Source organism: Vulpes vulpes, chromosome 15 (genome assembly GCF_048418805.1).
Source record: "Vulpes vulpes isolate BD-2025 chromosome 15, VulVul3, whole genome shotgun sequence".
Classification (NCBI taxonomy): domain Eukaryota; kingdom Metazoa; phylum Chordata; class Mammalia; order Carnivora; family Canidae; genus Vulpes; species Vulpes vulpes.
Window position 1 is genome coordinate 118482236 of NC_132794.1, and position 135732 is coordinate 118617967.

A 135732-nucleotide genomic window follows, 5' to 3' on the forward strand; every position below is an offset into this window, starting at 1 on the left:
TAGAGCATCACACCTGGCGCCCCCCCAGGGCCCGTCACCGGTTACCGCATCCCCCCAACCCCGACCTCGGCGACCTTCCGTTTGTTTCCCAGGGTCAAGAGTTGCTCATGGTTTGTCTTCCTCTCTGACTTTTCCCCACTCGCTTTCCTTCCCCCCCTTTTTTTTGTTTTTTGTTTTTTGTTTCCCTCCTTCCCTTGTGGTCACTTTCACTATTTCTTTTTTTTTTTAATTTTTAATTTTTATTTATTTATTTATTTATTTATTTATTTATTTATTTATTTATTTATTTTATTCAGAGGCGGAGAGAGCGGCAGAGACCCAGGCAGAGGGAGAAGTAGGCTCCATGCAGGGAGCCCAACGTGGGACTCGATCCCGGGTCTCCAGGATCACACCCTGGGCTGAAGGCGGCGCTAAACCGCTGGGCCACCTGGGCTGCCCACTTTCACTATTTCTTTATTCCGCGTGTGACTGGGAGCATATGGCGCTCACCCTCCTCTGAGCATCACTCCCTCCGGTTCCATCCACGACGATGCAGGTGGCGAGCCGTCCTCCCTTCTGATGGAATAGTCCGCTGCGTACACATGTGCGTGTACCACAGTCCTTGCTGTTTTACATTTTTTCCCCAGCTTTATTGAGATATAATCGACATACAGCATTTGTACGTTGAGCCGTACAACATGGATCTGACACATCTGCACGTTGAAAAATTTGTATTTTGTGAAAATACAGCATCAGAGCGTTAGCCGGCACCTCCCCGTGACACACGTACCACTTCTTTGTGGTCAGAACTTAGGATCCGCTCTTAGCAGCATTCACGTGCGTGATGCAGGATCATTAGCTGTAACTGATGATCCCATTAGCTGTTAGGTCCCCCAACTCGTTAATCTTATCACGGGAAGCTGCTCCCCTTTGACCAGTATCTCCCCATTTCCCACCCACCTGCCCAGGGTCTGTTCATCATCACCTTGCTGTTTCTCCTAGTTTTCGGTCTTGTTGGTTTGGATCCCGCGTGTAAGAGCCTCACACGGCGTGTATCTTGCTCCGTCTAAGGGGGTCAGTCAGCACCACGGTCTCAAGCTGCATCCCAGTTCCATAAAGGTCAGGCCTCCTGCCTTAGGCTGAACGGTGTCCTGCCGCGTGTGAGAGCCATGCTGCGGTGGACGTGGGGGTGCAGAGACCCTTACGCGCTTCTGATTCAACCCCTTTGCATACGTGCAGAAGTGCAATGCTTGCGGTATAAGGAAATTCTCTTGTAATTTTGGTTTCAATAGGAGCCTCCACGCTTTCCACAGGGGCTGCCTCCGTCCGCATTTCCACCCGCAGGGCTGAGGCTTCCTCTCCCCACGTCCTCACCAACGCATATGATCACTTCGTGTCAGCTATTCTGACGGGAGTGAGGTGACGCCTCATCGCGGCTTTGATCGGTAGTTGAGCCATCTTAGTCTTTCTAAAATTTAAATTGCATTAGCTCACGGATAGTACGTAGTTTCAGACGTAGTGTTCAGCGATTCCTCAGGTGCCCATCGCACCACGTGCCCTCCTCCATGCCCGTCACCCAGTCGCCCCATCTTAGTCTTAAGGGGACTCTTTGGTCCAGTGACACAGTCCTTATCCCGTAGGTATGACCTTTCTTGGGTTTTAATGGAAAACCAAGTCTCTCTAATGTGGTGGACTCGAATTTCAAAGTCCATCTGTGCCCCCCATGATGAGAGCAGCTCACATGCAGCCCCCTGAGCCTTCCAGACACTGACAGTCTGTTGTCTCCGTCCAGGGCCCCGTCCAGGCACAATTCAGGTCGGCCCGTGGCTGGAAGGCCCTTGTGTCCTCTGCCTCTATTTTTTCCCAAGACATTTACCGTCCATTCCCATCTGCCCGGCAGCCGCAATCTCTGTCCTCTGACCCCTCAGGCCAGCTGGCCTGTGGCCCCGTGATGCGTCGTAAGTGCCCCGAGGTCACCTCGCACTCGAGCTTAGACACAGATCCTTACACTGACTCCATCCTTTCCAGGTCTATTCCTACCCAGTTTTGCCTGATTTAGGCCAGTCTCAGGTTCTAGAAAGAGCTGTGACACGCAAAGAATTTTGCTCTGAAGATTACGATTGTTCTTGTGTGAGGGCTATTGAGAAAACCTACTTAAGACTATAGAAGTGTCCTTAAAAAAAAAAAAAAAAAGACTACAGAAGTGGAAAGAGCCCATCGTGTGCTTTTTAATTCAAAGTTTTCTAAAAATCCTTAAGTTTGCACATGTTTTATTCTGAAGCAGGGAAAGAACAAGAGACTTGCTGAGAATTTGCGCCTAGGGCTTGGGAGGAAGGCCACCACTCCTGGGACAGGACGCCACCCACCTGAGGCGGTGGGCTCCCGACACCTGCGCACAGGAGCCGGGAAAGAAACTGAGCCCTTGGAACATCGACTGATTTGGAAGAATCCGGAATGACATGGAAAGGCTTGCACGAGAGGCGGCTTATTACGTGACGCGTGCACAGTCATTCTGCATTCCCCGCAGCCTGCGTGCTCACGGACGGGCTTCCTCGGATGGAATCACAAGAGTCTGCTTTTCAATTTTCTCCTTTTAAGTGTCCTCCCTTTTCCAATGTTATTAGCACAAAATACACTTTTATAATGAAAAGAAACCCCGTGGATGTTTCCCAGGGAATCCCCGAGGCATGGAGCCCAGAAACCCGGGAGGGGACGCGGGCCGGGGGTGCGAGGTGCTCGGGGCCCCCTGGGCTCCTGCGCGCGGCTCTGGACCCTCACCTGCTTGGGGAGCCTCCCCCGGCTGGCGGAGCGGAGGGCACTTCGTGTGTGGAATCTGGCTCCAGAGCTCAGCCCTGGAAGCGCGGCCTGCAAGCCCCTCGCAGGTCGGAGAGGCACGTGCTCCACAGCTGACCAGCCTCCCGCTGTGATGTCCCGTGGGGAGCTCAGGGCTCCAGCAGCACTGTCCTCGCTGCCCCTGGCCACCACCCTGGTCCCCGGCCGACTTTCCGCAGGTTTTACCAACCTCACGAATGTGATCAGGGAGAGAAGAGGAATGGTCCTGTCCCCGGACTAACCATGTCACCAGAATGCCTGTGTGCGGCCTTTCCGACGTGAGCTCTAGTTGGTAGAGACCCTCTGCTTGTTCCCCCAGAGCTTCGACTCGGGCGGAGGGAGCAGGGGCATGTGGGAGAGAAGCGCGCCGGCCAGGGCTGGGGCAGGGCTTTGCCCACACGGGCCCGCTGTCCTCCCCGCCGACCCTCAGGCGCGGGCTCCTGCGCTGGGCCAGGCCCGTGTGTCGGGGGCAGGACGGCCCACTACAGGCCCCAAATCAGAGCCAGCGCCCGAGCGCTTTGACCCACCTGCCTGCAGGAGCAGGGCTCGGGCTTTCCAGCAGCCCTTGGTGGCCAGGCGGGTGTTGGTGGCCAGGTGGGCGCGGGCAGGTGCTCCGACACGGCGGCCTGAAGATGTGTCACTGCTTAGACCCCAGCCCTTCAGTTAAAGACATTCACACGTCTGCCTGGACGGGGCTCGGCCTCCATCGGGATCGGTCTCCCCACCCACCCGGCAGTCAGGGGCGGTGCGACTGTCACTGACGTTCGGGGACATGTCCGGCGAGGTGGCTCTGGGATGACCCACCGGATCGCCCGCTGGGAAATGCTGAGATGTTTCAGCCAAACATTGTGATTCTTTAAATAAGAGAGAGAGAGAGAGGTGGATTTTACATATTATCCTTGTTGCCGAGCCCTGCTCCTGCAGGCAGATGGGCCAAAGCACTCGGGCGCTGGCTCTGATTTGGGGCCTGTGGTGGGCCGTCCTGCCCCCGACACACGGGCCTGGCCCAGCGCCGGAGCCAGCGCCTGAGGGTCAGCGGGGAGGACAGTGGGCCCGTGTGGGCAAAGCCCTGCCCCAGCCCTGGCCGGCGCGCTTCTCTCCCACATGCCCCTGCTCCCTCCGCCCGAGGCGAAGCTCTGGGGGAGCTATCCTTGTTACATTTTCCTTTAAAAAATATAATCAGAGAGTTTTCATCCTAAAACATAATGGGCAATGGGATCTCAGACCCTCAGCTGCAGAGTGAAGCGGATCATCCGGCGTCACCCGGCAGCGCTGCTCATCTTCACCTTTGCGCAACGTGGGTCCCACATTCAATTGCAGAAACTGCTCACACGCGTGAGAAGGTCTGGAATCCCGTGTCCTCTGGAGAAGGTTCCTGCTCGGTCCCAAGGAAAAAGCTCTAGGGAGTCATCAGCAACGATTAGGAAACACACTTTGTTTTAAACAGGACAAGCTCAGGGAGAGAGCGCACCAACTCTGCGTCTCCACCACGGGACACGCTGTCCTCCTTCCCCATCCACGTGTGCAGAAGATCAAGGCCACCGCCTGCCAGCGGGTCGTTGCCCCGGGCCGTTGCTGGACATCCCCAAGTGCCAGCAGCTTGGAGGAGCTAACAACCGCCTGCCAGTGGCCACTGGGATTGCCCTCCGCATCCCGCGCTCCAGTGCCACTGCCTCACACAGGGAGCGAGTGTAGACTTTGTGCCGCCGGGCAGCCCAGCACACCTGAGGGCATGCAGCCTCCCCCCCGCCCCCAACCTGGGGCCAGCTGCCCTCTGCAACCTGGTGCCTGCAGGAGCCTCTGCTCCTGGACGGGGAGGGGGGCGCTTCCAGCCGGTGGCTTTTCAGGCCTCGGGGACCTTCGCAGAGGGAGCAGCGGCTGGCTGGCCACCAGGTCTTGTCAGGCCCGTCCACACTGCCCATCTGGGCTGGGCGTCTTCAGTTCCTGGCCGGACACTTGCCAGTTTGGGCCTAATCTGGGCTTCACTCACCCAAACCCTCCACTGCCCGGTTTCAGAGAAGGGGTCAGCACCCCCCTCAGTGCTCGTAAGGGCTGTGGGATGGGCCCGGCTTCCTCCTGGTTTTATGTAGGTAAGAATGACAAAGAAAAGGCGTCTGTACCGGGTCTTATCAACCCGAGTCCTTGACAAGACGCGACGTGACGGTCGGTGCCCGAGGACCCTGTGCAGTGACCGCCACAGTCAAGTCAGAGGACACAGCCATCATCTCGCAGCTGCTGTAAAGCTTCATATTTACTGTCTTGGCAAATGTCAAGTACGGAGGACAGCGCATCGTCAGCGCCCAGTGTGGCCTCTGCCGGGCTCCCGCCGTGCCCCACACCCTGAGCTCCAGGCAGGCTCCTTTCTACCCCGTGTCCACGTGTTCAACTCTTTTTCAGATTCCACATGTTTTCCATTTTTCTGTGGTGGATTTCACTGATCAGAATGTGCTCCAGGCTCATCCACGTTGTTGCAAAAGTGAGGATGCACCTTGTGGGGTTGTTTCAGGTCACCCATATGGTCATTCTCTTCCTATAAGATCCCGCCGTCTGCAAACAGGCACAACTTCCCTCCTCCTTTCCCAAGGGGTGACTTTTACTTGTCTTAGTGGCCTGAGAGCTCCGGCCGGGCCTTCTGTGCGCTCGGGGCCGCAGTGCTGGGCGTGGAGTCCTTGCCTCGTTCCCGGCCCCAGGAAGGCTGGTGGCTTCCAGCATGAGCGTGACGTCAGTGGCAGTGGGGGTGGCCCTGGCTCCTGTGCTGAACCCCCTCCTTCTGTGGCTCATGGTGGACGGACTGTCGTGGTGGAAGGACACTGAATTCTGCTTCTCCCAGATGGTCGTATGGTTTCACCCCCGTCCTGCTCCCGTGGGCTCGCGTAGATCGAGTCGAACCCGCGTGGGCATCCCCGTGCCAGGCGTCGTCCCGCCTCGCCTCGGCCTGTGCTCCTTTCCCAAACGTTCTCAACGGTGCTCGTCGGGGCCACTTGCCTGCAGTGTCCGTGTCCGGCTTTGGGGACTGAGCTGTGCCGGCCAGGCCAGCGACCTCCTCTGCGGCTCTTGGGGAGGGCCTGAGAGGAGGGCGTCCATCTCCGTGTTCGGTAGGAGCCGCGCGCCCCGGGCTTGTCTTTGTCGCCAGGTTTCTGATGTGTCCTTCCTCCCTACTTTTCTGTTCAGATTTTCTGTTTCTGGGTTATTCAGCCTTGGTCACTTGTGTGTCTCTGGGAACCTGCTCATTTCTTCCAGTTGTCCACTAGCTGGGTGGAATTGTTCGTCGTAGCCTCTTGGGGCCGTCGCTGTGTCTGTGGTGTCACCTGTAACGTCTCCTTCGTTGACTTGAGTCTTCTCTTCATTCTTTGTGAGTCTAGCTCGGGCTTTGTCCCGTTTCTTTATCATTTCAAAAAACCAGCTCTTAGGGATCTCTGGGTGGCGCAGCGGTTTGGCGCCTGCCTTTGGCCCAGGGCGCGATCCTGGAGACCCGGGATCGAATCCCACGTCGGGTTCCCGGTGCATGGAGCCTGCTTCTCCCTCTGCCTGTGTCTCTGCCTCTCTCTCTCTCTCTCTGTGTGACTATCATAAATAAATAAAAAAATAAAAAAAAAAAAAACAGCTCTTATTTGCGTTGATCTTTTCTATCGTGTTTCTAGCCCGTATTTCATTTTCTTCGGCTCAAAGGACTTCCTTCCTTCTGTAACTTAGGGCTTAGTTTGTTCTTTTCCTATTTCCCGAGATGCGCATTTTTCACGTAGGCCTTTATTGCTATAAAGGACTCTCTTGTTATTCTATATGTTGGCAAATTGAACACCAATACAAAATAAATTTATAAAAAAAATAAAAGGAGTCTCTTAGAATTGCTTCTGCTGCAAACCATGACTCTGGATGTTGTGTTTCCGCTTCATCTTGTCTCAGTGTAGTTCTCTATTAGTGTTTCAGAGGTAGAGTTTGGTGATTCATCGGTTGCATTTGGCACCCAGTGCTCATCCCACCCCGGCCCCAGGTGCCCTCTCGCCCGTACCTCCCCTCCAGCGACCCTCGGCTTGAGTCCTGTGACTCAGCCTCCTATGGTTTGTCTCCCTGTCTGATTCCGTCTTGTGTTATGTTTCCTTCCCTGCTGCTCAACGTAGGTTGATTTCCCCTCTGACCTGTGGGCTCTTCAGAAGCGTGCTAGTTAACCTCCGCACAGCTTCAGATTTTCCAACTTTCCTCCTGCTGCTGACTTCTAATTTCATGTATTTATGCTCAGAAAACATATTTGGTATGATCTAAACCTTCTTAAATCTGCGAAAGCCCGTGTTGTGGCCCAATATAGGACACTATACGATCCCTCCTGGAGACGCCCGCATGTACCGGAGAAGAACGTGCATCCTGCCGCCGGTGGATGGAACACACTGAGCATTTCAGGCCGTTATTTGCTGTGGTTTCCTAATCTGTGTGGATGGTCTCCCCACTTATGAAAGTGCGGGTTGGAAGTCCTTGAGTGTCCTTCCGTGACGTTCCGTTTCCCCTTTCACTTCTGTGAACGTTCACTTCCTGTACTTAGATGCTCCAGCCTTGGGCGCATATACTTTAAATTGTTGTATTGTGTTACGAACCGACCCCTTTATCAGGACATACTGATGTCTTTGTCTCTTATGACTGATTTTGACCGGAAGACTATTTGGAATTTTGTCTAATCTACCTATAGCCAGTTCAGCTCTTTTGGTTACCACTTGCATAAAATATCTTTTCCCACGACTTTGCTTCTCAGCAGATGACTACCTTAAGTCAAAATGAGTCTCTTCTAGGCAGCATATTGTTGGATCCTGTTTTTTACCCACTCAACCCAGAGAATTTTTTTTAAGATTTTATTTATTTATTCATGAGAGACACAGAGAGAGAGAGATGCAGAGACACAGGCAGGGGGAGAAGCAGGCTCCATGCAGGGAGCCCGATGTGGGACTCAATCCCAGGTCTCCAGGATCACGCCCTGGGCTGAAGTTGGTGCCAAAACATTGAGCCACCCTGGCTGCCCGAGAATTTAATCCATGTATGTTTTTTTAATTTTTAAAAATTTAAAAAGATTTTATTTATTTATTCATGACAGACACAGAGAGAGGCAAAGACCCAGGCAGAGAGAGAAGCAGGCTCCCTGCGGGGAGCCCGATGTGGGACTCGATCCCAGGACCCCAGGGTCACACCCTGAGAGGAAGGCAGACGCTGAACCACTGGGTCACCCAGGCATCCCTAATCCATGTATATTTAAAGTAATTCTTGAAAGGTAGGGAATTACTACCGCCATTCTGTTGTTTTCACAACAGAAGTTCTCTGTTATAATGTTCAAAGAAACCCTTAGCCATCCCCTCTCTCTACTATTCTTCTTGGACCCCAATTATTCTAATATTATTTCACTTTTGGCAGTTCCCGAGGCCCATTCTGCTCTCTTGCTGTCTTCTTTCGTGATGTGTTGAGTTTTTTGGTCATAGTTTGCCTCGATTCCTTTCTCTTTGTCTTTTGTGTACCTACTAGCAGTTCCTGCTTTTTGTTTACCAAGAGGTTGCCATAAAACATCCTATAGTTATAAAAATCTCCTTCGAGCTGATGGCACCTTAGTTTAAGAGCCTAAAAAACTCCCCCTTTCCTCATCTCCCTCCACATTTGTGCTTTGATGTCACACTTTACATCTTTTTATGTTGTGTGTCCATTAGAAATGACCATAGCTATAGTTGTGTGTAATATTTTTGCCTTTTAACATTTACGCTACAGCTAAAAGTACTACGTGCACCACCGTTACGGCACGCGTATTTTGAATTTGACTATGCATTTACCTTTAACAGTTTCATACTTTCATAAGATATCACAACTTTAATAAGTTCCTTTCATCCAAATTTGTTGAAGTCCAGGTAGCATTTCTTGTAAGGGAGATGCAGTGGTGATGAACCCCCTCAGCTGTTATTTGTCTGGGAATGTCTTATCTCTCTTTTGCTTCTGAAGGACAGCGTTGGTGTTTGGTTGCAGGTTTTTCTTGAGCACTTTGTATCTGTCATCCTACTTCCTTCTAAGCCTGCAAGGTTTTTTCTGAAAAATCCAGTGATGGCCTCAGAGGAGGGCCGGGGAAGCCCTTGTATATGATGAGGCATTTTTCTCTCGCTGCTCTCAAAACTCTCTGTCTTTGGCTTTTGATGATTGTTGATGATGTACATGTCTGAGGGTAATCTTCAGGTTGACCTTGTTTGGGATCTTTTGAGTTTCGTGTCTCTGCATGTTCATACCCCTCCAAGATTTGGGATGGTTTCAGCCATTATTTCTCCAAGTAGCTTTCTGCCCTTTTCTCTCTTCTCCAGTGATGGGACTCTGCCTTGATGATCACAGCTTTGTAATACAACCTGTAGTCTGGAGTTGTGATGCCTCCAGCTTTGGTTTTCTTTTTCAACATCCCTTTGGCTATCTGGTTCCATACAAACTTTAGGATTATTTGTTTCAACTCTGTGAAAAATGTGGATGTTATTTTGATAGGGACGGTATTGAATGTATAGGTTGTTCTCGGTGGTATAGACATCTTCACAATATTTGTTCTTCAGTTACGAGCAGGGAACATTTTTTTTTTCATTTCTTTGTGTCTTCCTCAGTTTCTTTCATGAGGGTTCTATGGTTTTCAGAGTACAGATCCTTTACCTCTTTAGTTAGGTTTATTCCTAGGTATCTTATGATTTTTGGTGCAATTGTAGATGGGATCAATTCCTTGATTTCTCTTTCTTTGGCCTCATTGTTAATGTGTAGATATGCCACTGATTTCTGTGCATTGATTTTATATCCTGTGACTTTGCTGAATTCCTGTATCAGCTCTAGTAATTTTTGTGTGGAGTCTTTTGGGGTTCCAACATAAAGTATCATGTCATCTGTGAAGAGTGAAAGTTTGACTTTTTTTTTTTTGCTAATCTGGATGCTTTTTATTTCCTTTTGTTGTCTGATTGCTGATGGTAGGACTTCCACTACCATAGTGAACAACAGTCGTGAGAGTGGACATCCTTGTCGTGTTCCTGACCTTAAGGGAGAAGCTGTCAGTATTACTCCATTGAGGATGATATTTATTGTGGGCTTTTTATAGATGGCTTTCATGATATTGAGGTATGTTCCCTCTATCTCTACACTGCAGGGAGTTTTTTTTTTTTTTTAATCAAGAAAAGATGCTGTATTTTGTCAAATACTTTTTCTGCAACTACTGAGAGGATCATCTCATTCTCATCTTTTATAAATGTGCTGTATCTCGTTGATGGATTTGCAGATGTTGAACCTCCCTTGCAGCCCAGGAATAAATCCCACTTGTTTGTGGGGAATAATCCTTTTAATGTACTGTTGGATCCTATCGGCTAGTATCTTGCTGAGAATTTTTGCATCCGTGTTCATCAGGGATATTGGTCTGTAATTCTCCTTTTTGGTGGGGTCTTTGTCTGGTTTTGGGATCAAGGCAATGCTGACCTCATAGGAAAGTTTGGAAGTTTTCAGTCCATTTCTGTTGTTTGACACAGTTTCAGAAGAATAGGTATTAATTCTTTCTATGTTTGGTAGAATTCTGCTGGGAGGTCATCCGGTCCTGGATTCTTGTTTGTGGGGAGATTTTTGATTAGTGCTTCAATTTCTTTGCTGGTCATGGGTCTGTTCAGGTTTTTCTATTTCTTCCTCTTGAAGTTTTGGTGGTTTATATGTTTCTGGGAATGTATTCATTTCTTCTGAATTACCTAATTTGTTGGCATATAATTGCTCATATTAGGCTCTTATAGTTGCTTGTATATCTTTGTTGTTGATTTTGATCTCTCCTCTTTCATTTATGATCTTATTAATTTGCGTCCTTTCTCTTTTCTTTTACATAAGTCTGTCTAGGGGTTTATCGATCTTTTTAATTCTTTCAAAGAACCATTTCTAGTTTTGTTCACCCATTCTCTGTTCTTTTGATTTCTATTTCATTGATTTCTGTTCTAATCGTTATTATTTCTCATCTCCTGCTTAATTTATTCATTTGCTTGTTTGTTTTTGCTGTTCTTTCTCCAGCTCCTTTAGGAATAAGGTTAGGTTGTATATTTGAGACTTTTATTGTTTCTTGAGAAAGGCCTGTATTGGTCTACACTTCCCTCTTAGGACTGCCTTTGCTGCATCCCAAAGGTTCTGGGCTGTCATGTTTTCATTTTCATTTGTTTCCATGACTTTTTAAAATTCTTCTTTTATTTCCTGGTTGACCCATTCATTCTTTAGTAGGATGCTCTTCAACCTGAACATATTTGAGTTCCTTCCACATTTTCTCTTGTGATTTGGTTTCAGAGCATTGTGGTCTGAGAATATGTTGGGAATAACCCCAGTCTTTTGGTACCAGTTGTGACCTGATTTGTGACCTATGCTGGAGAACATTCCATGTGCACTCGAGGTGAATGTGTCTTCTGTTGCTCTAGGGCGGAATGTCCGAATATGTCTGTGATGTCCATCTGGTCCAGTGTGTAATTCAAAACCCTTGTTTCTCTGTTGTTCTTCTGCTTAGATGATCTGTCCATTGCTGTGAGCGGGGTGTTAAAGTCCCCTACTATTAATGTATTATTATCAATGTGTTTCTTAATTTTGTTATCGATTGGTTTACATAATTGCCTTCTCCCATGTTAGGTGCGTAAATATTTACAATGGTTAGATCTTCTTGTTGGAAGGACCCTTTTATTATGAAATAGTGCCCTTCTTCATCTCTTTGGTTTAAAATCTAATTTGTCTGATATAGAGATTCCTACCCCACCTTATTTTTGCTGTCCATTAGCATGATACATGGTCCCCCCCAACCCGCTCACTTTCAATCTGTAGGTGTCTTTGGGTAAACAATGAGCTTCTTGGAGACAGCATGTCAATGGGTCTTGTTTTTTTAATCCAATCCGATACCTTGTGTTTTTTGATTGGAGCATTTATCCCACAAACATTCAGAGTAATTATTGAAAGATATGAATTTCGTGCCATTATATTACCTATAAAGTCACTGTTTCTGTAGATAGTCTCTTTCTCTCTGGCCTTTGTTACTTTTGGGATCTCTCTCTGCTCACAGGATTCCCTTTAATATTGCTTGCAGAGCTGTGTTGGTGGTCACATATTCTTTCAGTTTCTGTCTGTCCTGGAAGCTCTTTATCTCTCCTTCTATTCTGAACAACAGCCTTGCTGGATAAAGTATTCTTGGCTGCATGTTTTTCTCATTTGGTGCCCTGACTGTATCATACCAGCCCTTTCTGGCCTGCCAGGTCTGTGGATAGGTCTGTTGCCAGCCTTATGTTTCTACCTCTGCAGGTTTAGGATCTCTTTTCTTGATCTACTTTCAGGATTTTCTCTTTATTTCTGAAAGTTACCAGCTTCACTAGTATACTGTGGTGATGACCTATTTTTTTTATTGGTTTTGAGGGGAGGTTCTCTGTGCCTCCTGGACTTGGATGCCTGTTTCCTTCCCCAGATTAGGGAAGTTCTCTGTTATAATATCCAAAGAAACCCTTAGTCATCCCCTCTCTCTACTATTCTTCTTGTACTCCAATTATTCTAATATTATTTCACTTTATAGTATTGTTGATTTCTCGAATCCTCCCCTGGTGATCCAGTAGCTGTTTATCTCTCCTTATGTCAGCTCCCTTATTCTCCATCTTTTTGTCCTCTGTATCACTACCTCTCTTCTGCTTCTTTTATCCTAGCAGTTACAGCCTTCATTTTTGCCTGCATCTCAGTAATAGGGGTTTTGCTTTTGGCCTGATTAGATTTTAATTATTTTATGTCTTCAGTAAGGGATTCCCTAGTGTCTTCTATGCTTTTTTTTCAAGCCCAGCTAGTATCTTTATAATCATTATTTTGAATTCTAGTTCTGACATCTTACTTATATCCATATGGATTAAATCCCTGGCAGTGGGTACTGCCTCCTGTTCTTTCTTTTGAGGCGAGTGTCTCCATCTCATCATTCAGTACAGAAAAGAATAGATGAAAGAGAGAAAATTCAAAAACAGCAACACCAGAAAAATACAAACAAAAAAAAATGAGAAGAAAAACATACCAGAGAGAGAGAGAGAGAAATCAAACAAGAAGTAAAATATATCAAAACAATAAAATAGAGGTCTGTTTGAAGAAACTAGATCCCATAATAGGAAAGAAAGAAAAATTTATTTACATCTGAAAATAGAATTGAACGCAATGAAAGGAAACCAAGTGAAAAATAATATAGCTTAAATATAAAAATTAAAACATTTTTACAATATTAATTCTGCCAATCCATGAGCATGGAATATTTTTCCATCTCTCTGTGTCTTCCTCAATTTCTTTCAGAAGTGTTCTATAGTTTTTAGGGTATAGATCCTTTACCTCTTTGGTTAGGTTTATTCCTAGGTATCTTATGATTTTGGGTGCAATTATAAATGGGATTGACTCCTTAATTTCTCTTTCTTCAGTCTCATTGTTAGTGTATAGAAATGCCACTGATTTCTGGGCATTGATTTTGTATCCTGCCATGCTACCAAATTGCTGTATGAGTTCTAGCAATCTTGGGGTGGAGGCTTTTGGGTTTTCTATGTAGAGTATCATGTCATCGGCGAAGAGGGAGAGTTTGACTTCTTCTTTGCCAATTTGAATGCCTTTAATGTCTTTTTGTTGTCTGATTGCTGAGGCGAGGACTTCCAGTACTATGTTGAATAGCAGTGGTGAGAATGGATAAAGAAGATGTGGTCTATGTATACAATGGAATATTACTCAGCCATTAGAAATGACAAATACCCACCATTTGCTTCAACGTGGATGGAACTGGAGGGTATTATGCTGAGTGAAATAAGTCAATCGGAGAAGGACAAACAGTGTATGTTCTCATTCATTTGGGGAATATAAATAATAGTGAAAGGGAATATAAAGGAAGGGAAAAGTAATGTGTGGGAAGGGAAAGTAATGTGTATCAGAAAGGGAGACAGAATATGAAGACTCCTAACTCTGGGAAATGAACTAGGAGTGGTGGGAGGGGAGGAGGGCGGGGGGTGGGGGGGAATGGGTGACGGGCACTGAGGGGGACACTTGACGGGATGAGCACTGGGTGTTTTTCTGTATGTTGGTAAATTGAACACCAATAAAAATTAATTTATAATAAAAAAATTAAAACAAAAAATACTTAAAAACTGAATTGATCAAATGAGAAAATAGCTAAAAAGAAAAAAAAATCCTGGAAGACTAAAAAATAATAAAAACAGCCAGGAATGCCATATACTATTTCCCCCAGAGCTGGAGTTTTGCAGTTCTCTCGGATGGGTTCCTGTGCTATTGGCTGGGTGTTCCTGTGGGCTTTCTGGGGGACGGGCCTATTGGGCTGGTTCGCAGGTGTCCTTGCCCAGGAGTAATTGCACCGCCCTTGCCAGGGGGCCGGGCTCAGTCTAAGCAGCTCCTGAGCTGGGAGGGGGTGAAAATAGCAGCACCCCATCTGCAGCCCTGGAGCTGGAAGTTAACACCACCCACTCCTCATGCGCCCTCACAGAAAAGCCGTCTGTCATTCTGTCTCCCTGGTGTCCGTCCACACTCTGTGTTCACCCAGCCTGTGACTCAGCGTTTTTAACTCAGACAAGTGACCCCAATTCAAGTCTTCAGACTTCACAGATTACTGTGGGGGACCCGTGTCACCCCTTCCAGGGGAGGGTGAGGGGTCCTGCCGGTGCTTCTGCCTCTTGCTGGACCCCTGCTCCGGGACCAGTTGCCCAACCGTGCAGACTTCCCAGGTTATGGCAGTGGGCAGCAGAAGGCTGGCCCCTGGGCTCACCCTGATGCTTGGGACCCCTGCCGCGCTCAGGTGCCCCCATCCTTTTTGTGACCCCCGGGATCCTGAGACCGCGCTTCCCACTTGAGATCCCCCGCTCTGCTTCGTTACCTGAAGCCCTTTCAGAGAGACTTCCAAACGTTCCGATTTGGTACTCTGCCGCTTCTAACACTTTGCAGGAGCAGGGTTAAGGAAGTTCCCTCTGCTCATGGTTGATCTTACACATATCGCCCCAGATTCACTTCTTGCACCTCCTGTCACAGCTGTTCTAGTTGTAGAATTGCAACCGTTCTCAGATCTTCAGCTGATTTCACAGGTGTTCAGAATGATTTGATAAATATCTAGCTGAATTCCGGGGACCAGACAAATGCCGGGTCCTCCTTTCCTCCACATTCCTAACTCCCCCCCTCCATCCACACATTCATTAGGAATTCGTAGCTCACGGCCCAATGCCAGGCTCTGGTTTCACCTCTGGGCTGGATGGTGGACTGACCACGCTGTGCCTTTCCTAAAGTATGGATATAGCACACGGATGGCGCCTGCAGTCGACTGGCCCTGACTAGACACCGCAGCAGCTGTGCTCCTTCCCTCCGAGCACCCCCTCCTGAGTACTTCCCTCCATCCACCGTCTCCCTGCATGCAAGGCCTATGCTGCAGCTTCAGTGCCACCTCCCGGGACATGAGGACCGGGCTGCCTTGCACAGGTACATCCTTGCCTGGGGCCCATGACAGGGAGCAGCCGTGTGGGAGGATGAAAGTCCACCCCTCTACCCATCGCCAATCTCCTGTTCCAGCGCTGCCCCCAGGGTCAGACCAATGTTGAGGACTCAGCTAGAGTCAATCACACTCGTGTTTGGTCCCTGTCCTTCCCTAGCCTGGCTTCTCTGGAGTGCGACTTTAATAAATCAGTTCTGGAGAGTGTCGTCCCAGGACCTACTCCTAGGAAGCCCGAGGCCTGTGATTTGGAGAGGCGGTGGGGAGCGGGGGTACCGAGAAAGCCCTGGCGCTGCCGCTGCAGAGGGATGAGCACCAGCTCCCGAGGACTGAGACAGGCTCACCACGTCCAAGGACTTCCTCACAACTCCACCCTCCTGGCAGTTCCCCTTAAAGGGGTGCATGGGGCTTTTAAGTCCCCTCACAACCTCCACCCTCCCTGTCCACTGGAGCCTCCTGGGGACAGGTGTCCCTTTAGGGGACGGTGTGCAGACATGCTTGGACATGTAGCTCAGGCTTTGGAAACTGTACTTTGCTTCTTGGTTGGCAGCCCTGGACACCAAACTACTGTGCGACCCGATTCTAAGCTCGTCACAACACGTAGGGTGTAACGTGCAGCCCTGCAGCTCCCAGGAGCACCCGGGTGCACCCTCTACTCAGGGAGGGATGGCTCGGCTGTGCTCAGCTTGAACAAAGCCGACGGACACCTTGTGCACACGAGTCTGCGTTCTCGAGCGTGAGACACTGGAGCGCTGACTGCCCTCGGGTGCCTCCGTGCGAGTTTGTCCTGGATGCGGCGTGTGCAGCGCTGAATGGCATGGGCGACGTCCAGGCTCGCTGAGCTCGTGTTTAGTACAATATTCACGGGCGAGTCACAGAGGAGTATGTGTGAGTAGCTAGGAGGGAACTTTCGGGAAGGCGGCAGACACAGACCGTGTGGCATTTCCTCTGAGGCCTGGATGAGACCAGGTGCCAGCCAGGTGAGGGCGGGGCCCTGGGCAGGCTGGCCGGTGGCTCTTCTGCCCCTGGAGGTGAGAGGCCGCCCTCGGACCCTGGCCAGCGCGGCTGCAGTGGCAGGCGGGACCCTGCTCCTCCCGCGGGGAACAGACCTCACGCCTTCTGCCGTCGGCCGCTCTCAGCAGAGTCTCCAGGTCCCCTTGAGGTTCTGCTCAACCCCCGAACATTCCACACGGCGATTTCCCTTTGTTTATCAGACGTAGGAACACGCTTTCTTGAGCCACTGTGATGCGCTTGTTCCCTGGAGAGCAGGTGAGGGGGTTCAAGGTGGGCTCTGCTTGTGCGGCACAGAGCACGCCGCCGTCTCCGTGCAGGAGCGGAAGCCCGGGCGGATGGGGGCCTCCAGGACTCAGGGGAGCCTGTGGGACTGTCACCTGTGTGCGCTGTGAGCGGGGCACTGGGCAGAGCAGCATCTTGGAGGGACATGAGTGGCTCGAGGCCCAGCCTGTCATGCCCGGGGCATCAGAGGGCTCAGGCACTTGGGGATGGTCGTTCTCAGCTGTCAGAGTCAGTGTGGACTCCCCTGGCCACCGCCCTGCCATTGAAGCCTCAGCTGCCCAGCCCTGACTGGTTCGGTCCAGACCATTCCCCTGGGATAAGGTAGAAGAGGGAGTGGGGCCACCCAGGCTCCAGGTTCTAACCCCGTCTCCTGCTCCTGGGCTGGACAAGAAGCCTGTCCCTTCTTTGGCCCAGGGGCTGGGATACAGGTAAGAGGGGCACAGACCCAGCTCAGGCAAGCCCCACGACCTGGGCCAATGCATCCCCTCAGCTCCAGGCCTGCACACCCACAGCCCTCAACCCTTCTGGGGCCACCTGGTCTCCCTGGGCAGGACAGGGCCCAGCTCAGTTGAGGGGAGCATCTCCTCATGCCCACAGTGCAGTTAGATGGTGCATGAGGAAAACGAGGCCAGCCCGATCTCCCTCCCTGGGCCAACCCCATGCAGCCCCCGGGGCATCAGGTAGGAGCACCCATGACCTGCTTTGGGGGCTTGCGTGGGCTGTGGGCTACCAGGCACAGGTGCTAACAACACGGCAGAGCTGCTTTATCTCAAGCAGAGAAAGTTTGTCGTTCCCAGTGGACCCTGAACAAAGACACGCCAACTTACAGAAACACGTCATCAGCTACAATCAGCTACGGTAGAGCTCCCAGGCGGAGAGCTCTGGGCATCCTGACAGCCCGCCGGCTGCATGTCTAACCCTCTCCCCTCCTTGCTCCCACCTGTGCAGAGCCGAGGTGCCACTGAGTCAGCCAACTGGGAGTCCCCACCTGCTGGTCACTGCTGGCCCCGTCCCACGCCCGATGCCACACACAATCCTTCTGAGGAGTCGCTGGGGACCTGCTGTGTGCAAGTGGGAATTCCTATGTCCTCTTCTGGTTGCAGTATCTGAGCCACATGAGATCCCCTCTGGCACCCAGGTACCTGTCAGCAGGTGTGGCTGACCACCCACCCAGATTCACAAAACCCCAGCTGCAGGCTCACTAGGTCTTTCTCTTAAAGATCCTGACCTACTTAGGCTCCAAACCACACTTCTGGCTTTCTCCTTCCTGATGTGGTGCAGAGATAGGTCACAGATGAGCAGATGTGCCGGAGGTCTCTGAGGACTTTGCAACTTCAAACTGGAGCAGTGAAAACCACGAGCAAAGCAATTTTCTATAATTTTTTTCCACAATTAAAATAGGTCAGGGCAAAAACAAATCTCCGTTTTGGAAACATCAAAAGGAAAATTAGGGAAGATGGTCCACAAAGCAAGATACTGGATGTAAGGGGCGCACCCCAGACCATCTCCTGTCTAAATGTAAGACATCCATGTTTTCATGAAAAGACACAGGAAACTCTTCCTCTGGTGGAAAGAGGATGGGGCGTGAGGCTGACACCGTCCCTTCCTGTTCTGTGACTCCCTTGCTTGCTGTCAGCCTGTAAGTGACGTCCATCCCGCCAAGTGGATATTGGGGGTGCTGACGAGCTCAGAGTGCAGAGAGCACTTATCCTCCTGGCGGTAACCAGGGCCCCCTGTGGGCACTGAAAAGGGCCGGGGTGCCTGGGGCCCCAGGAACAGGGCTCCCGCGGACATGGGTGCAAAGGCGGCGTGAAGCCTCTTTCTCGTGGGCAGCCTCGGATGAGAGCCGCGTAAGACCAATCCCTGCAGCAATAAATCCCATAAATAGATGAGATTTATTTCAAATAGACTTTATTTCTCAGAACAGCCTTTGGACTTGTATGAAAATTGAGAAGACGACTCAGGGAATTCCCAGAACCCAGACCCAGTTTCCCTTTTTGGTAACAACTTCCATTACTGTGGGATATTTGTTATTAGTAGTGAATCAGTCGACATGTCGTTATTAACTAAAGTCCATAGTTGATTTGGATTGCCTTAGTTTCTGTCCTGAGTTTGTCCTTTCCCTGCCCCAGGATCCCACCCAGGATATCATGTGACGTGTAGGGTCCTCTTGGCTGACGTTTACTCAGACTTTCCTTGGTTTTGATGACAGCTTTGAGGAGTGCTGATCAGGCATCTTGTGGAGTCTTCCTCTATCGGGATTTCTCTGCTGTTTTTCTCGGGATCAGACTAGGGCGCTGTTTCAGGAGGAAGATCACAGGGTGAGGAGTCACCCTCACCTCATCACATCAGGAGACATCTGTCACTGACTTTCAGTGTTGATGTTGGTCTGGAGAAGATGGTTTTTTTCATAACCATTTTTAAGTGGCCAGCCCAATGCTGGGCGTCCCAGCGTCAGGGGAGGAGAGTCGTGCTGGCAGGCTCGACCCCAGCCCGCACACCCCTTGGGGACCTGGCAGTGGGTGATGAGGCACAGTGAGGGTATTGCAGTGGCTCCTTCACCTGAATGGTCAAGAGGCTCACAACTGATTAGCAGAGTTTCTGGTCTGTAGGTGGTCTGTCTTCAACATGCCCAACATATAAAAAATAGTCCGTAGAGAAAAAAATCTACTAATTTATCTTAGTGACCAAGTTCAAAATAAGACAGAGATATTAGTCATTGCAGAAGGGCCATTGTTAATTTACAGTCGTTCTTAACTTCACAAAAGGAACAATTACTGGTCCCACGCCTCCGAATTCCTTCACCTCAGTCATCAGCACGTAGTTCTAGTCTCTGACCAATAATTATTTGTTTCATGTGACCATAAACACAACAGAGTTTCAGCAACTCAAGATCTGAACAATTCCTCTACTTTATTTATATGTGGGATAACTTTTGGCTATGTCTGATTTTCCTAATTGACATATTCCTTTAAAGGGATAATGTCAATTCATAAAAATAATCAGTGAGCTTTAACTTTTTCTCATAGCTCACAGCATGTACCGTCATTTGTAGCATATAAACCTCAATGTCTGTGCTAATTTAGTTAAACAATCTGGTCGGCACCTGCCAGATGGGTGGCACTGTCCCAGTGCTGTGAGGATTCTCAGAATAGTGCAAGAGTCTCTCTTCTCCAGAGGTTCCCAGGTCGACAGGGCAGCAAGCCTCAGCGGGATGCTGATGGACCCAACAATACTCTTCCTGACTTCAGTTTTTCTAAGAAGCTACAGTAATCAAGGCAGTGTGGCATTGGCATAAGGATCAACATGTGGATCAATGGACTATAACTCAACAGAAACAAGCCCATGTAACTATGGCCAATTGCTATTTGACAAACCTAGCAAGACTATTCAGTGGGGAAGGAACAGTCCTTTCAACAAGTGGTGTTGCGACAACTGGACATCCACCTGCAAAGGAATGCAGCTGGTTCCCTGCCTCACACCATATTTAAGAATTACCCATAAAGGGTCAAAAGCCCAAGAACAAAAACTAACAACATGAAGAAGAAAATGTAGAGGCATCTATATCGTCATGACCTTGAATTTGGCAATGTCTTCTTAGATATGACACCAAAAGGACTAGCAACCCAAGAAAATTAGATTAATTAGCCTTCAAATTTTAAAAGTTTATGTGTCAAAAGATACGATCAAGAAATTGAAAATGCCACCTAGCAAATGGGAGGAAATATTTGCAAATTGTACATCTCATAAGGAATTTGTATCTAGAATTCTAAAAAAACTCTTTTGATTCAATAATATAAAGACCAATGACCTGATTAAAAAATGGGCAAAGGATCTGAATAGGACCTTCTCAAAAGAAGATACGTGAATGGCCAACAGGTACGTGAAAAGATGCTCAACATCATAAGTCATGAAGGAGATGCAAATCAAAACCACATGGAGCGCTACTTCTCACCCACTGGAACAGCTACAAACAAAAAGGCAGACAATAACTGGCGTGGCCGAGGATGTGCAGAAATCGGACCGCTCACGCCCTGCTCTTGGAAACATAAATTGGTGCGGCCACTTTAGAAAACAGTTCTGTGGCTTTCCATCTGTTGAACGTGGAGTCACTGTCTGTCCCAGCAGTCCCACCTCCCAGGTGTATATGCACCCAAGAGAAACGAAAGCATATGTACACGAAAATATCATATACAAATGTCTGTAGGGGCAAAGCTCAGAAGCCAAAGGTGGAAACACAAATGCCCATCAACTAAATGAGTCGACAAATGAAATGTGGGGTCTTAAAATCGCAAGTCTTAAAAGCTCTCCTCCCAAGAAAACAACTTTGTACTCTGTGTGGTGCTAGGTGTTAACTAGACTTGCTGTGGTCATTTCTCGATAGATGCAAATATCAAATCATGATTCACATCTGGAACTAATATAATGTTATATGTCGGTTTTGTTTCAATAAAAATTGATGTCGTACAGTACTCACACATGAAAATGAAAGACTGTACATACTCACATAAGCCATGGATTTGGGTGATATGCTGCGTCAGTGTGAGTTCATCAGCAGCAGCCTGCAGCCGACGAACCTTTGTGGAGGGCTGTTGGAATGGGGAGAGGCAGGGGTGATATGGGAAATTTCTGTATTTCCTGATCAATTTTGTTGTAAACCTAAAGGTGCTTTAAACAAGAAAGCTGATTTTTAAAGTAACAGGTCAGTATGTAAATTCAATAAACACTTAACTCAAGAAACAAGAAAATCTCAACAAAGGAAATCAGAAGGAAACAGGAAAGGGTAAAAAGCAAAGTAGCCACAGCGATCACCCGGAGGCCTGCCCCCCTGAGGAGCTATCCTACTGCTCACTTCACCCTGAGACACAAATTAAACCCAGTGGGATACCAGTGCACATCCATTAGGACACTAGCATGGAAGAGACCGGCACACCGAGTGTCGGTAAGGGTACGGGACAACTGGGTCTCCCATTCATTCTTGGTGGGGATGAACATGGGTGCAGCTACTCTGGAACAAAGTTTAGCAGTTTCATACAAAACTAAATATACACCTGCCCTATGACCCAGCATCCTAAGATAAATTAAGGTCCGCACCCAAGATTAATTAAGATACATTTCCACAAAGACTCATACCAGAATGTTTGGAGCAGCTTTATCCACAACACCCAAAAAGCCAAAATAACTCACGCGTCCATAAGTAAGAAAATGGAAGAATAAACATGGCGTCGACCCGTAATAGGATCCTTCCTGCAACGTAAATAGACTGTGGATTCACAGAGCTGCATGGGCAGGTCTCAAGGACACTGTGTTAAATGAAAGAAGCCTCGTATGAAAGAGTACGTACCGTATGATTCTGTTTTATGTGGAATTATAGACCGTGCAAAACTATCTTCTGGTAGAAAAAATGAAAACTGGTTGCATCAGGGGAAGGAGTGGGTACTGGCAAGGAAGGAACAGGAAGGAGCCTTCTGGGTGGGATGGAAACATTCTATAACTCGATAGACGTTTGGGTCACACAGCTTCATGCATTTGTCAAAACTCAGTGAATGTATGTTTAAGTTTGTGCATTTTGGGGACACCTGGGTGGCTCAGTGGTTGAGCGTCTGCCTTTGGCTCAGGGTGTGATCCCAGGATCCAGGATCGAGTCCTACATCTGGCTCCCCAGGGGGAGCCTACTTCTCCCTCTGCCTGTGTCTCTGCCTCTCTCTCTGTGTCTCTCATTAATAAATAAATAAATCTTTTAAAAAAAAAGATTGTGCAAAAAAAAAAAAAGATTGTGCATTTTGTTATATATAAATCATATATCAAAAGAAAAACCTAAAAAAAGAAAAACCTATACACAAATACTGAATTCTAGTTATTGCATGCTGGAGGATTTAGGAGAGATTGCACTGATATCTGTGTTGCATTTGCTTCCCATCACATGCAGTGATATTAGCAGATACAATGCACAAACAGGCAATATTATGCAAGATCTAAGAACACAAAATGAGGAATATCTAATTAATCATGCAAAGGATGAAAGTGAAATGACATTATTAGATATTTATTGAAATGTTAAAAGACCAACACACACAATTTCATATTTTAAGATACTAAGTTGTGGATTTATTTTATTTTATTTCATTGACTGAAGAAAGCATCTTTGGGCCTCCTTCAGTCAGGTGGACGGTGCAAGCAGATGGGTAAGACAACGTTCCCAAACGTTGACCTCTGACTCATCCATCCTCAAATTATATACCTTATCTTTTATTTGGTAACTTTGAACCAAAATTCCTTATTATTTTTAACTTAAATTTTGTTAGTTAACATTCAGTGCACTATTGGTTTCTGGAATAGAATTCAGTGGCTCCTCATTCACGTACAACACGCAGTGCTCATCACAACACACGTCCTCCTAATACCCCTCACCCATCTAGCCCATCCCCCCACCTCCTTCTAGCAACCCTCAGTTTGTCTCTATTGTTAAAAGTCACTTAAGGCTAGCTCCCTTCTCTCTCTTTTTTTTCTTTTCTCCCTTCCTTTTTGTTCATCTGTTTTGTTTCTTAATTACACACATGACTGACATCATATAGTATTTGTCTTTCTCTGACTGACTTAGCTCACTCAGCATCGTCCCCTGTAGCCGCATCCACGTTGTTCCAAATGATCGCATCCTTTCTGATGGCTCAGTGATAGCCCACTGTGTCCATAGACCACGGCTTCTCTATCCATCATCTGTCCCAGGACACTGAGGCTCCTTCCACAGTTTGGCTATTGTGGACATGGCTGCTGTGAACATTGGGATGCAGGTGTCCCACTGTTTCACTGCATCTGTATCTTTGGGGTAAATCCCCAGTAGTGCAATTGCTGGGTCACAGGGTAGCCCTATTTCTGACTCTTTGAGGAACCTCCACGGTGTTGTCCAGAGAGGCTGCACCAGTTCACATTCCCACCAACAGAGCAAGGGGGTCCCCTTTCTCCACATCCTCTCCAACACCTGTTGTTTCTTGTCTTATTAATTTTCCCCATTCTCACTGGTGTGAGGTGGGATCTCATCGTGGTTTTGATTTGGATTTCCCTGAGGACACGTGATGCAGAGCATGTTCTCATGTGCTTGTTGGCCATGTGTAGGTCTTCTCTGGAGAAATGTCTGTTCATGTCTTCTGCCCATTTCATGATTGGATTGTTTGTGTCTTGGACGTTGAGTTTGATAAGTTGTTTATAGATCTTAGATACCAGACCTTTATCTGATAGGTCATTTGCAAATATCTTCTCCCATATATAGGTTGCCTTTTAGTTTTGTCAACTCTTTGCTGTGCAGAAGTTTTTTATCTTGATGAAGTTGCAATAGTTCATTTTTGCCTTTGTTTTCCTTGCCTTTAGAGACGTGTCTTGCAAGAAGTTGCTGCATCTGAGGTCAAAAAGGTTGCTGCCTATGTTCTTTAAGATTTTGATGAATTCTTGTCTCACATTTAGATATTTCAACCATTTTGAGTTTATCTTTGTGTCTGGTATAAGAGAGTGGTCCAGTTTCATTCTGCACATAGCTGTCCAATTTTCCCAACACCATTTATTGAAGAGACTGTCTTTTTTTCCCATTGGATATGCTTTCCCGCTTTGCTGAAGATGAGTTGACCATAGAGTTGAGGGCCGATTTTTGGGTTCTCTAATCTGTTCCATTGATCTATGTGTCTGTTTTTGTGCCAGGAACACACTGTCTTGATGACCACAGCTTTATAGTATAGCTTGAAATCCGGCATTGGTTTTCTTTTTCAATATTCCCCTGGCTATTTGGGGTCTTTTCTGGTTCCATGCAAATCTTAGGATTATTTGTTCCAACTCTGTGAAGAAAGTCCATGGTATTTTGATAGGGGTTGCATTGACTGTGTAGATTGCTCTGGGTAACATAGACACTTTCACAATATTTATTCTTCCAATCCATGAGCATGGAATATTTTTCCATCTCTTTATGTTTTCTTCAATTTTTTTTCAGAAGTGTTCTGTAGTTTTTAGGGTATAGATCCTTTACCTCTTTGGTTAGGTTTATTCCTAGGTATTTTATGGTTTGGGGGGCAATTGTAAATAGGATTGAGTCCTTAATTTCTCTTTCTTCAGTCTCATTGTCAGGGTAGAGAAATGCCACTGATTTCTGTGCATTGATTTTGTATCCTGTGACACTGCCGAATTGCTGTATGAGTTCTAGCAATCTTGGGGTGGAATCTTTTGGGTTTTCTGTGTACAGTATCATGTCATCTTTGAGGAGGAAGGGTTTGACTGATTCTTTGACAGTTTGAATGCCTTTTATTTCTTTTTGTTGCCTGATTGCTAAGGCTAGGACTTCTAGAACTATGTTGAATAGAAGTGGTGAGAGTGGACATCCCTGTCATGTTCCTGATCTTAGGGAAAAATCTGTTTTCCCCATTGAGCATGATATTCCCTGTGGGGTTTTTGTAGATGGTTTTTATGATACTGAGGAGTGTTCCCTCTATCCCGACACTCTGAAGAGTTTTAACTAGGAATGGATGCTGTATTTTGTCAAATGCTTTCTCTGTATCTATTGAGAGGATCATATGGTTCTTGTTTTTTTCTCTGATTGATATGACCTGTCACATTGATTGTTTTACGAGTGTTGAACCAGCCTTGCTTCCCAGGGATAAATCCCATTTGGTCGTGGTGAATAATCCTCTTAATGTACTGTTGGATCCTAGTGGCTAGTATCTTATTAAGAATTTTTCCATCCGTGTTCATCTGGGATATTGGTCTGTAATTCTCCTTGTCTTTGTCTGGTTTCGGAATTAAGGTGATGCTGGTCACAAAAATGAGTTTGGAAGTATTCCGTCCATTTTTATCCTTCGGAACAGCTTTAGTAGAATAGGTATTGTTTCTTCTTTAAACGTTTGATAGAATTCCCCTGGGAAGCCATCTGGCCCTAGACTTTTGTGTCTTGGGAGGTTTTTGATGACTGCATCAATTTCCTCACTGGTTATTAGCCTGTTCAGGTTTTCTATTTCTTCCTGTTCCAGTTTTGGTAATTTGTGGTTTTCCAGAAATGTGTCCATTTCTTCTAGATTGCCTAATTTATTGGCGTATAGCTGCTCATAATATGTTTTTATTTTTATTTTTTATTTTTTTTATTTTTTTAAATTTTTATTTATTTATGATAGTCACAGAGAGAGAGAGAGGCAGAGACACAGGCGGAGGGAGAAGCAGGCTCCATGCACCGGGAGCCCGACGTGGGATTCGATCCCGGGTCTCCAGGATCGCGCCCTGGGCCAAAGGCAGGCGCCAAACCGCTGCGCCACCCAGGGATCCCTATAATATGTTTTAAAATTGCTTGTATTTCCTTGGTATTGGCTGTGATCTATACTCTTTCATTCATGATTTTATCAATTTGAGTCTTTTCTCTTTTCTTTTCAATAAGGCTGGCTAGTGGTTTATCTATCTTATTAATTCTGTCAAAGAACCGGCTCTTGGTTTTGTTGATCTGTTCCACAGTTCTTCTGGTCTCTATTTCATTGAGTTCTGCTCAAATATTTCTTATCTTTCTCCTTCTGCTTGGTGTAGGTTTTATTTGCTGTTCTTTCTCCAATTCCTTTAGGTACAAGGTTAGCTTGTGTATTTGAGTTTTTCCAATTTCTTGAGGGAGGCTTGTATTGTGATGTATTTCCCTCTTAGACTGCTTTTGCTGTATCCAAAAGATTATGAATGGTTGAATTTTCATGTTCATTAGTTTCCATGAATCTTTTAAATTCTTCTCTAATTTCCTGGTTGACCCTTTCATCTTTTAGCAGGATGCTCTTTAACCTTCATGTGTTTGACTTTCTTCCAAATTTCTTCTTGTGATTGAGTCCTAGTTTCAAAGCATTGTGGTCTGAAAATATGCAGGGGACAATCCCAATCTTTTGGTGTCAGTTGATGCCTGATTTGCGATCCAGTATGTGGTCTATTCTGGAGAAAGTTCCAAGTGCACTTGAGAAGAATGTGTATTTAGTTGGGCTCGGATGGAATGTTCTCTATATATCTGTGAAATCTATTTGGTCCAGTGTATCATTTAAAGTCCTGTTTCTTTGGTGATGTTGTGCTTAGAAAATCTGTCATTGGTTGAGAGTGCTGTGTTGAAGTCTCCTACTATTAGTATATTATTATCTACGTGTCTCTTTACTTTGGTTATTAATTGATTTATATACTTGGCAGCTCCCACATTAGGGGCATAAACAGTTATTATTGTTAGGTCCTCTCGTTGGATAGACCCTTTAAGTATGATATAGTGTCCCTCTTCATCTCTTACTACAGTCTTTGGGATAAACTTTAATTTATCTGACATGAAGATTGCTACTGCAGCTTTCTTTTGAGGACTATTTGAAGGGTAAATGGTTCTGCACCCCTCCATTTTCAGGCTGGAGGTGTCTTTAGGTCTAAAACAAGTCTCTTGGGTCTTGTTTTTTTATCCAGTCTGATACCTTGTGTCTTTTGATGGGATAATTTAGCCCATTCCTGTTCAGAGTAACTACTGAAAGATAGGAATTTAGTGTCATTGTATTAGCTATTCAGTCCCCATTTTAAAGGATTGTTTCTTTGGGCTCCCTCTTTCTTTTACAGGGTCCCATTTAATATTTCTTTTAAAAAATATTTTATTTATTTGAGAGACAGAGAGAGAGAGAGAGAGAGAGAGAGAGAGAGAGAGAAAGGCAGAGACACAGGCAGAGGGAGAAGCAGGCTCCATGCAGGGAACCTGATGTGGGACTTGATCCTGGGTCTCCAGGATCACGCCTTGGGCTGAAGGCAGGCACTAAACCACTGAGCCACCGAGGGATCCCCCCTTTAATATTTCTTGCAGAGCGGTGGTCACATATTCTTTCAGTTTCTGTCTGTCCTGGAAGCTGTTTATCTCTCCTTCTATTCTGAATGACAGCCTTGCTGGATAACATATTCTTGGCTGCATGTGCTTCTCATTTAGTGCCCTGACTATATCATGCCAGCCCTTTCTGCCTGCCTGGTCTCTGTGGAGAGGTCTGCTGTTAATCTGATATTTCTGCCCATATAAGTTAAAAGTCTCTTGTCTCGGGCTGCTTTAAGAATTTTCTCTTTGGGCAGCCTGGGTATCTCAGCAGTTTAGCGCTGCCTTCAGCCTGGGGCCTGATCCTAGAGTCCCGGTATTGAGTCCCACATTGGGCTCCCTGCATGGAGCCTGCTTCTCCCTCTGTGTCTCTGCCTCTCTCTCTCTCTGTCATGAATAAATAAATAAAATCTTAAAAAAGAATTTTCTATCTTTGAAATTTGCAAGTTTCACTATTAAATGTCGAGGTGTTGAATGGCTTTTATTGATTTGGGGGGGTTATCTCTATCTCTTGTCTCTGAATGCCTGTTTCCTTCCCTAGATTTGGGAAGTTCTCAGCTATGATTTGTTAAAATATACTTTGTGGTCCTCTCTCTCTCTCAGCCTCTTCTGGAATCCCAATTAGATGCATATTCTTCCTTCTCAAGCTATCATTTCCCTTAGCCTCTCCTCATGGGTTCTTAATTGTTTTTCTCTTTTTTCCTCAGATTCCTTCCTTACCATCACCTTGTCTTCTATGTTGCTCACTCTCTCTTCCACCTTGTTAACCCTAGCAGTTACAGCATCCAGTTTGGATTGAATCTCAGTTAATCTCTTTAATTTCAGCCTGATTAGATCTCAATTCTGCAGTAACAGTCTCTAGAGTTCTTTATGCTTTTTTCCAGAGCCACTAGTAGATTTATAATTGTGCTTCTGAATTAAATTTCTGACATTGTATCGAAATCCAAATCCTGTAACTCTGTGGCAGAGTATTGCTTCTGATTCTTTTTGTTTGTTTGTTTTTGTGGTGAATTCTTCCTTCTAGTCATTTTGTCCAATGCAGAGTGGCTATATGAATGGGCTGAGTCAAAACTATCAGCCACAACCTAAGCAAATTTCACACTAGATGATTGTGATGAGGTCAGAGACCAGAAAATAAAAGAGAAAGAACAGAGCAACATAAATCAAAAGGACCACTAGACTGATAAACAAATTTTAAAACAAATAGTAAAAATAAAAAACCAAAAACCAAAAACAAAGAAGAAGGAAAAAAAAGAGAGGGGAAAAAGGGCAGGGATGGGATGGTGAGGAAGTGGTAGTGGAGAGAGAATGTAGTCTCCCTGAGTGTCCTAGAGGGTGACCTTCTTGGTTCTGAGTGTATTTTTTTCTGTATGTTAGAAGATGCTCAATCCCAAATTTCTATAAACCAGCAATACTGGGCAGCTCGGGTGGCTCAGCAGTTTGGTGCCACCTTCAGCCCAGGGTGTGATCCTGGAGACCTGGGATTGAGTCCCATGATTGGGCTCCCTGCATGGACCCTGATTCTCCCTCTGCCTGTGTCTCTGCCTCTCTCTCTCTCTGTGTGTCTCTCATGAATAAATAAATAAAATCTTTAAAAAACCCCAGCAATACTTATATAAAGCCCCAACATTGACCACAGAAACATAAACAAGATAAAAGAGGGGCTCAGAATGGGAAGGAAGAGAGAATATAATCTCACATAATGAACCAACACTGTGTTCCACTTGGTTCTGGGTATATGTAGGTAATGCATTAGAAGGTACTAACTTCCACCATTGTAAAACAAAACAGGGGAGGAAAAAAAAAAAACAAATACCCATATCTCGTATATCTACCAAAATTAAATTGAGTATGTTGAAGGGAATCCAGAATTGAAAAATATGTCTAAGACATGTAATTGTAGAAATATGAAAGTCAAAAAGGAAAAAAACTTAAACATGAAGAGTTGGTAAATATTGTAGAGAAGGTGGGAAAAGAGAAAAAATAGTGGAAATTTTTACCCTGATATAAAAACGAGTCATAATGAAAAAAAATAAAGGACCTTCTAGTCCTATATTCTATTTTTCCTCAGTCCTGGAGGTTTAAAGCACTGCTTATTCAGTAAACTTGCTTTTCCCCTATTCTTCCAGCTGGTCTTCGGGGGAAGGGGCCTGCTGTGCTGGTTCTCAGGTGTGTGCGCCTGGGTGGAGATGCCGGCTGCTCACCAGGTGCTGGGCTCAGTATGAGCTGTTTATCCTGGGAAGTCTTTGTTCCCTGGTGGCCTCGCCCCTCCCAGGCAGAGGTGAAAGAAGGAGGAAAACCAACAATGGTGGCGGCCAGATTCGCAGCTCTGGAGTCAGCTCCCCATGAGTAACTAACCGCAGCTCCCAGTCCGCACTGGCCTGGATGCTCCTGGGTCGGGCTTGGGTGCACTGATCTGTGCAGCTGCGTGGTTCCCAGCGCAGGAGAGTTCTCTCTGTCGCGCGACCTCCCTGCTTCCGCCTGTCCCAGGGGGAGCGCAGGATCCCAGGCTTTCTCCACTTGGGTGCCCTGGGATCCTGTGCCCTGTGCCGCTGGACCCGTGCCCCTGGGGACTGCCCCTCCTGAAGGGAACCGGGTACAGTCACTCCTTCTGTTGCCAGCCTCTAGGGTTAAGGACCTCTGGAGCCGCCCGCCTAACCACCTGGCTTCTCCCAAATGCCCCGGAGGGCTGCGGTGCTCCAGCCCTTTACCATATCAGACTGCGCCTTGCAGTGAGCTTTCCCCCAGGCGTCCCTCCTCTTATAGTGACTCTGGGAATCTGGAGGTTTCATTGCCCCTCCTGCTATTCTGCCTCATTTCCCAACTAAGCCCTTTTCCATCAGGGCAAACTCTGGCATGGATTTAAAAAAAAAAAACTTTATTCATTTATTAATGAGAAACACATACACAGAGAGAGGCAGAGACACAGGCAAAGGAGAAGCAGGCTCCATGCAGGGAGCCCAACGTGGGACTCGATCCCAGGTCTCCAGGATCAGGCCCTGGGCTGAAGGCGGTGCCAAACTGCCGAGCCCCCCGGGCCACCCACTGGCACGGACTTTTAAAGTTCCCGCTTCCCCAGGGCTGGGCTTTCCTGCCCCGAGGCTCTCCTGCTCTGCTTTAGCCCTGCTAGTTGTGGTTCCCCTCCCCCACTTTAGTTATTTTTTATTTTTTTCACCTTCCTACCTTGTTATAAGTGAAACGTTTCTCTCTGGAGCATCCCAGCTGTTCTCTCTTTAAATCTTAGGTCGAATTCATAGGTGTTCAGGAGGTTTTGAAAGTTATCTAGGAAAGTTTGTGGGGCCAGGTGAGTTGAGGACACCTACTCTTCTGCCATCTTGCCCCAGTCTCTGCCTCACACTTTCTTTTCAATGTGTCAACTACATTATTGAAGATAATGAAGGACCCAGTTGCTTCAGAGTCTTTGTTCTTCCTCTTCTCCTCTGCCACTCCCCCCACCCCCACCAGTAGCTACCACAGCTACTGGTCCTCCACAGACATCAGGCCTTTTTGGGGACCCTTCTGTAGCCAAGCTCCCCAACCACTGGTGTGCTGGCATCTCCATTGGGGTTTTGGTGAGTTGAAGCTACACAAAAGGGCTGCTTCTTCCACCCAGAGGGGCTAATGTTTTTGCATGTCAGAAAACAGTGTTCCTTGCTCCCAGAATCTTAAACAGCAGCTCCCAGATAGAGTCAGAGCCAACTGACAGATAAGAGAACACACACATATAGTCCCCAGTCCCCTTGATGTGGAAAGCAATCTTGGACCACGCTGGCTTGCTCTTTGGACATTGTGATGTTGTATGTTCTCTGCTTTTATTTAACTTGGAAAAGATTATTGGCTTTTGTCAAGGTCATTATTTTTAATCAAGAGTTCAAAGAGGGAGACAAACCATGAAAGATGCTTAACCATAGGAAACAAACAGGATTTCTGTAGGGGAAGGGGGTGGAGGGATAGGGTTATTGCATGATTGGCATGAAGGAGGATCGTGATGTGATGAGCACTGGGTGTTGTATGCAACTGATGAATTGTTGAAAACTACATTTGAAACTAATGATGTACTATATGTTGGCAAGTTGAATTTAAATAAAAAAGGAATTCATTAAACATTAACTACTTATCTGCCCAAATTTCCATTTTGGTGTTCTCAATACTTTCACCATACAAAATAAGAGGAAATTTCCAGGAGAGATTTCTCTCTGTCTCTCTCTCCCTCCCTCTCTCTTCTTAAAAGATTTTTAATTTTTATTTTTAAGTAATCTATCCACTCTGTGTAGGGCTTGAACTCATGACCCTGAGATCAAGAGTCGCATGCTCCACCAACTGAACCAGGTAGGCGCCCCTCCAGGAGACATTTCTGAAATTAACTGTCAAGCACATTTTCAACTCCATTCCTACTGCATTCCCTTCTTGCCTATCCAGAGCCTTCTGGGTGCCCTTTCTCCTCTATGGTCTAAGGATTTATGGCTACTGAGTTGCCTCTTAAAGAACTTCTGAGAGGGTGGGATCTGGGTGGCTCAGTCGGTTAAGTGATCAACTCTTGATTTTGGCTCAGGTCATAATCTCAAGGTCCTGAGATCAAGCCCTGCATTGGGCCCCATATTGAGCTCCATGTTCAGCGGGGAGTATGCTTGAAATTCTCCCTCTCTTCTCCCTCTGCCCCTCCCCTCTTGACACTGAGGCAGCTTCATAGAAGCTACTTTCCCCACAGAAATTGCCACTAAAGCAACTGGTTTAACAGAAGGCAGTCAAGGAGCAGTACGACCTGACAACCTTCCTGAGAGGAGAGGCTCAGTGGGTAGTCAAACATACCTCCTCATGGAGCCCACCCTCTCCCCACAATGCCTGGCTGAGCATAGGAGATTTTACATCGCATGAACTAAAGTGGGGGTGAAGAACTGAGAGGCCTCAGGGGTACCCCGTGCAGAGGAAAGGCCATGTGAAGGGCAGCAAGAGGGCAGCAGTCTGCAAGCCAAGGAGAAACACCTCAAAAGGTGCCAGCCCGCAGGCATCATGGTCTCGGACTAGTAGCCTCTAGAACTGTGAGAAATAAATGTCTATTGTTACATCACTCAGTCTATTGTGCTTTGTTCCAGTGGCAAACTGGAAACTAATACAGATGGCATTCCTCCCCAAATCGATGTATGGATTTATTTTAAGTTCTACCAAAATATCAGTAACTGACAAAGTGAAAATTCATATGGAAACCAAGGGACTCAGAATATCTAAAAAATATCTGCAAAAAGAACTATTTTGGGGAACTCATTTCTTGACCCAAAAACTTACTGCAAAGCTACAGTAATCCAGGAAGTGTGGCACTGGCCTAAGGACAGACGTAGATTAATGGAATAGAATTTAAAGTTCAGAATAAATCCATACATCTATGGCCAATTGATTTTTGACAAGACAGTTGTCACTCTGGGCTTTCTCCACTGCTGAATAGTCTTTTCAACAAGTGATGCTGGGGCAAGAGAATGAAATTGGAGACATATCTCATACCATGAGAACCTTACCTCAAAGTGGCTCAGAGACTTCAAAGAAAACCTGACAGTAAGTCTGTGTGGCCTTAGATTGGGAGTTGTTACTTGGATACAAACCAAAAGCACAAATGACGAAGGGAAATTAGATTAATCAGGCTTTATCAAAAGTTATACCTTCTGTGCTCAGAGAACATCACCAAGGAAGTAAAAAGCTCACAGAATGGGAAAGAATATTTGCAAATTGCATATCTGATGAGAGATTTGTATCCAGGATAAGTTACCAGGTACAACTCTTCCGAAGCACATCTTCCATCTGAGCTGTCAATGTTTGTGCTGGTTTTCCTGCATAGTATTTTCCTCTATGCCATTGGGAACATGGCAGGCAGCATTTATTTATTTATTTATTATTTATATTTGTATTTTATTTCAACTCCAGTATTGTTGACATAGAGTGTAATATCAGTTTGAGGTGTACAGTGTCGTGATTCGATACATGCACGCGTCACCCCAGCTCAAGCGCACACCTTCACCCCCGCCCCCGCCTCCCCTCTGCTGACCGTCAGCGGCTTCTCTAGGGCTCACAGTCTATTTCTCGGTTTCTCTCTCTTTTTCCCTTTGCTCATTTTGCTTCTTAAATTCCACATATGAGTGAAACCGTATGGTGTTTGCCCTTCTCTGACTGACTTCACTTAGCATAATAGTCTCTGGCTGTATCCACATCATCGCAAATGGCAAGATCTCATTCTTCTTGATGAGTAATATCCCATTGTGTACACGGACCACATCTTCTTTGTCCATTCTTCACTTGATGGACACTCGGGCAGCTTCCAGACCTTGGCTATTGTGTAATATCCACATCCTCGCCAACACTTGTTGTTTCCTGAGTTGTTGATTTTAGGCAGGCAGCCTCTTTAAAAAGAAGGCTCTGTTATTCTCCTATGACTTTATTTCAATTCCCTACAGCTAATTCTGCAAGTGTTGAAGATGTGGCTCCCACCTGGAGTGAGAGGCCAGGCCAGCTTATAGGAAGTTGTTTTCAGTTAACTATAACCAAGGCACTTGTTTAATTTCCCTTTTAAGTATATTTATGAGGTTGATACACAGAATTAAGTAAGTAAAAAATAAACCTTTTTAAAAAAAGATTTTATTAATTTATTTGAAAGAGAAAGGACATGAGCAAGGGGGGCAGAAGCAGGGGGAGAAGCAGACTCCCCGCTGAGCAGAGATCCTGAGGTGGGGCTCCATCTCAGCACCCTGAGATCATGACCTGAGCCAAAGGGAGACACTCAACCACTGAGGCACCCAGTTGCCTTCAAAAGAAACATTTCAGTAAATAAAGCAAAAATAAGAAATAAATAAAAGAATTGGCAACAGTTTTTCTTTCTTAATGGGGCTTAAAATAGGGAATCTACTTCTGTGGGGAGAGCCTGAGACTCTCACTTTTTGCTTTATCCAGTTATGTATTGTTTGAATTTGTTACACAGAACATGTTTTACTTTCCTAATTAATCTTTATAAACAATTGTTTAATAAAGCCTCTCCATATCATTTTACTAATGAGTTCTAACAACATTTCAAAGTCCAGATAATTTTATGACAGTTTAAAATATCTCAGACATGAAAAAAAGATGGAGAGCATTTCAATTGTTTCTTGAGTTAGCACAATTCTTTTTTTTTCTTTAGTTAGCACAATTCTTATTCAAGAACTTTTTTTTTTTCTTATACAAGAACTTAATAAAACATAAGGATCTGCAGCCCAATTTTATGTATGGATATAGATGCAAAACTATTAAAAATACTATTAATAGTTGAATCCATCAGCATGTGAAAAGGGAGTCAATCCATGAAAACACTGGCTGTGACGTAGGAATACGAGTGCTTTCACACGAGACCATGTCTTCATCCAGCACAATCCAACAGACCCAAGGAGAAAAATCGTAGGATCCTCTCAGTTAAAAACCTCTTTTATCATCTCAACACTCATTCTAGGTCCTCTTAGTTAACTAGAGAAACAGGAGAGCGGTTCTGGTGTGATGGAGTCTTGGCCACAAACAACCAACAATAGATGTGATGGAAAACCTGCAGAAGGACCTCACTGCTGCCAGACCAGCTCTGTCATCTCCATTCGTTAGCATTATCTTAGAAGGTCCAGACAATTGAATAAGATGTAAGAGAAATAAGAAGGCTTTGCTTTGAAAAGGAAGTACTCAAAAATGTCATGATATATCTATACAGGCATATATATTATGCACATATACAGAGATGTATTCCTGTATTTAGAATCTGATGTTATTTGGGTGCTCACCAGCATTATGGGCGGAGGACCTAGAACGGTAGGGCCTGGCCCAGACCATAGTGGCACTCCTGTGAGCTCCAGGCTCACCTGCGCCTGCCCTCAGGCTCCCTCCTCAGCATGCACACCCTTGGGAAAGATGCACAGACACAGCCGTTCTCAGCCAATGGGAGCCATCAGGCCTGCTCTACCTCACACACATCCTGTCCTCAACCTGACTTGAATGAGAGCCCCTTCCCCCGGCAGCAGCAACTGGGACAAGCAAAGAGGAGAAATGGTGCATAGACCCAATGTTGTCTCACCCCGGTGCGCCTGGAAGGGCTGATTAAGAGGGTAGAGGATGCAGGGCAGCCCGGGGGGCTCAGTGGTTTAGCGCCGCCTTCAGCCCAGGGCCTGATCCTGGAGACCTGGGATCGAGTCTCACGTCGGGCTCCCTGCGTGGAGCCTGCTTCTCCCTCTGCCTGGGTCTCTGCCTCTCTCTCTCTGTGTCTCTATGAATAAATAAATAAAAAATCTTAAAAAGAAAGAAGGTAGAGGATCCAGACAGCTCAGTTTCCATCCTGAGGAATGGACCCTTTCACCCCATACTAGCTCCTGGAAGGGAAGACAAGGTCAAGTGCAACTCATACATGGTCTATAACCCAACCAGCCTTGTGAGTTCCAGCTCAAGGGGTTCAGCACCAGATAGGAGCCAGGGCCTCCAAAACTTGTGCCAGAGACCCACATCCCTTCACAACACAGGACAGTTAACAAGTAAAACACAAGTAACATGGCGGCATTTCTAAATGTAGAACAATCAATAGATTGCCCATGTTGCTAATAATTTGAGAGAAAAAAAATGGGTACAAATGGTATATGGGGTACAGCCTCATTTTCCTATAAATAAAAGTATAGAAGGTGGTTTCAACTTTTTCATCTTTCATTCTATTTTCCATGATACACAAAAATGTATTACTTACACGAAGGTACAAAATTACAACCTGAAATTAAGATCTTCCCTAATATCGGGCACCTGGGTGGCTCAGCGGTTTAGCGCTGCCTTCAGCCCAGGGCCTGATCCTGGAGACCTGGGATCGAGTCCCATGTCGCGCTCCCTGCACGGAGGCTGCTTCTCCCTCTGCCTTTGCCTGTGTCTGTTGTCTGTCTCTGTCTCTGTCTCTCTCTGTCTTTCATGAATAAATAAATAAAATCTTAAAAAAAAAGATCTTCCCTAATATCACCAATTAGAAGACAGGATGAAAAACATTCTCTTCATTGGAAGCACACAGACAAAAACTCTGTGAAATACCTAGAAACAACCCTAGCAGGTAGGTGGACGTTCCTGTGTGAAGGACTAACGTGAGGAGCCTGCGGAGCCTGCGGCATTTGTGGATAAATGAAGACAGGACATCACGAGAGGATAAGTCTGCTCAATTTAACTCATTGACTTAAAACAAATCCAGTAAAAATCCTAATGTAATTTTTAAAGAATTTGACAAAAATGATTCTAAAGAATAAGGATCCCCCTAATTTTCTCCAACAAAATGTAACTCTTTGTCATAGTAGCATTTTCAGGGTTGGTTAACTTTTTTCTTTCTTTTCTTTCTTGCTCTGAATTTGCCAGTTGCTTTGACAAAGTGAGGTAGACTTCAGATGCCAGATCACCCTGTTCTGGCCCTATGGGTTTGGCTGCTGGTGATCGAGGCATCACCTGATCAGATGTCAAGAGACTTGCGCCACAAGATCCAGCACTGTGCCACGGAGATACTCATCAGCGCGTAATCGATGCTGCCGTATATAGATCCTGCCCCCAAACCACACCTGTAAACATAGCCTGAATCCTCCTGCCCAACCAATGTCTGTGTTCTGTGTTCTGACCTGTTGGTGATAGTCCCCTAGATGCTGTGTTTGCTGACTGGCATAGGTGCCAGCATCCAGTGTTGACAGACCAGGGCATCATAAAGTGTGTGATGGGATGGGGCTTCTCAGATGCAACCACTATAGGAACCAGCCTTTGAAATTAATGCCAACAGTGGCTAATAATAAACCAGTGTCTTGGGCCAGAGGAAAAGGAAGACGGCATTGGTTGACTGGTCACCCTCCTTCCTGGAGGTGCATTATAAAAAGCTTTGCCTTTCTTTGGAGCATCCTCACAAGTCAGCAGTGACTCCAAAGGCACCATGGCCGCCTTGGGCATCACAGTGGCCCTGCTGGTGTGGATGGCCACCTTAATGTTTATCTCTATCTGGAAGCAGATCTACAGCCGCTGGAAACTGCCCCCTGGCCCTTTTCCACTGCCCATTATTGGGAATATTCTGCAGGTGGATATCAAGAATGTTCCCAAATCTCTCGCCAAGGTAGGAGACATACTGTTGATTAGGGGAGGAGAATTCAGGGACTCGACATGGTTTGGGTGCATTTAATTCATTGTCAGACAAGTTGTTATTCAATATCGGCCTGTTATGAATGAACTGACTTAACAGTAGCATCCAAGAGTGATCTTAATGATATTTAGTAGTTGATACAGCGTGGGCATGGAGCCCCTGGCGGGGGGGTGGGCATTGGCCATGGCTGACCCAGAAGCCTCTGCTTGAGCCACAGGTTAACTGCTCTGTCACTGGATGGCTTGGCGAGGCCACTGCAATGCAAGGAAGGCCATGCGTGCACAGCAGGCGCACACTGTAGATGCCAAAGGGCGGGGTGAAAAGTGGTGTCAACCGATCTGTGTAGTCCCTCTGTCTACAGTTGTTGTGAATAGCGAATGAACTACCAAATCTAAAAACTGAATGAATCACTAAATCTGTTACACGAGCAAAGAATGCCATAGGGCGCCTAGCAGGCATGGGAAGTGTTTGAGGTACGGGAGGTGCTGACAGTGCTTCATGCACCCTGGAGGATGGGCTCGTGGAGGTCAGGACGGTGCTGGCTCAGTGTCCTCCTATAGCACCCTGGGGTCTGGGACTTTGGCTGCGGACGGCAGCAGGTGGGAGTGATGGGGCGGATATGGGCAGAGGGTTCTCAAGGGAGGGACAGGAGTCAGCCCACCAAGCTGTGTCCAGGAGCCCAGGTATGCTGGAGCCTCACTCCCTGCAGAAGGAAGTCTCTAAGGGAAGGGTCTTCCCAAGTCGAGCTGGACAAAGATTATCTCTCCCCAGTTGCTTCTGTGTTCTCTCGGCCAACAACCACTTTGGGGATCAGTGTAAAGCCTGGCCCACATCCTCCCTAAGTTCCCAGTGGTCTCACTTGTCTGCTTGCTGGTCTCTGCAGCTGGCAGAGCAGTACGGGCCAGTGTTCACCTTGTACCTGGGCTCCCAGCGCACGGTGGTCCTGCATGGCTACAAGGCGGTGAAGGAAGTTCTGCTTGACCACAAGAATGAGCTTTCTGGCAGAGGAGAAGTCTTCGCCTTCCAGTCGCACAAGGACAGAGGTGAGCCAGCTTTTCAGAGGACTCCTAGGATGGGGTCGGAGCCCAGGCCTGAAACACCAGGGGGTGGTAACCACTTAGTGCAACAAGACAGAAGGGTAGAGACACCCTCAACAATCCAGGTGCTCAGTACCCACTTTCCTGAAAGTTGCTATGACAGACGTGTACCTGCACCCCCACTCTGAGCAGCAGCACAGATGTGCGTGTAGAGAAATGCCACAGGGGCAGGTGAGCTGTGCTTTCTCCTGAAGACCTTCCAGCTTCCTGGGGCCTCCGTCTGGGGAGCTCTCCCCACCCCCAACCTCTCCTGCTCCTGGGTGTGGGTGCTCTGTGCTCTGAGGCCCCTCACCTAACATGCTGGGCCATCTGCTTGTCTGTGGGGCTTAGGTCAGCTGCACTTCTCATTCTACAACCAGGAGAACTCTATACTGGGGTGGGTGGGGTGTTCAGACCAGGAAGGGGTGCCGGGCACAGCAGCCCTGCTCACAAGGGACTTCTACATGCTCCCGTCTGGCCAGTCTCGTCTCTCTCCTGCAGCCCATGCCTCCAGAGCCCTGGGTTCCCATATGGAGAGTATGCACTGTTACCTTATATTAGTGTTCACGTGGGTCTCTGAGCGTCGCCCAGACTCCCGACTCCAGCACCCACCTCCTGCATCTCCTGGGACATCCTGGAGCCCGTGGGGCACCTGCTCATAGCTTCTCCGGCTCAAAGCCCTGGGAGCTCACTGCTCACACTGCCTGCCCTCCGCCCTCGTGGGCCTATTCTCCTCTACTGACTTACTATTGTTTTAGTGAGATTCTATCACGTTAGAAATAAAGCAGGGTCCCCCCCTGCTCTAAAAAAACCAGAAGCCTCTATTTTTTTCTGAATTAACTTGGGTAAAAAAAATCTCTGGAAAATCTGTATCCAATTATGCAGAATTTTCAAATTGATGGGCTTACAGCTGGGTCCACTGTTCTTACGGTGCTGTCCCCGTATTCCCGTCTACAGTCACAAGGTCATACCCCGTCATTATCAATGACATTGGATTTTCTTTCTTGGGCATCGTAAATTTTTTTTTTACTTGTTTGGGGTTGCCAAGAGCAAAGTTAACTACCTTAGTCTTTGTCATTAACACAAGAACAGGGGTTATGGGGTCAAGGAGCTCCAGCTGCTTCTAGGGAGCCCTTAACTGCCACATCTGGTCCAAGTCACAGGCCCCTGAGGGCAGCTGGGCAGGGCCCACATTCACATTACATGCGTTGGACTCAAGGGGGCTTTGTCCCCTCCTGCCTCTGGCTCCCAACTCCTATTTTCACATGTCCCACGTGGTCCAGATCCTGCCCATGGGACACCTCCGGTTCCCCAGGCATAATGATGCCAGTGGCAATTAGCACAACATCAAGCACAAGGGACTCGTGGGTGGATGGGGCGGATGGGGCGGATGGGGCACGGGTGCATGGTAAGTTCAATAAATTTCATTTCAGTGAATGTTTGTGAGGCTCTCACCCAGAAGCGTTACTATCTCCATTTCAGCCTATTCTGGGTCCCAAAGTCTTGGCCCCTCTGGGATCGCCCTCTCTGAATCTCATTGTCTGCCTCTCTGTCTCCCTGTCTCTGTGTCTGTCTTTGTCTCCCTGTCTCTGTCTTTGTCTCTCAGTCTCTGTCTCCCCGTCTCAGTCTCTCTGTCTCTCTGTTTTCTCACATTCTGTGGCATCTGCCACCTTCCCCTTGCTACACAACTCGTCCCTTTACCAAGTTAAAGTTGTCGGCCTCCCTGTCGGCCCCGCAGTGGCCATGCCACAGCCATGCCAAGAGGTCCGCTGGGCACTCCCTCCTCCCGCGTCCTTGCCAGCCTCTCGGGTCCTCCAGCTGCGGCTCCCAGCCCACAGCTCCGGCCTCTGGCCTCTCGGGGGTCCGCACTCTGGTCCCCCTGCTTGTCTGGATCTGCGAGTCTGCGCAGCCCTGGGAGGTGGGATGTCAGTGGCCCCCACGGACACAAGGGGGTACGGTCACATGTGCCCTGGGTTCCCCCTTCGACGGCCGGGCCGTGACCTGGCGTCCACCCAGCAGGCTCCGCGGGGCCCGTAGGAACCGGGGCTCGGCCTGCACAGCCCTGCTCCCGGGCCCCCGAGGCGACTCCGTGGTGCAGCCTGGCCGTGGCCCGTCTGAGCAGGCCCGGGGCCGCGGTGCGCTCCCGCCCCATCAGGGCCGGGCTCCATCCACTCTCAGTCTCCTCGGCCTGCTCGGCTCCAGGGTGGGACCGACACCGAGTGTGTCCCGGCGGCCACCCCGGGTCCCTGCCGCCCGCGGTAAGCCAGTCCCGCTGTCCCGTCCCCCAGGGATCACGTTCAACAACGGGCCCGGCTGGAAGGACACTCGGCGACTCTCCCTGAGCACCCTCCGGGACTACGGCATGGGGAAGCGCGGCAACGAGGAGCGGATCCAGAGGGAGATCCCTTTCCTGCTGGAGGCGCTCAGGGGCACCCGGGGTGCGTGTGGCCCAGGTTCCAGCTCGGCCAGGGGCAGCCCTGGGGTGCAAGGCCCCAGAGCCGTCGGAGGTGGTGGCTCCCCGAGGGTGGCTCGACTCCACAGAGCCCGTCTGCAGCTCGGGGTCCTCTCCATGGCCCGCGTGTTCGCCCGGAGGAGCCGGGGAGTCGGGCGCCCCCCAGGAGGCCCCACAAGCCTTTTAGGGTTGCAGCCACGGGGAGGGCCCCAGGTGCGGGGCGGCCGGGCGGTGCGGGCCGCCCTGACCGCCCCATCTTCCAGGCCAGCCCTTCGACCCCACCTTTCTCCTGGGCTTCGCCCCCTTCAACGTCATCGCCGACATCCTCTTCCACAAGCACTTTGACTACACGGATCAGACGGGGCTGCGGATACAGAAGATGTTCAACGAGAACTTCCACCTGCTCAGCACCGGCTGGCTCCAGGTGAGGCCCGAGGGCAGCAGGCCCGGCGGAGCCCGAGGTCGGCCAGGGCTGGCGCAAGGCCCGAGCCGGCTGCTGCTCCCGCAGACACCGGGGCCGCGGTGCCCCCTCGCCGGCCCCAGGAGGCCGCTTTGCCCTCTAAGCGGGGCCCTGCCAACGCGCGACCCCACACACGCGACCGCTGGCGCCCGAAAGATACCGTGAGCCAAAATGTTCCTTCGTGAACCTTATACGACGCCGTCAGTTCACGCGGAGAAACAGTGGGCCCAGGACACCAACCCTGTTGCATCTGGAAACAAGTAGGGAAATTCCCCGTCTCTCTCTTTCTAGCTTTATAACATTTTCCCGAGCTATCTGCACTACCTGCCCGGAAGCCATAGAAAAGTCTTAAGGAATGTGGCTGAACTAAAGGATTACAGCTTAGAAAGGGTGAAGGAGCACCAGGAGTCACTGGACCCCACCTGCTCCCGGGACTTCACCGACTGCTTGCTCCAGGAGCTGCAGAAGGTACGTGCGTGCACTGCTCCCCGCAGCCCGGGAAACGGGGTGCCCTGCTGGCAGGGCGCAGGGTGCTTGTGCGCTCCGGGTCCCGCGGCGGCCCTGCTAACGCCCAGACGGTCCACATGGCCCGTGCCCACGCCCGGGACCTGCTCCACGCCGGCCTCACAGGTCCACGGCTGCTCCCAGAAGTGGGGATACACGGCCGGTCTCATTTGGGGAGAAGCCCAGCACACTCCTTGCCAGCATGTAGACCCCAAATTGTATGGGACTTAAGGGGTTTCCAGGCCTGTCCAGCATCATCTGCCTGACAGCCCCCAGACCCCCACCCAGATGGTGAGGCTTCTCCTCTCTCTTTTGACATCTCTCGTGCCTCTAGAACAGGATGTGAATTCTCCACCTGGTTTCCCTGGATAACTCTGGGGGCTGAGAAGCTCCTCCGTCAGTGGGACTCCTCACTGCCCCTCCCGGGTATCTGGCTTCCTGGTGACTCCCTGCCTGCTGGGACCCAGTGGTGCTGACTGGGGCATGGAGCTCACCTTGGGCTGCTGGAGGTCACGGTTCAGGGCCTTAATCCTACAACTACCCCTAGCACTATGCCGACCCTTCCCCTACAATTAGTGCTACCCCTACCCCTACCCTTAACTCTACTCCTACACCTACCTCTACCCATAACCATAACCTAACCCCGCCCTAACCCTACCCCAAACCCTGTCACTAACACTAACCCTGACCATACCCATAACCCTAGCCCTACCCCAACACCTACCCCACCCCTAAATATACCCCTACCCCTATCCTGCCCCTACCCCTAATCCTAGCCATATCCCTAACCCCACACATACCCTATGCCTACACCTACCTATACCCTAACCCTAAGCCTACAATACCTACACCCCTACCCCTGAGGCTACCCCTACCCCTACACCTACTTCTTTTAAAAAAAAAAAAGATTTTATTTATTCATGAGAGACACACAGAGAGAGACAGAGACAGAGACCCAGGCAGAGGGAGAAGCAGGCTCCATGCAGGGAGCCCGATGTGGGACTTGATCCCGGGTCTCCAGGATCACACCTGGGCTGAAGGCGGCGCTACACCGCTGAGCCACCCGGGCTGCCCCTACACCTACTTCTGTAGAAGGAGCACAGGTTGCACAGCCTGGGGCAGCGCACAGTCCTGCCCGTGGCCAGCTCTCTGGGAGCCTTGCTTCCCCTAACCGTACCGCAGACATGGTCATGTCCCATGGGGTAGCCTCATGCACACCTGCCCCCTCCTCCCTGTGGAGCTGGCAGGGCTTCCGGTTCCTTTCTGCTGAGGGAGACGGTTCCCTCTCATACACCTGAAGTCTCCTCTTACGGAGTCCCTGTCTGACTCTACTGCCTGCAGGAGAGATACGGTACGGAGCCTTGGTATACCTTGGACAACATTGCCGTGACCGTGACTGACCTGTTCTTTGCGGGCACGGAGACCACCAGCACCACCCTGAGATACGGGCTCCTGATTCTCATGAAATACCCAGAGGTCGAAGGTAGGCCAGCTAACAAACAAGGGTCCTGGGGCCATGGCTGTCACACCCGGGCTGCTAGGCTGGAGCATCTGGGCTTTAGCTTTCTGTCTGCAAAGTGGAAGGTGGCACGGGGACCACCGCATGGATTCAGCGGACATGTTCCTGTGTAGGACGGGCACCGGCACTCTGGGACACCAGCCCCCCCACGCCCCACTGACACACCTGATTGCAGAAAAGAAGAGCGAACAGCAGCGTGGAGACACGCAAGGCGTCTGTGTTCTGCTCCATAATATAACCTATTTATGACAGTGACAGTAAGGTCTATCTCTTTTTAAAAAAGATTTTATTTATTTATTCCTGAGAGACACAAAAAGAGAGGCAGAGACACAGGCGGGGGAGAAGCAGGCTTCATGCAGGGACCCTGGGGTCACGCCCTGGGCCACAGGCAGATGCTCAACCTTTGAGCCACCCAGGCGTCCCAATAATGTCTATCTCATCCCCAAACAAGACCTGGCCTCCGAGGCAGAACAGAGAGATGGGGCAGCATGGGGCCGAGGCCCCCGTGGCATAGCTTACCCTACTGGAAGAATAGGAACCAAGAGGGAACCCCGGGGACGAGTGCTCCAGGACTGCCCGCCAGCCTGGACGCCCTTCGTTCTTCCCCCGGGGCTCCTTCTCCCAGTGCCCTGGAGGAGGAGAAGGCCCTGGTGCCGCACGTGCAGGGGGTCACGGCCCAGGAGCACCTCCCGTTGGCATGGGCCAAGGACAGGCAGTGTGAGGGCGTCGCTACTCGCAGGGGAATGAGCACCAACCTCCCAGGAAGGAGGAAAGAAAGGGAGCTGCTCCCGGGAGTGAAGGCGCCTCCCGGCTGGTGTCCAGGCCCAGCATCCCCGCTCCCCTGGGCTTGGCTCTGGGGGGCCCCATCACCCTGAGGCTCGCTTCCTGCCGCTGCTGCTGCTAATCTGGCTTCTGCTCTGTGCCAGGCTGGGGCTAAACCCTTGAATATCCCGTGATCTTAAGGGCAGGTGTTCTAGGGCAGGAGGTAATTTCCCTGAGGGATGTGGAGTGTGACCTGCTCAGGAACAGGATCTGCTGCTTCTGACCCCAAAGACACTGCTTTGTCTGTCTCACAGAATTGGGGGGAAGGAGCCAGAAGTCCCTGGAGCGAAGCCTCTCACAGATCTGAGAGAACTTCTGACCAGTCTGTCAGGGGAACTATATGCTGGAGAAGTGTCTTACGTGATTAATTAGGAGTGATTTCCAAAATAGAGAAAAAGGTAGAAGATACATATGACTGACGACTGACAGCCACACCACCGCCAAACTTAGCAAGCGTGAACGTGCCTGCTCGGAGCTCAGGGCAGCAGGTTGCAGAGCCCGCCGACGCCCCCGTCGGGCCCCTGCCACCCGCCCCCAGACTTCTGCTGAGTGTCGTCTCGGTGCTCAACGTCACACATTTCACGTTTATTAAGTATCAGCACACCATGCACACGGGATGTGCTTGCAGTTGTACCTGGGAACCATGTGGCACATCATTTGCACGTCCCTCAACCTGCTATGAAGGCCCAGTGACTTGTCAAAGGCTGCTGGTGACCCCGCCCAAAGAGAGGGATGTCCAGACCCCGCTCCCTCGTTCCTCACACAGAAGGCCACGTGCATCTGTTTCCGTCCTGCCGTCACCTCCACCTTCCCGGGCCTGCAGTGAAGCAGCCTGGGTATAACTCATACAGAGATTTCCCTCCAACTGAAATTCCTAAGACCCTTTCGTTCTTTACTCCTGGCGTAACGACGAGAGTTGGATCAGCTAGAGGCTAACACGTGCTAAAGACCTGAGGCGTCTCGCAGCGACTGGCTCTCACTGGCATTTGTGGAGCAATGACCCCAGAATCCAACGTATCCAGGACCCCCTGCAGCACCGCTGGGAATGCTCTATAAGCTTGTGCTGGGTGGATGGGCGGGGGTGCTGAGCCAGCCTGGAGTCCGTCCTCTGCATCTATTCTATTCATGTCTTGACAGAGAAACTTCATGAAGAAATCGACAGGGTGATTGGCCCAAGCCGAGTCCCCGCCATCAAGGACAGGCTGGAGATGCCCTACATGGATGCCGTGGTGCACGAGATTCAGCGATTCATCGACCTGCTGCCCTCCAACCTGCCCCATGTAGCAAACCAGGACACGATGTTCAGAGGATATGTCATCCCCAAGGTCAGCTGTGAGCTGGCGTGGACGCCCCACCAGCCCACCCGCTAGCCCACCAAAGGGCAGGATCCTTTGGCAGATGTGGCTGACTAGTGGGTCTAGTGGGTGCCAGGCCAGTGCTCCTGGCCCACAGAGCGGTACCTCCCCGGCACCTGGTGACCAAGATATGGGAAAAATCTGGAAGGGGGCCCCCGGGACAGCGCCTGGGGTCATCATACTTCCCAACCCCAGAAACCAACAACAGTACCATCTAGCCTGTGAGCTCCTCTGATGAGATGAGAGCTCTCGTCACCGTTTTGACCTGACCCCTGACTGCCTTTCATGTAGCCCGTCAGCTAACAACTTCCACCACCGGGTCCCAGGGGGAAGCCCGTGTTCTGTTACCTTGACTGGCTGACACTGGCCTCTGCTCCTCCTAGGGCACAGTGGTAATTCCCACACTGGACTCCGTCTTGTTTGACAAACAAGAATTCCCTGATCCAGAGAAGTTCAAGCCAGAGCACTTTCTGAATGAAAACGGAAAGTTCAAATATAGTGACTACTTCAAGGCATTCTCTGCAGGTAAGAGGAGAGCAGGTGTAGGGAGCCGTCCCCAGGTCCTGCTCTCTGCCACGGTCAAGCACCTGCCCTGGGGACCCAAATTCGTCCCTGTTCACAGAGGTTAAATGACACCTCCCCACCAGCAGTCCTGGGGATGAGATGAATTATTCTTTCTGTGCAGCAGATACTTCTCCTCGTTCTAGTGCTAAAATGATCTAATAGGGCTTAGTGAAAATCTCTCAAAACCGTATTACCTGCTGGTCCTGGTGATGGAAGCCGTGGGCAGGCTCACGGGCCTTCTTATACTGAAGTGTGTTATGTGCTTCCCTTCAAGGGGCAGAGAAGGGTCAGTTCTGCTGTGGTTGGGCCCCTCTGCTGCCCCCCCTCCCGTGACAGGGCTGCTGTGTCTTGACCGCCTCAGAGCCTCAGCAGCACTGTTGTCACTTCCAGGAAAGCGGGTGTGTGTTGGAGAAGGCCTGGCTCGCATGGAGCTCTTCCTGTTCTTGTCCGCCATTTTGCAGCACTTTAACCTGAAGTCTCTCGTCGACCCCAAGGATATTGACCTCAGTCCCTGCACAATTGGGTTTGCCAAGATCCCCCCCCATTACAAACTCTGTGTCGTTCCCCGCTCGGGCTGAAGACCCCCCGGCCCCAGGCTCTTTGATGCAAACCTGTAGTCTTCCTGCTTCCGCATATCCCTTCAATGCCTCCAGGAAGACCCTCCCTGCACAGTCTTGGTGGAGGCACTCAGGGTTTCACAGGGAATAAATTGATCCTGAGATGCTGCTTTTCAGAGTCACACTCATCAGATGAAATTTGACAGCAATGTCCAAAAAAGACTGTGCAAAACTAATTAAACAAATTGAAACAAACTATGACCTAGTTGAGTCTGTGTTGGAGTCCCCGGAAACAAGGGCGACCACAGTAATGGAAGCACGTCTCTTCCAGGAAAGTAGAACTACCTGGTGACTAGGGTTCACAAAAACGAATACAGATGCTATTTCGTTGGATCAGTTTGGAAAAGAGGAAAATAATATACCTTGAAGGCTTGTTAGCCACATTGAAAACACATCCAGTGCCATCTGTGCCTCGGAAATGAGGTTGTTCTTTTGGGCTCACTTCTTGGTATCATTATGTGCTATATTTTAAGATTAAAATAGGTCTGAAAAGTCCACGTAGACATCCATTATTATCTCTTAACAATAAGATGCGACTTTTTACCTGGAACAAAAACTCTAGGCACATGGGGACCCCGTGTGGGGTTATGAGGAAATGATTGGTCACCTCCGGGAACTACACAAAGTTGTGGAACAGAAGAGGCATTTGGAACAAGAACTCGGTCCCCACCCCGCTGGCTCCCACCAAGGCCGCCTGTGTGCTCAGCCTGCGTGCTTGGACTGCCCATCGGTGAGATGGGCCTGATGGAGGCCCCGCTGCTGAAAAGAGTGTGAGGGCTGCACAGGTTAGGTATGCAGGGCCTCCCGAACACATGTGGCACGCTCAGAGTCCTGCCTAAGTGTTCCTTAGTGAAGGGAGTAACATTTCAAGGCCAGTCATGTAGCATCTTCCCATCTCTCTCTCTTACACACGTCCGGTGACAATGGGCCCACCCAGATAGCACCAGATAATCTCCCGCTCTTAGGGTTCCTAACCAGTCACACATTCAAAGTCCCTTCCCCATGTAAGGTAGAGTCATCACGGGCTCCAGGGTGAGGATGTGCGTGCCGTCATACCCGCAAGGCGGCACTAGCAAGAATCGACACTGACACCCCAGCTGCCGCATTCTGAAAGCTGCCTGTCCTGCTCGTGCCCATGCCTACCCAGTGGTAATCCTGCTTCCAGCAGAAGAGTGTGAGAAAACGCCTTCTCATTTGCTTTGGGGATTTAAATTTGAGAGAATGTCCTAGGAAAATTCCAAAGTACTCAAATGTAATGAAGAACAGTTGGGAGGGATGCCTGGGTGGCTCCGTGGTTGAGGGTCTGCCTTTGGCTCAGAGCATGACCCCGGGGTCCTGGGATCGAGTCTCACATCAGGCTCCCTGCGTGGAGCCTGCTTCTCCCTCTGCCTGTGTCTCTGCCTCTCTCTGTGTCTCTCGTGAATAAATGAAGTCTTAAAAAAAAAAAAAAAGGAACAGTTGGGAGGGAGGGTAGGGGCCACTTGAGTGTAAATGTTTAACTGATCCCAGGCAGCAGCCTTTGGTTATCAACAGGCTTGAGTTGGCTTCTTGGTCAGCACATTCCAAAACTGCGTCCACGGGGTGGCTTCCTGGCCCAGCTCTTTTTTTTTTTTTTTTAATAATCTTTTTTTTTAAACTTTTTTTATTATTTATTTATGATAGTCATACAGAGAGAGAGAGAGAGAGGCAGAGACACAGGCAGAGGGAGAAGCAGGCTCCATACACCGGGAGCCCGACGTGGGATTCGATCCCGGGTCTCCAGGATCGCGCCCTGGGCCAAAGGCAGGCACCAAACCGCTGCGCCACCCAGGGATCCCCCCCTGGCCCAGCTCTTAAAGTCCTGCCGTGTCATCACAGGCAAGCATGGACCACGAGGTAACACCACCTCAAGAGGTAGCCTGAGCTTAGAAGATCTTTGATCAATCTGAACCCCCTTTGGCAAAACAGGAAGAGAAAGGGCAGTGTGGACAGGCTTGGGAGGTGTCTCGGTCTCTTCTGTTGCTATAGCGAAGTATTGACTGGGAGTAACTGGCCACTGAAGGTGCCGGGGCTGGAAACCAGGATGCCAGTAGCATGGGGTTCTGGTGAGGGCAGAGGGCTGCCGGGTTGCAGGTGGCTGACTTCTTACTGTGTCCTCACGTGGTAGAAAGAGAACTAGCTGGTCTCTGGCCTCTTCTCCTAAGGACACTGGTCCCATTCGTGGCCTGATCACCTCCCAAAAGCCCCACCTCCTGGAATTAGGGCTTCAACATAGGAATCCTGAGGACACAGACATTCAGTCTAGAGCATTCCATTTCTTGCTTCCCAAGATTCGTGTCCTACCACCTGCAGGATACACTTAATCCATCCCAATAGCCTCAAAGTCCTACTGCTTGCAGTTAGCATTTAAGTCCACAATCCCGTCTGGATTTGATTTGCTAATATTTTGTTGAGAATTTTTGCATCTATGTTAACAAGAGTAATTGGTCTGTAGTTTTCTCATAATGTATTTGTCTGATTTGGGTATTTGAGTAATGAATATAATGTGTGAGGAAGCATTCCCTCTGCTTCTTCCTCTGAAAGAGATTATAGATAATCCATTCCTTAGAAGTTTGGTAGATTTCACCAGGGAGCCCATCTGGGCCTGGTGCTTTTGGATTTAGAACGTTATTAATTATTGATTTAATTTCTTTAATAGCGATAAGTCTATTCTTATCATTTATTTCCTCTTGTTTTAATTGGGCAGGTAGGGATTTCAAGGAATTTGTCCATGATTATGGTCATCTAGGTTACCATGTTTGTAACATAGAGTTGTTCAGTATTCCTTGATTAACCTTTTAACTTCTATGGCATCTGTAGTGATCACCCCTCTTTCATTTTTGATATTATTTTCATCCTCTTACTTCTTTTCTTAGTTAGCCTGGCTGAAGGCTTATTGATTTTATTGGTCTTTTCAAGGAACTGATTTTGGTTTTGTTGATTTTCTCTGTTAATTTCCTCTTTTGAATTTTATTGCTTTCTGCTCTGATTCATATTATTTCTTTTCTTGGCTTACTTTGGATATAATAATTTTGTTTAAGATTATTTATTTATTTATTCACGAGAGACACACACAGAGAGAGGCAGAGACACAGGCAGAGGGAGAAGCAGGCTCCATGCAGGGAGCCTGATGAGGGACCCGATCACACCCAGGGCTGAAGGTGACGCTAAACTGCTGAGTCACCCAGGCTGCCCTAGATATAATTTGGTCTTAGTTTTCTACTTTCTTAAGGTGGGAACTTAGATCACTCATTGTAGGTCTTCCTTGTTTTCTAATAGGTGCACTCAGTGCTGTCAATCACCCTCTATGTGGAGCTTTCACTACCTTTTGCAGATTTTGATGAATTGTGTCTTCAGTTTCATTTAGATTAAGATATTTCTAAATTTCTTTTGACTTCCTCTCAGACACATGTATTATTTAAAAGTGTATTGTGTAATCTTCACATATTTTGGGATTTTTCAGTTACTTTTCTGTTATTTATTTCTGCCTTAATTCTATTGTGATCTGAGAGCAGACATTGTATGAATTCTGTTCTTTGAAATATGTTAAGGTGTGGGGTGCTTGGGTGGGCTCAGTCAGTTGAGTGTCAGACTCTTGGTTTTGGCTCGGGTCATGGTCCTATGGGTTGTGAGATCCAGCTCACATCGGGCTCTGTACTCAGCAGTAGTCTGCTTGAGATTCTCTCTCTCCTTCTCCCTCTGCCCCTCCCTCTGCTATCTCTCTCTCTCTCATAAATAAATAAATAAATAAATAAATAAATAAATAAATAAATAAATAAAATTTAAAAAATTAGAGTGGATTTCTTGTAGACAACATATAGTTGGGTCCTATTTTTTGATCATTGTGACAATCTGTCTTATTTGGTGTATTTTTACCACTGACATTCCAAGTGATACTTGATATACTTGGGTTAATATCTACCATATTTATTATGGTTTTCTATTCATTGCCCTTGTTCTTTGTTCCTATTTTTATATTCCACTCTTTTACTACCTTCTTTTTGTTTTAATTGAGTATTTTTAAAAGACTTTATTTATTAATTTAACAGAGAGAGAGTGAGAGAGAGAGGGTGAGAGAGAGAGAGAGAGCACACACACAAGCAGTGGGGAGTACAGAGGAAAAGGGAGAAGCAGACTCCCCACTGAGCAAGGAGCTCGATGTGGAACTTAATCCCAGGACCCTGAGATAGTGACCTGAGCTGAAGGCAGATGCTTAACTGATTGAGCCATCCAGGCACACTGTTAATTGAGTGTTTTATATGATTTCATTCTCTCTCCTTTCTTAGCTTATTACTTATATTTCTTTTTTCCAAGTTTTAAATTCCAGCTAGTTAACATACAGTGCAATGTTAATTTCAGGTATAGAATTTAGTGATTTATCACTCACATACAACACATACAACACCTGGTACTCATCATAATAGCACCCTTTTTGATGCCTATCACCTGTTTAACCCATTCCTCCCCACCTCATCTCTAGTAACCATCAGTTTGTTCTTTATAGTAAAGAATCTGTTTCTTGTATTGCCTCTCTTTTCTCCTCCTATTTTCATTTGTTTTTTTTTTTCTGAAATCCCACATATGAATGAAATCATATGATATTTGTTTTTCTCTGACTGACTTATTTTGCTTAGCTCCATCCATGGTGTTGCAAATGGCAAGATTTCATTCTTTTTTATGGCTGAGTAATATTCCATTGTATGTATATACCATATTCTCTTTTTCCATTCATCATTTGATGGATATTTGGGCTCCTTCCATAATTTGAATATTGCTGATTGTGCTGCTATAAAAAAGTATATCCATTCATGATAAACCTTCAACAAAGTAGAGTTAATGGGGACATATATCAACATAATAAAGTCCATATATGAAAAACCAATAGCTAATAACCTCAGTGGGGGAAAAGTGACAGCCAGGAACAAGATAGGAATGTCCACTTTTATTATTACTATGTAACATAGTACTGAAAGTTCCAGCCTCAGCAGTCAGACAGCAAAAAGAAAAGGCAAAGAAGTTAAATCTAAACTGGCCAAGAAGTTAAACTTTCACTATTAGAGATCACATGAAAATGTGATATATAAAAAACCCAAAAGATTTCACCAAAAATTTGCTAGAACTGACACAGGAATTCAGTAAAGTCACTGGATACAAAATTAATGTACAGAAATCTGTCACATTTCTCTATACCAGTAATGAAGAAAGAGGAAGAGAAATCAAGGAATCCCATTTGCAATTGCACCAAGTTATAAAATACCTAGGAATGAACCTAATCAAAGAGATAAAAGATCTGTACTATGAAAATTAAGATATAATTTACAATGGTTGTCCAGGATTTTGCATCTACAACTAATCCAAATCCTCTTTAAAGTAGTAGTATAGCACTTCACAGATAGCGTAAGTATAATATAAGAAAGTCCTAATTCCTTGTATTATCATTGTTCATTTCATTTACATGTAAGCATATATATGTAATATATATACATATATATTCTTCCTTACATTATATATAATTATATAGAGCCAAGTTTCTGATCTGTATTATTTTCATTTTAACATTTTCAGCAAGGTAGGTCTACTGGAAACAAATTCCCTCAATTTTTGTTTATATGAGAAAGTCTTTATTTCTCCTTCACTTTTGGAGGTTGATTTTGCAGGATACAGTATTCTAGGTTGGTGGGTTTTTCTCTCAAGTTAAGTATTTCATTCCACTCTCTTGTTCCTCTCATAGTTTCTGGGGAGAAAGTGGCTGTGATTCTTATCTCTGTTATGCTATAGAGAATAGTTTTTTTCCTCTGACTTTCTTGCAGGATTTTTTTTCTTTATTTTTGATTTACTGCAGTTTGAATATGATGTTCCTAGGTGTGCTGTTTTTGGCACTTATCCTGGTTGGTGTTTTCATATTTCTTATTGGTGTCTAACATTAGTTTGGGGAAATTCTCAGTTATTATTGTTTCAATGTTTCTTGTGGTCCTTTATCTCTTTTCTCTCCTTCTGGTCTTCCTGTTACATATATGTTACATTTTCTGTAGTTGTCCTACATCCTTGGATATTCTGATACTTTTTTTTCATTCTTCATTCTCTTTGCTTTTTGATGATTCTATTGATATATTTTCTAGCTCATAGATTCTTTCTGCATCTGTGTCCAGTCACTCATGAGTGCATCAAAGGCATTCTTCATTTCTGTTACAGTGATAAATATATGTAGCATTTCTCTTTTGGTTCTTAGGATTTCCACCTCCCTGCTTACATCGTTCATGCATTCTTGTATACTGTCTACCCTATCCCTTAAGACCCTTAGCATATTAATTATAGTTGTTTTAAATTCCTGGATTGACAATTCCAATATCTCTCCCTGTCTGGTTCTGATGCTATTTTGCATCCTCAAATTATGATCTTGGTCTTTTGGTATGCCTTGTAATTTTTCTTGATTGCTGAATATGACACTTGGGTAAAGGGAACTGCAGTAAATAGGCCATTGTGTGGCAGTGAGGTATGGGGCAGGGGACATGTCCTACAGCCTATGATCAGGTCTCAGTCATTAGTAGGCCTATGCCTCAGGACTGTGACCCTAACAAGGGGTTCTAAGCTTCCCCAGGTGGGACAGGGTGGCTAGATGCGGTTGGAGGTGGGCTGTTTCCCTTCCCAGGTCAATTGACTCTAGTTAAGTAAGTGCCCCTGAGGGCAGGCCCTGTTAAGAAAAGGAGTGCTCTGATGTGTTTCAAATGGTTCATTTCCCCTCCACCTTCCCCCCCTCCCTTACTCTGATATTTACTGTGGGAATCTGGTCAAGGTCCTGGAGACAAATCTCACAATATTGTAGGGACCCCTGTGAGTGGGTCCTTCTGGAGTTCACTCTGTGTTCTCTGCACAGTTCAAGTTTCCTGCCCCACATGGTCCCATGGCAGCTTCAGCTCGTGGGTCCTCCTCCTGCAAGTTGTGGCTCTGTGTTAACCCATCTGTCTCTTGGTGTTGGGGGCAGCAGCTTTCCCCGTGCCTACCCTCTCTCAGGAATGCAAGAAGAATGGTGCAGAAGACTTCTGATTTGAGTTCCACATATAAGGAACTAAGAGGCCCCCACTCCATCCCAACAGCAAAAGAAAGCTGAGCAGAGTGAAAAAGCAACCTTACGGGACCCCTGGGTGACTCAGTGGTTGAGCATCAGCTTTCAGCTCAGGGCATGATCCCAGAGTCTGGAGATCAAGTTCCACATCACGCTCTTTGTGTGGAGCCTGCTTCTCCCTCTGCCTGTCTGTTTGTCTGTCATGAATAAATAAATAAAATCTTAAAAAAAAAGAAAAAGCAACCTTAAAGATTTGTCAGTTGTTGGTCTTTCAAAGAAGCAACCCTTGGTTTTAAAGATCTTTCATATCGTTTTTCTATTCTCTCTGTAATTTATCTCTAATCCTTATTATTCCCTTCCTCTGTTAGTATTGAATCTAGTGTGTTCTTATTTTTCTAGTTTCTTACGGTATAAATATAGGTTGTTGATTTGAAATCCTTTTTTTATTGGAAGTATTTACAGCTATATATTTCCTGGCAGCAGGGCTGCTAGGCTTTCTGGCGAGCTCAGGCACCTAGGATCACACAGGCCTGCATGAGGCAGGGCATCAACGTGGCTTGGAAGCTGCTGTCAATCAGCAAAGATACATATTTAATAACTAGAGAGTTCCATTATAAGAAGAATACAACTTGATCTTAGGACAGATTTAATTAAAACCAAATATATTGTTAAGTTGGAGAGGAGTTTTTTGAGGTTCTGTAGGGGTGAAATAAAAGGAGGCAGATGGCCTGTGTCCCCACTGGCCCAGAGCAAAGCTAACCCATTCAAGGTACAGCAACTCCACTAGGAAAGGAGTCCAATTGTCTCAAAGAAACTAGGGGAATGTGACTGGATAGGCCCAATTCAGAATCACAAATGTTCCCACAGGGAGTGAGGCCATCGACCAGGGGTATTTCCTGCCTCACAGATGACCATAGCATGCTCCATCAGAGGAGCGGGGAGGAATCAGAGTGAGAAAGATCCTGTGTTCATGTTATATGGACACACACATGTGCATGTGTGTTTGTGTGTGTATAATGAATCAAGTACGTACATGTGTGGGACATGAAAGTTGTATGTGTGTATATGATGAATGAAGTATGTGTTTGTGTATAAGCATGTGTGTGAGACATGAAACAGGCTCATGTACAGGTCATGATGAGAAGCAGGAGTGTGTGCAAGTGTGAGCGTGGGGTGAGAGTGATGGGCCAGATGGTGCATAAAGTTCCTGACAAGAACCCAGGGGACTTGTGAGCCTTCAGCCCTTGCCTTCACGGCCTTGGAGACCTGAGCTGGGATATGGTGGAAGTTGACTGGTGAGCCCGGAGGGCGCGGATGGTAATTGGTCACAGGAGACCCAACCCCTATGTCAGGCCATTGTGGCCCAAGGACACATGGGCTCACCTGCCCCTGAGCCCTGATGCAATCCCCAGCTTACCTGCAAACCTACTGAATGTGAATTTTCTGCCAAGACTTTCCCAAAGGAAGGACCGAGTGGACTGTCATACCTAGTAGTGATTTCTCTTGGCGAGGGTGGTCCAAAGTGAGAGCTGCTGTCCACACTGTTCTCTTGTAGGTGGGAACACCAGGCATTCTCAGGGACTGCTCACACTCTTCCCTGATTGGGGTCAGTTACAGCCCCGGTGTGAGTTCTCAGGAGTTGAGACATCCCAGTTCAGGACTCCCACATGATGAAGTTCTCACCCTTGAAGCAAAACTGCCCAGTGCTCAAGCCCCTGTGGGAGCCAACACAAAGGTCTTGCTAGTTTGGCAACGGGGCCTTCAGTGTTTGGGCAGCAGCGGTGGGAGCGCCTGGCTCAGGAGGAAGCCCCTCGGGATCTTTGGGGTAGAGAACCCCGTACCTCCACAGTGCTGTGTGGTGCTGGAAGACAAGAAGGCCAGGAGCGGGCTGGGCGAGCACCTGTTCCCGTGGCCGAGGCTGAGGGTGGCTGAGTGCCTGTGGCTCAGCTCTGGCTGCACCAGAAGGCCGCAGGTGGGGCGCTTCCCTGCCAGGGAAGTTGGGGCCTGATCTTGGACCAGCTCCCCGGCACAGAGCAGAGGCAGGTGCACGAAGGCGCTCTCCGCCTCTCCCGGGGGTGTGTCAGGGTCCCGCGGCCCAGGGAAAGCTGACAGAGGTCACCTGCCGGCCTGGGAGCAGGTGCTCTGCCAGCAGCGCACCTGCGTCCCAGGAGGGCTCGGACCACGGCGGTGCAGGAAGAAGAGGGGCATTGGGGGAGGAGGGGTGCTAGGGGGGCTAGAGGGGCTGGGGGGCGGGGCCTGGGAGCCTCTTGCTCACACTTGCTGGAGTTGCCTCACCTGTTTCCCACACACAAGACGAGTTCACCCCCCAATTTCACAACCCCTCTCAAAGTCCATAACTGTTGTTTCTGCCAAACACAAATATTTGTTATAAAGTCCACTTTTATTTACAGAGAGCGCATTGGTCAGGGTAGAGGAAACCACCGCCGCTGCCCCTGCGAGGGCTGCTGGGACCAAGTGCCCTGGTTCCAGACCCAGAAACACAGAACTCTCTTTAAGTTTCCTTGTGGTGTCCCTAAATCATGCCAATCATTCTTTTCTTAAGTGGGAGAAAGACTAAAAGCAGTGATTTTGTGTTGTGGGATGAAGAATAAACTTATTCCGGGGCACCTGGGGGGCCAGTTGCTGAGCATCCACTCTTGGTTTTGGCTCAGGTCCTGATCGCAGGATCTTCAGGTCCAGGCACATGAGGCCCCCCACCAGGGCTGAGTCTGCTGGAGACTCTCTCTCCCTTTCCCTCTGCCCTCCCCAAATAAATAAATCTTTTAAAAAAGCTTGTTCCAAAAAAGATGTATTTGAGTTATTCTACAGAGCAAGGAATGTGATGACATCACATGAATGAACGTGGGGTAAAGAACTGAGGGCCAGAAGCCCCGTGACCTCCACCTACTGGGCTGGATGCTTGGCCTGTGGCCAGAGTCCCCAAGGAGTCCCACCAGAGGTCAGCGACGCCAGGTTGGGAGTGTGTCCTGTGGAAATAATCCTCCTCCAAGGAACATGATACACACCCTTCGACCCCACTGCTCCTGTTTTGGGAACCACAGAAACAACAGAATATTAAAATTACATGAAAGAACCCTCAAGACAGCCTCCTTAATTGTGGGCAAAAAGCAAACAGGAAAACTGGAAAGGACGCAAATATACCTTCTCAGGGGAATGGTTTATTGCGTGTAGTGTATGTTGATGCAAAAATGAAGAAACCTAAAAAGAGGAGGAGTTTTACGGGAGCCCGAGTGAGGCCAGCTGCCTGGAGCACAGGATCTCCACGAGAAGAGGGTCTCAGGGAGGACATTGGTGCAGGGTTGTGCGTGTCGTTCCCGTACAACAGTTAGAAGTCATCAGACCAAGGATGCTTTAGAGAGTCGCAGACCTCACCTTGGGCTTCAGGTGTGAGCCGAACCACACAAGACGCAGGGCGTGTGGCTTTAATTTTATGGGAACAAAGAGAGTTTTCTCCCTTTGGTTTATCTTTGTGTTTGGAATGCCCCCTTTCAGTTATACTTTGAACAACACAGATGTACACAGTGTGCCGGCCAGAAATAGAGCCATGGTTTGAGACATTGCTGAGTCGCTTTGACATTGGTTAATGTTCAAGTATAATTTCCTGAGGCCCAGAAACATTAGAAGTTGAAAATTTCCTTTATCTTATCATGTATCCCACCACGGAATATTGTGCAGCATTAAAAGGAATGATCAGGAGCCACATCTATTATCTCAAAGAGGATGCCCAAGGAATAGCTGCTGAGAGAATAAAAACCAAGTAGGCCAGGGGCACCTGGGTGACGCAGTTAGTTAAGTGTCTGCTTTTGGCTCGGGTCATGATCTCAGGGTCCTGGGACTGAGCCCCAAGTCGGGCTCCTTGCTCAGTGGGAGCCTTCTTCTCCCTCTCCCTCAAGTGAGCTCGTGCTTTCTCTGAAATAAATAAATAAATAAATAAATAAATAAATAAATAAATAATTTTTTTAGACTTTTATTTTAAAAGATTGTATTTATTTATTCATGAGACACACACACACACACACACACACACACACACACACACAGAGAGAGAGAAGCACAGACACAGGCAGCGGGAGAAGCAGGCTCCATGCAGGGAGCCCGATGTGGGACTCGATCCTGGGTCTCCAGGATCACACCCTGGGCCAAAGACAGGTACTAAACCACTGAGCCACCCAGGGATCCCCCCCAAAAATCTTTAAAACAAAAAACAAGTAGAAGAGCAGATGGCAAGACTCTTTTTTGTTCTGACAGAGAGAGAGAGAGAGAACAAATGGGGGGAGCAGCGGGCAGAGGGAGAAGCAGACTCCCCGCTGAGCAGGGAACCCCATGCAGGTCTCTATGAGGGACTCGATCTCAGGACCCTGAGATCATGACCTGAGCCGAAGGCAGATACTTAACCAAGTGAGCCCCCAGGATCCTGGCAAGGCCAGCAGCACTGGCTCCCCCACCCCACGTGCAGGCACCCAAACGTGCAGGCAAAAGGAGCAATGCGTGGCTGGCTGCCGACCCAGGGACTTGGCGGGAGTGAGTCTGGAGGAGAGGTGGGGGGGGGGGTAGTGACTTTCTTCACATACCTGTGTATTGTTTCCCCAGTGAAAATGAGGATTTACTTAAAAAATGAACTTTAATTTGTAATGCCAGAAAAGGAATAGCTCATCATTACTTCTCATGTAAGACATTGTCTTGAATATCCTGACATGAAATTTGACAAACTGACACCTAATTTGGGGAACACGTTCACTAAGTTAATGTGCATATTATTTGGGCAGATGAAGATGCTACTGCCTTTTTGGAAAATTGACTATATCATAGAGATCTTGAAAAAGCAATAAGGCAAACATCTTGTTAGAAAAATGGGCAAATAACAGTTCAAATATTACAAATAGCCTGTAAACCTAAAGAATACTAATTGTTTAATCTTGTGGATAACTAAGTAAGTGCCAGTGGAAATGAGGAGGCAGCCCACCGTGGGATGGAGAGAAGGAATAGTTAGGCAAGTGTGGAAGGTGCCTGAGATGGAGGACGCCGGGACGGTTATGAAACGCACCTGCCTAGTGGAGGTGTGGGCAGCTGGACCCCATCCCAGGGGCCAAGGGTAAGTGGACAGTTCGCTCACTGTCCTCAATTCCATGGTTTCTGTCCAAATACAGCAAGTCATCGAAGTTAATGTACAATCACCACCTAAGACATGAGAGGAGGTCTGCGTGGGGAGCGTGAGGAGAGCCTGGGGCTGAAGGTGCAGGTGAGTCCCCAGAAGAGGCAGGAGGGGCATCATCGCAGGCCGAGGGAAGGGCAGGGGAGATGCCCGGAGGCCACACTGTGGGCTGTTCCTGGAGCTGGGCGCTCGGAGTCCCCACAGGGCAGGAAGGCAAGGCCGCAAGCTAGGGGGTCTCGGAGGTCTTTCTAAGGCTTTTAGGCTTTACCCTTAGGTAAATCCCGGGGACCCACTGAGGGTTTCTCAGCGGGTGAATGACCTGCCTGATCTATGCCTTTCAGGGAGATTCTGACAACTTTGTCCTAAATGGACTGAACAGGGAAGGGGTGATGCAGGGGCTCAGTGGGAAGGGAGGAGGTGCCACATGTGGGGACACCACCAATGCCCAGGAGGGAGAAGATGGGATGAGAGGTGGTTGGGAAGAGGAGGGGGCGAGGGGATCCAGTTAAAGACCCTCTTCCACCGCCAGCTCTGTATATGCTGGAGCAAGAGACGCCCAAATTCTCCCTTCCTATCCTGGGAGAAGAGCCAAACTGACGACTAGGTTGGTGGTGGGGGCGGGAAACAAAGGGACAAGGGGAACCCTGCTGGCGACAGTATATAGACTCTGAACTAAGTGACTTCAAAGATGCCAAACCCGTCACATTTCTAAACAGGCTCAAGGGAGTGTGTGGGGCTCCTGTACACTTGGTTTGCAATCACAACACACTGTCTTCAACAGCTGACACCACGAGTGGCTGACAGTCCGAGTGCCAGCCCCACGGCCCACACGGGGCGGTGACATGGCTCTGCTCGGTCTGCCCACCCTCCTGGTGGGTTGTGTGGCTTTCCTGCTGTTCATCTTTGTGTGGAGAAGAGGAGGCACTCGCGGGCGTTTGCTCCCACCAGGCCCGCCTCCTCTTCCCATCATTGGGAACATCCTGCAGGTGAACCTCTGGGACCTGCCCACCTCTCTCTCCAGGGTAAGGCCTCTCAGGTATGGCCAGCTAACACCGGGGCGGGTGTTGATTCCTTCCTACTTCCTGTTCGTTCCATCCTTTTGAGGAGAGCAGGAATGGTGACCCCTCAAGAATGGCTCCATTTTAACTAACGGCCTCTGAGGCCCCCCGACAGGTCTCTCCCTAGAGAAGGCCCTTCCAGCTGGACTCTGACATGTGACCATAACATACGGAGCACCTGTTGAGTGAGGAGCGTGTCCGCGGCACAGCGCGGTCATTGCCCAATCTGTACCCCATCGTTGTGACTCAATGTGCCCCCATCCATCTGGCTTTCCAGCTGTACCTTGGGATCGCACCATCGTGACCTGCCAGCACGTTGGTCCCACTGCCCTGTCCTGTGTCAGCCCAATGCCGTGTAGTCTCAGATGCCAGGATCACGGGCATCCACTCAGGAAAGGCTAGGAGGGCTGTTGGGGAATCAGGATCCTCAGACAGCAGTGGATTCTGACTTGAGTGAGGGACGCAGAGGTGGGTGGGTGTGTCCTAGACTGCCTCTAGAAGCTTCTGCAGGGCCCTCATGGAGTCCTTCGTCTCCACTTTCCCCAATGCCCACGTGGGCACCTTCCTGTCCTAGCCCGGCTGGCATTCCATGCCTAGTCATGTGCTTCTCTCCCTGGCAATCAGCTGTGGTCCCCTCTCCCTGCCCAGAGTCTGCACCTCTGCAGGGCCAGGCTCGGGAGGACTCAGGTGGCCCTACACATGGGTCCCTAAGCTCTCGGAGCCCCTTCATGCTGCCCACAGCCCCCGGATGTCCGCTCCTCCCCTCCACCCACTCTCCTAAGCGACTCTTTCCTGCCTGCTCCTATTTCTTCAACCCTCCAGCAGCGTCCCCTCCCACCGCCATGTCATTGTCATGCCCATCTCTCTGAGAAAACCCAGCTCTCGGACAGACTGTCCTGCAGCCCAGAGCTCTCAGCCCTCGCACCACGGAACTCACGGGCACTGCCCTGACCGGCACGAAGCTGCACCTCTGCCCCTGCCGCCTCTCCTGCCTTCTGTGTCTGGAAGGGGTGCTTGTATTCTCAGTCACCCCGACTCCCCCCTCCCACCACATCCCAGCCACCAGCAAACCCCTCTCTCTACCTTGGGAAGATACGGGGAACCCAGCGTTCTCTTTCTACCTGGATCAATTCAACAGCGTCCTGCCCACAGATGGCCTCCTTCCATTCCGTTCCCACTCCAGGCAGGGAGGCCCTGGAGGAGGTGGCCCACCCCCCTCAGCAGCTTGTGCCCCTCATAGGACCTGGCCCTTCCACTCCCCCCACCCTCTAACCCCCACCCCACCTTGCACACCCTCCTGCCCTCCGCCGCCCTCTGTGGCCACTGGCCTCCTCAATCCTTCCCACCCCAGGCACCCGCGATCCTCAGGGCTTCGCGGATCCCTCTGCAGGACATACTGTTCTTGCAGATCCCCACCTGGCTGCCATTCCCTTCCTTCTTGGTGGTGACAGTGCTGCCTTCCAAGGAGACGTTCCCCAGTGTCCTCTCAAGGATGAGACCACGCCCCGGCCTTCCACCCCATCCTCACTGGTGTCTCCCTCTGCGTGTCTGCACGCTAGCAGAGTCCAGACTTGACCATCACGTCTCACCCACTAGAAAGCGTATCAAAGACAGTAATTCTCCTGCCAGGCCCTGTCTTTTCCCAGTCGAGACACCGTGTAGTACCTAGGATTTGTCCAACACTTAGTAAGTGGTTTGTTCCCTCCAGTAAAGGAAGGGATTAGGGCAAAGGCACAAGAGCTCAAGAGGCCGGAGTATGACTCACCCCACCGCCAGGCCTGCAGCCCCGAGTCTTGGCCGGGGTTCACTAGGGGAGGGTGCTGGCCATGCATCGGGGCTGCTTCTCTTCTACCTGGGCCTGCGCAGCTAGGAGCCGGGCCAGTTGCTCAGGTGTGCCTTGCCACTCTCCCCAGCTGGCTGAGCAGTACGGCCCTGTGTACTCACTGCGCCTGGGCCCCCATCCGGTCGTCGTGCTGCATGGATACCAGGCTCTGAAGGAAGCCCTGTGCGGCCAGGCGGTCAACTTTGGAGGCAGAGGGAAGTTCCCCATCATGGATAATGCCCTCAGAGGATATGGTATGTCTCCAACCAGAGGCGGGCCAGCCCCCTTCCCTCTGGGCCTCAGATCTGCCTGATGCTGTGGTTCACAGCCCTTCCCGGGGCTGGGGTGCTGGGGGGGTGGCAGGTACCCCAGTTACTCCATCACAGCTCTGCCCAGCCCATGCCACCCACGTACCCTTCCCCCCTTTCCATTCCCCTCCATCTCCTATTCCAGAATATGTGGCTTTTTGAAGGGGTGGGGGCCCTAGGATGGTACAGCATCACACAGTGATTTGTGCCAGTTACTGCAAGTGTGAGCGACAGGTCTTCATCTTCACAAGGACTGAAATGTCTAATTGCTTGCAGAGTTGCTGCGCCAGGGGATGGCAGGCACCGTGCTAGATTTTCTGTGGACGGGAGGGTTGGCCAGGAAAGGCTCTGCAGTGAGCAAGAGCACAGGGAGCAGAGGCCCATCTCGGTTCTCCCTTTGTGCTTCGTGAGGCACCGCCCTAGAGTGAGCGAGGAGGCGTGGGGGTGTTTTCTGAGTCCTCATACCCAGGGGTGTCCTCCTGCCTTCGTGGCTGACTGGTGGCTGGTGAGCAGAAGATCTGGAATGGATACCGTCTTTTGCGTCCAAGGCTGGGGGTGCCAGTGACCCTCCCGCCCCCCTGCTGTCCCTATTTCTGTAGTAGGAAAGATTTCCTTGCCCTCCCTTGGGTCACCAGCTTAGTCTTAAGCCTTGTGTCTGTTACTTGGAGAGTGCTTGAACCATTTAATATAACAGTTGTTACCACCTTTCCTGGGGTTAGTACAAAGTCGCAATCGTATAGTTCAGTGGGCACCTGTGCTGCCCACCTGTGGGGCCACCACTCAGATGAAGGAGCAAACACCCCAGACCATGGAGTCCCCGCTTGCCTTCCCCCCAAACACATTACTCCGCCTTTCCCCAGTTAACACATACCCTGACACTGAACACCATAGTTCAATTTTCCTACTTTAGAGCTGTATAGACATGGCATATACAGTAGTTACTCTGTAGGATCCGGGCTCTTCCCTTCGGAAGTGTGCTTCTGCGCTGCCTGCATGTGGGGGTTGCCGTGCTCAGGCCAGCTCTGTCGCTGTGCGGCGCTCCACCGTTTGGACATCATTTATCTTTTCCACTGTTAGTGGACATTGGGTTGGGGGTCATGGCCCATGCTGCTGCTGGGAACACACCTGAACACGTCTCCTGCTGTCGTGGGTCTGTATCTACTTAGGCAGAAACTACACCAGCTACGGCGAGTCATTTTATTCCTGGATCTGTTTCCAAAAAACGAACAACAAGGGTCCTGTGAACTATTGGAATCAAGTTACTTCTGCCTAAAATACATCCTTTAATATTTATTTACTGCAGTCTTCCATGACAAATTCTTTCTGATTACATTTGCCTCAACCTGCCTTAATTTTATCTTCATTTTTGAAAGAGGTTTCAACTGAATCAGCATTTTGGTTAGTGGCGATTTCTTCTCATTCTTTTAAAGATGCCATTCCTTGTATCTGGTGTCTATTATTTTTGTGCAAAATTACGGTTCATAGTGTCATCCTTTAGAGCATGGTGTGTATTTATCCCCCTTCGATGGTTTTGTTTGTATGTATCCTGTTTCTGCATTTTTACAATTTAAATACAATTTCCTGACGTATAGTACATCATTATTTTCATATGTAGTGTTCAGTAATTCATCACTTGTTATCTAACATCATGTGCCCTCCTTGATGCCGGTCACCCAGGTACCCCATCCCCCCACCCCAGCCCTTCCAGCGAAACCTCAGTTTTTTCCCAAAGTCAAGAGTCTCTCATGGTTTGCCTTCCTCTCTGATTTCCCCATTCAGTTTTCCCTCCTTTCCCCTATGATCCTCTGTTTTCTTTCTTAAATCCCACATATGAGTGAAACCATATAATTGTCCTTCTCCGATTGACTTATTTCACTCAGCATAATACCCTCCAGTTCCATCCACGATGATGTAAATGGTTAGATTTCATCCTTCCTGATGGTTGAATAATATTCTATTGTGTATATAGACCGCATCATCTCTATCCATCGCCTTTGAAGGACACCGAGGCTCCTCCCGCAGTGTGGCTACTGTGGACACTGCTGCTGTGAACTCTGGGGTGCAGGTGTCCCAGCATTTCATTACATCAGTATCTTTGGGGTAAATCCCAAGCAGTGCAATTGCCGGGTCGTAGGGCAGGTCTATTTTTACCTCTTTGAGGAACCTCCACACAGTTTTCCAGAGGGGCTGCACCAGGTCACGTTCCCACCAACAGTGCAGGAGGGTCCCCTTCCTCCACATCCTCTCCAACATGTGTGGTTTCCTGTCTTGTTAATCTTCCCCATTCTCACTGGGGTGAGGTGGGATCTCAGTGTGGGTTTGATCTGTATTTCCCTGATGGCCAGGGATGTGGAGCATGTTCTCATGTGCTTGGGGGCCATGTGAGGGTCTTCTCTGGAGAAATGTCTGTTCACGTCTTCTGCCCATTACTGACTGGATTGTTTGTGTCTTGGATGTTGAGTTTAAGAAGTTCTTTTATAGATCTTGGATACCAGCCCTTTATCTGATGTGTCATTTCCAAATATCTTCTTCCATTCTGTAGGTTGCCTTTTAGTTTTGTCAACCCTTTGCTGTGCAGAAGTTTTTTTTTATCTTGATGAAGTTGCAATAGTTCATTTTTGCCTTTGTTTCCCTTGCCTTTAGAGATGTGTCTTGTAGAAGTTGCTGCAGCCGAGGTCAAAAAGGTTGCTGCCTATGCTATCCCCTAAGATTTTGATGGATTACTGTCTCACATTTAGATATTTCAACCATTTTGAATTTATCTTTGTGTCTGGTGTAAGAGAATGGTCCAGTTTCGTTCTTCTGCATGTGACTCTCCAATTTTCCCAGCACCATTTCTTGAAGAGACTGTCTTTTTTACAGTGGATGGTCTTTCCTGCTTTGTGGAATATTAGTTGACCATAGACGTGAAGGTCTATGTCTGGGTTCTCTATTCTGTTCCATTGATCCATGTGTCTGTTTTGTACCAGTGCCACGCTGTTTTGATGATCACAGCTTTGTAATATAGCTTGAAGTCAGGCATTGTGATGACCCCAGCTTTGGCTGTTCCTCCCCCCAACATTCCCCTGGCTATTTGGGGTCTTTTCTGGTTCCATGCAAATCTTAGGATTATTTGTTCCAACTCTGTGAAGAAAGTCCATGGTATTTTGATAGGGGTTGCATTGATTGTGTAGACTGCTCTGGGTAGCATGACATTTTCACAATATTTGTTCTTCCAACCCATAAGCATGGAATGTTTTCCCATCTCTTTATGTCTTCCTCAATTTCTTTCAGTGTTCTGTAATTTTTAGAGTACAGATCCTTTACCTCTTTGGTTAGGTTTATTGCTAGGTATCTTATGCTTTTGGGTGCAATTGTAAATGGGATCAGTTCCTTAATTTCTCTTTCTTCAGTCTCATTGCTAGTGTGTAGATATGCCACTGATTTCCGTGCATTGACTTTGTATCCTGCCACATTGCTGAATTCCTATATGAGTTCTAGAAATTTTAGGGTGGAATATTTTGGATTTTCTATATACAATAACCTGTCATCCGCAAAGAGTGAGAGTTTGACTTCTTCTTCACCAATTTGAATGCCTTTTTTTTCCTTTTTGCTGTCTGATTGCTGAGGCTAGGACTTCTAGTACTATGTTGAATAGCAGTGGTGAGAGTGGACATCCCTGTTGTGTTCCTGACCTTAGAGGAAAAGCTCTGTTTTTCCCTCATTGAGCATGATATTCCCTGTGGGGTTTTTGTAGATGGCTTTTATGATATTAAGGTATGTTCCATCTATCCCTACTCTTTGAAGAGTTTTAATCAAGAAAGGATGGTGTCTATTGCTAAATGATTTTTCTGCATCAATCAAGAGGATCATATGGTACTTGGCTTTTCTCTTATTAATGTTCTATCATGTTATTGATTTGTGAATGTTGAACCAGCCTTGCATCCCAGGGATAAATCCCATTTGGTCGTGGTGAATAATCTTCTTAGTGTACTGTTGGAAACTATTAATGGTATTTTGGTTAGTATTTTGACATTTATGTTCATCAGGGATATTGGTCTGTAATTCTTCTTTTTGATAGGGTCTTCATCTGTTTTGGGGATCAAGGTATTGCTGGCCTCATAGAACAAGTTTGGAAGTTTTCCTTCCATTTGTATTTTTTGAAACAGATTCAATAGAATAAGTACTATTAATTCTTTTTTTTTTTTAGTACTGTTAATTCTCGAAAGGTTTGGTAGAGTTCCTCTGGGAAGCCAACTAGCCCTGGACTCTTGTTTTTTGGGAGTTTTTTTTTGGGGGGGGGAGGTTTTTGATGACTGCTTCAATTTCCTTGCTGGTTATTGGTCTGTTAAGGTTTTATATTATTTCCTGTTTCAGTTTTGATAATTTATAGGTTTCCAGGAATGTATCTATTTTTCCCATTTGCTTAATTTGTTGGCATGTAGTTGCTCATAATATGTTCTTTTTTCATAATATGTTCTTAAAATTGTTTGTATTTCCTTGGTGTTGATCATGAGCTCTCCTATTTCATTCAAGATTTTATTAATTTAAGTCCTTTCTCTTTTATTTTTGATAAGTCTGGGCAGGGGTTTATTTATCTTATTAATTATTTTAAAGAACCAGCTCCTAATTTCTGATCTGTTTTACTGTTCTTCTGGTTGACCCATTCATTCACTAGGATGCTCTTTAACGCCCAAGTGTTTGAGTTTCTTCCAAATTTCTTATGATTGGTTTCAAGTTTCAAAGCGTTGTGGCCTGAAAATATGCAAGGAATAATCCCAATCTTTTGGTACCAGTTGAGACCTAATCTGTAACCCGGTAAATCTATTCTGGAGAAAGTTATATGTTCTGTTGAGAAAATTATGTATTCTGTTGCTTTAGGGTAGAATGTTCTGTATATATCTGTGAAGTCCATCTGGCCCAGTGTGTCATTCAAAGCCCCTGTTTCTTCTTGCTCTTCTGCTGATGATCTGTCCATTGCTGTGAGTGGGGTGCTGAAGTCCCCTACTGTCAATGTATTATTATCTATATGTTTCTTTACTTTGGTTATTAATTGGTTGATATAATTGGCTGCTCCTATATTTATAATTGTTAGATATTATATTTTTATTGGATAGACCCTTTAAAATGATATAGCATTCTTCTTCATCTCTTACTATAGTCTTTGGTTTGAAATACAATTTATCTGAAGTGAGGATTGCTACCCTAGCTTTCTTTTGAGGTCCACTTGCATGGCAAATGGTTCTCCACCCCCTTATTTTCAGTCTGAAGGTCTCATTAGGTCTAAAATGAGTCTCTAGGGGATCCCTGGGTGGCGCAGCGGTTTGGCGCCTGCCTTTGGCCCAGGGCGCGATCCTGGAGACCCGGGATCGAATCCCACATCAGGCTCCCGGTGCAAGGAGCCTGCTTCTCCCTCCGCCTGTGTCTCTGCCTCTCTCTCTCTCTCTGTGACTATCATAAATAAATAAAAAATTTAAAAAAAATAAAAAATAAATAAAATGAGTCTCTAGTATACAGCATATGGATGGATCTTGCTTTTAAAATCCAATCTGATACCCTGTGTCTTTTAACTGGAGAATTAGCCATTTACATTCAGAGTAACTATTGAAAGATATGAATTTAGAGCCATTGTATTACTTGTAATGTCCCTATTTATGCAGATTGTCTGTTTCTTTCTGGTCCATGTCACTCTTAGGCTTTCGCTTCCCTTACAGGGTCCCCCTTAATATTTCTTGCAGAGTGGATTTGGTGGTCACATATTCTTTCGGTTTCTGTCTATCCTGGAAGCTCTTTATCTCTCCTTCTATTCTGAATGATAGCCTTGCTGGATGAAGTATTCTTGGCTGCATGTTTTTCTCATTTAGGACCCTGAATATATCATGCCAGCCCTTTCTGGCCTGCCTGGTCTCTGTGGAGACATCTCTGCCAATCTAATATTTCTCCCTCTGTATGTTAGGAATCTCTCATCTTGAGCTGCTTTCAGGATTTTCTCTTTACCTCTGAAGTTTTCATTATTATATCCCAGGGTGTTGATCTATTTTTGTTGATTTTGGGAGGGGTCCTCTCTATGTCTTGGATATGAATGCCTGTTTCCTTCCCCAGATTAGAGAAGTTCTCAGCTATGATTTGCTCAAATATACCTTCTGGTTCTCTCTCTCTCTCTCTCTCTCTCTCTCTCTCTCTCTCTCTGCATTCCAATAATTCTGACGTTCTTTTTCTTTGGCACCACTTATCTCTCAGAGGCTCTCCTCATGAGCTATTTGGTTGTTTTTCTCTCTTACCCTTGGTTTCTTTCTTAGAAAAGAAAGTAGGCTTGTCTTCTATGTTACTTTCTCTTCTTCCTCACTCTCCCTAATTGTTAGAGCATTCAGTTTAGATTGCATTACAGTTAGAGTATTTATAATTTTGGCTTGATTAGATCTCATTTCTGCACTAGTATATTCTCTAGAGTCTCTATGCATTTTTCAAACCCAACTAGTAACTTTCTAATTGTTATCCTGAATTCCATCTCTGACATTTTACTGAAATCCATATCCTTTAGATCTGTGACAGAGAGTATTACCTCTGGTTCTTTCTTTTGTGGCCCGGGCAGGGAAAGCTTTCAGCAGCTTTGTGCACACAACTCAGCCTCTCCCTGAGGAAGCAGAGGGTTGCCCCATTTCTGTCCGTCACCGGGCCCTGGCACAGATGGCGTTTGCCTGGTAGAGTGCATAGTTGTCTCTCCCAGAAGAAGGCCAAGGTTCGCTTCATTCCGGGCCTTTGCAGGGACCCAGCATGAACAGTGGTCATCCAATCTGGCCTTAGTTCTTAGTTTATGGCAAACTGAGTTGACCTCAACCCACTTCCTGCTCCAATGCTGGGGAACTCTGCTGACTCATGAACCTCTGTCCTTTCTGGGGTTCCCTCTTGAGACCCTACCATCTCTGCTGTGATTCTGCCCCACTTCACCACTGAGCACCTTTCAGGCAAGGAATTGTCTCACAGGAGCAGATGTCTAAAGGTCCTGATTTTGAGCTCCAGGTCTCTATCAGCTGCTCTATCCTGTAGCCAGCTTATACAGACTCCCTCCCCCATCATTTATCTTCCCATATGTCCCCTCCGTCTCTCTTCTCCGTGCTCTACTTTGCAAAAAGTGATCACTTTTCCATTTGTAGAGTTCCAGCCATTCTTCCTTTACATCTCAGGTTGAATCCATAGGTGTTCAGGATGGTTTGATAGTTATCTAGCTAAACAGACCAGATGAAACAAGGACCCCTACTCTCTGCCATCTTGCCTCCTCCTGGTTTCTGCATTTTTAAAGTACGTGTGTTAGTTTGAGAAAGTTCTGTCATCATACAGACAAGCATTTCTTCCATAATATTCTTTCCCTGCTACTCACCAATCATACATGTTATCTGAAAACTTTCTTAAATTCTTTCAGGATTTTCAGTATCTTTACCTTCTGTTGTTTGACCTGTTTTCTTCTAAGTTTCCAGCTCACAATTTCTCTCTTCAGTTGTGTGTAAATGTGAGTATTAACTTTAGTTATTCTATTTTTCAGTTTGAAAACTTGATGTTCTATGATTTGTTTTCAATCTCTAACAAATTCTTGATCATGTTTTTAACACTGACCTACTCAGAGTTAATAACGTCTCTGATTTTGCCACCAGATGGAGCTCCAGCCGGTCTCTATGACCTGCACTTTGGTGGCTGTGCTCATCTATTGGGATGCCTACTAATTTTGTATTAGGTTCCAGACAACTTATCTTAAAAATTGCACGGATAATTTCAGGCTTGAGTAATGGCATCTTCGAACAGAGAAGATTTACTGCTTCCTTGAAGCAGGTAGGGCAGCAGCACCAGGGGCACCCTAGCCCTGCACCAGCAGGTGGCTTCAAGCTGGGCTGTGGACCTGTTGGGTTGATCTATCTCCAGGTCACCCTCACTCCTGGGTGCAGCCCCAGATGTTTACCGAAGATGCTCTCCTTGGCAGGCTTGACTCTTGCTTCTAGGACCTTCCCAGTGTTCAACAGCTCTGCTTGGTTTTTGTCTCTCACTTGTGCTTCTATTGGAAAGCAACCCCCACAATTCCTCATTCCCTTGTTGGCTCCGCACTGTTTTCCTACTGGTCCTTATGAACCATACATATGTTTATGTAGCACCTCTATCTTATATCAGCAGGAGGGATTGATTAGAATCACCTAGCCCACTGAATCATTGTCAGAAGAAGAAAAGATGCTGTAAGTTTTTAATTCTTACAAACTCTCTTCTGTCCTGGCTGCCTCTTTTTACTACTTTGTTTTGGTCATAGTGCCAAGATCCTATTGAATTGGTCTAAGACATTAATTAGAATTCCTGGAATTATCAGAAATATCTTTGTTGCCCCCATTGATGGATATGGGTAACTAGTGTGAGCTCATGTCCTCTCATGCTGGTATTTCCTGACAATCCTGTGGCAGAACTGACTTCAGATTTGTACAGCTGGATGTGGCACTTTCCTATAGGACAAAGGGAGAGAAGCAGACAACTGGGTTTTTGACAAGAGCCAAACTGGGATGAGTCTGAGAGTAAAGCCCTTCAGATGAGCTGCCTCCAGGAAGAACTGACATTCTGTGGACTCTAAAAAATCTACTTTCTAGCATCAGCCTGGGGTAGAAAAGGAAAAGTTGATGATGCTCTGGTCCTCTGAAAGTTCTCAAGGAAGCCCCATAGTATCAAGTGTCCATCATGTTCCAGGGCCCCTCTGCCTGCCCTCTGGTGACCAGACTCCTGTCCTTGGTTCTCCCCTCAGGAGTTGTGTTCAGCCATGGTGAGCGGTGGAAGCAAATGCGTCGGTTTACCCTCATGACCCTGCGGAACTTTGGGATGGGGAAGAGGAGCATTGAGGACCGCATCCAGGAGGAAGCCCAGCACCTGATGCAGGCCCTCTCTCACACACAGGGTTGGTCGGCATGCACTGCCAGCCAGATATTTGGGGGAAGTTAGGGCCACCTCCCCTTGCTTCCCTGAGCCCAGCACTACACCGCTGGGACCACCTTCCCTGTTTTCTATTTGGAAAGTGTAGACCATTCATGAAAGTTTTCCTTGATATTTGTAATCTTCCCTCTTATCAGCTCAGCCCGTAGACCCTACCTTCATCTTTGCTTGTGCTCCTTGCAACATGATCTTCTCCATCCTCTTTAATGAGCACTTTGACTACCAAGACAAGGAATTGCAGCAGTTGATTATGTTGCTGAATGAAAACATTTCCATAGCAAGCTCTTTCTGGACACAGGTGAAGTCAATGGTCCCTGGTTGTGGGATTGCCTGCCGTTGGTCCCAGGGGTGAGCAGAGTGCAGAGTCCCAGCCTGGGCAGCAGGGAGGCAGCAGTGCGGGGTGTAGATGGGGAGACAGAACACAGCTGAGGGCCCATAAGGGGCAGTCAGGCTTTCCTGTGCCAGTATGTCTCTTCTGAGATGCCCTCAAGCTTCCCAGGCTCTTGCTAATGCAGGCAGGAGCCCACCCTGAGATCCTTCATCCAGAAACGAGAAGGGGCTGCAGAGGGTAGGGTCCCCTGGAACAGATGCTTCAAGACCACACAACCCTCTCTTAGTGTTTGATTCCTGGTGATGGAATGGGGATATGGCTTTTCCTTACAGCTCTACAATTTGTGGCCATCATTCATTCACTATCTTCCTGGGAGACACCAGAAATTTTTTAAAAACATTCAGAATATAAAAAATTTAATTTTGGAGAGAGTGGCGCAGCATCAAGAGACTCTGAAGCCTGAGCAGCCCCGGGACTACACTGACTGCTTCCTCGACAGGATGGAGGAGGTACGTGTGGCGGCTGTGTGGCCCTTGGAGCACAGATGTGTTCTTCTGGGTTCCAGGCACTCAGGTCCAGGCCTGTCAACCAATCCCTGTCTGGAAGCCTCTGGGCCTCTGCTGTGTGTTTTCCAACCTTCTTGTTCACATGTGGAGCGCATACCCTTCCCTCATTAACTGATGGATGGCTGAGTATGTGCACCTGTTGGCAAAGTGGCCCAAGTGCCACTGTTTGCCCTAAGGAGCTCATTGGCTGATCCTACAACTGTGGGCAAACTGGCTGATATGCAGAGTGACAGTTGCTGCCATCAATACTTTGGGGGCTCAGGTCACCTTATTCTAATGCCTGGACAGAGCCCACCTGGACAGATGATAAGTGCCTTGGGGGATACTGTGAGTATGCTTGTCTATCTGTGTGTGAGTCCATGCACACGAACAGGTGTGTCATGAGCATGTGTTTATACACAAGCAGGTCCTGTTGTTTTTACGTTCAAGGCTGTCAAAAGTGAAACATCCTAAGATATATTTTCCACTATGCAAAATTTTAGAAATAATTTCTTTGCTGATTACAAATTACGTATCAAATGAAAATCACTTGGCAAAAAAAAGACATAAAAATAACCATTCGTATACACAGTAAATATTCAACTTCCTAAGGGCTTATTACCATTTCTAACCTGCATCTGTCTGTACCTAGTAGGGAACTTATGAAATCATGTACTGAAAAAAAAAAAAAAGAAATCATGTACTGATCACTCCATTATCTACAGGAAAAACACAATCCATATTCTGAATTTAACTTGGAGAACCTAGTAGCTGTTGGCTTAAATCTGTTCAGTGCTGGCACTGAGACAGTCACAAACACCCTGCGGCTGGCGCTGCTGATCCTGCTGAAGCACCCTGAGGTGGAGGGTGAGTGAGCATTTGGGCTGGCGTGGGGGCAACACGGGGAAGAAGATGGCATCCAAACTCTTCAACAGTTATTTCTTCCATGTAATTTTTTCATGTACTAGCTTTCCCTGATTTAAAAGTTAATTAACACAGGTCCATCCTATAAAAATTGGAAAATACAGAAAATTACGTAGACAAATTTTTAAAAATTCACTAAGTAGTTCTATCATTCAGATATAAGTGTATATTTGCATTGGACAGTCTCCTTCCTTCTTTTTTTATTTTTATTTATTTATTTTTTTTTAATTTTTTTTTAAATTTATTTATGATAGTCACACAGAGAGAGAGAGGCAGAGACACAGGCAGAGGGAGAAGCAGGCTCCATGCACCGGGAGCCCGACGTGGGACTCGATCCCGGGTCTCCAGGATCGCGCCCTGGGCCAAAGGCAGGCGCCAAACCGCTGCGCCACCCAGGGATCCCTCCTTCCTTCTTTTTTTAAAAAATATTTTATATTTATTTGTGAGAGACACAGAGAGGCAGAGACATAGGCAGAGGGAGAAGCAGGCTCCTCACAGGGATCCCGATGTGGGACTCCATCCCAGGACCCCAGGATCATGCCCTGAGCCAAAGGCAAAGGCTTAACCGCTGAGCCACCCAGGGGTCCCGACAGTCTCCTTCCTAACCCTCTTTCTGTGTGCACATGCACATTTCACAAACAATCAGAATTTTACTGTATTGAACCTTATTTTTTCACTTAGTAATACATCATGGGCTTGTTTACACATTATTAGGAATTCTTATAAAATATTATTTTAAATTAGCATGTAATTATTCATACTGAAGCATACTATAATTTAACTAATTCATTATTTGTGAGAATTTCAATTGTTTTACATTTTTTGCTATGACACATAATTTGAAAAAGATCATTGTACCAAAAATTTTATATGCCTTTGATCATGGCCTTAGGATAAATTTTTAGAAATTGAATTGCTATGTTAATAGCAATGAATAACTAAAATAACTTTTGATCATTTTTTAAAAGATTTTATTGAGACATGAGAGACACAGAGAGAGAGAGGCAGAGACACAGGCAGAGGGAGAAGCCGGTTCCATGCAGGGAGCCCGACGTGGGACTCGATCCCGGGTCTCCAGGATCACGCCTGGGCTGAAGGCGGCGCTAAACCACCGAGTCACCTGGGCTGCCCAACTTTTGATCATTATTCCCAAATTTTGATATGTCCTTGGAAACCCCTGTATATATTGCCTTATACAAGCAGGCAATAAATAAACTGAAATATTTAATCACAATGAAGATGATATCAAATGACATAAATAATTTTTTGATCAGTGAAAGAGGAAGGAATTAGTTTCTGAATCTCAAACCTCATTTCACACACAAGGGTCGGCACGTGACACGCCTGTTGCACATGTGCCGCACATTGGCTGTGTGGCTCAGGACAAACGTGCATTCTCAGTTCAGTCTCCCTCTTGGTACAAAGCAACACAAAGTGAGAGCTGAGGGCCCCTCTCTAGTGCTTCTGTGGTTCTCTGGAGCTATTTCATGAAATTAGAATAGCTGTCTCTTGAGAGCTTTAAGGAAATCAATACTTTCTTCGCTTAGAAAGTTTTGTTCCAAAAGCATTGTGTGATTACAGTAAAACAGTCTTGGTTTCCATCCTGGCTCCACAATAGGATAGCCTCCATGAGGTCACTTGATATCTCTGAATTGTAGTTGTTTCCTCTTAAAAACAAGAATATTTGGGCACCTGGGTAGCTCAGTAGGTCAAGTGTCTGCTTTCAGCTCAGGTCATGATCCCAGGGTCCTGCTCATGACCCCAGTTGGGGTCCCTGCTTCACGGGGAGCCTGCTTCTCCCTCTGCCCATGCTCACCCTCTTTCTCTTTCAAATAAGTAAATAAAATGTTTTTTAAAAAACAAGATTAAAACCTACCCTAGAGTGTTGTTGAGAGGAACAGGTTTCTAGCTGATTGTCTAGTACACTTAGTAAGTATCTTTCCCACCACTTCTCATAAATGTTCAGGATACTGGTTGCTAGTGACATCTTAGATGGTCTTCCGGAGTCAGAATTGTCCGCATTATAGCTTGCAAATATCTGTGTGGAACTGAATGGTTGTAACCCTGCCCTTTTAGTTCTCATAAAGAACAAGTGAAGGATTCAGGCTAACAGGATCATCTCATGGGGGGTCCTGGGCACATCCTGCATTATGGGCAATTTCAGCCAAATCAAACATGTTCCTACCACAGTTTCAAACAGCATGACTTATAGGAGGGAATTCTTTCCTTTGTGAATTTGTAGACTTGAGTTTCTGGACCCCTGTAGCCCAGTTTCAGATGACATTTCAGGATTTCATCTGGATGGCTCATGAGTGACACTTGTTTCATGCAGGTAAAATTCACGAGGAAATTGACAGAGTGGTGGGCCGGGACCGGGTCCCCTGCATGAACGACAGGGCCCAGATGCCTTACACAGATGCCGTGGTGCATGAGGTCCAGAGGTACATCAATCTCATCCCCTCTAATCTGCCTCATGCTGTGACTCAGGACACCAAGTTCAGACAGTTCTACATTCCTAAGGTCAGTCATCTTCCTTTACATTCTTGTATTAGGACAATTAAGTGCCTGATTTTTTATTTTATGGGAAGTGGGTTTCTATTAGCCCCATTTGCTGACTCTGTGTAAGTAAAAACTTGACCAAAAAATTACTTGTTTTCTTAAGAGGCATTTTAGTAATCATGATCAAAAAATTTTTTATATCTTAAGAAAAGGTAGGAGAAAAAAATATTTTGGGCAGTTTTTATTCCAGAGATTTCACAATTTCCAATAGAGTTTGCACTTGAATAGTAGTTAAATAAAACTCCACTAGAAATGCTTGTGCAATATACCTAAGGAAGACAAAAGGAATATTGGAAGAGAGAAAGGACAGATTCGAGTTTAATGAGTGAATATTAAAATTAGAAGGTAGAGAAAGAATAACAGTGCAGACTCTAAGAGAGCACAAATGAGGTCATAATACCAAAAAGAAACTAATGATAGACAAAAAATAAAATCTAGATTTGGGAGAAAAAATTGTAAAATAGCAAACCTCTAGAGAGACTGATAAAGAACAAAAGAGTGTGAGGAAATAGATCAAATAATCAGTTAAGAACAGAAATTCTCATGGAAATTGGAATATATTTGGATTTAAACAATAGTAAGATATAAAGGGATAATTACATGGGCAGCAAGAAGAGAATTGGAAAGAAAATGTATGCTGCACAACTCTCTTTTTTATTTAGGAACAAATATAATATTTTAGTGATAAAAATTTATGATCTTAAACTCATATGATAGAAAATACGGGTTACATACATCAGCAATAGTAAAACACAAATTATTTTATATTTATTTAAAGAACATCCACTTAAAATGGACTCGAAATTATAGGAAATGAAGTCATAGGAATTAATCTAACAAGATCTCTGCAAGACATTTGTGGAGAGAATTAACAAGCTATTGAAGGGCATAAAGAAGACCTAAATAAATAGAGTTATTCTTAATATGTTAGTAGAGAAAAAATAACACCAAGGTGACATTTTCCCCATATTAATCTATAAAGTCATATAAAACTTTGAACTATGTTTTCTATGGAACACAACAAGAAGATCCTAGATTCATATAGAATGGAAACATGCCAAGAAAAGTCATATACATTTTTAAAAGGTGAGTGATAATATTAAATCAATGTCAGTGGATATTGTGATTGTTTCAAATAGTGGTGATTCCCCCCAGGGAACAGAGTAGGGAGCCTAGAAAGAGACCTAGACAGGTGTGTGTGATGAGGGGATATTGTAAATTAGAGACAGAAAAGACTGTTCAGTAAATGATGATAGAAAAAAATCCCTATGAAGTCCCTACCTCAAACCACAGAAAAGGTATTTCTGGAAATATTGAGCACTTTCATGCAAGAAGTAAATTAATTGGGGATCCCTGGGTGGCTCAGTGGTTTGGCGCCTGCCTTTGGCCCAGGGCCTGATCCTGGACTCCTGGGATCGAGTTCCATGTCAGGCTCCCCACATGGAGCCTGCTTCTCCCTCTGCCTGTGTCTCTCCCTCTCTCTCCCTCTCTCTCTGTGTCTATCATGAATAAATAAATTTTTAAAAATCTAAAAAAAAGAAGTAAATTAATTCATTTATAACAACAGGAGAATATTTTTATGATATTGGGGCAGGAAAATTCTTCTCAAACTCAATGGAAATGGCATGATCTTGAAGAAAAGCATGGCCAAATGTGATTCCATTAAAAGGGATAATGTTCTGTAGAACAAACACAACACAAGGCCAGAGCTAAGCTAAAGATCATGAACAAATACCTGTAGTGCATATAACTGATAAATAAATAACTTCTAAATTATGTAAAGAACTCCCCAAATCATAAGGAAATAAAACACAGAACAAAGAACAAATGAACAAAAGATAAAACTAAGAGAATCACAGACCAGAACACCTAGAAAGTCAATATGTGTATGGAAAGATATTCAAGCAAACTAGCAAGTGCAAATTAAAACTGTAATTATAGTCTATAATACTCTAGGTAACTTAAAAATTTTTATTACCAAGTATTGGTAAAAACGTGGGTGACTCACATGGATAGAGGCTTTGAGAGATCCTAGCAGCTAGGGGCCAGAGACTTGAGCCCCATGGGCAAGAATGGTGTACTGGTCCATGTGGGGCAGCGGCTAGACCTGACCCCAGCATGAAGACCATGCGCTCTATGAGACGCAGAAAATTCCTCTCACAAGCCAACAAGCACAATGGAGAATCATCACTGCCAAGGATTCTGGGTAAGGACAAAGCCCAGTCCTATGCCATCCCTAGGTTTAGACACAAAAGTTTCACTGCTATTAGGGTGCAGAATTCACAAACCAAACAGTGAATATATACACACACACACACATGTGCGCACGCACGCACATCCTGTGCACAAGTGTCTCCAGCAGCAATCTTTATGGCAGCCAAAAAAATGGCAACAACTCGAATGTCCAAAACTCACAAATAGATTAAAAAGAAGTCTATCTGTACAATGGAGTATTATTCAGTCATAAAAAGAAATGATGTACCAATTCATTTTACAACACATGTAAACCTTAAAAATAATATGCTAAGTGAGAAAAACAAGATCAAAGGATGTGTTTTGTATGATCCCATTTATATGAAATGTCCAGATTAGGAAATCCTTTGAGCCAGATATTAGACTAGTGTTTATCAGGTTTGGGAGTCAAAGGGAATGGGGAATGCCTACTAATGCAGTATGGGGGTTTCTTTGGTGTGAATAAAATGTTTAAAAGTAGGCAATGGTTACACAACTGTGGATATGCTAAAACCACTGCACTGTATGCTTTAAAGGATTAAATTTTATGATATGTAACTTATATCCCAATAAAGCTGTTATTTAAATACATAAGCAGTTGTTTTAAATTTTAAAGGATAATAGTTGGACTAAACAGCATAATGGATCGATTATGCACAGCTGAAGTGAGAAATAAAGTGCTGATGGATCTGGGGAAGATTATCAAGGATCCACTGCAGGGAAATAAAGAGAAATATGATAGGAGAGACAGAGTCTGAGACAGGGAGACAGGAAAGGCAAATTGCAACATGATGATGAGATTTAGAAAATAAAGAATAAAGAGAAGGTAGAAATAGACAATACTTAAAAAGAAAGCATATTTTGTGACTTACATTTTTTTTCAAAAAACAGGCCTACACCTCATCCTCACTTGCATAGCCATCAAATTCACACCGTCCTCATCACTTCATGTTTCCTCAAGCACAGGCTCCTCCTAAAGTGTCGTGTTTTACAACTGCATGTTTACATACACAATCCGCACCATCATATGTTCACATCTTCCCTCAGCAAAATATAAGTATCATCTACTCAGCTGCGATGATTTTCTTTATGAACCACAATGGTCTTCTCTTTCTGTTCTGTCCTCACTGTTTTGCTCCCGTTTGTAACCCCTTAATAAACAATTCTGCTTTTCATTAAAAAGTATCAGACATAAAATTTATTGGATTTAGCGCTGCTGTAGACAGGCTCACAAAATTTCCCTCTCTCAGTAGTTTTTTCTGTTATCATTTTTTCAAGCTTTGCGCTGGCTCTGGGAACCAGCTCCTGTGAGGGTGAAGGCAGATCCAAGGATGTGTGTCTTAGAGTCTGTGTTTACGTGGTGGCAAAGGCGGGAACCCCGAGGGTCTATTTCATATTCACGCCCTGGATCAGAGAGTCCTACCCATTTGCTTGGACACTTCAGCATCAACTGCCACCTGACTCCCCCAGTGTGTCATGTGTCCCTGAACTATTCCTCCTGCAGATGCAGGGAAAGCCGCAGATCCAGTGTCATGATGGAGCAGAGTCACCTGCATCACTTGTCATCCCACCTTCCATCAATTGACACTGGGCTCTCTGGAAAGAAGTGCCTCAGTTAACTATCAGATTTTCTTGGTTTTAGGGCACAACTGTGTTCCCATTGCTCTCCTCTGTTTTGTACGACAGTAAAGAGTTTACGAACCCACAAAGGTTTGATCCGAACCATTTTCTGGATGAAAATGGCAGCTTTCAGAAGAGTGACTTCTTCGTGCCTTTCTCTATTGGTAAATAAAACTCCACATTTCCGGCCATCTATCAATTTAATTCATTAAAATGGAATCACAGATAAATCAATTCAGTATATTTTAAAATGTAGTTTGTAATAAAATGATTGTGGAAATGATTGTGAAATGATTTTCACTTGCCCCTGAAATACATGGCCATCTAGAATAAAAACAATGTAAAAATCGAATTATTCTTGTGCACATGTGAAAATAATCTCTAGATGATGAAAGAGGCCACCCTCCAGCTCAACATGAACTTTTCTGAAAATGGTATTTCTGTCACTTCCCTCTGGTACCTGGAGATGATCACTGGGCGGCTTCCCGTCCTGCCATCCTGACAGGTGACCAGGTTCCAGCCATCTTTGGAGGGCAAAGAACAAAAAGAACTCTGGACGATAAAATTTCCATTTTCCTTTGTCAGTCTTCACAAAAGTCAATTAATGAAATGATTTTTGCTTCCAGGAAAACGGGCATGTCTTGGAGAAGGTCTTGCTCGAATGGAGGTATTTTTATTCCTGACCACCACTCTGCAGAATTTTACCTTAAAGCCTGCTGTTGATCAAAGGGAGCTGAACATTGACCCGATGTGTAATGGATTCTTGAGCATCCGTCAGTCTTTCAAGCTCTGCTTCATACCCAGATTGAAATAAAAGACAAACCAGAGGAAAGCAGAACAGTCTCGGCCTACCGGTGGCCACCAGCATCTCTGGTTAAAATCCCTGCAAGATCTATTTCCTCAACGCGATCAGAACTCACATAGAGTAGATGCCCGCTGGATACTAAGTAAGTGCTGGCGCCAACGACTTCAGTCCTATGTATGACAGGTTTTAACTGGGTGTGACCGTCATCCACAGGCCTCTTTATAACATGGAAGATATTTGCTGGCATGAGTGCCCCTCACTGAACGAGAGCTGTTAGGAAAATATGAGTTCCACTTCCACCAAGCTGTAGCAAGCTCAAGAGTGTTGCCCTCCTGACAAGAAAGAGCTGGACAAAGCACCGGTCAAAGTGGCCTAACCTGAAATCCCAGGCGGGGCAGAACTCTGCAAGGGTCGGGGAGAGTCTGCCCCAATGTTAATGAATTGCCGGAGCCCAAGTCTGGGCAGGAAGAGCTGGGGGGCTCGGACAGGAAAGAGAAGGGGCCTTCATTGCCTCGCCAGAAGCTCGCAGGACAGATGGGGTCAGCAGAAGCCGGGGGACAGCGCTCTCCGCGATGTGGACAGGCCTGAGGCCTGTCCTTTGTTCCTCATGACAAGACAGCCTTAAGCTGTTGGGGAAGGGCAGGCAAGGACCAGGGCTGCTGGGGACAAACAGGAAGCAAAATCCTGAACCCCAGAGGGCAGGTAGGAAGCTCTATTGCAACCAAGCCCCGAGGCTGAGGGGGATGTGAGGCAGACATCTCCCCCCACCCCCACCCCCACCCCCACCCCCCCGCAGGCTGGGCAGCAGAGGAGGGAGGGACAGGAGCATCCTGCCCAGGTGCGAGACCCTGCACAGGGCTGAGGGTCAGCAGGACACAGAGGGTCCCCTGCCCCTCACCGTGAGCCCCGAACCCGTCAGCAGTCATCTGCTGCTCTACAGAGGCAAGAACAACGGAGAAGTGGCTGAAAGCTGAGTGTGGACACCTGGGCTGAGAAAGGCGACCCGGCACCCCAGCCTCTGCCCCGTGCCCAAGGCAGTGAGATGACTCCCTTGGAGAAATGTGAAGTCTTGGCATAAAAGAAGTAATGATAACAACAAATCCCAAATTTAGCTCATCTCTTGTCTGGATTGTTTCAACTTTCCACATCAATGGCCTGACAGAGTAACAGTCATGCCGGTTTCCAGGATAATTATGATTTACCTCAGTTTTTCCTGCACCCACATGGTGTTCAGCATTGAATTTTAAAAATTATACACACAAAATAGCAAGGAAAAAAACTACCACAATCAAGAAATGAAGAGATCAATAGGGTCAGTTCACAGATGACAGAGATTTTGGATCTCCCAGACGAGGACCTTAAAATCTTCATGATTAGTGTGTTCAAAGATCTAGTGGAAGGTGGAAAACATGCGTGAGAAGATGGAAGAGCAGAGTGATGGGAAGTATAAAAACAGAATCGGGGAAATTGCTGGAAATAAACATCATGACATCAGCAATGAAAACCCTTAAATCCGCATCAGTTGACTCGGTGGAGGAGAGACCTGTGGTTAGTACCTGGTATGCTCTTTCTAAGAATACTGGATCCTTTTCACATCCCCATACTTAATGTCTTCATCCTATAATAAAGTCTGATAATGTTCAACTTAATTTACTAGAATATGGTGTTTTTTTTAAAAAAAAATATTGTTTTATGACTTTAAAAGCATATGGGGGGGTGCCTGGGTGGCTCAGTCGGTTAAGCACCTGACTCTTGGTTTCAGCTCAGGTCATGATCTCAGGGTCGTGGGAGCGAGCCCCATGTCAGGCTCTGCACTCAGCGGGGAGTCTGCTTCTCCCACCCCCTCTGCCCTCCCCCCACTCATGTACACACACTCTCTCTCTCTCTCAAAATAAATAAAATCTTCAAAAAATAAAGTAAAAGCATATTGATGAAGAAACGGTCCAAGTGGGTCAAAGGTACAAACCAGACATAAAATAAATACCTGGTGGGACATAATGTACAGAATGGTGACTGCAGTTAGTAACACCATGTTGCAATAAGAGAGATGTCAAAAGTTGTTGTCATTAAAAAAATGAAGTATATGCAGTGACACTAGTAACTTGGAAGGCCAAAAAAAATGAAACCTAAATTTTGTAAACATGAGTGTATTCAGCCTTCAGAGGGAATCTGAGAACTTACGGTTTCTGCGTACCGTCCTGGATGTCCCCAGCACCACTGTGGCTTGTCTTCATCAGCTCTGTGATGCCGGGTTCATACACAGAGCCAAGGCAGAGGCAGATGACAGGTAAGGACGGGATTTTGAGCTCAGGGGCAGGGGCTAAAGTAGGGGTCAGAGAGGAGGGTGAGAGTATAGGGCTGAGGACAAGACTGAGGTCTGGCTTCAAGGATCCAGGGTTCACCCTAAGAGTTTGGGTTGCGTCCCAGGCTTGTTCTCGAGATGCTCTTTGAGGCCACGTCCCATCGCCCACGCTGCCTGACTGCCGCACACCCGGTCCCCGCCCGTGATTCCCACACTCTCGGGAGCCAAGCTCACTGAGGACAGAGCAGCACGGAGAACCCCAGGGCTCGGCCGCCGTGCCTTCTTGTCACGCCCCAGGGAAGCTGCTGGGAATGTCCAACCCTAATCTGAGAAACGAGGGCAAACACCTAGTGAACAGCTGGCGAGCATCTGCCCAAAGCTCAGGCCGGAGACCTCAAGGCCTCATGGAGAAGCCTGGCACCCCTGCTCCCCTGTGGACGTGCCCTCCAGGACAGCTGTGCCCTGCCCTGCGGAGGTGGGGACACAGGCCGCCTGGGGTCTTGCTTCCCTGAGCCTCTGCTGTCCTCGGCTGGGAGCACCTGCCTGCCCATCTGCGGTCTCCTGTGTCGTGGCAGGTCTCGCTTCCCCGAGCCTCTGCTGTCCTCGGCCACGGGCACCTGCCTGCCCATCTGGGCCCTCGTGCAGGGCCGCGCAGGGAAGGGAGGTTCCCAGGGCGCTGCCAGGGCGGCGGGCACACCGAGGGCAGCCTGGGTCCAGCGTGGCCGCCGCGTGTCTCCCCAGAGCAGGCTCGGGAGCCGGGGGGTGACGTCCAGCCTAGGAGCCCCGGGACCCTGCCCAGTGCCCACGTGGAAACAGGCTGGGCGGCCCTTCCCTGGGCATCCGGAATAATGGAGAACACGCCCGCTTGTGGTTCAAGGGCTGAAGAGTGTGGTGGCCGTGCCTGTTCCCGGGTCCCCGGCGGGAGCCAGCCTCTCCGCCACACTTGCAGAGGGTGGGCAAGCAGCCGAGCAGGGCACTTGTAGGCACACGGTGTAGCCAGCTCCACGCAGTCACACTCGCAGATGCTACACCTGTGCACTTGCTCCGTGGCAAGGCCCCACAGAGCCAGCCTTTGGCCCCATTTTTCCAATAGCAATTGTTCACTTTGTGTCTCTGTGTCACATTTTGGTCATTCTCATAGTATTTCAAACTTCCTCATTATTATATTTCCTTGGTGATCGGTGATCATGTGATCTTTGATGTTACCACTGACCCCCCCCCCCACTCCGCGACACAAGCAGGGGATGGAGAGTCGGCCAGGGGATGCCCCTACCGTCCCCCTGGGTGTTCACGGAGGAGTCACACGTCTCTCACTTTGAGTCACAAGCTGGAAACGGTTCAGCCGCCCGAGGGAAGCCACCGAGACCGACGCCTCGTGAGCCCAACACCCGGCTTGGAAGCAGAGGAACCGCCCCTGAAGGAGTGACCCCAGGTCACGGGCCTGGAGCCTCGTCACTGGGTCGGAGCAGAGGTGCGAGCGCGGCTCCAGCTTCCGCAGCGCCTCCCTCCCGTCCCCCTTCCACCAGCAGCCCCCAAACTCCGCTCGCTCTACCCCCCACCCCTCCCGAAGACCCCAGACGCTCCGGGCTGTCATCGCTAACGCTGCTCGGGCCTCCCTGGCTCCCTGCCTGTCTCTGCCTCCCCCGCGTCTCTCACAGCTCCTGCTGCCACTCTAACCCCCCCACCCCCCGCGGCGGGCCTCCCGCCCCTCCCCTCCCCTCCCCTCCCCGCCTGGACTCGGCCGTCTCCGCCCCTCCTGGCCCCTCCTGGCCTCTCCCCCGCCCCGCCCCTCCCGCCCCTCCCTTTCCCGCCCCGCCCCTCCCCTCCCCGCTGGGACTCTGCAGTCTCCGCCCCTCCCGGCCCCTCCCCCGCCCCGCCCCTCCCCGCCCCTCCCCACCTTTACTCGGCCGTCTCCGTCCCTCCCCTGCCCTCCGGCCCCTCCCCGCCCTGCCCCGCCCCTCCCCGCCGGGACTCGGCCGGCCCCTCCCCCCCCCCGCCGGGACTCGCCGCCTCCGCTGGCTCCTGCAGGAGCTCCGTTCTCTCTCTGGATCCCTTTGAGTTTAAGGTTCGGAAGGCGGTGCCCCGTCCTCCCCCCGCTCTGCCCCGTGCTGCAGCCTGCAGCCGTGTAGCCCCTTACTGTCCCTCTTTCTCGGCTCGCAGAGGTTGCTCCTGTTTCCGTGCGCGGAGCTGCCTTGTCCCAGATGCTGGCGAAGGGCACGGGGGCACGCCCCGCGGAGCTTGCGAGGTCGCCTGGGTCTGAGCCCAGACCCTGGGAGGGCGAGGACGGCTCGCGCTGGGGCCTGTCCGCCCGCTTACTTTCGGGGGCCCCACTAACGCGGAAATGCCGCGGGTGGCCAGGGGCCAAGGACCCTGACGTCGGCGCGGGGACTCTGGCCTCGGACTGGGACCCCAGAAGGCTGAAGGGATACACCTGTGTTGCCTCCGCCATCCCGACAGTGGGGATTTCTTCCAGCAGCCGCAGGAAACCAGAGCTCCTCGCACTTCACACCCCGGACTTGTGGCGCGGCTGTTCCCGACCGCGAGCGCTGGTTTCCGCGGAGCCGTCGGATCTTCGGACAAACACACCGTCCTGGTGATGATATTGATCCCGCTGGGTGATTGTGTTGGGGTTGCTGTTTGGGCACCTCACTCCGGGGAGGAGAGAGGGTCGGTGCTTTGGCTAGAGTTGCCACTTTCGTCTTGACTTGAGTAGGACTTGTTGTCTTGCTTGGGTTTCTTGCTTCCTTTGTTTTGTATTCCTCCCTCCCCCTCGAAAAGAGCTGAGATAGGAGTTTGTGTTCGAGGTTGATTTGGGAAGTGATGGCAAAAAGCAACAATGAAGAAGTGCAGAAAACACGACAGGGGAGGAGAAGCCAGTAAAGTGTGTGTTGCTGAGCTGGTGACCCCTGTGAACAAGCTGACATTCATCCTGTGGGGCATTTTGTAAAAAGCTAGTCCATGTATCTCAGCTGACCCACTGAGGCATGAGAAGCGAGACTCCTTGAACTCCTCATGCAGTGGGTGAAGGAGCTCCCTTAGCTTTGGAAAAAACCGCGAGGCTGAATCATGTGGAGACAACGTGGAGACTTGGGCTGAGGCTCTGTCTGTGTGAGAGGGATGATCTCCCCCTCTACAACCAGGCTGAGGGATGTAGCCAAGGGCGCCAATGGATCATGCTTGGTGCTGTATAGACACTTCCATACCCCATACTGAGGCTCCTTTTGCTTGACTTTTCAAGGCAGTGGCTGGCAGCAAACTAAAATAAAACGTAATAGGATGGTTGGTGTTAAAAACCACAGTTCCTGCTGATTCTAGGGGCCCCAAGACTGTAATTGGCATTTATTATGTCCTCTATGGCTCTTGTAAATTTTATTTTTTACTTTATATTTTTTAATTGAAGTTCGATTTGCCAACATATAGTATAACACCCAGTGCTCATCCTGTCAAGTGCCCCCTTCAGTGCCTGTAACCTAGTCACCCCTCCCCTTACCCGCTTCCCTTTCCACTACCCCTTGTTCGTTTCCTAGAGTTAGAGGAGTCTCTCATGTTCTGTCTTCCTCACTGATATTTCCCACTCATTTTCTCTCCTTTCCCCTATAATCCCTTTCACTATTTCTTATAATATCTCTAAAAACTCATATGTCCCAGAATGCATATATTTACAAATACTAGAACAAAAATTTGTTTAATGTTTCTTTATATTTTTTTCTGTATTATCTACTAAATTGTATAGTGTATCATGGTGGCTTTTTCCCCCAATTGCTTGTTGAACTTTTATAATATAAACAGTTCTTCAAGTTATTGTCAGGTGTAGTTTTCAGCATTTGCTATAATTTTACCCACTTAATAAACATGTGGATGACTATTACAGAATTTAAAGTTTTTAAAATTATAGTAACCCAGAGCACGATAGCACCTGTCGCGCGTGTTGGGGGCGACAACCGTCCAGGGCTGAGGGTAAGGGAATGAGGAAAAGAAAGAGACATAAACAGAGTGGGAGCAGGAGGGACATATGGCCGGATTCAGCCACAATGCCAACTTTATTTGTATTATCCACTCTTTTATAAAGCAGGGTTGTTTAACAAGCAGGATATTTTAAGCTTAGTTCTCCAGACATGTCCTTTCACAGTAGACAGCAACAGTATGCGCCCTTGAATAGATAGCTATAGTATGCATCCTTGAGCCACAAGCCTTCAACAACAAGGGTGAGACAGGTGGCTGCGGTTGGAAGAGTCAACAGAGAGCCTTTTTGCTCAATCCATTAACCCCTTCCTGGCACGCGGCTCCCAACAAGCACCTGCAAAACTTTAAAGCACATAAATATACTATGACTCATTCATATAACAATGACAATTGATTGAGCTTAATCTTGTTTGTTAACCTGTGTGTCATTACTGTGTGGAAATTGCAAAGTTCACAAGTCACTGAGCGTCCAGGTTTGAAAGTTATATGATTCCTGGAGGGGCTTTCAGCACAATAGTGTGAGGAACTCCACTGACCTGCTCCCTATCCAAACTGTAAAAGTTGTAAAACAAAACAAAACAACCATTTAAAGTCTGAGGAATGTCTATATCTTCCTCTGTGAGATTTCTGTTCATGTCTTTTGCCCATTTCATGATTGGATTGTTTGTTTCTTTGCTGTTGAGTTTAATAAGTTCTTTATAGATCTTGTAAACTAGCCCTTTATCTGATACGTCATTTGCAAATATCTTCTCCCATTTTGTAGGTTGTCTTTTAGTTTTTTTGACTGTACCCTCTGCTGTGCAAAAGCTTCTTATCTTGATGAAGTCCCAATAGTTCATTTTTGCTTTTGTTTCTTTTGCCATCGTAGATGTATCTTGCAAGAAGTTGTTGTGGCCGAGTTCAAAAAGGGTGTTGCCTGTGTTCTCCTCTAGAATTTTGACGGAATCTTGTCTCACATTTAGATCTTTCATCCATTTTGAGTTTATCTTTATATAAACTCTCGAGTGAAAGAGAGTGGTCTAGTTTCATTCTTCTGCATGTGGATGTTCAATTTTCCCAGCACCATTTGTTGAAGAGACTGTCTTTCTTCCAGTGGATAGTCTTTCCTCCTTTATCGAATATTAGTTGACCATAAAGTTGAGAGTCCACTTCTGGATTCTCTATTCTGTTCCATTGATCTATGGGCCAACAAGCACATGAGAAAATGCTCCGCATCACTTGCCATCAGGGAAATACAAATCAAAACCACAATGAGATACCACCTCACACCAGTGAGAATGGGGAAAATTAACAAGGCAGGAAACCACAAATGTTGGAGAGGATGCGGAGAAAAGGGAACCCTCTTACACTGTTGGTGGGAATGTGAAATGGTGCAGCCACTCTGGAAAACTGTGTGGAGATTCCTCAAAGAGTTAAAAGTAGACCTGCCCTATGACCCAGTGCAATTGCTGGGGATTTACCCCAAAGATACAGATGCAGTGAAATGCCGGGACACCTGCACCCTGATGTTTATAGCAGCAATGTCCACAATAGCCAAACTGTGGAAGGAATCTCGGTGTCCATCGAAAGATGGATGGATAAAGAAGATGTGGTTTATGTATACAATGGAATATTACTCAGCCATTAGAAATGACAAATACCCACCATTTGCTTCAACATGGATGGAACTGGAGGGTATTATGCTGAGTGAAATAAGTCAATCGGAGAAGGACAAACATTATATGGTCTCATTCATTTGGGGAATATAAATAATAGTGAAATGGAATAGAGGGGAAGGGAGAAGAAATGGGTAGGAAATAGCAGAAAGGGAGACAGAACATGAAAGACTCCTAACTCTGGGAAACAAACTAGGGGTGGTGGAAGGGGAGGAGGACGGGGAGCGGGGGTGACTGGGTGGCAGGCACTGAGGGGGACAATGACGGGATGAGCACTGGGTGTTATTCTGTATGTTGGCAAATTGAACACCAATAAAAAATAAATTTATTATTAAAAAAATAAAAAAATAAAGTCTGAGGAATTAGTTCCAATGATATATAGTCAGTGAAGACATATTAACTGGCTAGGAACTCACTGAACTACAATTAAGATAAACACGAAGAAATCCACAGACACATCACTATAAAAATGCTGAATCTTAATGCCAAGGAAGAAATCTCAGGAGAAGAAAAATAGAAAAATGAAACCCTTTATACTTAAAAAGAAACTTTTTACAATGTAAGGAAACTCCAAAAAGATTAACAATGAACTCAGCAGAAACAATAGAGGTCAGAAGGAATTGATATAACATTCAAATTGCTCAAAGGAAAAAACTATCAACCAAGAATCCTATATCTATCAAAACTATTTTTCAAAAATGAAGATGATAGAAAGACATGCTCAATATAAACAAAACTGAGAAAATTTGTTGCTAGCAGACCTGCTTTACAAGGAATATAAAGAGAAATTATTCAAGATGAAAGTAAATGACCCCAGAGAGTACTTTGAATATATGTCCCCCAAATGTGGGGACAGGCACTAGGAAAGGTAATTGGAAAACTATAAAAGAAAGTATAAATGAACATTTTTTTCTATTTTCTTCGTTTAACTGATTTAAAAGCACTGTATAAAACAGTATGTATATAATGTATTTTTGGGCCTGTAATGCGTGAAAATATATTTGCCTATAGCAGTATAATGGAGGTCAGTGGGAGAGAAGATGTATTGTGATAAGAAAATGCCTCCAGATGGAAAATTGAGTCTATAAGAATAAATGAAGAGAACCATAAGTAATAAATAAGCTTAATACATAAATCTGTAAGTAAATCCTTGCTCTTTTCTTAATGTCTTTAAAAATATAAAGTTATATCATGTAAGAATTATAACAAAACTTTGTTTAGTTTGTAGTATTTATAGATGTAATATGTATTACAATAGTACCTCAAAAAAAAGGGTGAGATGGATATAGAGATATATAGAAATAATGCTTTTATATATAACTACAACTAAGTTGGTATGAATCTAAATCTGATCCTGATAAGTTAAGGTGTATACAGTAAACCAAAGATCACTAAGGAAAAAGCTATAAAACATAGATAGTGAAAAAATCAATGAAGTTATGTAAATGCTACATATAAAAACATTATTATTTTTTTTTTGTAAAAGAAAGCAGGAGGGGGGATCCCTGGGTGGCGCAGCAGTTTGGCGCCTGCCTTTGGCCCAGGGCGCGATCCTGGAGACCCGGGATCAAGTCCCACGTCGGGCTCCCAGTGCATGGAGCCTGCTTCTCCCTCTGCCTGTGTCTCTGCCTCTCTCTCTCTGTGTGTGACTATCATAAATAAATAAAAATTTAAAAAATTTAAAAAGAAAGCTGTAAAAAGAAAGCAGGAGGGATAGAGGAATGAAAAAATATATGAGAGGGGATCCCTGGGTGGCTCAGTGTTTCAGTGCCTGCCTTTGGCCCAGGGCGTGATCCTGGAGTCCCGGGATCAAGTCCCGCATCAGGCTCTGGCATGGAGCCTGCTTCTCCCTCTGCCTGTGTCTCTGCCTCTCTCTCTCTCTCTATCATGAGTAAATAAATAAAATCTTTAAAAAAAGAAAAGAAAAAAGATATGAGAAGCATAGAAAAAAGTAAAATTGCAAGTAAAAACCCAAATATATCAATAAGAACATTAAGTATGAATGGATTAAAGAATCCAATCATAAAGTAGAGATTGTCAGACTTGATAAGTAACAATATGTATGTCTATGTTGGATACAGGAGTCATATTTCAGATTCAAAGATAAAATGTATTAAAAAGGTTAGGAAAGTAAATATAATTTGAACAAAAATCCACAAGAATGTCATACTAAAGTGGTCATACTAATCTTAGACAGAATAGACTTTAAAACAACAAAAAAAATTAAGAGATGAAGAGGGTCATTTTATAATGAAAAATTGTCCGGCCATGAGGAAGACGTAGCAATTATAAACATATAGGCACCTAATGACAGAATACCAAAATACATGTAAGAAAAACGGACAGAAATAAAGGGAGAAATAGAAAATTCAGTGACAATTGTTGGAGACTTCCATACCTCATTAATAATGAATAGAATAACTAGGCAAAAGAATAACCAAAACATAGAGTCAAACAACATTATAAACAAACTAGATTTAACAAACATGTCCAGAACAATCCATTCATTAAAAGCAGAATAAACATTCTTCTCAACTGCCCATAAACATTCCTCAAGAAAAACTATACACTAAGCCACAAAACAAACCAGAATGTATATAAAATCATCGAAATAATACAAAGCATATTCTCCAATCACAATTAAGTGGTCTTCATAATTAAAAACAAAGTAGAAAGGGAAACTCACAAATATTTTGGAAATTAACAAACCTCAAAATTACTATTTGTCAAAGAAATCAAAAAGGAAATTAGAAGGCATACTGAAATAACTGAAAATTAGGATCCAACCTATCAAGATTCATGGGAGGCAACTACAACAGTACTTGGGTGCTAGTTTATTCCAATGAAAGTCTATATGACCAAAGAAAAGAGATTTTGAATTAATAATGGAATCTTCCACCTTAAGACACTTGAAAAAAGAAAAGATATCTGATCAAAAGCAAGTAGAGGATGGAAATAAAGTTTAGAACAAAAGGAAACAAAACAGAGAATAGAAAAACAAAAGAGAAAAAATCAAAGAATCCAAAAGCAGGTTCTTTGAAAAGATCAACAAAACTGACAAACAATAGGTAAATTGACCAAAACATAGAGAGAAGACTCAACTTGCTAAAATGAAAGATGAGACACTACTACAGACCTTACAGAAATTCAACAGTTTTAAAGGAATTATATGAACAATTGACACCCCTCAATTAGATAATTTAGATGACATGGATAAGTTCATAAAATACCTAAAATACCAAAACTGACTTAAGAAAAGACACGTGAATGAATCTGTAACAACTAAAGAGATTGAATTAGTAACTTAAAAGTTCACACCAAGAAATGCCCAGGTCTAGAACTTCACTGATGAATCAGCAAACATTTGATTGTTTGGGAGGGACCTAAAGGATCTTCAAGTATCTCACAAATAGGTGTTTAAGAGAGAACTGTGAGATCGAGGAGACTGAGGAAGGAGGGCTAGGGATTCCAGAGTCTGAGGAAAGAAAGGAATGGGAAAGTAAAGGCTGAGGTTCCTGGGTCTGCATACTATAGCCAATGGGCAATTGCAGGATCATAAAAGATACATGAATTGCACAGTGGAGGTCATCGTTTAGGAAAAGGGAAAACCAGAGATAAGTCACATAGATCATGGGCCAGACCATCAACCACCATCCCTACCACTGAAGTCCACATCAACCCAATCACAAAAACCCATTGTACCCCTCTTCCTAGAATGCAGCAGTGACAGCAAAAAGCAGTGTGTTGAATTTGTTTACTGTGTCACAGAAACTAGGGAGTTCCGGGAAGCCCATGTTTAAATCCAACTCCCAGGAAAATAGATAAAGACTCTGATAAAATTTATGAATGGAGAAATTATTGGAGTTTCTTGGCAAGTAATTACTAGACACTGGAAATGTAAATTTTCTCTGCTTGGAGGGCACTCAGTCTATGATCCAATTATTTTATTCCTGTATATACACTAGAGGAAGTTTTCCAACAGTGGAATAGCAACCTTTGATGGCTTAGAAGTTATTTCAGTGGGTGAGAATAGCATCTATTTATGAGGCTGCTTCATGCCGGCTAAGAAGGCACTTGAACGAGTATCTACTTAATGGGTTCATAGGGTATTGGTGTCCAGTGTTTAGACGAACTGCTCCAGGACGTTGCTGCCCCCGCATTCATTTTGTGTGGTCAGGGGGCATGCTGGGACCTCATACTAACACTAGCCCTGCCCTAGATGACAATCTGCAGAGGCTCAATGCCAAAGTCTGATGTGATGTTCTGCAGTAGGCCTTCCTGGTCCTGCCAGAACCTTCACCTCGTAATTCCCTTAGGTAAGGGTCCCCATGGACCATACCAAAACTCCACTCTTTTAGGTTCGAAGCGACCCACGTGGACTTGGCTTTGGAACTCCAAACAAGTCAAGGGAGGATGATAAGGAAGGCCTGCGCCCCAGGTTCTACTGAACTTCTCTGCCCGCACCCGTCTTGTCCTCGCCTTGGGTCCCCTCGAAGCATGAGGTACAGTTCCTCCAACCTGTGAGTAATGAACCTCTCTTTTTCACTTTCCAGTGTAGGCTTTTAATGAACATTGGTTCGCCAAACCAAACGTCACGATCTGCTTTAAAAATATGAGTCTAACAAAGTAACAAGAGCTGCCATATCTGCTTTTAAAGTTCTTTAATAAAATGCAGACATTGTGCTATTTCACTATTCAGGCTTTAGGAAGCAAGTGGAAAAAAATACCCCAGTGAATTCTAGAACTATATTATCATTGTACGACTAACAAAGCTGACATTTCATGTGACGGAATATTTCCGCTATATCAGAATTTTACCATTTTACCAGGACTTCACAACTAACCAGAACCCCGTTTCCGCCACGTGGGTAGAGACCCCGTCACACCCCCACCGGTCACAGCCGCCGCGGCAGCTGGACGCGTCACTTCCCAAGCTGCTAAGGGACGCAGCGCAGAGGCTTGTGGGAAATGTAGTCCGCGAGGGGTTTCCCGCGCGGGACTCTGGGAGTCTTCCGGGGTCCTCCCGCGCGCTGCGGCCCCGCCCTTCTTCCGCCCGGAAGTCCCGCTCCCCGCCGGGTGCCGGCGCCCTGGGTCCGGTGTCGCCGCGGGCTCTGGCCTGCGCTCCGCGTCCCTGAAGGTCGGTGCGAGCGCGGACGGTGACAGCGGTCCCTGGGCCTGGCGGCTCGGGACCTGGGCCCGCGTGGTGCGGCGGCCGGGCGCGTGGGCGGTGGAGCGGAGCGCGGGGACCGCTGGCCGGGTCGGCCCGACTCGCAGGGGGCGTCGGGGGCGGCTGGCTGCGGGCCCAGGCCTGGGAGGTGCCCGGCGGCCCGAGCGGCAGAAGCCGCGTGCCCGGCTCGCGACGCCCCCTTCGCGTTTCCCTCCCCGCAGCCTCTGAGCCGGTGCCCGGAACGTCGGCCCCGCGGGGCTGCCGGGCTCGTCGCTCCTGCCGCCCCGAGGCCAGGGCACGTGCTTGCTTCTGACGTCGTTTCCGATAATGCAGCCAACGTAGAGCAGCCGCTTCTGAGAAGGACTCGCCGGAAACGTGCGCATCGCGTTGCCGCGTGGCTTTGCCCGCCTGGTGTGTGCCGGGCTCCGTGTGCTTCAGGCGTCCGTAATCCGGGCCCCATGTGCTCTAGGCCTTGTGTGCATCAGGCCTCGCGTGCCCCGGGCTCCGTGTGCTCCAGGCCTCGTGTGCCCCGGGCTCCGTGTGCTCCAGGCCTCGCGTGCCCCGGGCTCCGTGTGCTCCAGGCCTCGCGTGCCCCGGGCTCCGTGTGCTCCAGGCCTCGCGTGCCCCGGGCTCCGTGTGCTCCAGGCCTCGCGTGCCCCGGGCTCCGTGTGCTCCAGGCCTCGCGTGCCCCGGGCTCCGTGTGCTCCAGGCCTCGCGTGCCCCGGGCGTCCGTAATCCGGGGGCTTTGCCCTGAGCGCCGGGGATCTGCGAAGGCCGTAAATTCCTCGGCACAACGTCAGGAGCGCGTTTTGCATTTTCCAGTGTGTAAAATGGGAGAATGCGACTGCATTACCCTCCCGGCTAGACTGCTGTTTAGGGCACAGATACAGCGCAGCTCCTGCCTAATGGGGGTCAGCAGAGGCCCCTGGCGGAGCGAAGGACACAGTTGTCTGAGATGCGGCCGGGCTCCGGGTGACTCCGTGGCCTCTCACCTCCAGCAGCCTCACTGAAGTCCACCGAGTGCACCTTCCTTACGCTGTTCACAAGTTCTGGGTGTGGTTGTCCGCTTCTGTGATGGTACGTGTAATTCGACTTGCCCCTGTGTAATTTTACTAAGAACATACTGAGTTTGGGGGTTTAGATGTATCCCTCTAGCACGGGCTGGGTGACAGGCCAACCAGATTTAGTGACTGTAAGCAGCAGTCCTCTTATTTTGTTGAAGTCCCGTGGCTCCGCACCTGGGGCTAGGGTCACATGATCAGGTCCTGTGCTAGTGTTTGCCTGGTTCACGATGGAGGACATAGTCCTCTGGTGCCGTGACTAAGCTTGGTGGTTGGTAGTTGGTGGAAGAGGACTTTGTTTACTGTTTTTGGTGGTTGGTGCTGGCTGTTGGCCAAGCCACGTGTCCCTACCAGGTGAGCCCCAGGTGTCTTCCAAAACAATAGTGGTCCTAGGAGGTAGGTAAGCTCTCGTGGAAAAGTGCCCTTCATCCTGTGTTAGGGTCACATGTGCTGAGGTGCTCTAGACGAAAGCAAGTCAGATGGTAAAGCCCAGGTCAGTGTTGGAGGTCATGAATACAGGGGAGCAAGTCGTTGAGAACCACAACAGACCGCACTGTGTACCTTACATATATCTTTTCCTATAAAGTCATAGGCCAAAAGTGTTGTGTGGCAGGATGTGTAATTTCTGTGAGGATGAGGTATTTAAACCACAGGTGTCCTCACAGAGACACCACTGTGAAGCCCTGCGTGTAATGTCTCTATTAATAGGAGCATGGCTAAACAACCATTATTTTAATAAACATATTCAAAATCTATTTTTTTTTTAAATTTTTATTTATTTATGATAGGCACACAGTGAGAGAGAGAGAGGCAGAGACATAGGCAGAGGGAGAAGCAGGCTCCATGCACCGGGAGCCCGACGTGGGATTCGATCCCGGGTCTCCAGGATCGCGCTCTGGGCCAAAGGCAGGCGCGAAACCGCTGCGCCACCCAGGGATCCCAAAATCTATTTTTTTAAAGAATTTATTTAGTTATTCATGAGACACACAGAGAGAGGCAAAGACACAAGCAGAGGGAGAAGCAGGCTCCCTGCAGGGAGCCCGATGTGGGACTTGATCCCGAGACCTAAGATCTCGCCCTGAGCCGAAGGCAGATGCTCAACCACTGAGCCACCCAGGCGTCCCATATCTTCAAAATCTTAAATTGATTCTTACTGTTACTGTCAATAAGTCAGTGGGAAATATGTGTTTTAATTAAGGATATACCGTATGTGTAAATTCATGGGTTTGTGGGTATTCCTTCAATAGGGTCTTTCCTGCCCTTTTTCCAGGTGTAAAATACTCTTGTCCCAGAGAAGGCTGGCAGGCTCTCTCAGTCCCTCTCAAGCTCTCTCACTCTCTCTCTGTCAGTTGTCTTTTCTAGCTGCTGTGTAGAGAGCTTCCGACCAGTGAATCCAGGATCTGGGAGCAAGCCACAGCAGTCTTGTCATGACTCTAGTCCATTCGCCTTCTCTCCCAGCTATTTTTCCAGAGTCTCTATGCTTTTCCAAGAGCAGCAGAAGATGAATACATCTCTGGTGAGTGGTTTGTGTGTTTATTTGTTTAGTGGTCCCTCAGTTTGTTTTATGTGGTGCTTGATGAGGAAGGGGTCATCCTTTAAATAGAAAAGTAAAAATAAGTGAAAATGTATCTTCAGGAAGATACACATAAACACGATAAAGGTGCCATGTGGATATGGGCAGGTTATGTGACCTTAGAGTCATCCAAGGTGAGTACACATTGGTCTCTGGTCTTTCTGATGCTGTGGCATCAGACACACATTGGTTATGTCTTTTAGGAGAGAGTGTGCCATGTTGTCATGGGACATGAAAACTTGTGGGCACAGAAGTCTGAAGTGGTGTCTTTGTTGGTCACATGGATGAGGTAGTGGACAGTGTTGCACTACCAATCTGGAAATAAACACTCCAGCACTCTGCAGTGGTGATGGCTACTGGTGCAAAAACACAACTTGCCTGATAAGGTTTGCTAAAATAGCATCCCAGACAACTTTTGGAAGGCCCTTCTCGATCCACGGCTGGCCCTTGGGATGTCTGCAGGACTGAGTCAACTGCAGGTCTTTTAAATCACTCTCCACATGTATCTCTCAGCCAGTCCGTCTGTGTAGGTTATGCATCAGACTGTTCAGAGTTGTGTTTTCTGACAAAGAGTTCCACGCCCCGTTTGTACCTTAACCTCTGCGGTGCCGTCTTAATTCATGTCTTCTAAGTGAAGAGGTAACCTACAGCCTGCATATCAACCCAGATTATAGTTCATTTCAGTGACTGTGCTGTAGGCTTTGCCTTTCTTGCATCATCTGCGGCAGTGAAACTACTGTCTGCGATCTTCTCCTAGGTATATTTTTTTAAGATTTTATTTATTTATTCATGAGAGACGGGGGGGTGCAGAGACACAGGCAGAGGGAAAAGGGAAATGTGGGACTCCATCCCGGGACTCCAGGACCACACCCTGAGCCAAAGGCAGATGCTCAACCACTGAGCCCCTCCCCAGGCGTCCCTCTCCAGACATTCTTGTCTGTTAGCTTCTGTGGCGGCCTCCCTGATGATTTCTTCTGTTTGTGTCCGATCCTGAACATGGCTCATCCAAGTGTTCACGTCTGCACTGCATTCACACCCTGTATGGTTTTCCTTGACTTGCATGGCCCTCTGTGCTGGGCAGTTTCTTTCTCCAGCCTGGGCCTCTTCCCTCGCCCTTAGACTATGGGTTCAGCTCCCTGGTGAGTGACTTTTTTGATGCCATCCAGAAGGCACCTCAAACTGAGCGAGTCCCACCTGAAAACCATATCTTCCTTTCTTCTTTCTTGGATGATAGTTCTTCCATTCAGCCAGGGACTCAAAAGGCCAAAGTGGGGTTTCTGTACTCCTTTTTCTCTCCCACTAATCTCATCTGACATCAAGATCTGGACAGATGTATAATATGATGTATCTGTATTTTAGTCACACACCATTGTAGTCATTTAGAGTAGCATCATTGTCCTAAAAATTTTCCGTGCTCCTTCCACTCCTTCCTACTCATAGCCCTTGGCAACTGGTGTTGTTTTTATTGTCTTCGTAGTTTTGCCTTTTACAGAGTCTTATGTAGTTGGACTCACACTGTACATAGCCTTTCAAATGTGCTCATTTCACTTAACTAAGGTGCATTTATGTTTCTTCCTTTTTTTTTTTTTAATGGCTTGATAGCTCATTTATCTTTAGTGCTGAGTAATATAATCGTCTGAATGTACCACATTTTCATGCATCCATTGAAGGACATTTTGGTCGCGTCCCAAGTTTACACAATTGTGAATAAAGCTGCAATACATCCATGTGCTGGTTTTTCTGTGGACGTTTTCAGCTTCTTTAGGTAAATACCAGAAGTGCAATTACTGGATTGTGTGTTGAAAGGTTGTGTTTACTTTTGAATCCAGTACCAAACTGTCTTCCAAATGGCTAAACCATTTTTATATTTTGATGTGGCAGCCATAGCAAATTAAAACACTGTGCTTCATTCCTTAACTTTTTTATTCATTACTGTATATAGTTTTATAATATGAATCTTTATCACAACATACTAAAGCAGTAGTGCCCTATTTCATACACCATAAAGGAACTTTAGAATAGTATAAATCTGTTTCCAAACCTATCACTTGTATCAATAGTATAAATACATAGGTACATCTTGAGTCTGTACGTTTTGTTTTCTTTAAAGGACCATGTATTTTATAGACACCAAAAGAAGAAAAACGTTTATTTATTTATGTTTACGTATACACTTGCCATTTCTAGTAATCTTGATTCTGTCTTATGGATCCATATTGTTATTTGGTGTCATTTTCTTTCAACCATGGAGAATGTTCTTTATCACTATAGTGCCATCTTTTGATGATGAATTATCTAGTTTTTGTTTATCTGAAAATGTTTTCATTTCACCTCAATTTTGTAGCATAAGTTTTCAGTGGATGTAGAATCATGGATTGAAGGATATTTCCTTTCACCACTTGAAAGATATCTTTTTCCATTGCTTCTGATAAGTCACTCATCATTCATATGTATTTTTATCTGAATGTGCTCTTCCTTCTATGGCTGCTTTCAAGTTTTTTTTTTTATCCTTGGATATTGGCAGTTTGACTGTAATGTGCCTAGAGTAGTTTTTTATTAAGTTAATTATGGGTCATTGTAATTTTTAAGTTTGTAAATTACTATCATTCACAAAATTTGTGAAGGTTGTAGTAATTGTTTCTGAAAATACATAAATGCTCAATTCTTTCTTCTTTACTTATGGAACTCCAATTACATGTTGTTAGACTGTTGTTAAACTTGTTTTTAAACCTCGTTCCATTTTTCTTCATTTTCTTTCTCTGTGTCTCACAAAGATTAGAAAAATCTGTTGATCCATCTTCAAGTTCAGTGGCTTTCTTTTGCTGCTGTTTACAGCCTGAGGTAGGAAATTTCTACTGTGGTTTCTCTTTACCCCACAGTGCAGAGTACAGATCATGCTGTATTTTGTACAAGATAAAACACACAAAGAAGAGTGAACTCCCAGACTCCTGTTCTGATCCAGGCTAATGCCTTGAATTGAGGCATGTGTCATTACAGGAGTTGGTGTCATTTGAGGATGTGGCTGTGAACTTCACTTGGGAGGAGTGGCAGGACCTGGATCATGCTCAGCGGACCCTGTGCAAGGTCGTGATGCTGGAGACCTACAGTAGCCTGGCATCTTTGGGTGAGTGAAAGTGTCCACTTTTTTCTTCATTGGTATATGTGCAACTGTTTATGAAATTAAATGTTTCTTAGGTTTAAGATTCAAGGCCCAGAAGAACGTGTGTTCACCCCTCTACTCAGAGGTTCACATTGGCCCTTCATTGTACAGCTCTTGCAGCGGTGCTCCTGTCATTCCTCAAAGGCCGTGAAACCAAAGCAGTTTGTTAAGAGTCCCTCTTTATTTCTGATCGACAGGGCACTGTATGACAAAACCTGAGGTGATCATCAGGTTGAGCTAGGAGCAGAGCCATGGATTGTAGAGGAACCCCCAGCCCAGAGCCTCCCAGGTCAGTCAGTGCATACTGGGCAGGGGTCTGGGAAGAGGAGAGCCCAGTAGATGCTGGCCATGCTGGGCTGTTTTCCCCAGTGCTTTTCCCAGGTCCAGACCTTAGGACAGTGAGTCTGCATGTATCAGACTCATGAATTCTTTACTCTCATACACAGACATCCCCATTTTTAAAAAATTACCAAGTATATTTTCTTAGACTTACCAACATGTGGTACCTAGCTGCATCTCTTGGAATATTTTCTTGGTTAGTTACAATCCCTAGATTCTTAATGTCTTCCTTTTGTCTATTTTCAAGGACTGTTTTCTTTCAGGCATTTATTCATACATTGGTTTAATCTTTTGGCATGTGAAGTGGAAAATTTTAAGCACTGGTCATTTTTGTTGTGTAAAGAACAGTAATCAAAGAAATGTCCTTTTCATGGAATGTGAAGTTTCTTGAAGTTTCTTGAAATGTCCTTTTCAGGGAATGTGAAGTTTCCATTTCCATATGTCATACATGGTGCACCTAAAATCTGGAGTAGGGTATGGATATCCATCACCATATTGGAGATGTAAATTAGGGAATTATTAACCCTAAACTGGGTAGGATTAGAGGAGGTTGCCTAGGGAGTTATTAAGAATTGAGAGAAGAGGTCCAGCTGGAACCTTGTGAATGACAGCATCAGAGATCATGAAACAAAGGAGGACCCAGTAAATTGTTGAGCACGGAAGGAGGTGGTCCATGACATGAGAGGAGAAACTAGAGATTATTGGTTGAAGTTTAGTAGAATGAGGTGTTTAGGTTAGGGTACTCAAACTTGGGGACTGGAATCTGAAGTTAGCATTTTTACCTTCTTTTGTGGAAATCATTGTTAAAAAAGAGAAAGGTGTGTGACTCCAGTTTCAGTAGAACTATAGGACAGCTGAAACTCTGAAATGCAAGATAGAAGTCTTTAGAAACTAAATTATCAAGTATGGACATTTGTAAACTGTGGGTGAGAATGCCAGGAGTTTGTTTGTTTGTTTGTTTGTTTGTTTGTTTGTTTGTTTCTACCTAAGTAGGATCCAGAAGAAGATTTTTCAGAGTTGGTGGGCACAGCAGAACCTAAATCTTTTAGACCAGAAGGGAGGAATTGCACAGTGATGACCAGAGTTTTCTGTACCTGTTATGGAGTCTTGGGATCCAGTCCCACATCGGTCTCTCTGGTGCCTGCTTCTTCCTCTGCCTGTGTCTCTGCCTCTTTCTCTCTCTCTCTGTCATGAATAAGTAAAATCCTTAAAAAATAAAAGAAAAAAAAAGAAAGCTGTCTTTGGCTAGCATGAAGAAGTAGAGATGATGCCTTTGAAAAACCCCACAGGTGCCCATAGCCATCCATAGAGGAGTAAAAAAATAAAGTTTGTCCCTAAGCAATATACCTGTTTAGGTGACAGACAGATGGCCCTCTCCTGCATCCTAGAGTAACCAATCCAGGAAGATCTTGCCATCTGCAAAGCTGAATGATAAGAAAAATCCCAGCACAAGGAACCCACAGGTATTATGAGAGAAAGCAGGAAACAGAACAGGGACAGAAATGCAGTTGAAGGACCTCAGCTGAGAATCATGGCTAGGGAATAGGTGAATATTGTGACCAGATATTTCCTAGTGGACCCAGAAAGGGGAAAAAAAAACCTTAAATAGGCAAAATGAACAAATAAAACCATGCTTTGATGTTAGAGAATCTGTTAGTGTAATGTGTTACGTTAATTCATTAGAAAGAAAAATCATATGTTTATCATAATCATACCCATTATTGAGTCTTTAAAATTCATATTCTACTGCAATGCAAAAAAACTTCTTTATTCTTACACAAACATTCCATAAGAAGTGCTTAGATGCAATTCACAGATATGGTTACTTTGTCTTATTTTAGATGTCCAGACTGCAAATGACCTGATGGAGACCCAACAGGAGCATCAGAGCAGACGTTTGTGGCAATTTGGATTCTCCAATCAGGAAACATCAACTGAGGAGAGAACCGACTTGGGAAAACCAGTTATATGAGTGCAATCCACATCTCAAACCTGATTATAAATGATGGAAACTATTCAGGAACAAAGCCAGAGGAGTTTAACATGTGTCAGGACATGTTTCTCCCCAGTGAGCCTGATGAGATACATGATAGAAAGAAGCCTGAGGAGTTATATGACTGGGAAGCCCCTCAGGTGTTCTGGGCCTCTTAGTTGTCATCAGAAGGATCAGACTTTGTAGTCACTTGTTGAATTTGTTGGGCAAGGGAAAGGCTTCAACAAGGAGACAACATTCTTTACCTGTAGCAGGGCTTACACTGGAGAGACTGCCTATAAATATTGGAGAGCCTGTGACAAATCTGCTCTCCTTGCCCAAGAGAGAACTTCCATGAGGGAGAATCCCTGTAGATATAATGAATGGGGGAACACCATTTGTTTGAAACCAACACAGCTGAATCTTCCTAGAGCTGATTTTGAGGAACATCACCATAAATGTAATCAAAGTGGGGATAATTTCTGCAAGAAATTACACTTCCCTCAGTTTTCAAGGACTCAGCTAGGAGAGAAAACTTTTGAATGTGATGTATGTGGTAGAACTTTCTACAAAAAGTCTAATCTCAGTAAACATCAGAAAATACACGCAGGAGAGAAACCCTATAAATGTAGCGAGTGTGAGAAAACCTTCATCAGTAAGACAGTTCTTACAATCCATCAGAGAACTCATACCGGGGAGAAACCCTATGCATGTATCAAATGTGAGAAATCTTTCTGCCATAAGTCACTCCTAACTGTTCATCAGAGAATCCACACAGGAGAAAAATCATATGAGTGTTATGAAGGTGGGAAATCCTTCTCTGTGAAGACAAAACTCACTGTACACCTGAGAACACACACAGGGCAGAAATGCTATGAATGTAATGTGTGTAGGAAGTTCTTTTACCAGAAGTCAGCCCTCACTGTACATCAAAGGGTTCACAATAGGGAGACACATCATGAGTGCATTGCTTGTGGTAAAACCTTCCATAAGAAGCCAATTCTCATTGCACATCAGAGAACTCACACAGGAGAGAGACCATATGAATGTAAAGAATGTGGGAAGTCCTTTGGCCATTGCCCAGCTCTTACTGTCCATCAGAGAACTCACTCAAGAGACAAACCATATAAATGTAATGAATGTGGGAAATCCTCCTGTGTAAAGCCAAAGCTCACTGTGCATCTGAGACTTCAAACAGGTGAGAAACCGTATGAATGCAAAGAATGTGGGAAAACTTTCTACCAGAAGTCAAAACTCACTGTACACCAGAGAACTCCCACAGGTGAGAAACCTTACAAATGTAAGGAATGTTGGAAAACCTTTTGTGAGAAATCAGCTCTGAATAAACATCAGAGAACTCACACAGGAGAGAAACCCTGTGGGTGTAAAGAACACAGGAAAACTCTACCAGAAGTCAGCCCTGACTGTGCACCGGAGAACTTATACAGGAGAGAAACCCTATGAATGTCATGAATGTGGAAAAACTTTCTCTCAGAAATCACACCTCAGCAAACATCAGAGAACTCACACTGGGGAGAGGTCATGTATGAGACTGGCTATGTGTATGTCAAAACTCACTTTCTCTTTGTGTTGGGCACACAGCCTTCATTCCTCAGCCTCCCTTAACTGTGGGTGGAACCATGTAATTGAATTCTGGCCAAGAGGATATGAATATAAATTACAAACATTACATCTATGACTTGCCACCAAAAAAACTTACTTGCATTTGCTGATTTTTTCATTCCCTGTGCTCCTGAAGCACAGATTACACACAAGTTTGTTTTGGGGGCCACAGGATGGAGATCACAGCCATGACTTAGGGCAGAAAGAATTGAATGGAGAGGGCAGAGGTCTTCTCAACTCTACCTCAGAAATCTTTGCTTATATTTACCTGAATGAGAAGTGTTCACTGTTGGACCCTTTTATGTGCCCTACTGACACATCTACAACACTACCAGTCCACTATAGTGAGTTCACTTTGATTTTGAGATAGGAGAGGAGTTACCAATCCGTGTGTAGGAAATCACACAGGAAAGAACCTGTGGGTCATCTTTTAAACCCAAGTCAATGTATGGAAAAATTAAATATAGGAAGGAAGAATCCAATAAAGGTAGGAATGCCTTTATCAGACAGAGATGACTCACTTAGATGAGCACTTAGAATAAAGTGAAACCTTATAAATATCTTTAATTTGTCCAAGTTTTCAAGAGAACGAATTTTGTGTTTATCAGTGAATTTCTCATGAAGGAAAAATGATCAGTTTCAGCAAGGTTTATAAAAACTCAGCTATAAATGATAATGTATTGAAAAAAGTTTTCTAAACACTATAGACCATTGGTTATTTTGAGTGATTTTAGCCTCCAAGGGGACATTTACCAGTACTACTGCTAAGTAGCCAGTGCCCGTTCTCCATTTCTTTAGTCTGTATTTACAGGGCCCATGAAGACTCTAAGTAGTGGAGAAATAGATTCCAACTATTGACAGAAGAGCATCTTACAAAAGAGTATGGTGGGATGGGACATAGTAATGTGGCCATTTTTGGAAAATTGAGTGGATACAATCTGCTTTCTGGCAATAGAGTTCACATCACTTACATATAAAAACTATATTAAAACTCAAGGATTGGGCAGCCCTGGTGGCTTAGCAGTTTAGCGCTGCTTGCAGCCCGGGGTGTGATCCTGGAAACCCGGGATCAAGTCCCATGTCGGGCTCCCTGCATGGGGCCTGCTTCTCCCTCTGCCTGTGTCTCTGCCTCTCTCTGTGTCTCTATGAATAAATAAAAACTTAAAATAAAACTCAAGGATGTCCGTTTATAAAGCTGCTTGGCTCAAAATCTAGGACATCATCTGTACTCGGTCTTGGGCACAGTCCCTTCTGCGTGGTTGCTCTTAAGCTGAAGCCATGTGACCTGACATGACCAGTTAGGGCCCTGCACAACACAACACACGGTGGTGGCACAGAGATGGGAGTTTCAGCTGGTCCACTCAAAGCGGAGGGGAATCGGGAGGCACTTAGCCATCTGTGGTCCATAGAAACTTTGGGTTCTAGCAGGGCACACCATCAGTTCCTGGATTAGGGTGCAGTGGTTCTGGGGATGACTTCCAAGGTTCTGGATTCTGCACTCAGTCATTTTCTCTCTTCTACAAGACATACCCCCCCCCCTTTTTTTAAACTAGTTTCTTCATTTGAGCTGTTTCTAAACCTTTCATTTGTAATTGATTTGATTCCTTTAAAAAAGTTTTTGGATTTCTGATACATGAAACTACTGTCCACTCTATTAGATGAAAGCCAGCCCCATACTTCTGGAACAGGATCCACTCTACCTCAACCTGAGAGTGATGTGGGGACAGAGCCTCTGAGATTTGTAAAAGCCTTATTAATCATCTGTGAGAATATACAAGGTGCACTCTTAGGAGTCTCAAGGAAGGGGCATTTTTAAAAAGATTTTATTTATTCATGCGACACAGAGAAAGGCAGAGACATAGGCAGAGGGAGAAGCAGGCTCCTCACAGGGAGCCTGATGTGGGACTCGACCCCCAAACTGGGAACACGTCCTGAGCCAAAGGCAGACGCTCAACTGTTGAGCCACCCAGGTGTCCCAAGAGTCTCAAGGAAGGGTCTTAAAGCAGCACCCTTGGTCTGAGATTTACTCTGCGGCTCCATTTTGCTGGTAGTGTCTTGAAAGTGATCTTTAGCCTGATCTAACTGGAGAAGCTGGGAAGGAGGAACAGTTTTATTTTCAAACCTAGTGAGTCCTGGCTCCTTGGTCTTTTGTCTAGGTTAATCTTTGAACAATCTCTTCTAGGTCATCTTCCTTTACCTTAACCTTATAAGTGACTCCACCAGCTATGGATTTTAGTGTTTCTCAGCTGGGAACCCACTCTTGATTGCCCCACTGTGGTGATGGGGCTACAGTTCTCCTTTTCCAGCTGACACGATCTTTGGGTTTCCAAGTAAAGGGCCTGGAGGGAGATTGCAAGGCTGAGCAGGAAGATTTTCTTTCTTCTTTGGCAGATAGTCATGTGGTTGTGAGCAGGGGTAGGGGAAGGTTCCAGTCCTTTTTCTCTGATCCTATTTCACTGTCTAGAACTTCAATGTCATGAATAGTATTTAAATACGCCTGAAATGCTTCTAACACTTCACCACCAAGTATAAGTGAAGTTACCTTCTATTCCTGGATTTATAATTTTTCTTTATGTAAATAGGTGTTGGATTTTGCCAAAGCCTTTCATTCATCTGTTGAAGCAATCGTGTGTCCTGTTTTAAAAATCTAAACCTGATGCTACGATCATGGGCATCATGGGCTTGGCTGAGATGCAGTTCTTAAAGGTGATGTTTCCACCGGCATGCGGTGAAAAATATTAATTTCCAGGAGATGCAGGAGTTGTTTTGAGATTACCTATTCATTTATGACACAGGTCTGATTAACCCCACCTCAGGTAGAAAACTGGAAGGCTGATGCTTACGGTCTGGCTGAATGAATAATTTCTCACCAGGTTAGGTTTTCCCATTGTTTCGTGGAAACTGCTCTCCACACTGGTGGCCTGCTTGGACCTCTCTCCATCCTCCCATGTTACCTCCCTACTGGCATGTGGGAGCCTTCCAAGGGAAGGATCTCTACTTTAGTCACTGCATTTTGGCCTAGGATCCGACTTGGACTACCTTTGCTGCCGCTGATTTGGGGAGTACATTTTTTTATTTGAGACCTACTTCAAAAGCACACAATAGTCTCAGGTGACTGACTCCCAGGACATGGAAAATTCTAACATACTGTGTTGTATAGACAGGTATGTCAGTTATGTATTTTGTGCCCACAAGAGCAGAAACTACACTTGGCTTCCAATGATGTTTTTCTCAGCTAGTCGGTGGGGACTGTGGGTAAGGAACTGGCTGAGATCCCAAGCACCTTGTTCCTCATGTTTGGGATTTCCAGGTTCTGTAGGTTCTGTATAGTCCAGGCCTCAGTAACAAATTCAAATAATCACAGGGTGGGTTTGCAGAACGTGCACCTTTCTGCCTGCAGATCCAAAACAGGGTGTATAGTCCTAGAAACGAGCAGAAACTATGAGGTTAGGGAAGCACATACTGGGTACCTCCTGTTGAACTCTGGCTGAGGCCAAATGGAGATGTGGCCAAGGCTTTACCCAGCCTCAGGGGTCAAGGGTCTTGGGCTGGACAACCCCTACCACCCTTGCACGAACTCAGCTGAGACAGTGGTACTGAAATAGTAATTTTATTTCTTGAAGTTCATGGCACTAAATAGGCTCCAGGGTAGGGAGAGTCCTTCTTGCCTAAGAGGGCATAGGGCCTTCCTTGGTGGGCATCTCTGGGTCTTTCTCCTGAATGACTCCTAGGAGCTTGGGATTGGCCTGTGGGAGGTCAGGGTCTGAGAAGCGAAGTCTCTGTGCACCCCTGTGCCCACAGCCTTACTGGGATGTGCCCCTTCCCACCCCACTACTGCCAGCCTCTGTACTTCTGTCTTGGTTATGCCCTATGAGAACACCCTTCCCCAAAGAGCATCTTTGAGGACTCTGTGATTCCCCTTCCTTGCCTTCCTCTACCCAGCTCCTTTTATGAGCTATCTCTGCTCCTTGCCACCCAATTCCAGGTCTCACAGGTTCTCCTGGGCCAGCCCCTTCCTCTTGTTTGCTTTGGGCTTGAACAGGGATCTGCATGCCAAGCTTTTCCAGCTCCTCTTTAAGCCTGGACAGAAAGGGGTGGGGTCAGTACGGGGAGGGGGAGGAGAAGGGACAAGAGGGTGTAAATAAATGAGGAGATGAGCTGAAAGGGGAGCAGAGGTGCCCTCACAGCCACCTTCCTCTTGGGGACTGGGGGCAGGGCCTCCATGCCCACCTCTGCCTCTTCTGCTGCAGTTGTTGGCACTTCTGCTGCAGCTGCTCATGGTGATGTGTAGCAGCATCCAGGAGTCCCTGGGCCTTCCTGTTCTCCTCTTCAAACAGATGCCTGAGGGTGGGGCCATCAGCACTGGAAACTCCGTCCCTCCACCCCATTCCCTGTCCCTGTCCTCTTTGGTCTTACACTGCAGCTGCAGCCTCCTGGCTGCGGAGAAAGAGCCCCTCAGCAATGGTTGAGCAGCCGTCAGCCCCAAACTGGGAACACAGACGATGCTTCACATCTTCCAGCTTTGCCTCCACAAGCTTCTCTGCAGCAAGATGGGGACAATGGGCAGGGTACAGCAGGGCAGTGCAGGGCAAATCAGGGCTTCCCCCTTCTCGCTCTCACCTTCCTTGAGCAGGTGCTCCTTGCTGCTGTCCAGGGTGTCAATCTCCCGGGCCATCTGCTCTGGCCCCTGAATAGGTAGAGAGGAGGCCTGTCCATGTGTTCCAGCCTCTTCCCATGCCCTTCAGAGAAGTCTATCTGGATCTGGTCTCTATTCAGCCTGCCTCACTTCCTACTATTCTGGGCCTCTGGGCACACAAGGCATGTTCCAGCTTCAGGGCCTTTGTACTGGCTACTGTCTGCACCTGGAACTGTCTCACCTGATACCTGTGATGCTGCACTTGAGGCTCATGAGGTGGTTAATGTTCAGGAACTTTGCCAGTTTTGAGATCAGGTCTGAGGCAACTATTTCTTACAGGATATCCCGAAAATATTACAAATCACAACTGTTCCCTGGAGAATCAGTTACCAGCCTGGCACTGCAGCTCCACTTGCCTTTGTGTGGCCTCCTCACTGAGCCCCTCCATCTTAACACTTATTCTCTCTGGACTCCCAGGTGGTCAGGATGGTCTGCCTGGATCCCCGCTTGTGTGCCCTGTGTCAGTCATGGCTGCAGACACACCTCCTATCCACTCTATGGATTACCTCTCCTTGGTTCATCAGGGTTCCTCCTGGCCCCTGAAGGGATGAATGGGCAGGCCCGGTGAAGAGAAGGACACTGGGTGGCAGTGAGGATGGTGATGAGGGATTGAGTTAAGGGCCATTTGGACATATGACCACCCATGGTAGCTCAGGAGCTGGGGGTGGCAGATGAGAGAAAGGAGGCCTGCAGCATGATCATGAGTTTGGGGCCTGGGACTGCCAGGGAAGATGTGAAAGGTGGGAGGAATGGCTTTGGGTGACTCACATGGAACTTCCAGAGGTCCTTGTGCTGGCCCATCAGATCCTCTAGCTGTTCCTCAAAATCCAACCTGCAGACCAACCACACAAGATGAGGAGCCATGTGCTGAGACATTCCTCCCCACCTTGGCCCAAGCCAGGGGTCTTCATGCATAGACCATATAAAAGTTGCCCACATCCTCTGCTCTGTGGGAAGCACCTTCACCACCTTGAGGCTCCAGGCCTCACCTCAGCCAGCTCTTCTAAGCCCCATCCCTAATATTACCCACCACCACCCTGCCTGGCCTTGGGAACTTTACCTCAGTTGCCTCTGTTTATTCTTCTCTTCCTCAATCTGGGAGTTCAGGGCAGAAATTCGCTCCTTGCACTCCTGCAGCATGGTATGCTTCCTGGGAAGAGGCAAGGCAGCTCTCACAGTCTCTGAATGTCTCCCCAGGAGAGGGCTGGGGTGGGGCTTCTGCTTCCTCTTGGGGTCTGTTCTTGCTTTCTAGGTTGAGGTCCTTCTTTGATCACTTTATGGGGGGGGCATGGGCACGTGTCCCCTGGAAATACTGTTGTGAAATCAGGGAGATCAACATGGACACAGGTGCACAAGCACAGAGATACTAATCTCCTCCAAATTTCCCACACCATTCCAATGTTGGTATACGAGAGCTTGGGGACTCTGGGTCACGAAATGAGCTAAATCAAGGGTATGTGGAGATATGGATTAACGAATACTGAAGTGGATGGACAGACACTGGGTGGCTAGATGCCTAAATGAGGGGACACATGAGTGCACAGAGAACCAAGGAGCCTATTTTAGAAAGAGTACCAAGCATAGAATAAAACCACAGAAAGAATTTGGTAGTTCTAGCAAATGAATGATTATCTGAGTGAGTCAGAGTACCCTTACTGTGTGCTGTTGGGACTGAGGTGAGAAGACATGCATCTAGCTTCTCTTTTTTACAGAGGGAGAAAATGCAACCGTGGGTCCAAAGCTGGTTTTCCTGCTGTCTTTTCCACCCAGATCAAGGGGGTGGGCAGAACAAGGCCCAGGTGGAAGCTCTTACCTCTGTGCCTCACTCTCCTTCTCCTGGCAGTGCAGCCTGAGGATTCTTAGGGTCTCTGCAAGGAGAGGGGCCAAGGGCCACGTGAAAATCCTTCAAGACATCAGGATTGGATGTAGGAAATAGGGTCAGATCATGTGTGGGCTTGTGGACACCTGATGGGACTTTGTCATTTACTCCAAGTCTAGTGGAGGGACGCCTCGGTGGCTCAGTGGTTGAACATCTGTCTTTGGCTCAGGGCATGATCCCAGGGTTCCAGGATCAAGTCCTGCATCTGGCTCCCCGCAGGGAGCCTGCTTCTCCCTCTGCCTAGGTCTCTGCCTCTCTGTGTGTCTGTCATAAATTTAAAAGTCTGGTAGAAGCCACAGGAGGAATACAAGCTAATTCAGGTTTCAAAGGGCTTCAGCTACTATGGAGAGACTGGCTTCTGCAGGGGGATGGAGTCGCTGCAATTACCTTGCTTTTTGTTCAAGATCTCTTTCAGGCGTACTTTCTCTCCACTCACTGGAAAACACAGTAACACATTCAGGCATCGGAGACCTCCCACTGCACCCTCAGGGAGTGCACCTGCCCCTGGTTGCACAGGCACTTTGGGACAGCTCTACTCCAACCCCAAAACTGGACCCTTGGGAGTTGAGCCCACACTCCCTGTAAGCAGTCAAGGGCCCTAGGGTTGGTGACGGCTGACTGAGGAAACTGTGGAGGCCAGTGTGTTCACACGGAGGGGAGAGATGAACCGGGAATATGCGCTAAAAAGAAACACATTAAGTTCTAAGGGGAATGTGATCCGGTGGGGACAGGATGCTATCCTTAAATGGGATGGCTGGGGGAGTTCTACTGGAGATGGGGACATTCAAGGTAAGGGCTTAGGATGACGGGTGGAAAGAAGGACCTGTACTATCTGGGGCTGAACCGCCTCACAGGCCCTGAGGTGGAAGGATGCTTGGAGGGTACTCTGGGAATACTCCTATCCACCCTACTAGTAGGAGACTAGTAGGACCTGATGCTGCAGAGGGGGCGGGAGCCCTTGGCCACAGCAAGGATGCTACATGTCCAGAGTGTTGAGTTCAGGAAGGCTTGACACCAGAGACCTCTGGGTAACCCCTGGTATGCTTACGTGAGTCCATTTCCTTCTGCAGGGCCTCCCAAACAGTTCGGGCCTCTCCCAGCTCCTCACTGGCTTTCTTTTTTGCTGTGCCAAAAAGCAGAACTATGTATAAGTGCAGCCTCCAACTGCACGATTCCCTGCAAACAGTGACATTTCACATTTCTCTTCAAGGAAATCTGGGGGGGGGGCAGATTTTAAGGCAAGAAATGAGGCTTCCAGAGCCCATGCCTTTTTTGGGGGGCTCAGGTGACAGCAGTGCCAGGTTAATGGACAATATGACTATAGCAGTTGCATTTAGATGGACCCATCCTTGGTTTAATGATCTGCTATGAAATACTTAAGTCACTTTTCAACAAGGAACCTGCAAATCATGTAGCTAGTCCCTGAGCTCACCTTGCTGAACCTCGTTAATCCGATTGATCAGGACTTCGACCCTGGGCTCTAGGCTTCCCGCTGCAGGAAGGAAAGGAAGCTGAGTGATGACAGGAAGGGGAAGTTGGGAGCCCTACAGGAACTTATTCTGGGCAGGGGAGGCAATGAAAAAATAGAGATACTGAGTCAGGTTGTAGAAATTGTAGCCAAGAAAAATAGACAGGCAAGGAATTAAAGAGTGAACGAGTAGGGCATGCTTTTTAGCCATGGGAAGACCTCTTGAAGGTCCCCAATCACGGGAAGCGAAGTTTCCAGGTGGGGGTGGGACACCACCATGAGGTGGGAACATGGCTAGAACGAGCCTGGTAAGCTCTTGGCTGCAGAGAGCAGTATAGCTAAGGTGGAGGTTTACATTGAAACCCTGGATTTAACTAAATGCAGTGGGGGCCAAATGGGTGTCTAGCAAGAGGGTTTGGGGAACATTTTTTGCCTTCTATCCCCTCAGACTGTAATTTTGAATCATGGGGCTGTATCTTTACTTCAAAGAATTAATTTTTAAAAGTAAGAGAGAACAAATGAGTTAATTTCCCAAGGTTGTAAATTGTGGGGTCTGGAACTGAATCCATTTCTGCCTTATCCCAAAGCTCAGGCTGTGCTTCAGTTACAGGAGACATGTGACCTTTCTGCAACTTCTTCACCATTTCCAGCAAGTCTTCAATTTTCTGTGAGGACTTGGCCTGCCCTGTGGAGGCAAAACCAAACGCTTTAAAATCCCGAGTAAGGGTCCAACAACTTTGGTGTGGGACTGAAGGAGCTCAGGTCCCCAGCCACAATGGCAGCCCCTGCCTCTTGTCCTGAGGTAGACACTGAATATGAGATGAGTCTGACTGTTTCACTGTCAACCTTCTGCAATTGTGAAATCATACCACAGATTCCCCCTTAATAAAACTCAGGCCAAGGGGAGGGGTGAACTTTCACAGCCTGTAATATTCAAGATTGGCTCAAAGCTCATGATGTAATAATGAAAGAAAAAAAAGGAGGGGTATATATAAAAAGGCGTATATATATAGAAACAGGGATCAAAAATCACTCTAACTGCAGATGGCTAATTAACTAGAGAGTTCTAAAGAGTCTTGAGAACAGAAAATTCAAGGCATCTCAAAAAATAGAAGAAAATTTAAGACATCTCATTTAAACATAAAAAATACAAAAAGCTATTCTATATACAATCACTTATTATGAAGCCTCTTAGTAAAATATTTCATATTAACCTGTTTATAACCAATATAGGCACTTATTATTTTTTATATTTTATTTATTTATTCATGAGAGACACACACACACACACACACAGAGGCAGAGACACAAGCAGAGGGAGAAGCAGGCCCCACGCAGGGAGCCCGATGTGGGATTCGATCCTGGGTCTCCAGGATCACACCTGGGGCTGAAGGCGACGCCAAACCGCTGAGTCACTGGGGCTGCCTCTTATTCTTAATATCTTAATGAACTGGTAGATCTAGGCAATTACTATTAATGGCGTTAACATCACAATAAAGATAACTGGATACTATGAGCCACTTGATGTAAAAATATACTATTTTTGCCAAAAAAAAAAAAAGTCAGACTAATATCTTTTAATCCACTAGTCTAAATACTAATTCAAAGGAAATACAGGCAACAGGACACATGGGGATGCAATCAGCAACATCCAGATTGGCAACTTTACAGGAAAACCAACTCAGTTCTTTCAACAGATTTTGAGGGATAAGGAAGAAAGAAAGTCTTGCAGACTAAAAGGGATTAAAGGAACATAAATTAATCTGAAAATGGACATTATTTAGATCTTGATTCAAACCTGTGCACTTTAAAAAATATTGATGACACAATCAGGGAAATTAGAAAACTGACTGGATATTTGATATTTGAAACTAAGGAATTACTGTAGTTGTTATTCAGACATGAGAATACTATTGTGGTTATATTTTGGATATCTGTTAGAGATATGTACGGAAATATTTATAGATGACATGCTATCATGCCTGTCATCCTCCAATGAAATAGTGGAGTGAGTGGGTGAGGATAAAGGAGAAACAAGGTTTGCTAAAAGCTAGTAACTACTGAAGTGGAAAGATGGGGTCATGGGGTAATTATACTTTATTCTTACCTTTTGAATATGCTTAAATTTTTCCATGATATGTTTTAAAGAGCAACTAGTCAATATAAAGAAGGTAAACAATCATTTCTCTATAAGAATGGAGAAAAGGAGAGGACAGTCAAGCAAAAATGATATAAATGGTCACTAAATATTTTAAAAGAGGTAACTATCATAATTAATGAATTGAAAATAACATATTATACCTATCTGATTGGTAAAGATTAATAAATCTGACAATGGCCAGTGAGATGATGTGGGAAAACTCATACATACTGGTAAGACTGTGGAAACTGAAGGGGCCATAATTCTGTTATCTAGGGATTTATGTAGGAGATATAGTCAGTTAAGGATGCACAAGGCCTGTAAAGACACTGAAGCAATACCTGTTACATCAAAAGTGAGAAACAACTTGAATGCCCAGCAGTCAAGAACTTATGCCTTATCCCCACAAGATGCCGTACAGCCACTGAACAGGTAGATTTGCGTGTACTAACAGGGAAAGAGACCCTAGTGGAAAAAATGGTGTGGAGCGAACCCCATAGGGCCAGAGTGAAACACCGTCAGTCAGTCTACAGATTCGTGCACACCATGTTTAGGTAACGTCTGGCCAGAATAACAGAATAAACTTCAACAGTCATTGCCTCTGGAGGCTGGGACTGGAGGACAAGAGGGTGTTTCCTTTCATCAGACACAAGGTTGAATTTTTTTGAAGTTAACAAATTTGGGGGACTCCAAAACGGTTTTTACAGTTAGTCTGGGCAACCATTTTCGCAGGGACTATCAGTGGACCAGGCAGTGAGCTGCAGGGGTTTTTCCTCTACTGCATGGCCAGCGCCCTCACAAGGGAAGGCAGACTGCTGTGCCCTCACGGGGTCGTCATACCTTGTTGTGCGACGCTTGTTAGCCTGTGAACAAAGCATCCAGGGCACAAGGTAGCCTGTGCAGTGTGACCCCCAGGTTTTACTTTTATCTCAAAATAATGTCAAACCGACTAAGAAGCGGCGGAAGGCGGACATGTGGCTCCCATCCCCCGCGCTGACGTCGAGGCCACAGGGGAGCCGCAGCCAAGGCGGGCAGAGGCGCGAAGACGCCACACACCTGCCCCCGCCTCAGGGATGCTCCCCGCGGCCCCCGGAGGCGCCCCCCGTCCGCGCCCGAGGGCAGCCCCGCCCCGCACCCCGAAGGTTCCACTAGGGCCGCCAGGCTGAGCCCCCCTGTGTGGGCCGGTCCTGGCCGGGTGGGGGCGCCCCGGGGTGGGGTGGGGGCGGGGGTGCCGTCTCCGGGTGTCACCCCGCTCCCTCCACGGCCCCTCGCTCCGGGTGGGGGCGGGGCTGGGGGGCGGGGCCGCCGCTTCCGGTGCCCCTCCCCCTCCTGTCCGGTGCCCCCCCCCCCCCCCCCGAGCTGTGAGCCGCGAGGGCGCCCGCGGGGCTGGTGCGGCGGCCGGCACCGGGAGCAGAGCCGCGCTGCCCCCGCGTCCCCGGCTGCTCGACGCTCGCGAGGAGAGCGGAGCGACTGCGGTCTCCTGAGGCGCCGGCCGCCGGGCGAACGGCTGTGGACGCCCGACCTTCCTTCAGCAGCGCCCCCGCCCGCCCGCCCCTCCCGGTGGCCGGGCCCCCGCATTACCTCCAGCCTTCTCGGCCCGCTCCATGGCTCCCGCCCGCTCAACGCCCGAAGACCCCGGCCGCCCCGCCATGGCCTCAGCTCCCCGGCGCCCGGCGTGTGGCGCCTCGGCAGGGATTGGCTGAAACCCGCGCCGGGGGTGGGGCTTCCCGCGGCACGCCTGCGCACTGAGCTTCGGAGCGCGGCGGGCCGGGTCCCAACGGCTGCGGACGGGCGCTGGTGCGCATGCGTGCAGCCTCGTGGTGGTCCAGGCCGCTGATTGGCCAGCGGGGCTCCGTGACCGTGACCGCGAGGGCGGCGCTCTTGGGGACCCGCTGTGGGGCCAGCTCCGCGCTCCCGGGGCTGGTGCCCGGGTCGTGACCCCGACGGGGCCGCCGGGAGCGGTTGCGGCTGCGGTTTGCCCGGAGCCCCGAGCCCCAAGCGCGCGGCGGGCAGTCCTGGAGCGCAGGGCGCGCGGCCAGCCCGGACGAAGCCCGTTAGGTCGGAGGCCCGTTGGGACTGTTGGTGCGTCCGTGTGACGAAGGATGAAGCGGGGAGCCCGCAAGTCTAACACGGGGGCCTCCTCCCTCAGATTCGGGGGCACCCAGGGCACCGGCGGCGTGGGCGGAGCGGCGGCCCCAGGCCACCCGGCCCGCGCGGCTCCTAGTGCAAACGGACACTTTGCTTTTACTGCAGCTGTGCCAGCCAAGCCCAGCTGCCGCTCAGTTTTCAGAGGCTGTTTTCTGTTTGCTCTTCCTTAAAATGAATCAGGCCTGTTAACCTTAACAAAACCTGCCATTTATTTTATCAGCAAAAGACGGGTTTATCTGGAACAGTAGAGATTGACCACCAGGACAGGCCAACCCCTGCCAAACCGCGGGGGTCCTGAGAACCGGCGAGACGGGGCGCGCTTGGAGGCCTGCTGCGCTGCGGGCTCCTGCGGGACCGTGAAGGGCGTCCCCTGCGAGGCTCCCCCCTGCCTGCTGCCAGGGCACAGGGCTGGCTCCTTCCCAGCCTTGGGCCTTCACTTGAGCCTGGCTTCCTGGTCTGTTCTAGCCGCTCAAACAATGCTGATGCCAAGATGGGTCACACTCCTGTGGCGTTGCTCTGCATCCTCATGGACGGGGCCACCGCGGAGGTGCCGCTAGTCCTGGGCTTCTGGGGGCCTGGAGCTGCGGGAGGAGGAGGTGAGTAGCCTGGAGCAGCAGCTTCCTGAGTGCGGTGCACAGGAAGAAGGGGTGGTCCTCGGCGAGCGGCAGAGGAAAGGCCTGATGTGAAAACGTGTGTTTTTAGCTATTTTTTGTGTGTGGCATAAGAGTTTGTGTATTGCGTAACATACTGTCTTGAGTTGCTTGTGGCTCATTTTCCCAGCAGTATTTATTGAGGAGGCGTCCTGTGCGGGGTGCGCTTGGCTCCCTTGTAGAGCAATGGAACGTGGACCCTTGTGTTTATTTCATTCTGCTGTGATGATCCTCGTGCCTGTTTTAATCTCAGCACTTTCAAGCCTTTTGTTTACTGTACCTTTGTATAAAGGCTTATTCTTTCTCAAGATGGGTTTGGCTATGCAGGATCTCTTGTGATTTTTTTTTAAGATTTTATTTATTTATTCATGACAGACACACAGAGAGAGGCAGAGACACAGGCAGAGGGAGAAGCAGCCTCCATGCACCGGGAGCCCGATGTGGGATTCGATCCCGGGTCTCCAGGATCACGCCCTGGGCCAAAGGCAGGCGCCAAACCGCTGCGCCACCCAGGGATCCCCCCTCCTTTGTTGTTTCATACATATTCAGGATTGTTTTTGTTTTGTGAAAAATGCCTTTGGAATTTTCATCATAATTACACTGAATCTGTGGATCGCTTTGGTTTGAATGCACAATTTACAATATTTTACAATCTGTGAGTACAAAACATCTTTCCATTTATTGGTCTCTTCATCATTTTTTAAATCTACATCCTATAGTTTTGATATTATATAATATTCACATCTTTCTTATATTTTTCCTATTATTATTTTGTGACTTTTTCATTTTTAAAAGGATTTTATTCATGAGAGACACAGAGAGAGGCAGAGATGTAGGCAGAAGGAGGAGCAGGCTTCTCACAGGGAGCCCGATGTGGGACTTGATCCCAGGACCTTGGGATTACGCTCTGAACTGAAGGCAGATGCTCAACCGCTGAGCCACCCAGACATCCCACTATTTTATTATTTTTGATGAAATTGTTAATGATATCGTTTCCTTAATTTTTCCTTGTGATGGATTGTTGCGAGTATGTAAGGATTCAAGAATGTCCTGTTCCCTCAAGGTCCTTCTAAGGTCACACTAAGAAATTGACATGAAACAGATTACCAGGAGTTACTTTCTTTTGTTCCCTGGGTGCCTTCAAGATGCTTTATGATTGACTTTTGACAGTTTCTTTATAATATCAAATATGAGTGACCTTACTTGGAGAAGGTCTTTCTGCATTGAGATAATAGGTGCTTTATTGGACCTGTATAAAGAAACCAATAGTTTCTTGGACATGTACGCCCAATTCCTTTCAGCTCTCATAGGGTTTCTTCACTTTTTATAAAAGTGAAGGTTTCTTCCTGGTTCTCTCCTGAATCATTTCTAAATTCCCATCCCCAAGTCCTTTATCATTCCTTCCATCTGATCTCCCCTGTTACCTAACCTCTGTAATGAGTCTTCATCTTATTCGTTGAATTCCCCAGCTCCAGAATTTTTTTTGGTTATTTCTAAAAAAATATTTCAATCTCTTTGGTAGAGAACTCCTTCTGTTCTTTAATGTTATATCTAAGTTCCTTGAAATGCCCATCTGAGCTTCCTTGTAGATTGTTGAATATCTCCATAACAGCTATTTTAATGCTTTATCAGTCAGACTACAATATTCGATGCCTGAGAGATGGGTTACTGGAAGATTATCTCCAGATTATCTCCTTTTTGTGGTACTGTATTCCTGTTACTTTTTCATAGCATTTGATGAAGTGTGCCTCTGCCTGGCGTTGGAGGTAGTGAACACCTTCCTTGATCAAGAAGCTTTGTTTCCACTGGATGGCAATTAGAAACCTCTCTTTTGTTTTATAGAAGGTGGCACTCAAGTTCTTGGCTTCTCTATGTGAGCTGGTTTCTCTCAGGGCTGTAGCAGAATAGGGTTAGATGAGTGGCTGTACCTAGGGCTTTGGGGGTGCCCATGCCCCAGTAGGGGGATCCTGCAGTGGGGGGACTCCCAGACATCCACAGGCACATATCCTGCTGAAATCTTGAAGCAGACAGTAGGGAACACATTCCTCCAATCCTTTTTGCTCTTTCCCTTTCCGTTACCTCCCCAAGTCACGGACCCACTCACCTCTTTTGCTTTCTACCTGCACTAAGGGGCAGGCTGTTGCCAGTGTTGCCTTGGGGAAGGAGGGACTTGAGTTCTTCCTTCTCCTCTGCCTGCAAACCCATCTCTACCCTGCTTCAGTGGTGTGCTTGGTGTTCCCATCAGGCTGGCTGGGCTTCCACAACAAATTCTCTACTCCTGTGAGTGAATACTCACCCTGTTTTGTACTTTCCAGTTGTGCTTTCCCCAATCATAGCAAGTCAGGGTAGGGCAGGCTCATCAGCTTCCTTGGATCTGAAAGCCTCTTCACGGCCCTGTCTACCTACTTCCTTTTGCACAGGTGGGTATAAATCTGGGTGTCCTGGTGCGATGAGCAGAGGCATCTTTGCTTGGTCATGAATATCAAAGTAGTTGTAAATAAAGAGGAGAGGAAAACAGGAAGATTCTTGCAGCCACCGTGCTGTGGTTATACTTGGCCCTGATCCTTACCCTACACTCACCCTATCCTTGATCCTGGAATGACCCTCACTTTGAAAATGATCTGACTTTGACCTTTACTCCAATACTGTCCTTCAGCATATCCTTCACCTGATTCTGAATCCGTCATTCACCATGATACTGACCCAGAAATGACCACTACCTTTACTCTGACTCTGATTGTGACTTTGCCTTGAACCTACTCTCACCCTGAACCTGAATTGGATCCAACCCTCACAGTAATCAAGGCCCTAATGTTCAAACTGAGTCATAATTTGACGTTCACTCTGACCATTTACCTAAAACTGACCCTGACATTCATCCTGAAGCACTGATTATGACTCTGACCCTCCTCACCCTGATGCTTACTTTCACACTAACCTTGACCTTCAGGGTGTCCTTGACCCTCACCCACACTCTGACCTAACTTCAACATGATTCTGACCCTAGCGCCCACCTCCACACTGGATTTGTACCTGCATTTGACTTTCACCTTCACTCGTGGATTAGTTTTCTATGGCTGGCATGATCAATTGCCACCAAGGTAGTGGCTTACAGTAGCACAGGTATGTTTGTCAGTTTTGTAGGCCAGAGGTCCAACCTAGGTCTTGCTGAGTTAAAATCAAGGTCTCAGCAGAGCTGCATTCCTTTCTAGAAGCTTTGAGGATACAGGAAGGGACTGTGAGCCATGAAATGCAGGAATCCTCCACCAGGTGGAAGCTGGAAAGGGAGGCCTCCCGAAGGAACACAGCCCTGCCTCCACACACATTAGACTTCTAAGCTACACAGCTGGAGGAGAATACATTTCTATTGTTCTAGGCCATTAGGTTTGTGGAAATTTGTTCACACTTTGGTAGAAAACTAATGCAGTACTCAACCTCTGGGTTAGGGTTCAGGGGTTAAGGGTTAGGGGTTACTAGAATTAATTTATTTGCCTTTTAATAAAAGATGTTTAAATAAGACATTTGTTTTAAAGCGTTTTACACTGAGGAAAAGTAAACATGTATTCCAGAAAGTTAAGGAGAAGAACCAAAGGTCCCAAAGCAACACCTAAGTTAAAATGTCTTAACATTTATGTTTTATCTTTAAAGTTAATAAAAATCTGTTGCTCTTCTCACAGATGGATTTGCTCCCTCTTTCATTCTGATTTTGGCTCAAATGCCACCTTCTCAGAGGGGCTTCCCAATTGGCCCCTCTGAATATGATGGCCCCCTCAGCCCACGCTGTTCTCTTTTTAGCCAGCATCCCTGCTTGATCCACTTATTATATCCCACACCGTTCACAAGCTCCCAGGTAGGACTAGATCTATACGTTTGCACAAAGTAGCTGCTCAATAAATATTTGTTAACTGAACAAGTTTTACTCCGTGATATGTATGGCTTTCTTTTTAATTAAAAATATCAATGTTGTGTCCGTGTATTTGTTACCTTTTTCAGAATATATTTGGAGAAATCCATTGCTCCACGAATGCACATCTGTCGATGCTGTGGCTTTGTTATGTCTCATGTCATCCTACCTGAGCTGCCACGAGTGCTCATGACCCATGTATGAAGCCCAGCTTCAGACCTTAGTGGTGAGTTTTGTGGAGGTTCTGGGGGCATTTTGGGGGGCTTGTCCTACTGGACACCACTGTGTTCTGGGGCTAGAAGTGAAGTGAGCACCCACGTCTTTTGCTCTGCCTTTTCCATCTTCCTCTACCCTCTGTCAGCATGGGGGTTTCCCACCAACCATGTCTTTGCAGACAAACTCTGAGATGGCCTATGGCTTGGGACTCCATTGACATCACAGTCTCGTTATAAACAGTGTAAGGGGCTTCTGTGACACTGACATGACCTTTGTACACAGAATATGCCACACGAAGAGTCACATGAAAGCCTGGGAGTCCAGAAAGGTTAAATGGGTGATTGTGGCTCCAGTGAAAGCCACTCTGGGGGATCATGCTGGAGGTCATCTTAGATCTCAGACTGACTCTGTCACTGATTTCCAATACGACTGAGGTGAGTCAATCTGAGCTTCAGGTTCACCATTTATCAAATTAGGAAATGTTTTTAGGATTAATTTATTCATTCAAGAACTATGTGATTAACTCCTATTAAGTTCTAGGCAGTCTCCAGGATGGATTCTATCTCAGGGATTCTGATTTCTATCCTCCCCTCTCATAGTGAGCTCCCTGTTTGACACAACAGCTGTTGCAAGGACTTTCCTTAGGGCAACATTAGACTAGCAAGTGTCTTCAAGGTGGGCCCACATGCCATTTCATGTGGCTGAGGGGCCATGAGCAATTCTGAACCCAAACCCAAGATTTTGGCTAATTTGCCTTGTGCTATCTTACTTGCACAAAAATAGCAGTGCTTGGATCAGGCCTTCACTGCCACAGCTGCAGGATGAGCTGGCTTAGCGAGGACCTTGCCAGGACACTGCAAGGGTATTTCTAGTCCCCAGTTAGGTCGTGCATTGGAACAAGTGATTATAAATCAGGGTGGATGATTCAAAGTATGATTTCACTGACAACATGACAAAACATTTAAATGACAGAATAATATGTAATTAAACATACACACAGAGTATGTAAATGAAGGGAAAAGTAAACAATGGGGCCGAACAGAGGAATGGGAGTCCGAGAAACAGGCTGGAGGACTCAGGGGCTGGGGGGTGTCATGGAGGAAGTGACTGGGAGACTCGCTACTGGTTATGACAGTTCAACATCAGGGTTTGAGCTCTGGCCAACCCCGACCCCTGGGGCCCCGGGGGCATTCTAGGTACAGAGGCCCTACAGAGGGCACACTGGCCTGAGCACAGCCTCTGGGGCATGCGCTCTTTGTTCCTGGGTGTGGCTCTTTCTCAACTTCTTGAGGCTGTTGATTCTTGTTTCGTTTTCCTCTGAACTGCACTATTTTTTGTTACTTAACATGAATTGTTTCTGAAAATAAGTGGAATATGAATCTTACTTGTTGCCTAAGTAGATCTGAATATATTCAATAGCAACAGCCTTTTCCCCAGCCCCTGGGTCTTCATCTGCTTGCCCTGAGACCAAATCTGAGAATTTTTTTGTTTATTTGTGTTTTCAAATCTGAGAATTTAAAAAACATATTATACTTTTAACAGTTTCAAATAATTAGTTTGGATTTTTAAAAATTCAACAAAATCACACTTTTAATAATTTATAAAATGATCTGTAAACATTGAATGAGCAAAGTTTTACAGGATGAGGGAAGCCTCAGCTTTGGGGGCGCGGGGCTCGCGCTGTGCACTCACTGTTGCCCTCGCATGCCACTCTGCGGATAGCACGTGGCTGGAGGTGTTAGAACCCAGCCCGGTCAAGAGAATAAGGCTGGTCCTGGATCCCGTGGCTCCTAAAAGCCATCATATAATTTATGAGTCATATTCTAAATCAGAGTGTATCTTAACTAGATATTCAGCTGAGGGTCAGGGTCAAGTTGCATATGTTAATTACGGAGAGCTTTTTGTATGTCAATCATACCTCCATAAGGTGTTTCAAAAATATAAAATCAGAGATCCCTGGGTGGCGCAGCAGTTTGGCGCCTGCCTTTGGCCCAGGGTGTGATCCTGGAGACCCAGGATCAAATCCCACGTCGGGCTCCCGGTGCATGGAGCCTGCTTCTCCCTCTGCCTATGTCCCTGCCTCTCTCTCGCTCTGTGTGTGACTATCATAAATTAATATATATATATATATATATATATAATTGGTGAGAATCGCTCAAAGCACTGAGCACATTATCTGTCACAGTAAATATGTTCTGTGGCCAGCTGCCCATCTCCCCCCAGCACCCCCACCCTGCTCAGCACCTCCTCTGCTGTGCTTCACGCAGCCCGGGCAGAGGGGCCGGGTCCAGGTGTGGCTCCCACCTGTCAGCCGCAGCTTGGTCCCCACAGGTAGAGAAGGCGGCCAGCTTCACAGACACATGACATTTTCTTTTGGTTACTTGCTGTCTGCCTCCCCCTTTTGTCACCCCGGTGCTTAACCTTTAGCTCCTGTGAGAACCTGGGCTTGCAGATTCCTGTTGACATTTCAAAGTGTGCGGATCTTTGTTGCCTTTGTTCTGTGTCCCTGGGTCTGGAGATAAAGGCGGGAAAAGTCATCACACTGTGAAAGCAACAAAAATATCAAGTGTGCTCTGCCCTTGGTACCTCAGACTTGAAAAAAATGACAGACTACACACCTCATGTGATACACAACAGCTTCAGGGACTCATCGAAGTACATAAAGTGAAATTGTACTGGAAGAAATCTCATTACTGAACTTCTACCTTGTAGAAGACAGTTTGGTGTAAAAGTCCCTAAGAAAATGTGGTTTTTGGGATCCCTGGGTGGCGCAGCGGTTTGGCGCCTGCCTTTGGCCCAGGGCGCGATCCTGGAGACCTGGGATCGAATCCCACATCAGGCTCCCGGTGCATGGAGCCTGCTTCTCCCTCTGCCTGTGTCTCTGCGTCTCTCTCTCTCTCTCTGTGACTATCATAAATAAATAAAAATTAAAAAAAAAAAAGAAAATGTGGTTTTTAAAGAATGTAAATGTAAAGCCTGTTTTGAGGGTGGGCCCTTTACTTCTCAGTGGAGGTGAGATGAGCAGATAGCATGGCTCAGCTTCCAGCTTTCTATTGGTTTGTGTCATCTTCAATTTCTTTCATCAGTGTTTTATAGGATTTACAGTGCAGGGCATTCGCCTCTTTGGTTAGGCTTAATCCTACCTATCTTATTGTTTTTGGTGCTAGTATATACGGGATTGAGTTCTCCATTTCTCTTTATGCTGCCTCATTATTGTTGCATAGAAAGGCAATGGATTTCTGCAAGTTCACTTTGTATCCTTTACTGAATTTATCAGTTTTAGCAGTTTTTAAAATATTTTTTTGAGTTCAATTTGCCAAAATATAGTATAACGCCCAGTGCTCATCCCATCAGGTGGCCCACTCATGCCCATCACCCAGTCACCCCAACCCCCTGCCAACCTCCCCTTCCACTAACCCTTGTTCGTTTCCCAGAGTTAGGGGTCATGTTTTTGTAACATGTTTTGTCACCCTCTCTGATTTTTCCCACTCATTTTCTCTCCTCTATAATCCCTTTCACTATTTTTTATATTCCCCGAATGAATGAGACCATATGTTTGTCCTCCGATTGACTTACTTCACTCAGCATCATACCCTCCAGTTCCATCCACGTCGAAGCACATGGTGGGTATCTGTCGTTTCTGATGGCTGAGGGATATTCCACTGTATACATAGACCACAGCTTCTCTATCCATCATCTGTCCCAGGACACCGAGGCTCCTTCCACAGTTTGCTATTGTGCACATTGCTGCTATAAACACTGGGCTGCAATTTTAGCAGTTTTTTGATGGAGATTTTTGGGTTTTCTATACAGAAAATCATTCATCATCAAATACTGAAAGCTTGACATCTTCCTAGCTCATCTGGATGCCTTTTATTTCTCTTTGTTGTCTGATTGCTGTGGCTTGGACTTCCAGGCTGTGTCAAATCAGAGTGATGAGGGCGACATCCCTGTCTTGGTCCTGGCTGTAGAGGAAAAGTTCTTGGTGTTTCCCTGTTGAGGATGATATTCTGGGTTTTTCATCTAAGGTTTTATTATGTTGAGGTACATCCCTCTAAACTTAACCTGTTGAGGGTTTTCACCATGACTGGATGTTGTGTTTTGTCAGTGCTTTTCCTGCATCTGTTGAAATGATCACTTGGTTCTTATCCTTTCTTTTAATAATGTGGTGTATCTCGGTGATTGATTTGTTAATATTGAACTGTCTTGGCAACCCAGGAATAACTCCCACTTGATCATGGTGAATAATTTATTTAATGTATTGTTGGATTCTTGTGCTAGCTTTTTACTGAGAGTTTTTGATCTCTGTTAATCAGGGATATTGGCCTTTAGTTCTCTCTCTCTCTCTCTCTCTCTCTCTCTCAGATTGTAGTGGGGTCTTTATCTGGTTTTGGTATCAGGGTAATGTTGGCCTCATATAATGAGTTTGAAGGTTTTCCTTCCTTTTCTTTTTTTTTGGGGGGGGGGCATAATTTGAGAAGAATGGATATTAAGTCTTCTTTAAATGTCCGGTGGAATTGCCCCAGGAAGGCCATCTGGTCCTGGACTTTGTTGGCAGATTTTTGATTGCTGATTCAATTTCTTTGCTGGTTATATGTCTGTTCCAGTTCCTTATTTCTTCCATTTTTATTTTTGCTTGGTCCCGCCTGAGGGGGAGCGGGCTTCCTTCCCTATAAGACCTGTGTTTCCCCTCGTTCTGCAGGAGAGAAGAGCCGTGAAGGCACAAGCTCGGGGGATCAGCATAAACCTCGGCCATGATCCTTCCCGATCCTGGGAGCCAGAGCTCAGCCTCCTTTTGGGACCCGACGTCGTAAAGAAGCCCGTGTGGTCAGTGCCTCAGATGCAGGGTGGAGGCCGAAGGAGAATCAGGAAGAGCAAAGTAGGGGGAAAACCAGAAGCTGAAGGAGAGGAGGACAGATGTCAGCATCCGGGGCCTTCGCAGGGACCCGGCGTCCTTTCCCAGGAGGGGCCCCCCTCTGTAGGGTCCTTCCCGCCGCCCCGCGCTCCTCGTCGGCACCCGCTGGCACATCCCCAGGCCTCCAGCGCCTCTGCAGCTGTGGTCTGTAGCGTCCTCCGAATGTCCTACCGGGGACCCCAGCGTCGTGTCTGTAACCGTCTGGCTGCTGTCTGACAACAGTCGGGGGGTTCCGATGTTTGTTGGGTTTGGGGTGTGTGTGTGTCTGTCGCCGTGCCGCGATCTGATCCTCGGGCCATGTCATCTTGACGCCGAAATGGTTAAAACACCATCGTTTCTGGTGCTGGCGCTGGGCGGCTAGCTGGGTTCTCCTGGCCGACCTGGGCTCCCTTGTGCCGTGCCGTCCCGTCCTGCCAGAGGGTCAGGTGAGCTGGAAGGTCCAGCTTGGCCACATTCCCGTGGGTGGCAGCGGGTCCCCGCTGAGCGCCGGCCGCTTCTCTTCTCCCCGATGCCTCTCCAGCAGGGAGCCAGACCTCAGGGCCGCCCTGGGGGGAGCTCCTGAGGAGCCGGCTGCCCATGGGGGGAGCCCTGGGGCTGCCTGTGTGTGGGAGTCGGGGTGGGGATGGGGCTGGGGTTCCTCGGTCCCCTGCGCTGCCTGCCCCCAGGCCGAGCCCCACGCTCACCCAGCCCCTACTGTCCAGGGCGTGCAGGGTGCCCTCCACACTCTGGTGCGAAGATCCAGCAGCACCGGGTGTGCACGCTGAGCCCGCCTGGTGAGGGTGGCCCAGGTGTGAGAGCTGCAAGGGCCTGCTGTCCTGACGTCCCCTCCAGGGCCACGCTGACTGCCCCGCAGCCCTCTGTGCCCCAGGGGCACAGGCCCGGGGCGGGGAGGGGAGGAAGCGCCCCGGAGCCCGGGCAGCCCAGGCCCCCTGGACAGAGGGGGCACAGAACTCCTAGGGCGCTTAGCACAGACCCTGGTGACCTGAGGCTCCCCGGCTGTCACTCTGTCCCAGGCCCGTGCTGGCTGCGGGCACAGGCTGAGTCGCAGTAGAGTCTGTGGGGTCCTGACCCTGGCATCTGGCCGCCCCTGGAAGGCACGTGGGGACGTCAGCTGTGTGTGCCTGGCGGCGCCCCTGCAGGGGCTGGTCGGGGCCTGGGTGGTGCCCCCTCCTCCTCTCTGGGGGTGTCTCCGCATCCCGTGCACAGAGCTCCGGGAGACGCAGAAACAAGCCGGCCGTGCCCTCTCACACAACAACACTTTATTGAACTTGCAACAGCAAGTGGGCTCAGAGCCGAGGGTGCGCGCCTTCCCCTGGGAGACCTTCCTGTCCTTAGAGGAAAGCGGGAATCCCACAGGGGTGCGGGTGCTGGAGTCCCCCACCTGGGAGCCTGTGCGGACTCGACTCCGGGTGGGGGCATGTGTCCTGAGGCGGTTCTGGGGACAGCAGGGCTAACATGGACCTGCGGCCCATGGGCTCCTGTGCTGGGTCCCCGCAGGGCAGCTGGACCCCAGCCTCGGGTCCCCTGGGGCCGGGTGACTGACTGCTGGAGCCCCAGCATGTGGAGGAGCCTGCCTCCTGGTGTGGGTATGGGTGGGGCCCACGGGCCTGCCCCTGCTGCCCTGCCCTGGGGTGTCCCGGGATCCCCAGGGCTGCCCTAGGTCAGCGACCTGGATCTGTAGGGCATGCCCAGGGCCCAGCAGGCCACATCCGGCTGTGCTCAGCCAGGGCCACATCCAGCTGTGCTCAGCCCGAGGCCAGAACGCAGGCCTGGCCAGGGCCCCAGGACGCTGGATCCCATTAGTCTTGGTGCTGGTCCTAGGGGGTGCTCGAGTCGCCCCTGTCCCCACAGAACCCGGGGCCAGGCCAGCCCAGGTCCCTCTGGGTCAGGGGCTGGTGTTTTGTGCGGGGGGTGCTGCCCTCCGGGAGGGACAGCAAGATGAGGCAGGGCACGGTGACAGCGGGCCAGAGCCTCCGGGCCCCCGCCCTCACCGCCACGCTCTGCCCCCGAGGCCCGCGAGCATCGAGCTGCCCTGTGGATGCGGAGGGCAGAGGGTCCCGGGCCTGTGCGGGGCCTTGGGGCAGTGGGCTCAGCGCCGCCCTGGCTCTGCCGTGGCTGTGCCCGTCACTGCCTAGCAAGGGGCACGAGCTGCAGTGGTCGCGGGGCAGGAAGGGTGTCCTGGGCCTGATAGCGTCATCCCTAGGGGGCTGGGGGGACCCCGTGATGGGAGTCCCAGGGGGGCTCCAGGGCCTGGTCCATCGTGGGGCCTCTGGGGTGGCCCAGGCAGGTGCCGAAGGGAAGGAGACCCCATTTTTTGTTTTTACGCCCATATCTGGGGGCCGCCTGCCTGCACTGTCTTGTTGCACTGGGAGGATGGGAAGGGAGTTCCATCACTGGGGGGGAAGTTGGACGATGGCCTGGCCGGGAGGGGGTCCGGCGGCTCAGGCCGGGCAGCTGGGCCCGGGGAGGCCGGCTCCTCCACCTTGAGCGGTATCTCAGAGGCCAGAGAAGGGAGGAGAGGCCCGGGCGCTGGGGACACTGGCTCCAGGCCCAGGGGCCTCGTGGAGAACTCCTCAGGTCCTGCTGAAAAGAGGCCAACAGGGTCAGCGTCTCCAGCAGGCTGTGTGTCCCCCGCTGGGGGCCCCGGGGGTCCTCACGGCTCCTGCGTGGCCCCCTGGCCTGACACTGTGCTCAGCCCCCCACACTGCTGCCCGGGCCCTGCAGTGGGTGCCCGCACGCCCGCCCGCACGCCCAGCCCTGGCCTGGGGTCCCCGAGGCTGGAGCAGAAGAGGAGAGCCCCAGAGATGAGGACGGGGGCCCCGGGGGCTCTGTCCCCTGTGGGCGGCCCCAGCAGGCTGAGTCGGGAGGGGCGGGGCCCTGAGCCCACCTGGCGGGGGCAGGTCGCACCGCATCCTCTGGAGCTGGGTCATGGAGGCCCGAAGGTGTCTGAGCACCGCCTCGTCCTCCAGGGCCCAGGGCTGGGCCAGAGAGTCCTGGAGGAACTCCCGGAGCCCTTCCAGGGGCAGCTTCAGGAGGCGCTCTGGGTGGTGGGCGAGAGTCAGACCCAGAGGGCCCCGCCCTAGGGCCACTGGTGCCCCCAGGCCAGCGGCTGGGGTCCCGCTGTGCCCAGGAGTGCCGTGGGCAGTGCGCTGGCGGGGGTGGCCCCTGCCCGCTGCTCCACTCGGGGAGCCCCGCTGCACCCGCCTGCCCCGCCGTCCCCCCGCCCCAGGTCTGGGTGCTGCTCAGAGCCCAGGGTCACCGCCCCTGCCCCCCGCCCCCAGCACCCCTGGGCTCCCGGGGGCTCACTTACTCCTGTGCACCTTGAGGATGGTGTAGGCCATGGCCGTGAGCACCCTCTCCCCATCGAGTACGTAGGCATCCCACAGCTTCAGGGTGAGCGAGAAGGGGGTCTAGGGGACGGCAGGGTGGGAGGAGTGGCCTGAGCAGGGCCCCTGGGGGGCTCGGCTGGGGCTAGGCTAGGCCTGCCATCTGGCCCCCGGCTGCCTCCGACGAGGCCCCGCAGCCCCCCGCCCCGTGCGTGCCCTCCTCCCAGGGAGATCAGGGACTCCCGGCCGCTCCGGGTTCCGACCCCGGCCAGCACCTCCCGCACCCTTGGGGGCACAGACTCTGCCCGCACTTGATGACACCACGCCTCGAGAGGACCCCAGGCTGGCCGCCCGATGGGCCGAGGGCCCGTCCACACCCCGGGCTGACCCGGCCTCCCCCGGGGGAGCTGAGGCAGAGACGGCCCGCCCCCCGGGACCTCGTCCAGGGACCCTCTGGGCTAGTCCAGGACGGGCTGGGCTGTGAGACTCAGCCTCAGCCTGAGGGCCCCAGGGTCGGGCCTGGCTTGTCTGGAGGGTGGGGCTGAGCTGGGCCCTCCCCGGGGGCAGGGGGCAGGTCCGGGAGCGGGGCTCCCAGGGGGGCCTCACCCGGCCTAGGAAGCACTGCATGAACCATTTCGGGCTGTAGATGCCAGTGGACATCTGCTCCTCGTCCTGGTGGGAGGGCAGGGGGTGCTCAGGCCCCACGCCGCGGCCCCTGGAGCCGGGTGGACGCGCTCCCCACGGCCCAGCCCAGCCCCGAGGGTGCCCCCGGGCCCCAGGGGGAGGAACGTGACCCCAACTCTGGGCAGCTCAGAGGGCCGTGCCCCCCACCCCCCGCCCCAGGTCCCGGGGACGGAGCCTCAGTAGCTCCCACTTGCCATGTGCTTGCTCAGGTCCGGGAGAGCTTTCGAGGATGTGCTCATGATGAGCCTGGAACGTGAGGAGCTTCTGGAAGCCCGGGACGAAGAAGCCTGAGAAGGCCCCAGGCCCCCACGGTCAGGGCCTCCTCCTGCACCAGGCGGGGTGGGGGGTGTCGGGGCAGGGCCCCCCCCCACGCCCTGACCCCCGTGTGCCCACCGCCCTCGGAGCCCTGACTGGATCCGCTCTTCCCAGAGGGCAGGGCTTGCCTCCCAGGCCGGGGGCGCGGGGCCCGGGGACCCTCGTTCTCACAGAGACCCCTCGGGGCGTGGGCTGGGGGCTGAGGACCAGGCCCGGCTGACCCAGCACCGTCTCTCCTGCAGGGGCCGCCGCGGGGACAGGCGGGTCCCCAGCCCCGAGGGGCAACGGGTGCAGGCCACTGGGAGGGTGATGGGCGTGCACGGCCCTCTGCTGTGGGGCTTGGGAGTGAGCCTGGGGGCCCCCGGGAGGGGGAGACGCTGCCCCCTGGGCCCCGTGTGGCCGTGGGCTGGCAGGGGGGCCTGGGGGACAAGCCGGCAGCCCGGCGGGAGGCTGGGGGAGCAACGGGAGTGCGTGCCTGGCCTGCAGACGGTGGGGCGGGTGGCCGTGGCTCCGGGACCCCGAGGCCACCGGGGAGGCGGGGCCCTTGCCCGTGGGAGGGCGAGCTGGGGGGTCCCCGCCTGCCCCCCGGTGCAGCAGCCTGCAGGGAGGCCCTCCTGAGCTCCCCGGCCGCCCGGCGGGCCCCTACCGTGCATGGAGTGCCGGTCGCCCACCATCAGCTGGGCCAGCGCCCAGAAGGCGTCTTCCTCTGGCAGGAACATGAGGATGGCCGCGATCTCGCTCATGCCCTGGCAGTAGCCCACCTCCTGCAAGAGCCAGAGCCCCACGGAGGGCGTGCGCCCCGAGGCCCCCTCTGAGCCCTCCCCGCGGGCGTCAGGCTCCCCCGGCTCCCTCCCAGCCCGGGCTCCCGGAGGGGGCTCCCAGAGGGCGGGGGGGCAGGTGAGGGCCACCCGGACCAGCTGGGGCGCGAGCACCCCGGGCCCCGATACCGAGCCCTGCAGCCGCCGTGCCAGGGCCCCCGTCCTCAGACCAGCAGGAGGGGCCTCTGTGAGCTGTGCCAGCCTGCAGGGGACCCGCCAGGTCTGGAGACCCCCCGGAGGGCAGGTCGGCGGGGCGGGGGAGCCTGACTCTGGCCCCTGGCAGGTCCCATGAGGGGAGCTGGGCCAGGACACCCCGCGGGGCCGGGGAGCGTGTGAGCTGGGGTCCTTGGGGACCCTTCTGGAATGCGCCGTGGAAGGGGGCGGCCTCCTGGGCGCCTTGGCCTGGTGCTCTTCGGGGGAGTCGGAGCCTTCCCTGCCCGGGCTCTCGTCGGTAGTGCCGTCTGTCAGGGTCCAGACCCAAGCTCTAGGACGGCCGCGGTGCTCGCGGGGGCCCCGGGCAGCCCCGGCCCTCGGGCACGCAGGCCCTGCCTCCCCTGGGAGGTCTGCACCCCGCCCCCTGCCCGTCCCGGAGGAGAGAGACCCTCCCCGGCATCTCGGGGCCGTGGAGCTGGGGCCCTAACTGTGAGTCCCGCTGGTCACCAGCACTCAGGACAAGGCCGCCTGCGGGGCAGGAGGGGGGGGCAGGGACACTCACGGTGTCGTACACGGAGTAGGCCGCCAGCACATAAAACAGGGCTCGCTGCCTAGGAGGGGGGACAGCGGGGGGCTCTGCTCAGTCAGCCCCCGCCCAGTGAGGCCGCTGAGGTGCCGACACCCGCCCCGCAGGCCCCGCGGCCCGCAGGGCCCCTCAGCGGGGACCGATCTCTGGGGTCAGGTCTGCGCATGGGGACAGGCGGCGACCTCACACGTGCAGCATGCCGGGGGTTCAGTGCACCCTGGGGTGTCCGACGCCTCCGAGCGGCTCCCGCCGTGGGGTGTGCAGCTCCGGGCTCCCCCAGCGCCACCAGCGCCCCCTCCAGCCCTGGAGCGGCCCCCCACCGCACGCCCCCGTGGGAGCCAGCGCTCCCCCTGCCCTGGTCCCCACAGCCCCTGACGCCTCTCCTCCGCTGCCCTGGCCTGGCCTGGCCCCGTGTCCCAGGAACACCACCAGCCCCACGTGACGCCTGCCCCAAGCCCACGCAGCCGGGGCGTCCGTGGCCCTGAGCGCAACCCCAGGCCTTCCCAGGTGTCCCTGGGCTGGACTCTGTGGGGGGGACCCCGGGCCCGCCCATCCCAGAGCATCTCGGGGCTCCAAGTCTGAGCCGCCGTGAGGAGAGCAGGGAACGTTGTGCAGGTATGACCCCGATACAGGTTGCGAACCCCTGGGGTCACTATCTGAGCACGGGGGTGGGGGATGGGGTGCGGCCCCCTCAGCGCTGCCAGGAGCCGCCCGATGCCCCCCGCACGGCGGCCTGAGTCTGCACCCCGGCTCCGCGGCCCGGGGGCCCGGGCTGCTGGAGGCCGGCTCCCCCCGGGCCGGGGGTCACAGGTCAGCCTGACCCGGCCGCGCTCTGAGGGCCTTGGGGGCCCCGGGGGGCAGCAGGTTCCCTGCAGGGAGGAGCACCGAGTTCTCATGGGGAGACAGTCCGAGCGGTCCCTTGCCTGGCGGCTCCCCAGCCTGCCCCTGGCGCCCCTGCAGGTCACCCCTGGGGTCCCGGGCTCCCACACACCTCGCCCGCTGCACACAGAGGTAGCTGCACCCTCTGCTCCACCCACCTGCACCCCCCTGTCGGGGGCTCCTTGCCTTCCCCATCTCCCCGCGGCCCCTGGGGACTCTACAGGACACCCGGGCTTCTGAGGGAGCAGGCCGTCCAGAGAACACCCAAGGTGGCCGGGGAGGCTGAGCATGTCCCACAGGGGGCAGCTGCACCGCGTCCTTGTGGGGGGGAGGGACCAATAGTGTAGGGGTGGGGGGTCTGGGGGTGTGGGGGATGGTGTGGGGGTGATGTAGGGGGATGGCGTGGGGGCGGTGGTTGAGGGGATGGGGTGAGGGGCTGCAGACACAGGGCACCCCCTTCTCTAAGGTGCACACGGAGACGTCTACAGATAAAGGCGACTCCAGTCTGGGGTTTGCTGTGACCCCTGCCCCTGCCCCTGGGGCCCCGTGTGCTCCGCGCAGGGCCTGCCTGGACCGGGGTGGCGTCTGGGGGGTGGGGGTCGTCCTGCCGTGTGTGCTCACCAACTGCAAATTGTCTAAAATAAAATGCCCAGAATTCAGAAGTACATAAAGCACCGAGGGTGGGTGTCACTCTGACCTGTCCGACCCTCGTCGGGTACATGTGTCCTGGTCCAGCTGCGGCCATGCACCCTGGCCCCCAGGTCCCCTTCCTGTCCCCCATGCCCCCACCCCAGCCCCCTGCTCTTCACGGAGCCGCCCCTCACCCCCTTGGGGTTCAGCTCAGACGGTGACCCCTGGAGGCACCGGGGTCATCCCCAGCACCCTACCACGTGGCAGTGTTTGCTGCCATCGCTCCCCCCTGGCCTCGGAGACCCTGTGTCCCCAGCACAGAAGCCCCTGGGCCTCTCCCGGGCCCCCGAACCCCGCTGGCCCAGCAGCCTCACCCGACCCCGTAGCGGTCCCAGAACATGGTGTGACTGCGGAACGTGCGGTTGACGTCCAGGTCGATCTGCACGATGTCCCGGGAGGAGACCAGGGCCGCCTCCTTCATTTCCTGCGGGGAGACCCCGGGAGGAGGAGCCGGCGTCAGGGACACAGACCCTGACCTGTCAGCAGCTGCCGTCCTGGGCAGGGAGCCCCGGGGCCACCACGGGAGTGTGTCCTGCAGGAACCTCCACCCTTCCCCTGGGAGGCCGGGGACTGCGGGAGTGCCCACCGTGCCCGCGGGGCCTGCGTGAGGGCCTGTGCCCAGCTGTCGTGGGCGGGGAGGGGACTGAGGGTCAGCCCTGGACAGGGAAGGGACATGGAGGATCAACCCAGGTGGGGAGGAGACATGGGGGGTCAGCCCGGGGTGGGGAGGGGACACGGGGGTTCAGCCCGGGTTGGGTGGGGACATGGGGGCTCATCCTGGAGGGGAGGGGACAGGGGGTCAGCCCTGGACAGGGAGGGGACATGGAGGATCAGCCCGGGTGGGGAGGGGACACGGGAGTTCAGTCCGGGTGGGGAAGGGACATGGAGGGTCAGCCCTGGGCAGGGAGGGGACCGAGGGTCCATGGGGAGTGGACGGGTCGGGTCCTACCTGGTATTTCCCGGCATTCCTGGCCTTAACCTGGTCGATGTTCAGCAATCGCAGCCACACCTGTCCCCGCACCTGGGGCGGGACCTCCTTGTAGACCCGGCGTCGCAGCTGCGGGGTGGAAGGCAGTGCTGGTGAGAGGGGCCCAGGACGGCCCCTTGGAGCCCAGGAAGCTCGAGGCATCTAGGAGGTTCCAGCCTCGGCTCCAGGGTGTGTGCAGAGAGGCTGGGTCTCCCTGGAGCTGGGCCCCCTCCCCGTCCCCCGCGAGGAGCAGGGACCGTGGCCCCGATCTGACGCTCCCCCACCGCCGTCCCGGGGCCTGGGGAGGCTCGGGCTCCCAGCAGACTCTCCCCAGGCGGGGGGCTCCCCCGAGGATGGGGCAGGAGGACACTGAGGGCGGCCCCCCAGCCCCATCAGGACGGAGAGCCCTCGGGGGCACCCAGCGCCCCACATTCTCGCTGGGGAGGTAGTGGTCCCATCGCTTGAGCATTTTTATCCATTTGTCCGCGCGCCGGGTCTCCTGGCGGAGTTTCTGGGAGAGGACAGGCGGGGGCCGCAGGTGAGGCTCCCGCCGTGGGAGGTGGGTGCTCGGGCCGCATCCAGTGCCCCGCGGGACCCGGAGGAGCCAGGAAGGCACAGGGCCCCCCGCGGACCGCGGCTCCAGGTCTGGGGTGCGTTCCCGGCGGCCCGTGCAGCGCTGGGACGGGGGACTGGGGAGACGCCCGGGGATGTCCTGGGGGACGCGGTGCAGACAGCTGGCCCCAGCCCCCCCCCCCACGTCCTGCCCGGAGCCCAGGACGGGCTCTCACCTTGGCCTCGTGGGGGCTGGGGCTGGGCAGCTCCTTGTCCCTGGAAGGCAAGAGACGCAGAGCCCTGAGGCCCCGGCCCCACAGCCCCCCCCACACACACACCCCGTCTGCACCCAGCGTCCTGGGGAGGGCAGAGCTCCTCCAGGGAGGGCAGGGGCTGCCAGAGGCCTGAGGGCGGGCGGGGGCGGCGTCTGGGGGGTTCTGAGAAGGGTGTTTGCCAGTGGTGGGCTGGGTGGGGACCCCTCGGTGCCCCCAGGGGGTGACCTACTCCCCTCCTCGATGGACCAGCCCGAGTGCTGTCAGCATGGCCCGAGTGCCCCGTGACCGTCCCGCTGAGGTCCCCCCGCCTCCCCAGGGCCTGACTGCCCAGCGTCCAGCCGGCCTCCCCCTGCCCCCTGGCCGTCCCCCTGCTGTCCCCAGACTCCCCTCTCTGCTGTCCCCTCTGCCACCCTGGCCCATTTCACCTCCCGTCCTGTCGGAGCCCCTGAGCACGACCACCCCTGAGCCATCCCAGCAGACACTGGGCCGTGAGCAGGGCCGAGGGGGCCCCACCTGGGGTCTCCAGCGTCCATCAGGTTCTCGTGGGGCTGTTGACCCATCAGCCTCGTCCCCTGCGACCTAGGCCACTGGGCTGTCCCCTCCCTTGTTCCCGCCCAGGGCAGCCCCCTCCTCTTCCCTCCTCCTGCCTGGTTGGGGCCTCTCTCTGTGGGCCCCCCCTCCCTGCGCTAACCTGGTCCCCGGCATCCACCTGCAGCCCCGCAAAAGCCTTCGGGTGTGGGTGAGAGCACCCCTGCGGACTGGCCCCAGGCCAGGCCGTCCCCCTACGGAGAGCACGCCCCGGCCCCAGAGCCCCTCACAGGCGGGATCCCCTGCTGAAGGGACTGGACACCCCACCCCACCACCCCCCCGGATGCAGGAGGCTGACACCTGGGCCTGCCCAAAGCAGGTGTGGGGGCCCCTCCTCTGAGTGTCCAGGGGCCTCCCCCGGGCCCAGCTCCCTTCCTGCCCACGTCCCGGGTCGGCCTCCGGGGTGTCTCAGCTGCAACCCAGCGCAGACATGGCCCTCAGAGGGCTCCAGGGGACCAGGTCCCGACCTGGGGGCAGGAGGGTCAGCCTCCAGAGAGGTGTTCCTGCAAAGGCCACCCGCCCTGGGATGGATGAGGGGTGTCCAGGGGACTCACTGCAGAAAGCCCTGGTGGTCGGTGACCTTGCACAGTGACAGGTCCTGCGGAGACCCTGCTTGGTGCGCCTGCAACAGAGGAGGCTCCGTGGTGGGGACCGATCAGAGCATGGGAATGGGGACAGAGACAGGAGGGAGCAGAAGGGCTCCTCCCTCCCCTGAATCCTGAGGGAGCGCTGACCCTCTGAGATTGGCCGGGCGCCAGAGGAAGGGCCTGTCTGACAGGT

General features: G+C 48.8%; 4 protein-coding genes and 1 pseudogene across 4 annotated transcripts; 4 read left to right on the forward strand and 1 right to left on the reverse strand.

Annotated features, from left to right (window-relative positions):
* The first annotated feature begins 37130 nt into the window (after positions 1–37130).
* On the forward strand, positions 37131–47091 carry CYP2E1 (cytochrome P450 family 2 subfamily E member 1). Its single transcript, XM_026010638.2, has 9 exons — positions 37131–37500; positions 38411–38570; positions 40892–41041; positions 41319–41479; positions 41807–41983; positions 43361–43502; positions 45498–45685; positions 46099–46240; positions 46670–47091. The coding sequence occupies exons 1-9, from the start codon at positions 37324–37326 to the stop codon at positions 46855–46857; spliced, it is 1485 nt and encodes a 494-aa protein (XP_025866423.1). The 5' UTR covers positions 37131–37323; the 3' UTR covers positions 46858–47091.
* Positions 47092–48450: 1359 nt separating this feature from the next.
* Positions 48451–81937, forward strand: LOC112928780 (cytochrome P450 2C23-like). Its single transcript, XM_026010636.2, has 11 exons — positions 48451–48771; positions 59146–59237; positions 59932–60172; positions 62122–62284; positions 71088–71237; positions 71410–71570; positions 71936–72112; positions 72874–73015; positions 75405–75592; positions 79506–79647; positions 80110–81937. The coding sequence occupies exons 3-11, from the start codon at positions 59993–59995 to the stop codon at positions 80295–80297; spliced, it is 1491 nt and encodes a 496-aa protein (XP_025866421.1). The 5' UTR covers positions 48451–48771; positions 59146–59237; positions 59932–59992; the 3' UTR covers positions 80298–81937.
* Positions 81938–93256: 11319 nt separating this feature from the next.
* On the forward strand, positions 93257–99508 carry LOC112928779 (zinc finger protein 717-like; annotated as a pseudogene).
* Positions 99509–101361: 1853 nt separating this feature from the next.
* LOC140593682 (uncharacterized) lies at positions 101362–103195 on the forward strand. The gene has a single exon (XM_072740530.1). It carries the CDS (start codon positions 101835–101837, stop codon positions 102942–102944), a length of 1110 nt encoding a protein of 369 aa, XP_072596631.1. The 5' UTR covers positions 101362–101834; the 3' UTR covers positions 102945–103195.
* Positions 103196–106698: 3503 nt separating this feature from the next.
* Positions 106699–114957, reverse strand: SYCE1 (synaptonemal complex central element protein 1). The gene is made up of 13 exons (XM_026010723.2): positions 114868–114957; positions 111769–111831; positions 111111–111170; positions 110727–110801; positions 110066–110113; positions 109613–109667; positions 108860–108949; positions 108568–108631; positions 107724–107790; positions 107520–107643; positions 107334–107444; positions 107096–107183; positions 106699–106849 (listed from the first exon to the last, which is right to left on the reverse strand). Exons 1-13 carry the CDS (start codon positions 114935–114937, stop codon positions 106772–106774), a joined length of 993 nt encoding a protein of 330 aa, XP_025866508.1. The 5' UTR covers positions 114938–114957; the 3' UTR covers positions 106699–106771.
* Between the last annotated feature and the right edge of the window lie 20775 nt (positions 114958–135732).

Bases quoted from the DNA above. Each gene is read 5' to 3' on its own strand.
- CYP2E1 (XM_026010638.2), top strand. From the start codon at position 37,324: ATGGCCGCCTTGGGCATCACAGTGGCCCTGCTGGTGTGGATGGCCACC. The intron at 41,480-41,806 runs GTGAGGCCCGAG...CTCTCTTTCTAG, and splicing joins TCAGCACCGGCTGGCTCCAG to CTTTATAACATTTTCCCGAG. The intron at 46,241-46,669 runs GTAAGAGGAGAG...TGTCACTTCCAG, and splicing joins CTTCAAGGCATTCTCTGCAG to GAAAGCGGGTGTGTGTTGGA.
- LOC112928780 (XM_026010636.2), top strand. From the start codon at position 59,993: ATGGCTCTGCTCGGTCTGCCCACCCTCCTGGTGGGTTGTGTGGCTTTC. The intron at 71,571-71,935 runs GTGAAGTCAATG...TTTTCCTTACAG, and splicing joins CAAGCTCTTTCTGGACACAG to CTCTACAATTTGTGGCCATC. The intron at 73,016-75,404 runs GTGAGTGAGCAT...TGTTTCATGCAG, and splicing joins GAAGCACCCTGAGGTGGAGG to GTAAAATTCACGAGGAAATT.
- LOC140593682 (XM_072740530.1), top strand. From the start codon at position 101,835: ATGAGGGAGAATCCCTGTAGATATAATGAATGGGGGAACACCATTTGT.
- SYCE1 (XM_026010723.2), bottom strand. From the start codon at position 114,937: ATGGCGGGGCGGCCGGGGTCTTCGGGCGTTGAGCGGGCGGGAGCCATG. The intron at 107,791-108,567 runs GTGAGTCACCCA...CTACCTATTCAG, and splicing joins AGGACCTCTGGAAGTTCCAT to GGGCCAGAGCAGATGGCCCG. The intron at 107,644-107,723 runs GTGAGAGCGAGA...ATCTTGCTGCAG, and splicing joins GGAGCACCTGCTCAAGGAAG to AGAAGCTTGTGGAGGCAAAG.